Source organism: Furipterus horrens, unplaced genomic scaffold (assembly GCF_987537825.1).
Source record: "Furipterus horrens unplaced genomic scaffold, mFurHor1.1.pri manual_scaffold_12, whole genome shotgun sequence".
In the NCBI taxonomy this organism is placed as follows: Eukaryota; Metazoa; Chordata; class Mammalia; order Chiroptera; family Furipteridae; genus Furipterus; species Furipterus horrens.
The window spans coordinates 74,749,612-74,893,790 of NW_028327182.1; the positions used below are offsets into that span (position 1 = coordinate 74,749,612).

Below are 144,179 nucleotides of genomic sequence, written 5' to 3' on the forward strand. Positions count from 1 at the left end.
ACACAAATGCAGCCAGTAGAGGACAGACAGGCCATGAAAAGGTGCCAGTTCGTGTGGTTGAGCCATAATTTCGGACAAGAGCAATTCTGCATAAGGCACGAGTAGAAAACAGGCTTTGGAGTAAGACAGGTCTAGGTTCCAAACTCAGATGTGTCACAAAATAGCTGTGTGACCTTGTGCAAGTCTTACCACCCTAGTCTATGCTGTGTGCTATAAAAATGACTCTTACAAGGTCCAACAAGTCTCTCATTTGTGGGGAGGACGAAATCGTGCTGATTCGACAAAGAGGTTGACACGGGTATCTAAGTTCCTACCCCCTCTCCCCTCCTCATCGCCGCCTCTTCTCTTACAGTAGGAGGGAATGATTTGAGTAGAAAGGGACGGATGAAGGGAAGCAACTTCCTCCCAGCCCTCGCCCCCTCCCCGCCTCCCCATCTCCCGACCTCATGTTCCGGGAGAGTCACTGTGGAAGTGGGGTGAGGGCACAGAAATGGGGTGGGAGCATCTGCTAACTGTAAACACAGACGCCATCAAGAGTTCAGATGCCGTCTGGCCACCGGATTTCCGTGCCCCACTGATGCTACCCCACCCGTGCGCCTGCTGTCAGTTTCCACAGCTGTGTAATGGGGATACACCATCTCCTGTCCCAAGCATCCGCCTAACCTAACCGCGTGAAAAAAGCGAGGAGTAGTTCGCTTGTAGCCCCACCTGGCCCTCCTCCCGCTTTAGCTTTGGCCTTTTGTACCGGCCCCACGTGACCCGCCCAGCCGGCTCTTCCCTCCTCCCCTACCCCGCCCTCCGGCCTTTCCCAGCTCTGGGTCTAGCTATTCCCGCTCCTCGGCAGCCCCCCTCCAGCCCCCCCTCTCCCTCCTCCCGCCCCCCCCTCCCTCCTCCTCCCCCTCACCTCCCTCCCAGGCTGTTCCCTGTCCCTCCACCAGCCAGCCGTTCCCTCGCAGCGCTTCCCCTCCCCCCGCGGCTGTTCCGTCGCCTCGCCTCCCCTCCCCCCCGACCAGAGCTCACTGTCTCCAAGATGGCGGCCGTGTCAGTTTGGGGCATTTCCGCGGTCGGATCCGGGGCCCCGGGATCCCGGCTATCTTCCTCCCCAGTAAGTAGCCAAGGGGCCACCGCTGACCGCCCCCGGCCCTCGAGCCCGAGGCTGAGCCGCTCTGGGGCCTGCTGAGCCACCTTGCGGGGTCGGCGGGCCGCTGCAGGCCCCGTCGCGGCCTGCGCTGCCTCCCGCTGCTCTGCACCAGGCCTCGGGCTGGGGCGCTGGGGAGTCGCGGCCGCCCCCTCGCGCCCGGCCGGCGCCGGGTTCCCCCCCGCCCTGCTGCCCGCGCGCAGCAAGCCCAGCGCTCCCGCCGCCGCCCGCCCGCTGGCCGGGTGCAACCTGGCGTGTCTGCGGGTGGGCGGGTGGCGAGCGGCGGCCCAGGCCGCGGAGCCTCCGGCTGGGCTGTGCCGGCGAGCCCGCTCTCCCTCGGGGGCGCGCCCACCGCCCTGGCCCCACCTGCGCCCGGCCGCTCGCTATCCCAGCCGGCCGCAGCCCCTCCTGCCCGCGCTCCCCGGCGCTCGTTCTCGGGCTCGGGCAGGGCGTGCGGACAGCCCACCGGGGCTGTGGCGGCAAGTGGGGGTGACAGGCTGGCGGGTGTTGTGGTGCGGAGGAGGCAGCACGTGTGGTGTTGTGTCTGTCGGGCTGTCAGCCGGGGTGCCGGGAGGTGAGGCGGCGGGCTGCCTGTCAACCACCGGCCGGTTTGGACAGGAGCTGCCCGACCTGTCAGGCTTCCGGGGCAGCCTGCGTGCCCCAAGCCCTTCTTGGAAGCTGCCTCTGTGGAGCTTAGGGTTTGAAGGAGCTGGGAGTGGGAGATCCGTTGCTCTGAACTCTTTGACGTGATTACATTGTTAACTTAGTCCTCGAGTTCTGTTTCTGTCTAATGGGAAGAGCGTACCGCTTGGCAAGCTGCAGGGTTGGTGCCGTTTCAAGTTTTTCAAGTTTCTCGCTCTTTTAAAAAGAGAGCGCGAAGATGTTTGGGGGTGGGGAGTGGAGACCGGGGAAGGACTGTCGGAGCGAGTTGTGCTGTCTCTCCAGCGGCTGGTGTACTTTCAGAGTTAAAAAGTTCAAGTCTGCAGGCGCTTTACTTTCGGAAGACTTGGAGACTCTTGAAAAATCCCAGCCGCAGAGACAGTGAGTAACTGTCATTCATTCTTCTACCTGCGAGCTTCATCAATTAGGACGTTCCAGCGTCTTAAACTCAGGTTGTAGCCTCTCATTTAGCTTAGCGTTAATCTCTACATAATGAACTTCCATGGAATAATAATGCTGTGATTTTTAGCCTCTTGAGACTCTCACCAAAATGAAGCATAGCTCTCTCAGGGGGCTTCTTTTTAGTTGGCTAATTTAAAAATAAATCTTGGCTCAGATGTGAATGTTTACTTCAGGCTTTTCTTGCCTATCAGAGTTAGTAGTATGATCTCTTTCCTAATATCTGTTGGTTTTTCCTTTGGATTTTAATGTCACTCTTAAGAATAATTGCTGTGGGAGCCATTCTTTTAACATTGTTTATGTTGTAAATGCTCCTTAGAGTAAGGGCAGAGGTCTAAAAAAAGACTTGTTCAATTTATTTTTGGAAGCAAAGAAGTTATTTAGATTGAGAGTGTATTGGTGATTTTTTAAAAAGATTTTATCTGCCAGCTTCTTTTGTCTGAAAGCATAATAATTGACTTTGATCCTGGAGAGGCAGTATATAAATATGTTTGTGTTTTATTCATTAATGTTCATTTCAGGACAGCAATCTGGAATCTGTATGAGATCTCTTTAGGACCACAAACAGGGAATGCATTTTTTTTTTTATACTGTACATTTGATATGTAGTGTGTGCATTTGAACATAGTGATTCTGGGTCTTTCTCATTTCTAAAGTATCTGTAGATTGGTTATGAACATTTTGACTGTTGTTACTCCTTCAGATATATTGAATATTGGTATTTTAGTTTGACTATGAGAAGCTATTGTCATGTAATTCTTAACATTTGAATAAAATTGCATTATTTAAAAATTCCTTAAGTACTTTTCACACTTGACTATTTTCAGTATTATTTTTATTACCATTTGAAACATTTAAAATAATTTATACTTCAAATATGAACTTGGTCTGTGTAAATTGCATTTGTTGCTTTAATATATGAAATTTTTTAAATTTAAAGTTAAAATTTTCTCAGTGGTTTTCTGTCTGTCTTACTGACTGTTTTTATCCATTCTGAATGTCTGGAATTTTAAAAGATGAAAGAGTCACTCTTACTTTCCTTACAGGATTCTTTCTACTAACCCAGATACTTGTTGAAGTGCTCAATAGTTTCTTGGGGACAGATGTCAAGGAAAAGTTTCAGTTCATAGACTGGTGAGCGGATATTGTGGAGTACAGAATAGCCAGCACCCTCTGGTTACGAGTAGCCTAAGGTCATTCGTAGTGCTTCTCATTTTGTGTCCTCATTATATCCGAATTATTTATATTTTTCTTTTCTTTTTTTTATCCCAATGGTTTACATACATGATTGTATTGAAATGTTGATAGAAACATGTTAAAATGACAGGTGCTTAATAAACACTTCCTATTTGATTGCTTTTAAAGACTAGGATGTTTCAGTTATAGCTTATTCACAAAATGGGCCTTGATAGAAAATTGACTTTGTTTTAATTGTTTTTCAGGCATAAGATGCACATTATTCTGCTGGAAATGAGATGTTCTTGAGTTTTTACAACTTTATGAAGAGACCTACGTGTGATGCTATTGGGAAATTTATTGGGAAGTTTGAAGACATTTTAAATAACAGGTGGTTTTGGTTTCTAAAATAAAGTGGGGAGGCATTCTATTTTGTGAAAGGAGGAAGGACTCAGGCCAGAAAACTTGTATGCTATGGTTAACTGGTTCCCAGCCTCCGAGAATGTTGTTTTCCATGGTATAAAACTTACTCAGCATCAGGATAAGGGATAACGACTCTATGGATATACGAATCCTTCACCATGGTAAAACTCGCTAACCCGCTGTATACGGAATGGATTTTGGAGGCCATCAAAAAAGTGAAGAAGCAGAAACAGCGCCCTTCGGAAGAAAGGATATGTAATGCAGTGTCTTCATCCCATGGCTTGGATCGTAAAACTGTTTTAGAACAATTGGAGTTGAGTGTCAAAGATGGGACAATTTTAAAAGTTTCAAATAAAGGTCTCAATTCCTATAAAGATCCTGATAATCCTGGGCGAATAGCACTTCCTAAACCTCGAAACCATGGAAAATTGGACAATAAACAAAATGTAGATTGGAATAAACTGATCAAGCGGGCAGTGGATGGCTTGGGAGAGGCTGGTGGCTCAACTTTGAAAAGCATTGAACGTTTTTTGAAAGGTCAGAAGGATGTTTCTGCATTATTTGGAGGCAGTGCTGCCTCTGGTTTTCACCAGCAGTTACGATTGGCTATTAAACGCGCTCTTGGCCATGGCAGGCTCCTTAAAAATGGACCTCTTTATCGGCTCAACACTAAAGCAACCAACGTGGATGGGAAAGAGAGTTGTGAGTCTCTTTCTTCTTTACCTCCAGTGTCACTCCTTCCACATGAAAAGGATAAGGTGAGAATGGTATATACATCGGTGTTCATAGAGCTGTTGATGTAGCATGCTACAAAGTTGAATTTCTAGGAAGTAATATAGAAATTACACAGGTTTTGTGTTTGGAGACTTGTGAAATGATCAGCTCTGGTTTTTTACTGTCGAGTTCTAGGTGTGAGAATTCAGTAGATGCTAATTGTTCTGATACTTTGAGATATTTGATGCCTGCGAGTCAAAGTGTGACTATTGATCTACCTAAAAGAACATGTTTAAAAAAAAAGGGCTTCTGTCGTGAGTGGCACAAGTAGAGCAGCTAAAAAAATAAAATAAAATAAAAGAACGTATTTAGTTTAGAATTAAAAATGTAGTTTACAACTTTAAAACTGTTGTATAAAAGTTCTTATAATACTGAATGTTGAAAGTTAATGAGCAGCCAAATAAATGCTGGAGACATGAATTTGAAACAAGCAAGTGACTAACAAGAACCTGTATTCTTTCTTTTTGCCATTTTGCTGCAGATTATCAGTAGATAGGAATGAGACCCATTCTCCTGTTGCATAGTAATAGCTAAGCAAATTTAGCAATTCTTATTTCTGCTGTTTGTATTTCAGCTTTCTGTTTTGTATTCTTTGCATATCATTAGTCCTAAATATTATTTATGACAGGTATAACTGCATGGGTTAGGAACACAGTATCCTATATTGGTAAAGGTCTGGGGACTTGGGACTTTTGTTGCACAGATGATATACCTTCCTCTGCTTTGTTTTATGCTGTTATTTTGTGCAGTTGAAAGTGTGCCTTCTTTTTAAAATAAATTTTGTCCCTTATGCAGATATTTGGGAATGAGGAGAGTTTTATTAATAGTTATTTTTTTTATTGACCTAGTATCCTAGCTGTATATTTATTTTAGTTGCTCTGATGAGTAGTTCTGTGGAAAGTGTACACCTTGTATACAGTAGTAAAATAATCTTTATTTTGCTTAAGATCATGGAGTCTTCTTCTAGGATGAGAAGATTGTAAAGTTAACATTGAATATAATTAAAAATATTTGAGATTTGATCTAAATTTACTGCCATTAATAACCCACCTATAGATTTTTGTTTACATAACAATTGAAAACAGTATTTTTCTTTTAGGTTTTTAGAGGTCTATTTTGGGGTTAAATTTTCTCTGTGAGCTTTGAAATAAAACATCACCTTACTGTTATTACCGTTAAAATGAATGTGATAGAGAATTACATTCATCAGATGGCTCTTTGTCATTTAAGCATTTAAGAGTGTGTTATTGAATATTCAAGGTGGACAAGTATAACTAAAATGCTTTAAAAAAATTTTTTTTATTTACTTGTTGTTTTTCTATTACAGTTATCCCACTTTTTCCCCCATTGCTCCACCCTACCCAGATCACCCCTTCTACAGTCAGTCCCCACCTCTATAACTAAGATGCTTTATTGTTCAGTGCTGTAAGAACTCTTTATTTGTGAGAACTGTTTCTTAATCACACATAGCTGAAGTGAAGTGAAATATAACAGTTCCTATAACTGTTTTATAGGTTAAATGCATGGAGATGGAATAATTTATAGTTTAGAATGAGTTCAGTGTCCTATCTGTGGACTGAGTATTATAAATTCTTGTTAACACCTGGGTGCTTGCTTGTATTATAATTTCCTTCCTTGAGTTAGATATTTTAATTAGTTTAAAATGTATTAGCCATGCATGAAGTGTCAGTTGTGCATTTTTTAAATAAAGATTTTATTTACAAGAGTGGAAGCGAGGAAGAAAGGGAGAGAAAGAGAAACATCAGTGTTCAAGAGAAACATGACTTGTTGCCTCTCGCATGCCCCCAACTGGGAACCTGGCCCACAACCCAGGCAAGTGCCCCGACCAGGAATCAAACCAGCAACTTTTCTACTCAAAGGACAGCACTCAATCCACTGAGCAACACCACCCAGGACAGTTGTGAATATTTTTAAAGGTAGTTCACTGCAGTGCAGTGCAGTGTAGGACGAATCTGAGTTCTGCTACCCTAGGATTTTACTTTTAAAAGGGACTTTGAGAACCATCACACTCAACAATCCTTATTATTCAGCTGAGCCGAATTTCATTTATAATAGTAGAGATCTGCTGGTGTGCTTTGGTTAGAAATGTGTCTTTGGTTACATAAGTTTAGGAGTATGCATTTGGGAAAATTGAGTTTTGTTGAGTAGGCTTCTATGTATGGTCTTATTGGAAAACTAATTTCAAGAGTTGATGGAATCTGTTTATATTTTTAAATGTAGTCTTATTTTCAGTAGTGAATTTCCTGACTGACTTTCCCCAAAGATATGAAAAGTTCACATTCAATATCATAATACAGTGAGTTGTAGGGTGAGGAATTATTTCTCCTCTGAACAGATTACAGCATGTATCTTCTTTCTTTTTTAAACTACCCAGTGGATTCCTATATGGAATTACATCGGTTTGCAGTTATGAACCTGGATATTTTTTTAAAAATTAGGCAGAGTGTATTTTTAACAGTGATGGAGAAAGGTAAGTGTAGGTCAGAAGTAGCTTCACTTAACAGACATTTATTAATTCAGCAAATAGGTATTGGACACCTACTATGGGCCAGACATTCTGCGTAAAACTGAAATGGCTTGGAATTATAGTGTTATCTTCTCTGGAGTGCAAATATATCTTTTGGCCTGTTCAGCTGTGGGGTGAGATTTGAAATTCAGGGACCATATGGAATGACTTGAGTAAGTTCCTCTTTACTTTTTTCTATATCAATTCTAACTTATTTATTTATTTATTTCAATCAACCTTTGGAGGGAACTATAGACATGCATGTTAGATTTTCAGCAGCTGAATGGTTTTTGTTCTTTTCAATGAGATCAGCTGTATAGAAATATTTTTAAGAGTTGTTGTGAAAGCACTTGAACTTAAGTATGTTTTCACATTGCTAGATAGTGAGGAGAAACTGTGGGATAATGTGATTTAAAAGTTTTATCTATGTTCTAAGAGAAATAGCTAGCTTTAGATGTGGTAGTTTATGGTGAATTTATTCATTTATTTAACTTAATGATGATATTTACTGTGTGCCAGGCATTACTTTAAAGCTAACTTACTAGTTCATTTAATTCTCATGCAGCTGAATGAGGGTAGATACTGTTATTTTACAGATGAAGAAACTGAGACATAAAAGAGGTTCAGTACCTTGTCCAAGTCAGATATCAGGTGACAGAGCTAGGATTTGAACTTGGGTAGTCTGACTTTAGATTCATTGTACAGTTATATACCCACTGCCTCTTGGGAGTTATGTATAATGCCTGTCACTGCACTCAAATACATAATTGTGAGTGTTCTTGGTGTTAACTTCATAGCACATTCTCTAATTCTGGAAGGACACATTTCTCCCTCACACCTCATACACTTACTGTTTGTGTCCCTTTTTTCTCTTTTCTATCATAGAATGAATTCTAAAACTGACTTTGAACCTGTGATAAGAAAGTATCAGAAACCAAAGATTATGAATAACCTAGTTTTGTATATCCGAGGTCCATAAAAAGTAGTTTGCCTACATAACATTGTGTTTTATTTTTTTAAAAATAATTTCTAAGTTTATTAATTTTTATTTCAGTTGTCACTGAAGTTTTATCAGTTGCAGTTTGAAATTGGATGTATGGCTGTAATAGAGTGCTTTCATTTGAGACAAAATGTTGTTTTCCCTTAAATTGTGGTATATAGGTGGGGGTGGTAGTGTAACTGGTTTAAATAGCAAGTTCGTCCTTGTATATTTCTTTTTTTTTGAAATATAAGTATTACTGTAATATAGTGTGCTCATTTACTTCATTTATTATTCATTCAGCAAACATTGAGACGCTTACCATGAACAGTGCATTTAGGATTTAGGTCTTGTTGTGGATTAAGGCAGACAGCATAGAATCCAAATTATTTTGTTACTGGAATTTGACATTTTAAATTTATGGAATAAGCGGGATCTTAGATTTTTGGTGTAGAGATGCTGATTAGAATGGAAATATGTTTTCAAGTTTTTGAGAGTTAAAAATGATAAAATTTTGATTTAGCTATTTGGAAGTGGCCGATATTAATAGTAAAGTTGTTTCACATTTCCATTAGATAGAATAGCGGTATTAAAAATTGTTTGTATTTTTAATCTTTATGTTCAGTATCCTGTCACTGTGATACTTTTTCATAAGTGTTTGTGCTGTTAATTCAGGGATGTGTTAACTGCTTGACAGAATGATTGGTCACTTGAAATGAAACAAAACAAAATCACAATTACAAACCATCTGAAAGCAAAAGATGCTACAAAAATGTTGAGAAGAGATAAATTAGTAGTAAATAAGTGGAAAAAATTCTCAATTCAAAGTATATATTAAGTTTTTTTATGAGAGCATGCAAGCAAGTGTATTTTATATTAATTAGGAAACTTTTTGGGGGGAAAGTTTTTTAAAATCATAAGTTTTAAATCTTATGGAGGAGGGAAGGAGGATGATGCTGACGTATCAGTTTTTAAGTAAAAAGGAATATTTTAGGATTTTCCAGTCATATGTAGTGAACTTTTACTTTTTGCTCCATGGCAAGGGTATAGTGACATGGATAACGTAGATTTGAGTTTGCAACTGACTAATCTCAATAATTACAATTTTTATACATTTCTTATATCATTGTTTTAAACCATATTTTGGTGACTGAAGGTTCGGCGCCCTCAGGAGAAGCTGGCTAGAAATAAAAATTTGTCACTAAACAAGTCATTGAGGTAGATTAAGTATGTATGTGGTTAGAAATTGACTGTCTCAGTAGACTTGTTCATATTCAAAAAGACAAAAACAAATTTAAGAATAACTCTGGCAGAGATATATTTGTAATGCAACATATGTTTAAATACAACCAACTCTACAGCTTCTAGTTAATGTATGAGCTCTGTGTGTTTTGGTAATTTTCAGCTCATAACACACTGAAAGAAGACTGGAGCCACTGAACAACCTTTGGTTTAGTCATTGCTAATCGAAACTACCCAAAACTTATATGCATATACTTAAACATTTTTCTTATAGTTACTAGCACTTTACTCTTCTGTGGCTAACTTTTAATAAATTGATGAAATAAAAAGAAGAAATTAAGCTATCAGATGCTACAAATTGCTTCAGGAATAAACATCTAGAGGATCTAAACATCTTTACCTCTTTCTTTGCCGTATATCAGTAAGTCAAGAGAATGTAAGCAGTTGCTTATAGAAACCTATTAATAGCTAACATTTGTTAAGGGCTAGCAATGTGTTGGCCAATGTTCTAAGGGCTTTAGCATGTACTTTCTTACTGAAGTCTCAAAAGAACTTTGCATGGTTAAGTTTTATAGGCATAATATATTTACATAATAGTTCTTTAATAACATTTAATAATACAAATTTTCATTATTGCTTCTCACAAAACACCAAGTGGAAAATGAATGTATGTAAAATACATTATTTTTCTTCTTATTCTTGTTGCTTGTTTTTTATTTAGTTCATCCTGACACATGGGCCAGCACTGCTTTACATTGCCTTTTAAAAAAATTTTTTTTAAAGATTTTATTTATTTAGAGTGGAAGGGAGGGAGAAAGAGAGGGAGAGAAACAAAGATGTGTGACCAATACATCTATCATTTGTCTCTTGCACACCTCCAACTGGGGACCTGGCCCACAACCCAGGCATGTGCCCTGACTGGGAACAAACTGGCGACCTTTTGGTTTGCAGGCCAGCACTCAATCCACTGAACCACGCCAGCCAGGGCTACATTAATTTTTTAATACTATGAAAGCAAGTAGATAACAGAAACTGTTTGATGAATCTGGAAAAAAAATTATATCATTCCAGGCCTCTTTTGTAAGAATCTCCTGACAGATATTTTTTCTCTTTCTTTTTAGAATATTGGAGAAAGTATAGTATATTTTTTACACTTACTTGGTTCTTAGCTACATGAGAGGACTGAATGAATCTAGGCACCAAATTTGCTGGTCTAAGTTGAATTAAACAAATTTTCTAGTGCACTGGGAAGTGTTTCTTAATAATGAATACTTTTCATGCTCTGATTTCTAGAGAGCGAGGAAGAGAGAGAGAAAGAAAGGAGGAGAAATATAGATGTGTGAGAGAAACATTGTTTGGTTGCCTCTTGTAAGCCCCCAACCAGGGACCTGGTTCGTAACCCAGGTCTGTGCCCTGACTGGTAATTGAACCAGCAGCCTTTTGGTTCGCAGGCCGGCACTCAGTCCACTGAGCCACACCAGCCAGGGCTAAATTAAAAACAAAAAAAACAAATCTTACGAATAGGAATTATTAAGAGCCTCATTCTCTTAACAGTTGTTTACCAGTGGCTACTCAGGGTGGAGTCAGTTCAAAAGGATCTGCAGCAAATGAATCAGACCAGCAGAGCCTTCAACTCTTCTGCTTTTCCCAGCAAAATTTGTGCAGGATTAGGACTCCTTCACCTGCAGCTGGTTCCCAGGAATATCTAGGCTGTTTTGTTCTGGTTTTTCCTTTAACAGAAAAGCCATAGTTCCCAACAGATGGCTTTCATCAGCATTATACATAACTATAAATTCAAATTCAGAGAATTGCTTTCAATTTCATTAGGGAACAGGTGAGAAAGTTTATAGTAAGGGTTGAAATTAAGTGTAGAGGTTATAATAGTGTAGCATTTAGATTTTCAGAATGATATTCCGGGTCAAAATAGTTTCTAACTGCCAGCAATTGAAAAAAAAAAAAAAGACTTCCTAAGAAAAAAATAAATCAGAGTGTAATGTTGATTAAGTTTTATTTTATAGATGGATTGATTATATTAGGTTTTCAAAGTATAGATACTTTCTTAGAAGAATTGAGTCTTCTGCATTTTATAGAATTTTATAGCAATCTTGGATAACAGTGATTATAATTTTATTTCATAAATAAAGAAATTGAAGGCCAAGGATATATAAGTGTCTTGTTGCATGCCACACAGCATGTTAATCAAATCTGGGAGAAATGGGCAAGCCCTTCTCTGTTCTGTGCTTTTTTTTCATTAGACTGTAATAACTGCTCTATAGTTTTAGAGAGCAATGAGTATGAACTAATGTAGTTGGAACACTCTTCCTTCATGGAAACCATAGGATAAAACCCTGATCTAGAGAATTTTGGTGGTTTTTATAAGCCACAATATATAAATCTGTTTGTTTCAGTGTTTGAAGATAGCTATATACTCTAAAAGTCAAAACAGTTTTTTCAGGGTGGGGTGAAGACTGCTTTTCTATTGACCAAATTAGAGGAATTAGAAAGTCTTATGTGTTTAGCTAAATATTAGAAGAACACATTGAGCTACCTTAATGTGGGAAGAAAAAGTACTCCTTGAGTTTTGAAAAAAAAATGTCCACTTATAGTGTCCGATTTTCAGAAAATCTACAGCACAGATGACCTGTGAGTGACTTGGATAATTGGCTAGAATTTAAACATTTTAATACTGAGACAGGAAGGTACACACCTTTCTATTAATCAGTGAAGTAATTCATATGAAAGGGATTATTACTACGTGTGGGCGGATTAAGAGTATCCAGTCTATCACTCATTGTTATGCATATTTAGCATCTTGATTCTGGGTGATTTGTAATACCAGTACACAAACCTTACAGGGAAGGCAGTAGACAACAGATCATGTTTGCCATTTTGGGTCTATGATAATAGTTTATCTCTGCAATACTTAGCAAGTAGAATAGGAACAAATAAAGGTTAAGACTGGGGACAGTTATTTATAAAATAATTGGGTGGTTTTAAGATTATTAGGAAAACTTGTTTAAGGAGAAAATGGCTCCATGTAGAAAGGAAATCTGACATTTAAAAACTTAAAATCCTTGTATGTGTGAAAGACAGCTGATTCCTTTGCTCTTTACCTTTTGTGTAGAAGAGTAGATTCCATGTATGTGGGGTGTTATGCTTATGATAGGCTGCTTTTTCCTCCAGTGAATTGTGAGCTGTCCTTGACCTAGGAGAGCTGCTAAGTGTTGGTTATCAAGTCTTTCTGCTTAGTAGAGTGCAGGTTTTTCTTTTTTCTTAGTCATTGGCCTACAGTGAAGCATTAACTCCTGAATTTTCTAGAACCTGTAACGGAACTCTTGGAAACATTACATTTTTGTGTGTTTTGAGTGTGATGCTGTGCTTTAATGGTTTCCCAACTTTTCTATTCAGGACATCTTTAAATATCTCACTCATTGAACAATTTAGATCCTCTTTCACCATTTTCCTGATTTATTTATTTAATTTCTTCTCATGCCAGTTAGTTTTTCTTTAATTTTATAACATAAATCTAAAGCCCTGTTCTTTCTAAAGCAGAGGTCTTGACACTGAATCCATTTTAGAATTGCCAGAGGAGCCTTAAAATGTAGTAAACACCAAATGAATTAAATTAGACTCTAGCAGTGGGGCCCAGATTTTAGTTTTAAGTCTCTGTGTACATTTAATGTACAGCCAGGGTTAAGAACCACTGCTCCAACACTTAGAACCAACATCTCTGTTGTGGAAAGTGGCTGAGGGAGTCAAGTCAGAAGGAGTAGCTACTTTTTACCTAATAATTCAGACAGTACATGAAACAACATCACACCTATTCTCATGAGCACACTTTGAACCCAGGACAGTGTACTTCTGGACACCTAAATTTTGTTTTATCCTACTCCCTGATCATAACTGCCCTGAACTTCCACCTTTCTCTCTCCTAACTGCAACTGCACCTGCTCTTTTATCTCATCAAGGTCTCAGACAGTACATATATAGTTTGTGAATCTGATGGATGGCTCCTCTCACCACTCACGTGCCTTTTCTTTTAACTATTTGGTGTTATGGTTTATCACCTCACTCACTTGACTCTCGCATCTAATCGACAAACTCAAACCTTGAAATTAAGCCAGTATGGGGCTGTTTATCATTTTGAAGAAAATTGCACAAACCATGTGTCTGTAATCTTCTCTTGCAGCAGTTCAGTATTTCCTCCAGTGCTTTTGCCTTTTTCATTTTTAACAGACACTGCCCTGTCCTACTTCTTAGAATAGAATCTATCCAGCCATATGAGCTCATTCGACTATACCTCTCCTACACTAACCTAAAAACATCTGTACTTTCTGTTACCTCCTTTGCTACCTTTTCAGAGGATGTGAAAGAAGTGTTGTCTAGAGCTAATTTCTCTATATATGTACAGGATCCTGTTTTCTCCTGTCTCAAGGAGCTCGTCCATCTGTATGATGTTCTCAGTCTCTTCACTCTGCCCCTTAGCATGGGAAAGTTTCTCTCATCAAATTAGAATAAAAACAAACAAAAACACCACTTCAGATCCTTTTCTCCATCTGCATCCTATCTGTTTCCTTCCCTTCATTTTGAACTTTCTTGGGAAAAAACAAAGTCTATATTCATTCCAGATCTGTTGCAATCTGGCCTTTTGTCCAAAAGCACCATTTAGAGTTCTTGTGGTCAGTTTTCAGTCCTTATCTTACCTGACCTGTCAGCAGCATTCCGCACTGGTTGACCACATTCCCTCCTCACTTGACCTGTGGGATAATTCTTTCTTCCTAGTGTCTTCCCTGCTCCTTCCATCTTTCTGGTAATTCATTTTCAGTTTACTGGCTTTTTATCTTTTGCCTTTTTAAAAATCTTATTTGTTGGATTCCCTAAGGTTCTGTTCTTTGCCCGCTTCTTATTGTTTCAACCTTCCTGAGTTATCTTTCATCTGTCTCTATATTAAATTCATATCTGAATCCAAACCTCTGTTGTTTACTCTGGACTTGTTTCACTGTGTAATATCTTAACTCACCCACTTCAAATTCATGATGACCCTGATGGAATTTATCACCTTCCTTCAACTTGCTCCTCTGATTTCTTACTGAGGTGGGAGGCATTGCCATTGACTCTGATTACTAAAACAAACTTTGGTGTTATCTCCTACGCCTCATTTGCACCTGTTTTGAGTTCAGTTCTAGTTTATTCACAATCCTTCCTGTTTCTTTAACATCTCTTTTAATTACCTCTTCTTGGTTCCAGCTGCTACTCTCTTAGTGCAGGTTCTGGTCATTTTTCTCCTGAAGCTTCCTCATTGGTCTCCTTCCTCCAGCATCATCTCCTTCCAGTCCCCATTATTGCCAAGAATGATCTTATTAAGAAGCGATTAAGAACAGAGACTCAAGAACCAGACCATCTGGATGTGCATTTCATATTGGCACTACTTGTTTTATGACCTCGAGTAATTTGTTTAATCGTTCTTTGCCACGTTGCTTTCTATAAAATGGGGATAATGCAGTACCTATTCCATAATGAAATTGTGAAGATTTAATGAGTCAATACACATCAGTGTTGTCTAATAGAGCTTTGTGCAATGATGGATGGAATATTCTATATCTGTGCTCAGTACAGTGGCCAGCTCTTGAAATGTGGCTGGTTGACTAAGTAACTAAATTTTAAATTTAATTGTAATTTAATTGAAGTAGCCACATATGCCTAGTAGTTACTGGACAGTAAAGAATACATGAAGTGCAGTGCTCTATTAATGTTAGCTATTATTGTCATCTTTCTAAAACTGAATTTACTCCCCTTTTTAAAATCCTTTAGTGCCAGTTTTTTTTTCACCCTCACCCGAGGACAAGCTTACTGATTTTAGAGAGAAGGGAGGGAAAGAGAGGGAAGAGAAACATCAGTGGGATCCAGCAACTTGTATGTTAATAAACCTTCCATGGGAATCAGATGCTTGTTAAGATTTGAGAACCACTGCATATTTCAAACTATTTGCATTTCCTTAGATCCACCTTATTTTCTTTTGCTCCTGTATTTATCACTTGTAAGAATAATCATTCTTTCTCTCTACTTCACCAATTAGCTCTCATTTAACTTTGTAGACTTAGTTTAGGCATATATCCATTCTTTTTCTTCCATCCATTTCATTCACCTATCCTGCTTCCAGGCTGACTTAGAGAGCTAACTCTTTATGCTCCTGATATCCTGTACATACTATCATAGCCTGTTTTACATTGTATTGCTTTAGCCTTTCCTACTAGACAGTGAATTTAGGATCTTGCTTTTCATCTTTGTATACCTTTTTATCTAGCACAGTGTCTGGTATGCTTTATAAGTATTTATGGAACATCTTCCAGGTGCCAGAGCAGTGATTAGGTAGAGAGTAAAGGAGTTACAATCCCTGTGATTAACACACACAGTGATAAATGCTCTGATGGGATAAAACTCTTCAGTGAAGCACAGGGTGGGGGAAGTTAGGGAAGTCTTCTCAGAGGAAGTCACAAGTGAGCGGTTAAGGGAGATGGAGAAGCACAAGGGTGGGGTGGGAAAGAGTGGTTCCTGCAAAGGGAACAGCATGTACTAAGGCTTAGAAGCAAAACATTGTAGGGTCATAATAAATGTTTCATTGAAGATGAATAAAACACCAAATCACATGTCTGACTTTTAGATCTCGGTTTTGAAGTCACTGTTCTCCCCAGCAAACATTGGTTAGCATTCTATATGGTTAAGGTTTGTGATAGGGTAACCTCCAATCCAGCAGGATACATTTATCTTTTTTTTTTTCTTTCTGTTTAATGGTAGAAGAAAGAATATGTTTTATCTGAAGAATTATTCTACAGGGCAAGTAACATCAGTGGTGGCAGAGGTAAACACATTCTTCTCATTGCATAAAAATAGGCCAAAAAAAAAAAAAAAATCCCCCCAAAAACCAATAGGCCAGGATTTTAAACATCTTCAAACTTAGAGCACTAACAAAGCATATCATTAAGAAGGCTGCAAGGTGGCCAGCATGACAACCATCTCTGTTGTCACTTCGTAGCCCCACTCTGTTGGCCCTTTTTGCCCTTGTGGCTGTCATTCTAGGCTGCCTGTTGCTCTCATTAGTTAACCCTCATTTGTAAGGGCATCCAGGCCCTGGTAAACGTGCTGTGTCAGCGCCAACTTTTAGTTGTTGAATACCTGTTTTTGTCTGTCTGGGGTTTTATATATGCAATTTTCAGTAAAAACTTATTTTATTCTCTTTGAATGCTTTACAAGTGGGTTGGTTCCATCATCTACTATCTTTGAAAGAATGATAAAAATAATTTTATTTCTGATAACTTCAGCTAAGAAGAGAACTCTTAACTTCAGCCAAAAAACCTACAGAAGGAAAAGGGGAAATAAAGTCATGTCTCTGAAGTGTTTCACAGATTATAGAGAATTTTGCTTTCATGTATATTTTATAATATTTTTGTAGAAAGGAGGACAATCCAGGTGCTATAATAGCCAGGTTTTATTTATATAATATTACATGTTTAGTTAATAAAATAAAGGGAACTAGTGCCCAGGTCTCTTTCAAGTCCAGTACTCCTTCAGCCACATCAGACTGCCTCTTGTTCATGAAAACGACAAACATTAAAAAAGTAGGTGCTTCTCTACATTTATTACATACATCTCTTAAAGCATTTATTAAGTCATATGTGTTGTTAATCTGTGTATCCAGGTCCTGGAACTTTGTAAGATGCTCAGAAAATGTTTGTTGAATTGAAACTTTAAACTGGAGCAGGGAGTGATAGAAATTAGGGTGATGTAACAAAAGGATTTAATTCTCTTAATAAACTCAGAAGCTGAACCATTTATCCTCTCAAAATTTATAGCTTCTGTAGATTAAAAAGAGAGAAAGTTTCAGATGTTTTCTGCAAATATTTGATAACTCAGATGAAAAATACCATTTGGTAGTTTCTTCAAGGTAATATTTGTCATCCACTAACCATATAGTATTTTTTCAAAGTTATGAAATTATGTTTTCCCAGTAGATAATACATTCATTAGTACATAAAATTTAAAAAGTGCAAAAGAGTATTCCATGAAAAGTATTCTTCTAAATCCTGTTCCCTTGCTAACCACTTCCCCTCCTGGGAGGCAGCCAGTGAGTTTAGTTTCTTTCCTACCTTCTAAAGAGATTCTATGTGTATAAAAACAATTACTTTATATATTCATTTTCTCCCTTTTGTTTTTCTCCTCCCAGTTAATAACATACCTTGATATATTGTTCTGCACCTTACTTGGTGGAATTCTTGGGAGCTTGCATTTCTAACAAGCTCCCAAATACTCCATTGCTGCACAGAACAGTGTGGTTAAGTTTCTGTAGTACTGAGTCTCTCCTTTACTTGTGACTGGTTGTCTTAAATCATATGTTTATTTTCAGACATTCGTTCAGAATTCCAGTTAATGTCTATGTTCCAGGCACTATGCTAGCTAGGTATTGGGATTGTAACAGGAATGCCAAATAGACACCCAACTATCAGTCAAATGGGGAAGCCAAGAAATAATAGCAAGAAAGCATATGAAGTGATAATGGGTAAGTCTAGGCAGCTCTGAGAATCTTAAGTACAAAAACTGCTTTTTAAACAGGTTTGTGAAGATACTGAAACTAATTTGTCTGATGTGTTGACATCTATGTTCCTAATTAGGTGTGCAGTGTGGCTTTGATTGAATTGAATGTTAGTCTAAAACAGATGTTGGCAAACTTTTTCTGTCAAGGGCAAGATAGTAAATACTTTAGGGTTTGTGGCCAAATTGTCTCTGACCTAACTACTAAACTCTGCGCACAGCAGCCATAGGCAATGTGTAAACAAACAGGTATGCATTCCAATTATACTTTATTTACAAAACAGCTGCTGTCCCGGACTTGGTCTGAAGGCCATAACTTGCCTAGTCCCACTCTAGAACAGCATGGACATCCTTGGGCATTCAAATCAGTTACCGTGATTTAGGGGAGCAAACAGAGTTTGGGCTCTGGAGTTTGCTTTCTGGGTTCACCACTTAACTAGTTGTGTGGTCTTGGGCAAAGTATTTAACCTCTTTGCCCCTCAGTTTCTTCACATAGTTTTGGAGATGATAAGAAACACTGTTAAGGAACTAGTATAAATGACCCATGGACATGGACAATGGGGTGGGGATTGACTGTGGGAGAAGGGTTGGGCGGGAGGCGGGCAATGGGGGAAAAAATGGGGCAACTGTAATAGAAAAACAATAAATAAATAAAAATTAAACAAAAGAAAAAGAAACACTATTTGATAGCACCTGGGATAGCGCTGGTAAATAGCTCTCAGTAGATGTTACTTTCCCTCCTTTCTGACCTGCCTGCAAAGTAGTTCATTATGTACTGAGGGAAATTAAGAAAAAAATGTTCCTTGTACTTAAGAGTCTTCAGATATTCTTGGAGGTAAAAAGAGGAGCACTTTTAAAATAATGTGCAAACAAATGCAAGGCCTCATTAAAGAGGCTATCTCAAATAGATGAGAAATAACTTTTACTTGTAGAACTGAAAGTCTTAGGGTTTCTTTCAATTCAAACCCTTATTTTTATATATGAGAAGAGATTAAATGAGTTCCCCTAAATGTCTGTACATTGTCTTTATAGATATGCAGAGGAGACTCTTAACATTCATTGATTAACCAAATGTTACTGGTTCTTGGCTGGGAATTTATTTCTAAACTAAATTTGTCTTGTCTCAGTTTAAGCACCCAATACCTTGCTGTGGATATTTTGAACACTCCAGTAATTTTCTGACCTCAACAGATATGGAGAGTAACTATAGTCCTGACTGTAAGTTAATTAATTGTGATTTCTTTAATACTGCTACTAGGAACAATTTTCTATGACGTCTTTGTAGCTCTTTTATAAACTAGCTTGGGTTTTTTGCAGAGCTTAGAATTTACTGTTAGTTTCTTTGAGCTGCATTAGAAGGGAAAGGAGACACTGAATACTGAGGTAAAAAGGAGGAGTTGTTAAGAGCATTAGTCATGCCTCCTGTATCTATCTCCCATTGCTTTAGTTCAGTTCTTTTCTTTCTTGGGTTACTGCACTTGTCTTTCAGCTGTTTTCCCTTCATTTATTCAATAAATATTTAATGATATTTGACACGTGGTAGATACTGTTCTAAGTGCTGGGGATTGAGCAGGGAACCAGATGGATACAAATCCCTGCCCTCGTGGAGCTTATGCTATCTAGCAGACTCTAGTCTAGATTTTGGAGCTCACCTCTGTGGTTTTGTCTGATTACTCTAACATATCATGTACTTGCCTTGTTTAGACTCCTGAAGTCTAGTGGATTTCTGTTCCTTCTGGATGAAGTTCAGATTTCTTAGCCTTTATGCAACGTCATTTGTTGCCACACTCTTTTAACCCTCTGTCTTTCAACATGTTGCAGTTCCTTGTAATTAATTAACCATACTCTTGCCTCTTAGTTTTTTATATGTATCTCTGTTTATAATGTTATTCTTTTGTTATTTCATGCAAAAACAAACATAGCTAATACTCATCTTTTAAGCCTTCTTTACCTATCCACCACCATTAATTACTCAGTGAGGTGACTTTTACGAATGCAACATATTCTCGTCATATGTTTAGCATGCTGATGCTATGATGTTTTTCTCCCTGTATTGTGATAGTCTGTTCACCTGCCTTTCCTACTGGAATTAAAGGAAAGAGCTGCTTTTTATTTCTTTATTTCAGTGTCAAGGAGCCTGGCTCATAGTTAAAAATATTCATTGAACAAATGAATAAAGTGCCTTAACTTCTATCTTAACACTATCAGGCTGACTGGAGAATGTTGGGGTTTCATTCAGTACACCTCTGAATTAATGGAGTGCTTACTCTGTGCCAGATAATAGAGATAATTAGAAAACCTCCAGTTAGATGAGTCAACAATACCTCAGACAACTTCCTTATTTTCACAACAGACTATGTCATCTCTCTTTCTCATTCTGAAAATGACATCTATCAAGTATCTAAACAGTGTTGATCTTTTTAATGAAATAGTGTTTTAAATAATTGAAGAAAGACTGATAAACATTTGGGGATCCACAAACCGTTTTAGGGTTATATGAGTCCTGGTTTGTCCACAGAAACTTTCTGCCCTTAATACCTATTTACGAAGTAGGGCTAGTACGCTTTTTCTGGTCTCTTAATATTCTTTCAGAACTTAGCCCTTTGGTTGTTAATGGTAATTAAAGTCTGATTTTCTGCATTTTCAGTAAAATATCTGTGGGAGTTACTTAAAGAGCAAGAAAATTGCCAGTCTATTTCAATTGAAAAATCCTATCTCTAGGGTTTGTGTGTATCCATGAGCAAACCTTTTTGCTATCTTTGATTACTATGAGAATATCAGACTTGTTGGCTGTTCAGATTATTTGAAGTAGGAATAGATAAATTGATGTTAGACTCAGTGACTCAGTTGTTCATGCATTGGAAGGAACAAAAAAGTTTATTTAAAAAAAAGATTTTATTTATTTATTTTTAGAGAGAGGGGATGGGAGGAAGAAAGAGAGGGAGAGATTCATCAGTTGGTTGTTTCTCTCACGCCCTCAGTTGGGGACCTGGCCCGCAACTGAGGCATGTGCCCTGAACAGGAATTGAACCAATGACCTTTTGGTTTGCAGGCTGGTGCTCAATCCACTGAGCCACACAGGCCAGGGTGGGACAAAAAAGTTTAAAACAAAATTAAATGAAAATGCTTTTAAGAAAAACTTAAATAAAGAAAAGTACCCTTGAACTTTTTTATGACCCATTTCTCTGCTGAGAGGAGCAGACAGTATATATTCCAGGAGCTGAAATATATCTATAAAAGTTACAGGAAGTTGAGGATGGGCATGAGAGGCTTTCTAAATACGTATACTAATTTGTAAGCACCTTGGAGATAAAGTGTTTATTTTTATATTGCTCATGGGCACGTACTGTTTTATGTATGACAGTAATGTGTTTGAATTTAAGGCAAGAAGGGTTTTTTATTCAGTTACAAAGTGCCTCCCATGTGTCTGACATCATTAATCAGGCCTGGGATTAGCCATTAAATACAATCGTGGTATCAGAAAGTTGTTTGTTATAGCCATCTCCTGATTTCTCTATTTTCTTTCCGCTGAGCTCACAGGGCCTGATGCGATTTGGCTGTGGATTGCCATCCTGCTTACCGTAGCACAGGGCTGCTACTTTATGAATTAGGATTCTCTTTAGTACAGAAGGGACACAAAGCCAAGACCCCAACCTCTTTGGACAAATTATTTCTAAGTTTTGATATGCCAGTGATTATATCCATAGATTTGTGTTATATCTTTGTGGATGACATTGGTGAGCACCTCTAGCTTTAATTTGACATTTTCTAGCCTGCTCTATATATTATTCTCCTCATTGTCTTTGTGATCATGTTATCTCCCCTGCCAGGTAAGTATCTCCTCATTGTCTTAATCTCTTCCCTCACACACTGGTTAAACCTTTAGAAATAGTCTCATGAGGCTTAAGGATAAAGAGTAGTTGAATTATGAACAATGATTCCTCAGCCCTATAATCTAGTGTAATTTAACCTAATCTAATCCTGTACCTATAACTAAAGCTAATCACTGCATGTACCGAAGTATGTTATTGGATCATGAATATTCCATCTGCTTCAGTTTCTATCTCCCTTGTATATGAAGTTGTTCATCCTAATCGAATAACATCTCTGGATTTCTTTTTCTTTTTTTGTATGTGTATAGATTTGCTCTACTTTATTCTTTCATTTTTTCTTACTTTGCTTCTCTTTTATCCTCCCATCTGTTGTCTTATTGCTGTGATTTCTACCCCCCCCCAAAAAAAAACCCTCAAAAGAAAAATTGATTATGTTTTGGATTGCAGGTATATTTATTGATTTAATTACACACACACACACACACACACACACACACACACACATATATATATATATATATATTTTTTTTTTTAAAGGGCCCTGGCCAGTGTGGCCCAGTTGGTTAGAGTATCATTTAGTAAACCGAAGGGTTGTGGGTTTGATTCCTGGTCAGGGCACATGCCTAGGTTGTAGGTTCAGAACCCAGTTGGGGCACATTTGAGAGTCAGTCCATCGATATTTCTCCCTCATGTTGATGTTTCTTTCCCTCCCTTCCCCTCTCTAGAATCAATAAGCATGTCCTTGGGTGAGAATAAAAAACAAACAAACAAAAAAAAACAGTAACTTGAGACTTTTCTCTGTGTGTTTTAAGAAAGATCATAGTCCCTAAATATCAAGCCAAAAATATGGTTCTATTTACTGCTATATTGCCTTCAATTGATTTTTCTGTGGGATTTAGCCCTAGATAGCTGTAGCATGGGTATAGGTGATTGTGAATGGTCTGTAATAGTCTGTTACAGAATTATGTCCAGAAATTGTTTTGCTTTGTATTATGTTTGGAATAGCATGGTATGAAAACTAACGATAGCAAAAAGACTATAATAGCATATCTGACATCTCTCTTCTCACATATCACCTGCAGTCCAGTAGTAAATACTCATGGCTCTGCCCTTAGAACAGGAATTGATAATTTACAGTCCCCAGCCAAATCTGGCCCCCACTTCTTTCTGTACAACCTGTGAGCTAAGACTGTTTTCTGCATATTTAAATGGTTGAAAAAAAATTGAAGAGAATAGTACTGCATACATGTGAAAATTATATGTATTTCAAATTTCAGTGTCCATATCAAGTTTTATTGGAGCCCAGCTACACTTGTGGCTTCTTTCATACTTTACAGCAGATATGAATAGTTGCAGCAGAGACTTTATGGCCTGCAAAGCCTGAAGTATTTACTACCTGACCCTTTACAGTGGAAGTTTGCCAAACCTTGCTCTAGAGTAAGTGCAGAATTCATCCATTTGTCACTTTCTGTACTGCTACTGTCTGGTTCAAACTTCTTGGCTAGACCATTGCTATTACCTCCTAATTATCTCCATGCTTTTGTCCTTTCCTTCCCACATACACACACTTCCTGGTTTTACTTCCTATTCTCCCTCTTCAAACTGCCCACCAGCACATTGACTTTCATGTTGTTCTTAGGTATAGACATGCCTCATGGCATTTTGAATTTACTGTTCCCTTTATTGGAACATTTTCCCACCAGATAGCATCTATTGAGTATCTGCTATGTACTAGTTACTGTCCTCAGTTCTTCCACACTACATGTAGCTCACATTCCTTTGTGTGTGTGTATGTGTAGATGGGAAAAAAAATTAGCAAATGTAAAAAATAAAAGATATAGTACAAGATGTGCATTGGAAAAAATAGAGCATGCCAAGAGAGACCTCATGGATAAAATGACATGTGTACAAAGGTCTGGGGTGGTGGTTGTGGTGGTGTCTCCAAAGTAAATATTTGCATGTCTTATTTACCTCACTTTCTTCCCTGTATAAAATTGCAGCCTCTCCACCATACCTGGAACTTTGTATTGACATTTCCTGTGATACTTTGTTATATGGCACTTATTGCCATCTGACATATTCTGTATTTTATTTTTGTTTGTCTCCTACTAGAATGGGAGCTCCAAGAGGGCTTTCTCTTAATTTCTGCTTTTTTCCTTAGTGTCTGGCACATAGCAGGTGTTCAGTATGTATGAAATGAATCAATCTAGGTGAATTAACAGTCCCTAAACTTACTCTTTAACAGTGTTATTTATAGCATGCTTATCATGTATTTACTGTGTTTTAATGAGAAATAGGTTATTGGGTAATAAATTTGAAAGCAAGGGAAGAAGTTTAGCACCACTTAAGTACTCTTCAAGATGATTTTGTTTCTGTTCATATCAAATGGGTACTAGTGTATATAGTTAGGAAGGTAACCCTTAAGAAAAAGTGATGTTGGGAAGTGATTAAATGGGAGAGAAAAAAAGATAGGCTATACTGAGTGATACATTTACATAGGGAAGCAGATATCTAGCTTCTCAATGAGAATGCCCAGAAGGGAGTCTACCCAAATGTTCATCACTCTTCTCTTTTGCAATTCAAAATATACTCAAAACAATTTATTTAGAGCAGGGGAGAGCATACTAAACCCTGCCTGTGGGGAAGATCCTTAGACCTATTTTTACATGGACCTTCAGCCAGTTTTGTATTAAGAGTTATAACAAAGTAAACAAGATAATATGTTCTAGATAATATGGACCTTATGTGGTCTGCAAAACCGAAAATATTTACTTTCTGACTCTCTGCAAAAACAGTTTGCCAACCTCTGACTTCTAGGCACTTTCTTGATTACTTCCAGGATAGGAAGATACTTCTTTATGGTGGTCTTCATAAATAATAGAATTTTAGAATTGGAACATATAGTCAGTCTCACTTATAGCTTGTATTGAGACCTGGAAGGCTATGTTAATATTTTTGGGGGGGGTCACATACTTTTATAGGTGTAGATCCTGAGTCTCTAGCCCATTATTATAATTATTATTTAAAGTATATTTTATTGACTATGTCGTTATAGTACTCCCAATTCTCTTTCCCCTTTGCTCCCCTCTGCCCAATACCCCCTGCCCTCCAGCAATCCTACTCCCCTTAGTTCATGTCCATGGGTCATGCATGTAAGTTCTTTCGCTTCACCCTTTCCTATATTATTCTTAGCTTCCCCCGGTCTATTTTGTACCAACCAATTATGCTTCTTAATCCCTGCACCATTGCCCCATTTCTCCCCCTCACCCCCCAAGCTGATAACCCTCCAAATGATCCCCATACCTATGATACTGTTCCTATTCTGGTTTGCTTAGTTGGATTTTGTTTTCATTTTTTAGATTCAGTTGTTGATAGTTGTGAGTTTGTTGTCATTTTAGTGTTCATAGTTTTGATCTTCTTTTTCTTAAGTAAGTCCCTTTGACATTTAATATAATAATAGCTTGATGATGATGAATTCCTTTAGCTTTATCTTGTCTGGGAAGTACTTCATCTGTCCTTTCATTCTAAATGATAGCTTTTTTCCTTGCTTCTCATCACCTTGAATATTTCTTGCCAGTCCCTTCTTGCCTGCAGAGTTTCTTTTGAGAAATCAGCTGATAGTCTTATAGGCACCCCTTTGTAAGTAACTCTCTGCTTTTCTTTTGCTGCTTTTAAGATTTTCTCTTTATCTTGAATCTTTGGCATTTTAATTATGATGTGTCTTGGTGTGGTCCTCCTTAGGTCTAGCTTGTTTGGGACTCTCTGTGCTTCCTGGACTTGTATGTCTATTTCCTTCGCCAAATTTGGAAAGTTTTTCTTCATTATTTTCTCATATGAACTTTCAATTTCTTGCTCTTCCTCTTCTGGCACCCCTATGGTTCAGATGTTGGCACATTTAAAGTTGTCCCAGAGGTTGCTAAGCCTCTCCTTATTTTTTTCAATTCTTGTTTCCTCATTCTCTACTGGTTGTTTTTTTCTTCCTTATGTTCCTTATTTGAACCCCAGTTTCTTTCCCTTCATCATTTGTTTTGTGTGGCTTTTCCTTCATTTCATTTAGCATAGCCTTCACTTCTTCCCTTATGCGTTTGCTGTATTGAAGCATATCTGTCAAGCCTTTGAGCATCTTTATCATCAGTGTTTTGAACTCTATGTCTCTTAGGTTGGGTATCTCCTTGTCTGTTAGTTAACTATCTCCTCATTGCTTAGTTCTCCCACTGGAACCTTGATCAGTTGCCCCTTTTGGGCCATACTTCTCTGTCTCTTCATCTTGACGGGCTCCTGTGTTTGCTTCTGTGTCTTAGGTAGAGCTGTCGCTCCTGTTACATTATAAGGGGTGGTAAGGGCCTTAGGTATTTATCAGTATAGGGCGACCTGTTTCATCACGTTGTGGTGCTGTGTGTGTGGGAGGGGTCCGAGAGGGAACAAAGCTGCTTGCCCAGCACTTGTCCCTTTTCCAGTCACTTCTCCTGCTTTCATATGGCACTGGTGCCTCTAGCTGTTGCCCTTGCTCTCATTCCCAGAGTGCGTGGGTATGCGGACATTCTAGGACCGTGGGGGCCCTTTAAACAAGTGGATTCTGCTGAGAGACCGGCAGTTTCTTCCTCTGCCCCAACTCCCACTGGTTTGCACAGTCAGAAGCAATGAGGCTTTATTTTACCCTGTGCTGGGACCGTGAGCTGTGCAGTCTGGTCTGGTGCTGGGAGTGCTCTCCAGGTTCCCTCCCTACTTTTAAAAACGTGTGACTGCGCTTTCCACTGGCCTGCCACCGTCACTGCTGCTACCGCCACCACACTACATCCTCTCCACCCTGGCTCTGTTCCTCCTACCTGTCTGGATGAGTGTTTTTTCTTTATATCTTTGTTTGTTGGACTTCCATGCAGCTCAGTTTTCTGGAACTTCTGGTTGTCTCTAGTTTTGAGGTAGTTGTATCCTTCTTAGTTGTGGAGGGAAATGTAGTGTGTCTGTCTAAGCCTCCATCTTGGCTGGAAGTTTGTTATTATTTTTATTATTATTTTAATCCTTACCCAAGGATATTTATTGACTTTAGAGAGAGGAAGTGGGCAAGGGAGGGGGTGTCCATTGGTTGCTTCCTTTATGCATGCGGGCTGCACCCCGATGAGGGATTGAACCCACAACCTTTTGGTGTACAGGATGATGCTCCAAACCAACTGAGCTACCTGGCAAGGGCTAACCTGTTATTTTTTATGTACCTTTTTTTTTCTCATATCAGTGAGGAGAGGTAGTCCTTGTTCTGTGATATCTTAGGCAAATGATCTTCTCAAAGCCTTAATTTTTATCATCTGTAAAACTGATAAACTGATAGTTGTGTAGGGTTTTTGTAATGATGAAATGAAATAATGTGTGTAAGATAGTAGTATAGTTTAAAATTCTTAACAAATCATTGTTATTATATTTTGTCATGGTGTGAATAATAGACTTCTTGAAATCACTACCCTCCCCCTACACACATTTTTTAGGTGATAAGGTCATGGAGGGAATGTGTGTTGGTCTTTTAAGAGCTTTAATTCAGATCTCTTTTTTGTCTTGAAAAATAGTTAGGGATCTATTTTAGTAACATTGTACTTGATTTTTGGGGGCTTTACCAACTTTTAGAACATTGTTAAAGGGGACATTTTGTTTCAAGATGTAAACAACTGATTTACAAACAGACTTTTGAACAAAATTGGATTGCAGATTTAAGATTACTTTTCTAAAAAGGTTAGGCAGAAGAGGTTTTTTTGGTCATTTTGTTCTGTGCATTTTTAGGGACCAAGTTTGTGGGGGAGCTGAAAGGCAAAGGTGGAGGGAACAGAAGAGAAGGAAATAGAGTACCTATGGGAATTCAGTATAGTATTACAGGCCAGTCTTATTTCTAGTGCATGTTGACAGCAATGCTGGGAGGTTATTAAATTGCTCAGAATATCACTTATGCATGGATTAGTGCTGCTTCAAAATTTACCTAGTCTCCAAGAGGTAAACATATGAGATTGGAAAGGCCATCACACTGTTAAACTATCTCCCCTCCCACCCTCTGTTTAGATGAAATAGGGTTAATAAATTAATATAAACGGCAGTTTTGAATGAAAGTCACAAAAGGACCAACAACCTTGGTAAGATAGCATCAAGGAATCACATATCTGGTGTTTAAATGTTTATGGAATAAAGGAGTCATTGTAAATGTGCACATATGAACATTCAAAAATAGTGTCAGATCTACTTTGTAACACTGCATTTATTTAGAAATGTATATGCAACAATGGATTCTTTTTGGTGTATAGTATTTTGAGTTTTGAAAAGTGCAAAGGGCTGTTCACCACCACCACAATCAAGATAATGGAAAAAATCCAGTATCCTGCTCTGACTGGTGTGACTCAGTTCACTGGACACTTTCCTCAAAGTGAAGGGTTGCCTGCCGGTTCTATTTCCAGTCAGGGCACATGCCTGGGTTTCAGGTTCGATCCTGATTGATGTTTCTCTTTCACATCGATGTTACTCTCCCTACCTTTCTCTTTCTTTTCCCTTCTCTCTAAAAATAAATAAGTAAAGTCTTCAAAAAAAATGTCAGTATCTTCTCCAATAAACTTCCCTTATGCTACCCTTTTGTATCAAACTCTACTTCCTCCTGTACTGAGCTGTCGTTCTCTCTGTAGTCTTGCATTTTCCAGACTATCTCATAAATGTAATCATATATAGCCGTTTGAGTTTGGTTTCTTTCATTTAACATAATGCATTTGAGATTCATTTATGTTGCTGTATGTATGAATATTTTGTTCCTTTTAATTGCTGAGTGGTATTCCATTGTATGGATATACCACATAGTTCATTTCTCTATCGAAGGATATTTGGGTTCATTTTGTTTTTTGGCAATTATGAATAAGGCCATTATGTACTTTCATATACAGGTTTTTGTGTAAACATAGATTTCTTAGTTTTCTGTATAAAAACTGCCAAACTGGGTGCCTTAAAACAACAGAAATTCATTTTCTTACACTTTGGAGGTCAGGAGTCTGAAATCAGTATCGCAGGGCCAAAATCAAGGTGTTGGCAGAGGTGGCTCCTGGCATTTTTTGGCTTATTGCTGTATCACTCCAATATGTGCCTCCATATTTACATCATGCCTTCTCTGTGTGTGTTTCAAATTTTTCTGTCTCTCTTTTATAAGTATACTTGTGATGGTATGTAGGGCCCATCTGGTAATCCAGGATAAATAATCTCCAATCTCAAAATCCTAAATTTAATCACATCTGCCTGGCTGGTTTGGCTCAGTGGATTGAGCGTCGGCCTGCGAGCTAAGTGTCGCTGGTTCGATCTTCCAGTCAGGGCACATCAGAGAAGGAAAACTGATTCCAAAAAACCTCCGCTGCCTTGCGGCATACCTCTTCAGGGGAAAGGCTAAGGGAGTAAACCCCGACAGAAAATCCGGAGCCGGAGTCCCTAAGGCGGTTTGACGTTGTAGTCAACACCGGCAACTCCTGCGGTGCACCTGAAGCCAAGCTGTATTGACTCCGTCTTTCCCTTGGATCCTTCAGCTGCGAAGAGAGGGGGGGTCTGCTGCATGGGCAACAGCAGACCCTCCATATCACCCTGCCCAGGCTCTGTAGCTTCAGCTTCACTGGAGAGGACACTCCAGCGTCATCGCAATATGTCAATTCAACACGGGAGGAGACAGATACCGTGTCACTCCCGAGTCGGACTGCACAGCCATTCTCGGCGGTGCAGATAGATTCTTAAGCTACACCATCGTCTCTCGAGACGGACGGCTGCCGACGAATCACATCTGCAAAGACCCTTTTCCAAATAAGTTAACATTTTCAGGTTTCAAGGATTAGGAACTGATATTTTGGGGGCCAATATTCAGCCTACTACATTAGGTTTTCATTTCACTTGGGTAAACACCTAGGAGGGGGTTGCTGGGCTGTATGGTAAAGTACATTTAACTTTTTATGAGAAACTGCCAGGCTGTTTCCATAGTGGCTGTATTATTTTATATTCTTACCGGCTGTATTGTTTTGTGTTCTTACCAGCAATATAGTAGTTTCATTCGCTCTGCATCCTTATTAGCATTTGGAATTGTCATTTTAAAAGTTACTCTAATAGATATGTAGTGGTAGTTCATTGTGAATTAATTGGTATTTCCCTAATGATTAGTCATGTTGAGCTTTTTTGTGTGTGCTTATTTGATTCTTCTTTGGTGAAGGATCTATTTATTTACTTTCCCATTTTTTTAAATTGGGTTATTTTCTCTTCAGTTTGTTCATTTTAAAACACTTCTCTTCTCCCCAGAATTAGTCCTGGATCCCAGTAGATTATGAAGATGTTGGTGCTTTTGTAATCTTTGAAGCTTCTTACATTTCCTTGGCTGCAAACTTGTTTTCCTTTTTGAGTTTCTAGAACCAAACAAATTAGACTTCAGTTCTTTTCTGGCTCCTAAAAGATTTACTCGGTACAGGAAATAAAACCCAAATCAGCATGTAGTGGGTGTGTTTGTCAGATCTGCGGTTGTTAATGACTGGAAACACTTGAGTAAAAGCAGTGATGTATTAGTGCATTTGATCAAGGGGTAGGCATGGAGATGGCTTTAGGGACAACTGACCCAAGGATTAAATTATTACCTGGATTTTCTATTTTCATCTCTGCTTCTTTGAATTGGTAACATTGTCTCATGTCTCAGACAGGTTCTCTTCAAATAACTAGGAAAATAGTTGCAGGTGTTTTAGAACTCAGATCCTTCTACCTTCGTGACCCTGGAATTAAAAAGGGATTTTTTTTTTCATTTTTAAAAAGATTTTTATTTATTTTTAGAGAGAGGGGAAGGGAAGGAGAAAGAGAGGGAGAGAAACATGGGTTACCTCTCGGATGCCCCACAACTGGGGACCTGGCCCACAACCCAGGCATGTGTCCTGACTGGGAATCGAACTGGTGATCTTTCACATTGTGACACAGTGCTCAACCAGCTGAGCTAAGCTGGTCAGGGCGGGATCTTATTTTCAAACTTGGTTCAGAAAACCACTGGGGTTTTCAGTCTGACCTACTTGAACATCTTAACTCAAATAATGTGAACAAAAAACTCTTTGATTCTTCCCTCTTTTCTTCCCATAGTTATTTCATATCAGTAAATCCAACCCTTATCAAAGCCAGAAAACCAGGAGTCCTTGATCCCTCCCTTGATTGATATCCAAACTGTCAACCTTGTTTACTGTTTTGTAACCACACTGCTCTTCTCCTAATTTCCTAATACACCAGGCTCTTTCTCTTCTTGAGACCTCTGCACAGATGTTCCTTCTGCATGCAGTGGTTTACCCCTCCAGCAGTAAATCTTCTCTGCTTAAATGTCACTGTGTCAGGGAGGTTCTTTTTTTAAAGCATGCAGCTCCTTCTTCATTCCCATCTCTCTTTAAGCTCCTTATTTGCTTCACAGTACTACTTATTACAACTAAGAGTCATTTTATCCATTTCTTTATTTGGGTTTTGTCTTGTCTTTTTTTTTTTTTTAACCAGTATACTATTAATTGCTTAAATTTAGGGACATTATCTTATTTACCATTGTATCTCCAGTTCTAGTACAGTATGGGGCATACGTTAGGCATGCAAGGGTTTTTGAAAGAATGAATCAGAATTAATTTTTATAATTGGCCCAGCCTGGGGATAGTGCCCTTGTGGGATAGTGGGTGGTGGGTAGAGACACGACAGCAACTGCAGTAGGCTTCAGGTGAACAATACTAAGATGCCACACTTCATGCTTTGTTTCTTAGTATTTTGAAAATAATAGTAATTCTAGTGTTAATCATTATATTAATATTTTTATTTGAATAGAAATAATCTCTAAACTGTATCTTTAGGCATAGGTCTAAACTAAATTTAAAATCTTTACTTAAAACAATAGTCACTAGAGTCTGATTAGCACTCTTTTCTCTAGCTACTTAGTGCGGTGCACTGAGTGACATGAGCCAACCAGATGTTTTAAAGCATAAATGAATGTAACATTCATTTTCCACATTGCTCTGTTATGCTTAGCTTCAGGAGCTTCTGTGTAGCTTCTTGTAATGTCCCTTTCTAACACTTTCCTCTTGACTGTCCATGTATTTGCTGCTTGCTTAACCAGCTGTGGAAAATTGAAGACAAAGAGGGGTCTAGAGTCAAGAATGTTTAGACATGTAGTAGGGCACAAACTTTATAAACCTGGATGGGAATGACTGCTGAGTTAGTAAAGGTTATGGTGAGCATATAATCTGTCATTCAAATCAGGTCATTTTTGAGATGAAAGGGAGTGCCAGGAAAACAGTGGTAAACGTGGAGGGCTGTCTCATGAATCCCAGTACTAGGGTGGAGGTGATAATCAGTTATTACAGAATGGGGTACTCTGAGCCCGAGGGGTTTGAATTGAGAAGAGACTTGCCTTTGAAAGTGTGTAGGAAGAAGCCAAGCAGAGCTCTAGGTGGTTTTTTGTGGACTGAACATACACAGTGAGCCAAAGGTTTTGTAGATCTGTCCTAATTAGTAAATGTAATTACCCAACAGATAAAGTTGAAATCCTAGAACCTGAACCTAATTCTCTTTATTTTCCTAATAGGAAACTAATAATGTGATTTGCTCTAATGTTCACTCAAAAGAATACATGGGTTTTCTGGTCTGCAAGGTTCTGGTCTTCTGTCAATAGAAAGTTATTAAGAATATTTTACACTGATGTTGAAGGATTTCCTAGGTAAGCTCACACTTTCTTGCCAGTTTGTCCTATAGATAGCCATATACATTCGTGAGTAGATTGGAAAGATACGTTTTAAGATAGGCTTTCAAGAAGTGTGAGGCCGGGGGAAGAGTGTACAGCAGGGAGTGGAAGGCAGTCTAGAGGTGGATGGTAGTAATAATAGCAGTTGCTATAATTATTTTCATTGTACATTATCATGTATAAATAGCATATATAATTACCTTTTTAAAAAAGCAAACAAACATACCCTGGGCAGCCATCCCTGACCTGGGGAAGGGCGATTTTTGTTTTTGTTTTTTAAATTGTATTTATTTATTTTTAGACAGAGTGGAAGGGAGGGAGAGGGAGAGAAACACCGATGTGTGAAAGAAATAGTGATCAGTTTGCCTCTGGCACGCCCCCAGCTGGGGAGCTGGCCAGTAACCCAAGTTTGCACCCTGACCCGGGAACCAAAACAGGGGACCTTTCAGTTTTCAGAACCGTGCTCAACTTGCTGAGCCACACCAGTCAGGGCTATAAGTACCTTTAAATAGATTAATTTTTAAGTCTTATTTATGTAAAGCAAAGTTGAAATCAAAGTAGGAAGAGGGCAGACTTTCATAGTCAAGCACACACCATAGAATTTTATCCTTGCTTTTAAAAATTCCGCCCTGGGAATTGTTAATAGGATCCTAGTGATTGAGATTAAAAGCTATGACAGTTAGCAGCAAGGCTGATTCTGTAAAGATAAACTTTATCATTCCAGAATTGGGTTCTTAATTTTTGTTAGGTAAATGTGTACTTTTTAGAAAATGAGACTTTTGTGCTTTTGACGATGTTACTATGAATATTTTGTGGAAAAATTAAGTGTTGTGAAGAATGTGAAATACATACACATTTGGTCATCTTAGAGCTGCCACCTATTAAAGTTTCTCTGTTAGTGAAAATACCACTTGAGGACAGGTTTTTTGTTTATTATGCTTTAGGAATTTTGAATTGAAAAATGTAAACTTTAGATTATCCTAATGAGAGGAGCTTCGTGGTTTACTATTTGTGGATCAGGCTTGTCATATTCATACTTAGTCTAATCTTTTTTATCAAGTCTCACTGGCTCTGTATAAATCAGTCATACTAGGCTGAGGGATATTTTGGGCTAATAAGAAATTTTGCAAATGTGTGCTTTATGTCATTAATGTTTAATATCCTTTAGGCCTTAATGCTTAATATATATTTTCTTATCCATAGAATGAGGATAATGGGATAAGTACTACATGGAATTTGAATTAATTGATTGAAATTACAAAGAATTCAAATCCTAGTAAACCTCCTAGACCCAGCAGAAATCTTTGCTCTATTTTGAAGTTATTTCAAGTTCAACCCTTTTTTTTAGTTTCTAAGTCTTTAAAGTTTAGTGTCTTATTAAACACAGTCTACACACTTGTTAAGTACTATTGTGGACTAGTCACTATCTTCCATCACAGTAGTCCCTCTCTGTATTGTGGTTCACTTACCGTGGTCTCACTGTATCGCGGGATTTTAAAAAATATTGTATTTATTTATCGCAGATCTTTAGCTATATCGTAGGATTTTGCAGTACTGTATACGTATGTTAAAGTTAGTAGGCTTAAGAGTGTAGAATATGTTTAAGAACATAAGTAGTGTTTATGAAAGTGTGGGAAAGGTTAAGGGAGTGGGAAAGGTTAATAAAGGACTGGGAATGGTTTATAAGTGTGTGGAAAGGGTTTATAAAGCCTTTAAATATATATAAATACTAAAACAAATGTAAGATTCCTAACTTCGTGGATTTTCACCTATCGCGGTGGAGGGGGGGCGGTTCTAGAACGTAATACCTGCAATAAGTGAGGAAATACTGTATTTGCTTATTTACTTAAGGTTACCCAATATGATTACCCTTAACCAGAGTATGAGTTCATTGAAAGTAGGAAATCCTGTTTTGTATTTAAAATACCTATAACTTTAGAAATTAAGAACTGAAAGAGACTTTGGAGGTACTTATGTCAAATATTTTCATTTTACAAATGAAAAACTGTGAAATGTTAGGTTACTTGCCTGTAATTGGAGAATTAGGACTAGATAACTTGGGTAGCCTCCCATCAAGCTATCTCCTTCACTAGTTGATGGTTAAATTTAATCTGAAGGAAGTCCTAGGTACTACTTTTGGTTGAAGCTACTACTATATTTTGTATGTATAAACTGTGTCAGCATGGAGCAAAGTTATTTATAACTCCTGATATTTCCTGTTTGTTTCTTATGACACATTCTTAGGGACAGATTATATGCTGTTTTTGGAGAGTAGAGCATGTTTATCTTGAAGAAGCATCTTTGGTTTTAGACTTGAATAGATTGACTGGTTTCTCAGGTTAAGTAAATGTTCAGGTATTTTTATGTATTGCCTTTGGTAGTAGTAACTTATATAATCTGTTATGGGGTTGGAGTGTCCATTTATAGAACCTAATAGTCCTGTTTTTATGAGCTATGATTTCTGATCTCCACTTTTATATTCTAGTTAGTTTTGGTTTCAGTATTACTGTTGTACACACATAACTCACAGGAGTGCTACGAATAGCAAATATTACTATGTACAAACAAGACTTTACATTTCTAGGGCACCTGAACTGTTTCTTAAATTCATTTTATTCCCTATAGTCATCGGCAAAGTGTACATTAGATATTTATAACGTGATTGTTATTTGATGGGATAATTTTGCTTTTCAGAAATACTGGTTTATTTCTGTGTTAGCATATGCTCGTAGTTGGCATGGACCAGACCAGCTCATGATTTTTTCCAGAATACTAATTATTTCCCCCTGAGATTAGAATAAACCCCTGTTTCTCCCCCTCCCTCAAGAATTGAAATAGATTTCAGAAGGAAGTCTTTTCTTGTGAATCAATACTTTAGTTATAGGCTTTCTTCTTTCCAAAGGCACTTTCCTTTTCTGCAGTTGTTCGTGTGTGTGCGTGTGTGCACATGCACGCATGTATGTGGTTGTGTGCAACATTTGGATCTCTGCAGCACATTGGCTTTCTAGACATCCTTGTATAGTAACGGCATGTGCAGAGGGGCTGGCAGCCTATTAAACAGTTTTTCTCCTCTTCCCCCTCCTCTTCCACCTCACTCCCTTCTCAATCTGGTGACATTACATAGATAAATGTGGTGGCTAGGAAAACATCAGAAGGAATTGAATGTCTGCCCAAAATTTGCAGCATGAAACCCAGCTGGCTGCTTCAGCCTAGCTTTCCTGATACCTCATTGTGTACGCACGGTCTGCACTTGTCAGGGCTTTCCTTGTTGAGCATTATGTTGTTATGTTCTCCACCCTCATTTACACACTCTTTTATTTCAAAAAGCTACTGCCCTCAGGCTTTAAACTTGTTCAACACTTTAAAGCTTTATTTATACTGTTATGGAGGTAATATTGAAGATGAAATATATTTAGGTCTGAAAGAAATTTTAATTTAATGTAATATCCATTTAAGGTATATGTGCACACTTGTGTTTCTTGGCAATATTAGGATAGTAAAGGGAAGATAAAGTACTGGTAGCCACCTGAAATTATTACATTGCTTTTTAAAAAAAAAAAAATCTTTCTGTTCTTCAGGAGGAGAGACATTTTCTTAGAGGACGTTGTAGACAGCTTACAGAAGTACTGATTTTTAACTGTTGATCAGCATTGCAAATAGATTTTTCTAGAACAGAAGTGATTTCATTTATTTTCTGTGTTGAATTAAAGAAGATAATATGAGACATTGAAATTTGGGTTTCTTATTTTCAAGACTGCTAGTAAAGTTGAGTATCTAGACTATAAAATGTATCAGTGATTTTTAGAGAAAAAAATAGCTTTTTATTCTTTCTCACAGTTTGGTGATACTGCTTAAGTCCATGTTTTTAAAAAAATGGTTTTGGGGACTCCTGCGGGCCTGCGTGGAGGACCAGGAGTCCCCATGCCCTTGCTTCCCATTCCCTTCGCTCCTACAGGCCCTCGAGTCAGCCCGGGAGTTGCCTCTCCCCTCCACCCTTTTCCCCCTTTTCTCCTTAATAAACCTATTGCCTACTCCCCCACCTCAAAAAATGGTTTTGGTTATTAATTAAAACTTTATGTAAAAATAAGATGAGATCCTACTCTTTTTTTTTTTTTTTTTTTTTTTGGTCCCTGTAGGCTTTTTAGTTTAGGAAAGCGTTATTTTGAATAGATTGATTTGAGTATCTTTTAACCATAGTATTTTCATTGCATTTGTTTCTTATCATATGCTACCCTGTATTGTAAAGTATTTTTACTGTATATGTACTGTTTTTAAGACACAGCAGCAGATAAATAGTTTTGTAACATCTTGTTTCTCTAGCATCTTACTCAATGCCTTTATATATGATAGGCAGTATGGATACTAGTATGTGGAGATAACATTGAAGGTGAGAATAGAATGAAGTGGTTTCAGTAGATGACTGCCTTAGCTAGGGTTCCCGTAACAATACCATAGACTGGGTAGATTTAAAAGAAGATATGTCTTTTCTCACAGTTCTGAAGGCAGGAATGCCAGGATCAAGGTGCCAGTGAGGTTTACTTTTCCTAAGGCCTCTCTGCTTGTCTTGCAGATGGCTACTTTCTTGCTGTGTCTCACATGACCTTTTCTTTGGACACACACTCCCCTGGTGTGTCTCTTTCTCTTCTTATAACACATGAGTCCTGTATGATTAGGACACCATTCTTGTGACCACTTAACTTCATTACTCCTTAAAAGCCCTGTGTCCAAATACAGTCACATCAAGGGTTAGAGGTTTAACATATGAATCTGGAGGGGGTGGGTGCAGAAATCACAGTTCAATCCGTAAACAGTGACCTGAGGATAGAAGATACGCCAACTTATTAAGCTATTGGGTTGGCCAAAAAGTCCATTACTTTTTTTTGGTAAGATGGCTCTAGTAGTGCTTAGTTGTCTTTAACATCATTTGAAACAATTTTGTTAGGTTGTATTCTGACAGCTGTCATATCAGTGTGCATTTAAAAAACATCAAAATTGGTGAATTTTTGTGCAGCCATTTTAATATTGAAGATGGAAGAAAACATGCAACATTTTTGGCATATTATGCTTTATTATTTCAAGAAAAGTAAAAACACAACTGAAACACACAAAAAAGATTTGTGCAGTGTATAGAGAAGGTGCTGCGACAGATTGAACGTGTTGAAAGTGGTTTGCGAAGTTTCTTGGTACTATTGACATTTTGGCCAAATAATTCTTTGCTGTGTGACTGTCTTATGCATTGGAAGATGTTTAGCAGCACCCCTGGCCTTTATTCACCAGAAGCCAATAGTGGGAGACAACCGACATACTCATAATATCCAAATCAATAATGTTATTGTGAAAATGAAAAAATTATCTTCAATCTTACAGAAAAAGTGTCACAGACTTTTTGGTCAATCTAATATTAGATAACATACTAGTCAAGATAATAGGAAAACAAACCAGGAGAGAATGTGGTGTAGGGAATTGATAGAGAAGATGCTGGAAAACTAAAAAGCAAAATGTGAACACTGAAATGACACAGAGGTAATAAATTCCTTAAGCAGCTACCACCCCCTAGGGCTGGGGGAACCAAAGAAACTTGGGTGGTTAGAACCTAGAAGAGTGGAGGAGGGGGTCTCTTAGAGCTGGGATTCGGACTACTGTGAGGATGGCCCACTGCTTGGTTGCTTTTAAAAGCTTGGAGAGGGGCCTCACAAAGTTGGGATGCATATGAGACTGATTCTGAGAGAGCTGGGAGAAGCCGATGACTACAAACGGTTGTTGTTGCTGGAGAAAGGACACTGACACAACCAGGAACCAGACTAGGAGGAGCAAGTCCATTTGTTTATCATCTTTTACCTTCTAGTTTTCCCTATTAGAGGAGCCTAATAGGAAGAGGCAGCTGACAGAGTAGAAATGAAGTGTGCATTTTGAGTCCAGCATAATAAAGGATGAGACAACAACTTTATAGCTGGCATTTATTGGTGGGAGTACAGCTGCTCAAAAATTCACTTTGGCAGAGTGTAGCAAAAATCTTAGAAAGTGCATACTTTTTGATCCAGCAATTCCAGGTCCAGAAATATATTCTAAAGAAATAATCCGAAAAGTGAGCAGAAAAATGTATGTACAAGGATATTTAAGTATATGTCCTGAGTATAATAAAAAATTAGAAGTATTAAATGTTAATTAATGAGAGATTGGTTAGATTATTTTACGACATTCAGTGAAATGCTTATCGTCATTGGAAAGTTGATGGTGATTACAATTATTGATGTGGAAGTAAATTTAACGAAAAGCAGATTATATACCATATATAGTATGGACTTATGTGTTTTGTTTTAAATGTATATATATAGGAAAAGCAGAGTACAACATACACGAGATAGCACAATGTCAACTTGAATAGTACAGGCTCTGGAGCCAAACTGCTGGGTTCTGCCGCTTTTTATGTCCTGGGTAAATGAATTTTTCTGGGGATCTGTCTTCTCATCTAGAAAATAGTGATAATAGTACCTAGGGAAGTTGTTAGGTCTAAAAAAGTTAATACCTGTAAAGCATATTTAACAGTCATTTGTGTGCTCAGTAAATGTTAGGTATTATGGGAGAGGAAGGGAAAGTTAGGAGAAAATATTACTCTTATTATTTGATTTTTGAAATGAGAATAGCAGGATTTTATAATTATAATAAACAATAGAGCTTTTCTTTTCTATTAAAACTAAAAATGATAAGTTGACATAGATGTAAAAGTGTTCTTTGCTTACTTCTGGAAGTCCTTAGAACTCTAGGATGTTTCGTAAGTAGAGACGTGTTTCCCACTACAGTCTGGTTACAGCTGACAACTGAGGCTTCTCTTTTGACATGCTTCTTATTCATTGTGGAAAAATTTCATTATTTTCCTAGATTTCTACAAATGCTCAGGGACTTGATTATTATGGTGCTTCTGACTAGGTTCCTTACTTTTGCTTTAGCTTCTTGGGTGGGTTCTCTTCGCTATGCTCACAACCAAATTTAAGCTTTCATACTTTTTTTTTTTAATTATTGAAAAATTGCTCACCTGTGGTTTTCATGTGGACTGCAAATTTCAAGATTTTTATTATAACATAGAAACAGTTTAGAACTCAGTGTTATGTAAATCTTAAAAAGGCCTTTGACCACCCTACCTCTAGAAATTTGTCACTGGCCATCTCAGTCTCCAAATTTCTTGACCCCCTCTCAGTACTCTGTTTCTTAGGCAGGAGAGTTTTGCCTTATTCATTTACAAAGATGCTAATGGATTTTGCTAAAACTAAGATCATATTACCCCTTAGTTACATTTAGGAACCTGCTGTGGGAGTAGGGGAAAATGGATAAAAGATTGACTTTTTTTTTTAGCACTTACTAAAAAAAGCAATTTATATATAATTTTATGTATGAATCTCAACATACAGGGTGGGGGCAAAAGTAAGTTTACAGTTGTGAGTACGCAAAAAAAGTTTATTCTTGTATTATTTATTAATTATTGTATCATTTTCTATACAAATAACTGTAAACCTACTTTTGTTCCACCCATATGTTGTTTTATATTCTTTTTTAAAAAGTATATTTTATTGGTTATGTTGTTATGGTAGTCCCAGTTTTTTTCTTCCCTTTGCTTCCCTATGCCCAGTAACCCCTTTCCCTCCTGCAATCCCACCCACCTTAGTTATGTCAATGGGTTGTGCATATAAGTTCTTTGGCTTCACCCTTTCCTATATTATTCTTAACTTCCCCTTGTCTATTTTGTACCAACTGATTATGCTTCTTAATGCCTGCACCATTTCTCCCCTTTCCCTCTCCAAGCTGATAACCCTCCAAATGATCCCCATACTTATGATTCTGTTCCTCTTCTGGTTTGCTTAGTTGGATTTTGTTTTCATTTTTTAGATTCAGTTGTTGATAGTTGTGAGTTTGTTGTCATTTTAATGTTTGTAATTTTGATGTTTTTTTTCTTAAATAAGTCCCTTTAACATTTCATGTAATAATGGCTTGATGATGATGAACTCCTTTAGCTTTACCTTGTCTGGGAAGTACTTCATCTGCCCTTCCCTTCTAAATGACAGCTTTGCTGGATAGGGTAATCTTGGTTATAGCTCCTTGCTTTTCATCACAATGAATATGTACTTCTTGCCTGCAAAGTTTCTTTTGAGAAATCAGCTGATAGTCTTATAGGTACCACTTTGTAGGTAACTCTCTGCTTTTTCCTTGCTGCTTTTAAGATTCTCTCTATCTTGAACCTTTGGCATTTTAATTATGATGTGTCTTGGTGTGGTCATCCTTTGGTCTCTAGTTTGTTTGGGACTCTCTGTGCTTCCTGGACTTGTATGTCTATTTCCTTTGCCAAATATGGGGAGTTTTCCTTCTTTATTTTTTCACATAAGCTTTCAATTTCTTGCTCTTCCTCTTCTTCTGGCACCCCTATGATTCAGATGTTGGTACGTTAAAGTCGTCCCAGAGGTTCCTAAGTCTCTCCTTATTTTTTTAATTCTTGTTTCCTCATTCTGTACTGATTGACTGTTTTTTTCTTCCTTTGTTCCAAATCATTGATTTGAACCCCAGTTTCCTTCCCTTCATCATTTGTTTTGTGTGGTTTTTCCTTCATTTTATTTAGCATAGCCTTCACTTTTTCCCTTATGTGTTTGCCATACTTAAACATATCTGTCAGGCCTGTGAGCATCTTTTATCACCAGTGTTTTGAACTCTGTGTTTGTTAGGTTGGCTGTCTCCTTGTTGCTTAGTTTTCCAACTGGAACCTTGATCCATTCCCTCTTTGGGGCCATATCTCTCTGTCTCATCTTGACAGGCTCCTGTGTTTGTTTGCCTCTGTGTCTTAGGCACAGCTGTCGCACCTGTTACATTGTAAGGGGCAGAGCCTTAGGTATTCATCAGTACAGGTGACCCGTTTCACCACACTGTGGCGCTGTATGTGGGGGAGGGGTCTGAGAGGGAACAGTGGTGCTTGCTCAGCACTTGCCCTGTTTCCAGGCACTTCTCCCACTTCCATATGGGACTGGCGCTTCTCTAGCTATTGCCCTGGCCGTCATTCCCAGAGTGGGTGGGTCTTCGGACGTTCTAGAACCATGTGGGCCCTTTGAAAAAGTGGACTCTACTGAGAGACCAGCAATTTCTCCCTCTGCCCCAACCCCCACTGGTTTGTACAGTCAGAAGCAGTGAGGCTTTATTTTCTCCGGCACTGGGACTATGAGCTGATGAGCTGTGAGGTCTGGTCTGGTGCTGGGAGCACTCACCGGATGTCCCTCCCTACTTTTTAAAACGTGTGACTGTGCTTTTTGCCTACCTACCGGTTCCACCCCTGCTGCTGCTACCACACTGCGTCCTCTTCACCCCGGCTCTGCCCCTCCTACCTGTCTGAATGAATATTTCTTCTTTATATCTTTGTTTGTTGGACTTCCGTGTGGCTCGATTTTCTGGAACTTCTGGTTGTCTCTAGTTTTGAGGTAGTTGTGTTCCTTCTTAGTTGTGGAGGGAGACACAGCATGTCTGTCTAGGCCTTCATCTTGGCTGGAAGTCAGAAGATTGATTTCTTGTTGCTATGAATAATCCTATTCTTTGAATAAGGCAAGAGAACCTCTGGTTAGTTTTAGTTTTAAATATGTAAGTTTAAATCCTGCCACACCATATTGTTAGTAAATAGTGTAACTGTTTACTAGTAATGGAAGCTCAACATTTTCCATTTGTGAAGTCTTTTTTTTCTTTCAAAAATTTATTTCATCAGACATCCCCATGGACACCATGCCGGAGCTCAGCAAGTCCCAGAAGGGGAAGCACTTTAAGCTCGTAGGAATTTATTTATTTATTTATTTGAGAGAGAGGGAGAGAGAGAGAAGGAGGGAAGACAGAGAGAGACAGAGACAGTTCCACTTATTTATACATTCATTGGTTGCTTCTATATGTGCCCTGACCGGGGATCGAACCTCCAACCTTGGCATATTGGGATGACACTGTAACCAACTGAGCTACCCCCGGCCTGGCAAGGTTCTCCTAGAAATTTTTTTTTTAAGGTTTTATTTTATTTATTTTCAGAGATAGAGGAAAGGTGGGAGGGAGGAAGAGAGGGAGAGAAACATCCATGTGTGAGAGAAACATTGATCAGTTGCCTTTCATACGCCCCCAGCTGGGGACGTGGTCTGCAATTCAGGCATGTGTCCTGACTGGGAATTGAACTTTGGTTCGCAGGCCAGTGCTCAATCCACTGAGCCACACTAGCCATGGTGACTCCTAGGAATTTTAGATGTTGAGACCATTCCCTGTGAAAGATACTTGATATTGTGTGATACCTGATATTGTGGCTGGCCTTGGACATTTTTTGTTAACTAGTAGAATTAAAAGATCATGTTGTGTTGGAGTAGGAGGATTTATCATGGTGACTTTAGGTTCTGGTTCCATCGTAGGTATAATTATGTAAGACTAAGAGTCCGGGAAAGAATGGCCAGAGAAGGAATTAAATATAAGATTTTATATGAAAGTACCCACCTTGATCCTGAAAGAAAACAAACCACTGGCAACAGCAGCAATTGAGCAGTCTTGAGTGTGAACAAAGTTAAGATCAACTATGTAAAATAATGTATGTATCATTAGAAAGCTTTCAAGCAAGTAAATGTAATGTGTAAGTTGTAAAAAAATTTGGCCTATAGTTTGTTTCATTGAGTGACCTAGTTGAAGTTATATTGGACTTGGAGTCAGAACATCTACCTGAATTTGAATAACTTTAATGACTTTACTAGTCATATATAGCCTTTGACAATGATTTTTATCTTTGGTAAAATAACTATATAATGGTTTTTAAAGGTTACTTCCGGATCTGAACATCGTGATTCTGATAGTAACAGAAATACATACTTCCTATCAGATATGCATTAGTTATTATTTTTGGTAGGTCTTGAGGAAAATGATGGCGTTTGCCAATTTGTTCAAGTGTTACTTTAGATATTGGCCAGATAATGCTCACAATTGGCAATGTCTTAAAAATGTAGTGAATATTAAAGTCTTGTTGAAGATCTTGCTCCTTCTAACCTAACACTTTCGTATATAGGGTGCGGCAAAAGTAGGTTTACAGTTGTTTTTATGGGAAATAATACAATAAATAATAATATAAGAACAAACTGTCTTTCATGCACTCACAACCATAAACCTCCTTTTGTCCCACCTTGTATTTTTAGGATAGAAAATATCCTTTTGCTAATGCTCTTGTACTCAAGTACCAGTGAATTTTTTTTTTAAGTGGGTAACATGCCCTGACTACTGTGGCTTAATAGGTTGGACGTCATGCTACAAGGTGAAGGGTTGCCAGTTCTATTCCCGGTTCTGGTACATGCCTTGGCTGCTGGCCAGGTTCCTGCTTTGGGGCATGCGGGGGACAGCCAATCTATGTTTCTCTCACACATTGATGTTTCTTTCCCTCTCTTTCTCCCTCCCTCCCTCCCTCCCTCTCTCTCTAAAAATAAATAAAATCCTCAAAAAATAATAAAGTGGGTAATGTGGAGTGTGGTAAATATGTACGTACAAAAAGATTTTTTACAATGTTAATGCAGTCATATAAATAACATATATAGAAAATCAGTCCACAGAAAATTGTAATCACCTTTTTTTTCTTTTGATGTTAAAACAGTACAAAACAATCTTTCCCTGACTTGAAAAGTGGCAGTTGGTCGCTTACCAAAGATAAGCTTCGAAGGATAGTTTTGAAAAGGGATATAGGAAACCACTATTTATAGGTGCTTCTTTTGAGTTACAGTCACATAACTTTATCCCACTTACTCTTCACAAGGACTTATGTGGTAGTTATGTTGTACTATTTCATATCAAAGAGGTTCAGTAACTTGGCCAAAGTGATGCCATAAGTGTCAGAATCCAGTCTGTTTCTAAGCTCTACTGAGCTGATTCTTAGGGACAGGGATACAAAGGACTCTGAGGGATGGGGTAAAATAGAGAAGGAGCATGAAGTATGATTTCTGAAGACAAATGAATAGATTGAGAGTAGAGGAAAATGTTGTGAGAAAAGTAGTTTAGTATATGGTGGAGGGAATTGAGTAACTGTAGGTGTTGGCAGTTGGTATATGTTGTGTAAGTTTGAGACAGGCAAGTAGCTGGATAAAAATAAATAGTGTTTTAGGGGTATTATTCTGATAGCAATATATAGAAAAATACCAAAGACTAGAGGGAGTCAGTCCATATAGAAGATTGCTTATGGTGATAGGATTGTGAACTAGAGAGAGCCATAAGTATATAAAAGAAACTAAAACGGAGAGGAAGGGACCACAAAGAAGGGAGAGACAGTAATAACTTGGCAGTACCATATTTGGATGAGTGAAGAAAATGATATACCACTGACAGACAAGGTGGAGCTTTCAAATAACTGATGAATATGTGAAAGAAAGTTAACTGCAGTTTCTTAGCATAGGACTTAAATTCAGAAAATATGCATACTCTAATTTTTGATGTCACCTCTGATTAGGAAATAGAAAATTGTTATAGGAGCTTGACAGATGATTGCTTTCTCATCTAAGTTTATAGTAATCAATATGCATAGCAAAAATATAAATTGAAATTGGTTATTATTGATCTAATTATACCATTAACTTACTTTCACCAACCTTATTGTAGAAGTCATTGAATGAACTCATCATAATAAAATTGAATTCAATTTAGTACCCCTATTAAGGCTTTGTAATGGCTAATGGATTGTGTCGAAACTGATAGAATTATACAGGGTTACCTTATTGTAGGCTATAAATAATGGAAAGTGGACTTTTTTCTATGTTGTATATCTTGTAGGTTATCCTACAAATATGTTTAATAAGGAGTTATATAGATTGCTTGATAGTATATAGTGTGCTGAAGAATTTAAAGAGATTAAATCCTACCAAGTTCACCTCCCCTGAAGATTATTGAATCTTGGAGGAGAGGCTTTGAGCCAGTTACTGATAAACCTGTCTGAAGCTAAGCATAATTTTGTTGTAAAATTAATTTCAAAATGTGCTTATTTAGTACATACTGTGTGCAAGACACATAAGAGGTAAATTAAGAGGTCTAGGGTGATTTCTGCTTATCTAGTGCTGTCTTTCTGGAAAAGATGAAGGAATGTTGAATTCTAAACTGTTGGGAAGGATTTGAGAGGAACACGAGTTCACCCAAGGCCATTAGCAGTGAAGGAATGAAGAACTGGGTAAAACTGAGAGGAGAGCTTGCCCGACTGGAAGAGAACAGTGTATTTTGTTCAGCTTTCTCAACAGAGTTTTAGTTTCCTAGTGTTCTGTGTGTTAGTTTGTTTCCATTATAATATTGGAATAATCTAGTTGTTCAAATATTCCCTCAAAGGACTTCTGAGTTTTTTGGTGTGTAAGTGGATAATGGGAATAGTATTTGTTTTCTGATTATTTTGTGTTTTGTATTTACTGATATTTATAAGTGCTTTGAAAATGAGAATACTTACTTTTTATCTTCTTAAATTTGTTATATTACAGTGCCAGACTTATCATGATTTGGATAGTATTTTGGAGAAATTGTTGTTGCTTTTTTAATTTCTTTTCCTGAAAAATTTTTTTTTACAGATTTATTTGTTTTTAGAGAGAGAGGAAGGGAGGAAGAAAGAGAGGGAGAGAAACATCAATGTGTGGTTGCCTCTTGTGCGCCCCCAGCCAGGAACCTGGCCACAACCCAGGCATGTGCCCTGACTGGGAATTGAACCAGCGACCTTCCGGTTTGCAGGCTGGCACTCAATCCACTGAGCCACACCAGCCAGGGCTGGATAGTATTTTGTTTTTCTCATGCTGTTTTTCAGAATTTTTTCATCATCTCAAGTATTTGTTTTTCTCATATTCAGTCACTAAGCACCATTTTGCTTTCTTTCACTGTACCATGACTAAGAATAGTTCAGTTTTCCACTTTTCTAAGCTAAGATTATCTCCCCTTTGTCTTTTGGTTATTTATCCTATATAATAAAGCCATTCTTTTAGTTTATTATATAAATTATAGTACTTCAGCAGTAGTTATGATTAACTAGTAAATGATATCTCAGCTGAAAATTATTTGTTTCAAGTTGTAAAATAAACATCCAATGAAGAACGTTAATTTGCAGTTAAATTTACTTGATTATAATTGCAGGAGAAGAATGGGGTAGGTTAATAAAACTTTGAAACTGCTAGGAAAATTCAAAAGAGGTAGGTGAGGCTGTAGCTTTAAGAAAAGTTAAAAGTAAGGAAGTGAAGTTAGGTGGGTAGATTTGAGAGGAACTTAGGTGGTTCATGCAGAGTAACTTGGCCGGACCAGATACACAGCACTCAGAAAGAGGGTTTAATTTAACATTGAGTAATGCTTGTTTGATAGATTTTAATTTTTAGACTGCCTTACAAGAAAATTGTTAAGGCATAAGGGTGAGCTATTATTTGATTAAAATCCAACTAACTTCGATGTAGGTACAGTGAGCATAAAATGGCTAACATTGAAATTCCATACCAGAATTTCTTATGAGTAATTTAAAAAAATTTTCTTTTTTTAATTTTGGGAGGAATTAACCCTTTATTTCTAAGTCTTAATTATTGCACTTAAGGTAAACATAATAAGGGGTTCCACAGGAACAGTTAAAGATAGAGGTTTTCAAGAGGAAGACAAATAATAGTAACTGCTTTTAACTGCATGAATTTTGGCCCATTACTTAAATCATCTGCTTTGTGAGAATATGAAAAAATCTGTACCACTTAGCAATTTTTCTTCATTTTCTTGATTGTGATAAAATTTACAAAACATACAATTTATCATTTTAAACATGTTTTAATGTACAATTCAGTGACCCTAAGTACCTTCACAGTATTTTGAAAACATCACCAGTATCCATTTTCTAGAACTTTTTCATCATCTCAAAGTCTATACTCTTTAAACAATAACTCCCTGTTCTCCCTCTCCTCCCAGCTTCTTGTAACCTCTGTTCTACATTTCAGCTACATGAATTTAACTACTACCTCATGTAAGTGGAATCATACAATATTTGTCCTTTTGTGGTATACCACTTAATTAAAAAAAAATAGTTGCAGTAATTATAGTTGCACCTAAGTTTTTAAATAATGGTTTTTAATGCTTTATAAATGTTTTCTATTTAACTCTAAGGAAGAATGATGCAACAATTTTTTATTGTTTAGTGCATGTTTGAGTATGATAGGGAGTCTTATATGAATTATGTACTTCTTTCATATTCCTAAAATCGGCTATGCTAACTTGGCTCAGTTATTTCCAGTGGCAGTAAAATTTGAGAAAGCTTGTAGCTTAAAAAAATATTACACATCTTTATTGCCTGATAGCCCATGAAGTGATCTAGAGGTTTCTGTAGTCATAAGTTTACGAGTGCAGTTTTTTTCCTTGAAAATTTTGGTGGTCACAAATTCTAGACTTTATTATTCAATTCAGCCTTGGAATAACTGGAAATAATTACATAAACAAAACAGATTCTTGACTATCCTTATGTCAGTGTTTAACAACAGAGACAACATAAATGTGGGTTTGAATTCCTCAGAAGATGTTATAAAATAGAGACAATGACAAGTGTATAAGGGATCTAAGAAATTAAAGGCAAGTCTTGGAGGAGAAATGAAAATTGGACTTTAAGATGGGACTACCTCAGATGATGTATTTGGATAACTAGAAAATGCCATTATATTTAAGATAGACTAAATTCTTGTGTCTCAAAATTATTTTCTTTCATGGTCCTCACATAGTAGAGATCTCTGGGCAAAATTTTTACTATTCTTATTTTTAAAAGTTATTTCCAAAAGTTCAACTCGGAATGCTACTCAACAGTCTACTTGTTCTGAGAGCATCTACTATGTATTTGCCTCAATGCTGCCATCTGGTGATTATAATGGAGATCTCAACATCGTGCTAAGGCAACCTGGAGTAACAGATGACACAGGGTACAATCTCAGTACCTCCTGCCACAAATTTCCCCCTACTTTTGAGAAATTGAATGGAAATGGGTTGCTGTGGCAGAATCTTAGTTACTGTGTACTTTGTAAACAGAATATTTATATGTTATTAAGATGCTCATAGCTTTATTAGGCTCATACAAACTCACTATTCTTTATAAGATACTATTTTTCTTATTATTTCTAGTTCTGCAAGGTAATTTAATGCATTGAACAACACTCAATGTATACTATATACTAGGCACTGTTCTTAGTACTAGGAATGCAGTCCTGAACAAACAGATAGAAAGAACCTTTGTAGAGTTCACATTTAGTGGGGGATAAATAGTAAGATACACATATATATAATATGTAAATTATGTGAAAATAATTAAAGGAAAGATAAAGCAAGGAAGGGGGGATATGAATTATTGTGGTTGCTGAGTTATTTTGAAATGTTAGATGGAATGGTCAAAGAAATCTTTACTGGGAAGGTGACTTTTGAGTAGAGATCTGAAGGATGTAGGGTAGAGAATTCCAGCTAGAAGGAAAGCAAAGACTGCAAAGGCCCTGTGACTCGAACATCTGGCTTGAAAAGGAAAAGCAAGCAAGGAAGCTGGAGTAGAATGTAAGAAGAGGAGAGCAGTAAGAAATCAGGTCAGAGAGTTATTGTGTGTATATACGTGACAGGAGTGGGTACAGATCACATAGGGCCTTGTTGGTCATTTGGCGTTTAACCTGATACGGAAGTCATTGGACTGGATGGAGGGGTTAGGACAGCCAACTGACATGCTCTGACTTACCTTTTAACAGGTTAACTTGGGCTGCTGTGTTTAACGGTTCCTAAGGTCATTTGCTACAAACTTTATAAGCTGTGGAAACAGATTTACTTTATATAGATATAAGATAAGGGCTAAGCTTGGACAGGTGTAGTAACAGTCATTATATTACATGTTGCCTATCTTTACACAGATTTAAGAAATCTTATTAACAATTGTTCTTATTTTATCTTTGTGCTAAAAGATAATTGAAACCAGCTTGTAGGGTTTTATTTGGACAATGTTATGAATATCTCTTCACTGTCCTAAGACCACTCCAAGTACATTTCAGGTTTAAATATCTGATTTTCAAGCTCATTAATATTATGGGAATGAGAAAGATCTGGAATTGTAGTTTTTAATGCTCTTTAACAGTATAGTTAGCCATATTCTAAAATTATAATTATTGATTAGCAGTGCTGTTTGATCAACAAAGAAAACCTCACAGACCTCACAGATTATGTTGTAACCTAGAAAGTTTGTTTAAATCACATTTTTTGCTTGTAACTCATCAGCTAAAATGACTAATTCTCAAAGTACTATTACAGTTTCCCAAATTGCACTTAAAAAAAAAGCAAACCTGAAATTAACAATTAGTTTTTAAAAATCGTTATCGTTATCAGGAATAGTATTTTTCTGTGGATTCAGTTTTGCTTTGGTAGCTGAAAAGTTTACCGTTTTTATACTCAGTCTGTGATATCCAGGAATAACATCTTCAGCGTGAAGTGTTTAGGTAGGAAATATGGCTGCATTGCAATGTGTTACTAAAAACTAGCTGTTTCTATGTAATTTGAGTCTGTTTGGACCAGGGTCCGTATTTGACTTAACAGGTTGCTTTTCAGACTATTTTATTTTCGCATTGTATATATCAGTAGTGTATAAACTTAAAGTTGTTGTTACTGGAAATAGTCAACAAATTGTTTTCTGTAATGAGTGGGCAAAGTCTAAGACTATGGTCATTTGATAAGTACCAGAACAATTGAGTTAAACTGACTGGCTACACAGTCCCCAAGTAACCAGGCAGCCAGTTTGTCTTAAATCACTTACCCCTCTTAGGCCTCTTTTTAAAAGAGGCGGAGAGAGACTCAAGAAGAGTAGATACATTCTTTGATCTTCACAGCCTCTAAAGATGATTATTAATTCCTTTATTAAGCAAATTCTTCTGACGATAAGTTCTTCTCATCTACTAATACCACAATCTCTTCTTTTTTAGGGGGTGGGGAGAACTGTCATTTACCAATACTCTTTTACTTTGATACTTTAGAAAAATTTTTGTAAAACTTTCTCATCTTGGGCATTCATTATTTTTGTTGACTTGAACACATTTATATGATTCTTTTAAAATCATGTTTTCCCAGCTTTTTGACTTCCTTAACTTTATTGTCTTCAACTTCACTTTCTTCTGCACTCAGCTAGAATGGAAACTATGAAAGTGGGCCTTGATCTGCTTTTTCACCACTGTACCCACAAGAGTCTAGAATAGTGCTTGGTAAATATTAAATAATACATGCACATTTGACTTTTTTTTTATTAGCTAAAACTTTATACTTAGGAAATTATAAACTCTAAAATTCCTTTCCTGAGCACAATCCCCATTCCCTCTACTTTTCCAATGTTACTTACTGCTGGACCTTTATTTCCAGTTCGTCAGGATTTCTATGGTACCTTAACTCCTTATACTTTGTTTGTCAGTCCTTTTTGCTTATGATGTCCTCAACTTTGTGGCCAACCATTTTAGAAATATTTGCATCCTAGTGGACCTTACCCTTTGGTTTATCTTGGCAGTCTACAGTTCTCTGATTTTGTCAGTTGGAGACTTCAGAGGTGTTAAGGAAACTTGTATAACCATTTTGATTGGAAATAATAGAAATTGATTCTTTCGGATCTTGGCTTTGTGGTTAGGGTTGATTGACAGTTTAATTTACTAGCACTAAATGATTCCCTATCACCTTCCACTTAGAGGCTTCCAGACTTTTCCTGCTCTCGATAGATGCCCAAACCCATACCCATCTACTTTTCTTTGAGCCTTCTATTTTAGTGAAAAGATAAAGGCCATTCTGCAGGGCTTCCATCAACTTTTCTCTCATGTTTTGAATTTATTCTCTTTGTTAATACCTACTTTCCTGATTCTGTCTTCCCTGAGGAACGTGTTTATGTTTTCCATTTTGATAGGAGAGTGTTTTTTGTTAACTCTGTTCTTGGCCCCAGTCAGTCTCACCTCTCAGTTTTCTCAGTCAGCTCTCACTTTCTCATGCTCTATCTAACCAATCCCTGCCCCACTTGTAGCAGGTGATTTTACTTCCTACTTTCCAGAAATAATGAAGATACCAGAAATTAGCATTCTCATCCTTTCCCTGTTTCTACTATTCCATCTACAAACAATATGCCTCTATATCTATACTACTAAAGTCAGTCCCTTTACCCATGCTTTAAAATTTGTCCTCTTTTGGGAAGGGGGGTGGTGGAGGTAGTAAAGGGTCAAGGGGGTCAAGTATATGGTGACGGAAGATGACTTTGGGTGGTAGGCACACAGTGCAATATGAAGAATAATGTACCATAGAGATTAGGTTTGAAACCTATATAATCTTACTAACTAATGTCACCCCAGTAAATTTACTATAAAATCATCCTTGAAAAAAAAATTGAAAATAAGTTCATCCTCTTTAAACCAGTGTTATCCAATAGACCTTTCTGTAATGATGGGATTGTTCTGTATTTGTATGCTTAATACTGTAGCCACTCTGCATGTGACTGTTGAGCATTTGAAATGTGGCTAGTACGTCAGGAATTAATTTAACTTAATTTTATTTTAAATTTAACTAGTCACGTATTGTAGTACCTACTGAATTGAACAGTGCAGCTCTAAACCTTACTACATATCTTCCTGTTATTTCTTGCTTCTTGAATCTCTGACCATGTGTCTTCTCTTCCATATTTTAAATAGGTTTAGTCTGTCACATCTTAAATATCTTGAACACATCAAAACTCTTTGTCATTTCTTTTTTGCTATCTCCTGTTTGGTCTCTGTCCCTTCATGGCATTTTGTTAGTTAGAAAACAAACAGTATTAAGCATGACTTTAGTTTTTATTTTGTCAGTGAAAGGGTATACTCTTAGTGAGGTTTTAACTGTTTCTCAGTTGTAGAATCCTCTAGATATTTTATCTTCCTAACATTGTTGATTCCTCTTTGCTTCTTGAAATTCTTGTGTTATCACTTCTCTTGGTTCTGTTTTTTTTTTTTTTTCAGACTGGTCCTTTCTTGTCTCCTTACCCTCCCCACCCCCTTGTTTCTAACTGTTGACATTCCTCTATCTCAGACTTCATCTCACGTCTCTACACCCTTCCCCTTACTGTCAACCATGTTCTACCCACTCCATGTTCTCACTGGGCGCTAGCAGTTACCACCTGCATGTTGATATCTTTTAAATCTATCTCGAGTCTATTCTCTATCCTAAAGTCCCAAACTCCAGTGTCCAAATGATCAGTGGTATTTCTGGTAGAATATTCCAAAGGTACCACAGTCCTACACTGTAGATGTTTATTAATTTAAATTTAACTTTCTAACTAAAATATACATACAGAAAAGTACATAGATTGTAAGTCTATGCCTTAATTATTAATTATTACATAATTAACATATATGAAACCACCATTCAGGTCAAGGAAAAGAACGTTACCAGCACCTCATAAGTCTTTTTTCTAATGTACTACCTCTTCCTTTCTCCCTAAACATAACAACTATCCTAACTTATAATAACAAAGAACTGTTTTTGAATTTTATGTACATAAAATAAAATGATGCAGTGTACAAGGGTGGATAGAAGTAGGCTTACAGTTATGAGTATGTGAAACAGAGTTTATTCTTGTTATTTAGAAATTATTGTATTATCTTCCACATGAACAACTGTAAACCTACTTTTGCCCAGCCTGTATATACTTTGTGTCTATTCTTGTTTACTGTTGTTTGTCATATACATCCATGTTACTGACTGTAATTTGTTTTCATTACTGTTAATATTCTTTTGTATAGATATAGCACAATTATGTGAGCAACCATTGCTAGTTATTTGGGTAAATTTTGTTTGAGTAAATTTTGTTATGAATAATGCTGCTCTGATCATTTTTATGTATGATTTGTTGTTTATGTGTGTAGGTACTTCATTTGGGCATATATCTAGGAGTTGAAGTGCTGCATCATATGGTATGCCTGTGTTTTATTTTAGTAGATAGTGTTATATAGTTTTCAGAGTTTTTTTTTCAATTTATATTCCAGTTAGCAGTGTAAGATAATTCCTCTTTCACTTTCTTGTCAACACTTACTGTTGTCAGTCTTCACAATTTTAGCCGTTCTTCCTCTGTTTATTATTTTAAAAGATTTTATTTATTTATTTTTAAGTGGGAAAGGAGGGAGAAAGAGGGGGAGAGAAGCATGATGTGTGAGAGAAACAGTGATCTGTTGCCTCTCTCATGCCCCCAACTGGGGACCTGGCTTGAAACCCAAGCATGTGGCCCGATTGGGAATTGAACCACAACCTTTCGGGCTGCAGGCCAGCACTCAGTTCACTGAGCCACAACCAGCCAGGATGGTTTTAGCCATTCTTAAAGATCTACTTCCTTGATGGATAATGAGGTTGAGCATTTTTTCTTGTGTTTATTGCCCATTTATGTATTATTCAGGTATTTGCTGTTGTGAATTACTCTTTGAAGTCTTTTACCTACTTTTCTATTTAATTGTCTGTCTTTTCCGTAATGATATGTTAAGAGTTCTTTAAATGTTCTACATATGAGCCATTTGTTAATTATGTTAATATCTTTCATTCTGTGACTTGCCTTTTCATGTCTTTAATGGTGACTTTCTAAGTTTTTCATCTTTCTTATTGTGCTCCCCACCCTAAATAGCCATCAAATTCTGCCAGTTCTGTCTTAACCCTTTGAGTGCCAATGTTGCTGTGAGGTACGCTGACAAATTTTCCCAAAAGTGCCAGCGTCACTCCCAGAGACTCTTTTTCAATGACTATAAATGTAAATAACAATGGAATAATTTGTATTATGTTTTGTTTTCTTTTTTGGTACCTCATGTTATATATTGATATAACTTTTTCTCATGTTGATCCAAATTTCGAAATTTTATGCTTGTTCAAATACATACATATTAATTCTGTTATAATTTTTACTTACATTTTAAACAGTCCTTTTAATTTCATTTATCTTTGCAATTATCGTCGAAACTATGCAGTGTGCATGGTAAGGAAGCTTTTGCTAATGGGCATTTTCATTGCTTCACGGTATAGCGTTAGCATTTTGTTTATAAACTGTTTTTCACTGTTGATACCTATTGATATATGTCTCTAGTGTGAATACTGTTTGTGTTAATTTTTTTGTATGTTACGAAGTTTTCTTTTTTTCCTCAAAAATTTATGCAATACTTGGTATACTTCTTGTTATCTGTGTTGCTACGTGTTTTTTCAAATTATAATCATAGGTTTTATATTATGCCATATATTATACTTCAAAAGCCATATTAAAGGACATAATTTATTTTTTCTAAAATAATTGTTATAATAAAATAATTTTAATGCAGTCAATTTTTTGCTAAATTGCATCAAAGAACACTGCTTACAAAAGAAGAGTGTATTTACTTTATGTCGTGAAATTTTCAGCAAATTATTATGAATAATAGTTTTTATAGACATTTTTCATAAACTCTGCATGTCTCAGCAAAATAGCCTAGCATTTCTCACACGAATTTTAGCAATTACTCATGGCACTCAAAGGGTTAAGCATCTCTTATCCTTCCTCTCCATTCCTTTTGTCAGCGCCTTAATACAAGCCCTCCTTACTCATGGCCTGGATTATAATTATAGCTCATATTCCTTATAATCTATTTTCAATTGCTTTATAGATGGACGTCTCTAAAATTTAAATCCTGGTCATATCATTCTGCTTAACATCTTTTCATGGTACTTAGAAGTTACAACATAAAGGTCAAACTTCATGAGCTTGCTTCTGCCTTTTCTCTAGGCCTTCTTTAAAGTTTACTTCAAGTTTCTACTCCTGGAGGTAGTCTTTCCTGGTTCTTTTTCATATTCTTTTTAAAAGAGAGGAGTGTGTTGGTCTTTACCACAGCCACAATTATTAAGACAGCTTCCAGCTCTTTGTCTCTAAATCTCTTGGCTGAGCAGTACTATTAGTTTGCTTGTGTTGGACATTTCTATATTGATGTACCATCCAACTCTTTCACAGATCTATTTCTTTTTCAGGCTTTTCCCTCTTCCAGTCACTTACATATTGGTATGCTGACCTTAGCTCTTTTCTTTCTGTCTATTCTCCACGGGCAAACTCATCAACTCTGAGAGCCTTAATGTCATTTTGTATGTATATGACTTCTAGATTTTTATTTCCAGATCAACCTTTTCCTTGAACTCCAGATGTCTGTATTGTAATGTCCACGGGTATTGCTACATGGATGTTCCATACGCATTCTAAACTCAGTAAATCCCAAACCAACCTCTTCCGCCACAAACCTGATTCTTCATTTTCTTTGAACACCCCTGTCAGATACCTTCAGAACAACTTTAATCTGTGAAGCCTTTCCCCTACTTGACCACTTCCTTCTGTGTTTCGCATTTTAATACTAATATCAAACATTTTATCTGCCCCCTGCCCATAGACTAATAACATCTTGAAGGCTTTATATCACTATCGTGCACAATGCCTAGCATAAATAGTTGCCTGAGAGGTTTCCAAACTAAACATACCTGAAATCAAACTTACCGTCTCTTTGCTTTCCTCCTAATTTTCTTAAGATGACTTGCCATCTTTTCAGTTAAGATAGTCATGTTTTAACTCATTTCTTTTCTGTCACTTCCACAAGTAGTTGGTTTCTAAGTCCATAGTCGTTTTTTCTATTTCATTTACTTAGCTTTTGTTAGGTTCTTACCTTGTCTTCACCAGTCTCTTATAACCACTGTTTAAATATTTTACCTATCTTTAGGTCTTCCCCATATGTCTTTGATATAGCTCCTGGAATTATTTTTCTCAAATAGAGATAATCATCTTTTGGTTTAGTAACCTTCTGTTCTTTCCCTGCAGGATAAAATTCAACTTCTTTACATAACATTCAGTGTCAGCCTCCACAAACGGATCTAGCATCTCACCCCAGTGCCCACAAGCTTATCACAGAAACTATATCCTTTAAGCACTGGCCTTAGCAGACTGCACACACCTGAGTTAATCTCATTTATACTACCTGTATTGCCTTTTTCTACATCTTTAGGGTCCGGGGTGGAGGAGACAGTGCTGTAGACATAGGAACATAGTAACCTAGGTTTAAACCTACTTTCAACAATTATTATCTAGTGTACTTGGAAAACCTTCTTAAGATTCGATAACGGTATTTGCAGTTGATAAATGTTGTTTTCCTCTTTCAGCCCTTCTCTTCCAAATCACAATTAGAATTTCTCTTTCTCATTTATACAGAACACTACTGTTTCTCTCCTATAGAACTTCATGTCTTCTACCTTATATAGTGCTTATTTGTATATATCTTATCACTCTTCTCCTTTATCACATTCTTTTTAAGGACTGATATTGTTATTTCTTGCACTTAATTCAGTTGAAATTTTTCAACTTTAGGTGAAGGATTTGCTTTGTTTAATCTATAGTGTGGCATTTAGTTTCTAAGTGACCAGCATGATTGGGATATGATTTTTTGGACCAAGAACTACAAGGACCAGTTTGTAAAAACTCACCTTAGTTGGAAAATTAAGAGAGTGATGTATTTGTCCTAAAGTTACATGTAACTCTTACAGAAATTTAAAACTACTTTAACATCTTCAGATCAATACTAAGAAAAAATACTATTGCCTGAGTGATTGTTTTTCTTTACAGCCGGTTGCTGAACCAATTCCCATCTGTAGTTTCTGTCTTGGTACAAAAGAACAAAACCGAGAAAAGAAGCCAGAGGAACTCATCTCCTGTGCTGACTGTGGCAACAGTGGTACGTTATCCCCTTTATTTTTTTCTAACACATGCTATCAGGCAAGAGGGAAGTATATTTAACCAAGTTTGTATTCTTGATCATATTTTAATTTGATCCTGGTTTAAGGTAACTTAGATGAGGGATTTAAATATATAGTTGAAATATTTTATTCAGTTAAATTAAATCAGAACTTAGCTTTTTGTTTTGTTTTGTTTGTTTTTTTAATAAAAATCTTTCTATAGAAACCCCCCACTCCCTGGCGTCCAGTTGATCTGTTCAAATTATAGCTATCAGTTGGAATTTATTGCTGGGTTTTGTTTTTGTTTTTGTTTTTTTTTTTAAAACATGATCCCTAGTTATCTTTCTTGTTTTATACCTCAGGCTGAATAGAACCAGGATGATAACAGACTTGTTTTTCTTGTTAGAAACTTACATATGTCACATTGGGAAATAAAGAGTATTGACACTGTATTTTAGTGAGCTGTGTGAAATGCTGGGCTTTAAAACAGATTTTTGCAAAGAGTTTCTTAATTTGTCAATTCCAGAGATATTCTTGGTCTTCATTTTAAGAACTTAGAAGGCTTTGCAGGAAGGCAGAAATCAACATTGTCTTTGATCATTGGCTTAACTTTCAGTGTTTTATATTTGTTTCAGAAATCAGAAAACACACTAGGTACTTCAGGAGGAAAGGAATTCAATGCTCTAGGCTGGGCTTTAAGGACTGATTCCTGGGACATGGCAGAATTTACCTACCAAGGGAATCACTATATCTGCCTCCATTTGAAAGAGGTGGAAGTGGGAGGCTACCGTGGAACTCTTGCGTTTTGTAGTTGGGTACAGAAATGCTCACTTTGGCCATCATCACAACTGTCTCTGTGTAGCCATGAAGGCAAAGAGTAGATTGGCATTTTCATGACTTTACTTATTGTTAAAAAAACAGTATGAAGAGGAAGATGATCTTTGCTTCATTTCTGCCTTTCAAAAATCACTCAAACACATTCAGTTAGTAGAACTTTGCTCATATTTAAAGCCTAGCCACAAAAGAGTCCAGGAAGTATGTATAGTTTTTAGCTTTTCAGTTTTTATGGATAAGAAGGCATTAGAAGAAGGTGAAAAGATATCTTACATAGTAGGTGACCATATGTAGTGTAGTATCACAAACCAAAATATACTCTGGGTGGATTTCACAGTTAAATATAAACCATAAATGATAAGGTTAAAATAATAATGACATGCCATACAATGCAGTGATTGCCAAACTATATTTTAGTAATGGAACCTTTGAGAAATCTTTTTAAAAAAACAATTATTTGTTTATTTTATTTTTAGAGAGAGGGGAAAGGAGAAAGAGAGGGAGAGAAATATCACTGTGTGGTTGCCTCTAACTCACGCCCCCAACTGGGGACCTGATGTGCAACCTAGTCATGTGCCCTGACTGGGAATCAAACCAGCGACACTTGGCTCAGAGACTGACGCTCAATCCACAGAGCCACAGCAGCCAGGACTTGAAAAATCTTATGGGAATCAAATATATGAAACAGATTAAAATGTATCTGTTGTAGGTGAGGTCGGAATGAAGTAGAGCCACTGGGAATGTTGTGTGATAGCCCTGCCTTTTAAGAAGCATTATATTTGAGGTGGTCTGTATGTTTCTATAAGATAAGGAAGAATGCAACTTGAAAACTTACTGTAGAGGGTACTTTTAAAGAATTAGTAGAATAAATGTTAGTTATCTATTTCTATAAAAGAAAATTACTCCAAAACTTAGAAGCTAAAAACAATAACAAACTTAAAAAAATTTTTTCATGTTATTTTTGTGGGTCAAGAATTTGAACATGGTTTTTACCTGGGTGATTTTGACTTGACATCTTTCATGAGGTGGTAATCAAGATTTCAACTGGTGCTTCAGTCATCTGAAGGTTTCCTTGATGAATCACTTAACTGGCTATCAAGTTAGTGCTGCCAATTAATAGGAGGTCTTAGTTCTTTGCCATGTGGACCTCTTCATATACATCCATAACATGGCAGCTGGATTCCCCCAAGCAGGTGTCTAAGAGAAAGAGAGCAAGGTGGAATCTGCAGTATCTTTTATAGCCTCACCTTAGAACTCACAGTCTGTCATTTCAACAGTATCCTGTTGGTTACACATATCAACTGTATTCATTGTACAGGAGAACTAGGAAAGGATATGAATCGACATTCTTGCCAGGAGACATAGTCAAAAATATGAGATTTGATATTTTTTTCAAATTGGGAACTAAACTATCCAAAATTTTTTTGAAAAGCAAGAATTGTTTGGGGAAAATAATTACATTAAATATGGCAAAGACTCAAAAGCTATAAAGTATAAAGAATATGTTTACATTTCTAAGCATAAAGTCCAAGGGACAGAGCCTATGAACACGCAGCTTATATGAGGTTTAATAGTTGAGCATATAAAAAATATTTTACCCAAATAATAGGAATATACACCGAAGCAGCAGTGAAGTGTCAATTCATAGCTATTATAATAATAAAACTTGAATTATAAGAGAGTCCAAACCTAGAGCTGATGAAATTGTGGTAAAACATTTGTACTTTGCTGGTGGCACTGGATATATTCTAGGGTTTGGAACGTGTTTTGGCAGTGTTATTTTTACCTCTCAAGCTATAAAAATATTGATTTCATTTGTTACCAACCCCACTTTCAGGAATTTATCATAAGGTGTTAATTTAAAAGAAAGAAAGACTATAAACATGAAGTAATTTATTTCAGTGTTCTAACTTTTATGGGTAATTAAAACCATGAAAGTCCTTTTAATTAAAACCATGAAAGTCCTTTTAGCTAGTTTTAAAAGGAAAAGGAAAATATGAAAATGGCTATTCTAGGATAATGAGATTTTTATACCTCTTCTCTCATTTTCCTATAATGTTAGTGATATTTTGATGATACACTTCTTACCACCTCATATAAGAGGCTATAATTTAGGAATAGAGAAGAGAGGAGAGAAAATAATTTAACTAGTTCTTTTTCTCATCATAATAATAGTAACAACCACAACCACCACCACCACTACCAAATTTTAGAGGAAAGAGACAAATCTTTTTAGAATTGAGGGCAAATTGGCTACTCTGAATTTTTTTAAAATTATTTATTTTAGAGGGTTGGGGATGTGGGGGGTGGGGAAAAGAGAAAGAGAGAGAGAAAGAAAGAAAGAAAGAGAGAAAGAGAAGAAAAGAAGAAAGGAAAGAGAGAGAGAAAGAGAAAGGAAGGAAGGAAGGAAGGAGAGAAGAGAGAGAGAGAGAGAGAGAGAGAGAGAGAGATGGATGGATGGATGGATCATCTGCCTCCTGCACTTGCCCTGACGAAGTCAAACCAGTGACCTTTCTGTCCAACCAACTGAGCCTGCCAGGACTCTACTCTAAATTTTTGAGAATCAAACTGATACTGACTCTTAGAAGAGGAAATTTGTTTTTCTGTTACAGTTTTAGCTTGAGTGCCTTAAACTATGAGCAACAAACTCACTTTAAATTATGGGATTTTTATTATGTTTATTTTTAGTGATAAAAGTAACACGTTACTGTTAAAAAAATTGAGAGTACAAAAGGGTATAAAATGAAATATAAAATCCTTCTTCAAAATGTTTGTAGCTCCATATCCTCTCATGTTATATATAATTGTAAAGTTTTCGTATATTCATTTAGAAATGGTGTGTTATGTATTCATAAACATAAGCATGTGTGTACACATGATGCTTTAATGCAGGCTCAATAAAAATTTAGAATTTGTCATCTTCTTAATAATCTAATTTGTGGGGTGTGTACTAAATTCTATTTAGTGTTAATAAAACTGAATTGGAATAAAAGTTCTAATGAGAAGTATATGGCAAGCTTCCAAGAGCATCCCTTTTTTTCTTTGATATATGTTTTGATTTAAGATACTGACATTCTACATTATTCCTTTAATACAATTAAAAAATGATTGGTTATTTCCTTTGTGAATTTTTCTCTCTTCTTAGGTCACCCATCCTGTTTAAAGTTTTCTCCCGAACTGACGGTTAGAGTGAAGGCCTTACGGTGGCAGTGCATCGAGTGTAAAACCTGCAGCTCCTGTCGAGATCAAGGCAAAAATGCAGTGAGTGTCTCTACCCGCCAACGTGAATATTTCATGTAGACATAGAACGTACAACGGGTATTTTCCTCTGAGTATGGTTGGTTATTTTTTAGTCACTTTATCAGTGAAGTTTAGAACAGTACCCTCTTTAAATTACATATTATTAGTTCAGTATACTTGCTCATTGAGATGAATTATTTCTAGGTAGTTTCTAAAGCACTTTAATTATAAATTTGCAGAGAGACCAAGCTATTTTAAAATAATACTCCGAAATTGTTTAAGTAATGTGGAGGCATTCATTTAGGACTAGTCCATTAGTGTATTAATTACAAATTGTCCTTTTTTATTATTAAAACAGACTAAAGTTAGCTTATATCTGATGATTGGATAAACTTAAAAGTAATTAAACTAGTTCTTATTAAAGATCAGATGAAGTAAAACTCAAAAGTGTTTGCTAACTCAGACTGTCCATTTACTCAGTTAATACAAATTAAGGAAACTTTTACTATTATAATAACTCATCTCCTTTCTGAGATTGTTGAAGCTTCCTAAGTTTTATGAAGTCATGATTCTAATAGGTTTCTGTTTCTTAAGATTAAGCAGAACTGCCCTTTCTCTTTTTTAGGATAACATGCTCTTTTGTGATTCCTGTGACCGAGGTTTTCACATGGAGTGTTGTGATCCACCACTCACCCGGATGCCAAAAGGTGAAAAATACTTTCTGAAATCAGACTGGCAATGTAGAGGGTCATGTTAGTGAAAGCACTTTTTATCTATTTTGTGAAAATGAAAGAGTGATTTGCATCTTTTTATTTGGGGTTGTAAAAGCAGGAAGAAAGCTGTCACTGTAATGGTGGGGACAGTCTTTCTGTTTAGGCATCCTGACATACTTGTGTGATATGGATTTATTATTACTTTTCCTTTCTTTTCAATATTTAAGCACCCATGTATGATGAAGTGGTTCATTTATAAATATTTGCCAGTCCTGTAGCCAGAGGACAAAATAGTTGCCTTATGTAAATTTTGAAATATCTTTTTCGTTAAAGGAAGAAATGAAATTGTATTAGGTCATATTGATTTTATCATGACTCATCACTTGAAGGATCTAGAGCTATTAGTCTCTGGTTTATTCAAAACTTACTACTACAATTTTATTTTCTTTTTTTTTTAGAAATAATTTGCGAACAAATAAGGGCCCAAATCATAAGAGTACAGCTTAATGTTACTCTGTTCTTTGAGTCCTGTTAGGATAGTTGCCTGTTGTTTGGACTTCCATCTTATCATACACTTACAGTTTTGTTTTTTTTTAAATGCAGCTAGTGTCTTCTGCTTTGTCTTATCACAGATTTCATTTTTATCTCTGGTTTTATGATTTATAGGTTTCTTAAGATGTTTATAGGATCTTTGATGTCTGTTTGGGAAAAGTTTTTCTGTTGATGGAAAAGGACTCAACCTTAGATATAGCCAAGGTTTTCCACTTTAGGATCTTGAGTCCCTTTTATGCCACGTTATTGATTGTTACCTTTTGAAAAGTCTTTAATTTATAAGCATTGAAAGATAAATACCCCCTTTCCTACTCAGACTTTGTCTTTCCTGACCTTGACACTTTTGAAGAGTACGTACTGGTTGGTTAGTTTGTAGAAAGTCCTTCCATTTGAGTTTATCTCTTGCTTTACCATGATGAGATTGACATCATGAAATTTAACAAGAGTACCACAGAAGTAATGATGTGCCCTTGTCAGTGCGTTGTAACAGGGATGTATTATACTGGTATGTCTCATTACTAGTAATGTTAACTTTGATCACTTGATTACAGTGGAGAAACCTTAAAGTTACTTTTTCTCTGCTTTGCCCACCAACTTTAGCAATCATCAGTTTCTTGCACCAATTTTTGCTTTGATGTTTGATAATGATGATTCTTCTATTTTCATCATTCCTTCTACATTTATTAATTGAAATTCTGTGGGGAAAAAACTATTCCTTTCTCCCATTTATTTATTTATTTTATATCATTATGGATTCACCACATTTATTTTATTTGGTGAGTTTTAACTCATTTCTATGATTATTTCTTTTTTTGTTCAGTGTTGACCCAGATTTGACTATTGGGGACTCATTCAAATTGGTTTCTATATGCTTTTGATATGCCTTCATCATCTTTTGAGTACTTCTTGATTTTCTGGCATCACAAGATATTCTCTGTTATCTTGTATTTTCCCTGCTCCAGCCATTACTCTATGGAATCCTGGCTTCTTGTCTAATGGTAATTAGAAACTAGTATCTGGGTGCTAGAAAGAGCAGGGATTTTTAACTGAGGATCTGTAGATCTCAGCCATGTGTGGGCTTCATATATTTGTGAATCTCTTTCAGTTTTTTGTTGAACTTTGTACGTATATGTTTTCATGTTTATTTTTCTGGGGGACTTTCATCAGATTTTCAGATGAGAGTTTTTGACCTGAAAGAGGTTAAGAACTTTTGGCTTGGAGAATCTGAACTCTTTCAGTGTATTTGTATCTATTGTGCTTTTATGTGGAATGTTCTTTCTTTATAGGCATGTGGATATGTCAAATATGTCGACCTAGGAAAAAAGGACGAAAACTTCTACAGAAGAAGGCAGCACAGATAAAACGACGCTATGCTAATCCAATAGGACGTCCAAAAAACAGGTTAAAGAAACAAAACACGGTGTAAGTTGTACTTGTGGCAAGGTGAGGGGAGAAAAGAATAGGGCCTGCTCTATAGTGTAGGATTCCCTTGCTTGCTTTATGAAAAACATTTCAATGGTTATAACTGGCACTTTTATGTAATAATAATGGCTAACATTGATTAATCCCTTAATAAAGTGCCAAGGCACTTTCTAACTGCTTTTCATGTCGTGTTAAATCATTTAATTCTCCCAGCAACCCAATGAAGTAGGGACAGTTGTTACTCTTATTTTTTAAAGGTGGAAACCACAGCATAGAGAAATTAACTTGCACGAGTTTATAGTAAAATGTTGAGCTGGGGAATTAAAACCCAAGTAGTCTGGCAACGATGCCTGCCTCCTAACTATTGCCTTACATAAAAAAGCAAGAAATAAAAAATTGTGTTACTATAGCACTTCACACATTTCTGTCCTGATATTAGTCTCACTAGTTTATTTCTATTAGGTGTACACATGACTGGATAGTTTCTACTATTGAGGTCATAGCTATATGTCATTTTTATGTCCTAGGTAAAATAATGCAAGTTTTTGATCTATTAGCAGAAATCAGGATATAATTACCCCTTATGGAATGGGAAACTGGTCTATGTTTGGAGGAGATGGGGCAGGATTACGTAGCTAATTCTACCTGTTTGTTTTTTAGGTGTCTCTAAGGTAATTCACTTTTGATGATATGTAAAATATCTTTAGTCCTGTAAATCTCTCTTTACTCTAAAAATTTTTACCAGTCTTTTCTACATTTAAGACTATCTTGAAGGTGATATATCTTAAATGAATGGGCAACAGCAGATTGAAGTATACAGAACCAGCATTGTAGTTTATATTTTAAATCTTAAATCAAGCTTTAATTTTTCTATAAAGTGATCTTTTGATTCCTCACTTTCAGAGAGTAACCCATTCTTGTGTTTAAAGTTAAATATAAGTCTAAGTTGGTGCAGAGATCATAGGACTTTATACCTGGAAGGATCTTACTTGTTCTCTGGTCCAACTCTCATTTTACAGGTGAAGATTGATATTTAGAGAGAATGTGATTTGTCCAAGATGTACAGCTAGTAAGTGGCAGAATTATGACTCAAACATGCCTTCTGACTGCTGGCCTGGGATTCGTTTCACTATAAAATAACTAGGCTTCTTGGAAATAATTTTTAAATAATATTACTTCTCGTTTATATAATATTTATAGTTTATGAAATATTCTAAACAATACAGATTTTTAAAATAAAGCTATATGTTATTTACTAATTATATGTTACATATTAAATAGAAATCTTATACAGATTGCTTTTTAATAGTTACCTTTTCCCTATTTGATTCTTTAGATCAAAAGGTCCCTTCAGCAAAGTTCGAACTGGCCCTGGAAGGGGTCGGAAACGTAAAATCACTCTCTCCAGCCAATCAGCGTCATCATCAGAAGAAGGATATTTAGAGCGAATAGATGGCTTGGACTTCTGCAGCGATAGCAGTGTTTCCTTGAAATTCAACAAGAAAACCAAAGGGCTCATTGATGGCCTTACCAAATTTTTTACCCCTTCCCCTGATGGGCGGAAACCACGAGGGGAAGTGGTAGACTACTCTGAGCAATATAGAATCAGGAAAAAGGGCAACAGAAAAACAAGCACGTCAGATTGGCCCACAGGTAAAAATTTGTTCACTTAGAAACAAAAAATATTCCAAAAGTGTATTATTTGAAATAACACCAGTTATCTGGAATAGATTTATATTTGATTATTGGTTCTGAAATATAAGGATGTATTAAACATACAAATTTAATGATGATAAGGTGATAACTACATAGACATGAAGTTGCAGAGTGGACAAGTAGGAGCTCTTAGACAAAAAAAGGTGCTTATTTGATAGAACCACCAAGAATTTGCCTACAGAAATTTGGGCTATAATCTTGAATCAAGGATAACTTTACACTTTGTAAATTTCAAAGTAAATCATGTGATGAGCATCATTATGCTTATTTTACCCACAGAAAGAAATTGGAAAGAGTAAGTGTAGATAAAATGCTGTTGACTTAAGCGTAAGAGAAAGAATAAAATATATTCGAACAAAAGATCATTGATTTTTCTACTTCAAATCTTGGCAAATATAGTTTTGATTTTTTAAAAAAAGAGTAGGTTATATTGGGTTGTGGTGGGTGAAGGAGAAAGAGAGAGAACTGTAGCTTCAGACCATTTGCTTATGTAGTAGGCTAAATTCCCTACTCCAAGTAGAAAACATCTGTGGAGAATACTTATATAGTATAGCAGGTGATTCAAGCCAGAGGAGAACATTTTGATGAGCCGCTCAGATAATTAAAACTTAAACTAGCTTTACTGCTTGAGTGCTTTGAGTTTAGAGAACATAACCCTGTGAAGACAGTAGAAATGGCTCTGAGGAAGGTAGAAGAATGAGAATGGACTTTTTTTGAAACACAAGCCTCTTGTCTCATACACTGTAAGAGAATTTCTTCACTTCTCTTTTCTTCCCCTGAAAGTCGCATTGGTGATTGTATTCACTGTTTCCTTATTCTTATATAAATGGGTGGTTGGTTCAGAGCAGAAGAGAAAATTATCATTGTCAGGTCCCCCTTTATTGATCAGCTTTTCACCAGAGTGGCAATCAACTAATTACTCCCTTAAGCATTTAAGTACTTTTCATGTCTTTATCAGCCCCTGAGACTGTAAATAAGCTCTAGTTTGAGCATGTTTATCTAAGAAGACATACAAGCCATTTAGGTGGAACTTAGATGGAAAGAATCTCATAAAGCAGATCTTAATGAAAGGCATTTTTGAATTAACCATTTCATTGTAGATGGATTACTAGAAGAATCTTCTGGAAAGTTTTAGAAAGAGAAATTACTAGAGCAAATGTATAAAGTATATGGAGAACCAATATTGAGCTTTAGGCATTAGTGTGAGCTTTTGCTTTAATTTGCTGTCATTTTCTTTTACGAGTTTTAGAGTTTTAAGGAACAGGCTTGCACCATCTGATAATACTACTACTACTGAATGCTCTAGTAGATCTGTACCTGCATCTATCTATGTCATGCACTAGGGGGCATTAAAGTCACATAGGATCTTTAGATTACATCTGTGCATTTTTCATTTTGGAAATACTGTGAACAGTGAGTCCTTGGCCTTTTTCTTATACTAAATGAATAACAGCCTATATATGCAGTTGATATGAGGACTACCTCACTAATTGGTCTTTTCAGCCATACTCAGAGAAGAAATTGCTGATGACACTATCAGTAGCATCATCTTCAAATGCAAAGGATAATGATCTATGTAATCACTCAATACTCCTTTCACTAATTTCTTTGTCCATTTCAGGAAGATGTATTGTTTAGTGGACTATTATAATTTATTATACTTACCCAGAGGATTATCATCTGTGATCCTCAGGTTTGTGGAGTTGGTACTTTAATAAAAGGCACCCTGAATGTGAAGGGAGTTGGTACTGCTTGGTATCAGTTAAGGTGGCTATTTCAAAGGTTATCTTTTTGCTGAGATAAGAATATATTGGTCTTATGATGATCACAGGATCATTGAGAAGTTTAAAATGAGCAAATACTCCTGTTTTCCTCTCAGGTGATGAAAATTATGTCTTAAAAAAACTTTCTATAGTACAAGGAATGAAAAAACATTTGAATGTTATATTAAACTTATTCTAAAAGTATTATATTCATAACTATTTTAAAGTAAATTTTATACTTCTTAGATCTTCTCCTGTTATGCTTTTGTATGTATTGGGTTGGCCAAAAAGTTCGTGTGGTTTTTTTTCCATAAAACAAAAGACATTTTTCATTTTTACCAATAGCTTTATTGATTTGGATATTTTGACTTCATCTGCTATCTCCTGCATGGTATAAAGTTGGTTGTTCTCAATTAATGTCTCAATTTGATTGCTATCAACTTCAACTGGTCTACCTGACTGTGGAGCATCTTCCAGCAAGAAATCTCCAGCACGAAGCTTCACAAACCACTTTTGATATATTCGATCAGTCACAGCACCTTCTCTATACACTGAATAAATCTTTTTTTTGTTTCAGTTGCGTTTTTACCTTTCTTGAAAATAATATGCCAAAAATATTGCATATTTTCTTCCATCTTCAATATTAAAATAGCTGTGCAAAAATTCACCAATTTTGATAAGGTGTTTTTTTTTTTTAATGCACACTGATATGACAGCTGTCACAGTACAACCTAATAAAATAGTCAAATGAAGTTAAAGACGACTAAGCAGCACTAGAGCCATCTTATGGGAAAACCAAACGAACTTTTTGGCCAACCCAATATTATAATACAGTAAAATCTAATCTCTTTTAATGAAGTTTAAATTTAGTTATGTAATATTTTTAAGAAGACAATTCAAGGTTTTAATTATAAGGCTGATATAATATGTATACCTTGTATATTCTTTATTTATTAGTATCTTTTTAGCAGTTAATTTAATGCTGTCCTCTCCTTTGTTACATAAAATAATATAAATAATATCGAGGCCTTCTAACCGAAATAAAGACTTGTGAGATTTTTTTCTAAGTAATATATTAAACTAAGGGTAGTATTAATAATATGTGAGCCCTTTCTTTATGTGCAGACAATCAGGATGCCTGGGATGGCAAACAAGAAAGTGAGGAACGGCTTTTTGGGAGCCAGGAAATCATGACTGAGAAAGACATGGAATTATTTCGTGATATCCAAGAACAAGCACTACAGGTAAAATTGGCTCTTCGGATTGGACAATCAAATAATTTGTTTATGGATGAGAAACAGAGGATTAATTATATTGTAGGTAAAGCAGTAATAACAATTTATCCATCGGACCTGGGAATATTCTGCTATGTTTCTTCTCTGTAAAATTATTTTCCTTCTGTAAGTTAGGACTTGGGTGTTTATTATTAATTGTAGTGGGAAAACACTGAAAAACTTAGCAAGGAAATAGCAGGATCAGATTTGCATTATAAATTGTTTTTCCTTGGCCACCATATTAAGAATGGATTAGAATTAGGTAAGAGTGGAAGCAAGGAAACCAACTTTGAGGCTTTTTAAAGGTCCAGGTGAAGAAAACCAACAACTAGAGGGGTGGCAGTGGAAATGGGAATGAGGTAGGTGGATTTAGAATATGTTTTAGAAATGGAATTAGCGGAACTTGGTGATAGATTCTGTGTAATTTGAAGGAGCAAGAAGTCATCAAGAATGATTCCCTGGTTCTCTGACTTAAATGTAATTATGTGGGTTGAAGCTAATGGGAAAGCTACTATTGATTAGATTAGAGGATGCTTTGAATAATGAAAGCATTCGTAAAGATAATGAACAGTCATTTTTGATAGCCTAGTAGAAACTGCTTCAACCTTTTCCAAAGATTTTGCAGCAAGATTTCATTAGAGTCTTAGGCAGTCTTACAGTCATACCATTAAGAGATAAATGGTAAAGGAGTTAATATTCGGAATCTGCCCAAACAACAACCCATCATTTATTGAATGCCTACTTTGTTCTAGAAACTATGCCAGGTATAGGGACTATATGAGTAAAACAGGGTTTACAATTTAGTAGGAAACTCATGAAAGGAAATCCAAATATTTGTGCATAATGACTATCTTGAGTAATGAAATTTTATGTGTATTTCTTTTTTTTGTTTTGTTTTTTGTTTTTCAATTACAGTTATGTGGTGTATTTCTAATTGAAGAGTTTTTGAAATGCTTAGCAAGACTTTTATCAAAAAAAGGTCATTCATTATTTGGCTTTTATTTTTTTATTTTTTTAAATTTCAGGGGAAATAAGGATATAGTTTGCCTGGTATTTTGTTCCATTATTAACTATATAAGGAACACTTATAAAAAAAAAGAGCCACCTCTGAAAAGAAGAATATAGGCATAAAAAATTACTAGTGTAGCCTTCTGTTCTGGAATTTTATTTTAACAAAGATCTTAGGAGCTTGGAGGAAATGATTTTTCTTAAAAGTTCCACTACCAGAAAGAAGCATTTGTATTCAGTTCATTCCATTGGAGCTCAACAGCCTTCTTAAAATATGTAGAATGATTTTTACATGAAATATTACCAAATATCACATTTTATGTCCACAGTTAATTTTAATGTTTTTTAATTTTGAAGGATTTGATTGTTACAGCATTTAAAAAATCTGGGGTATTAAAATAATTTTCTTTTTTCCATAAGAATTGAATAGTTATTAGAAGTGCAGGAACCTAGGTTCAATAATTCTTAACCCTCTGAGGTAAAGATTATTAGCCCCATTTTATATATGAGGAAACTGACTTTTAGTTCAGTGACTTTTCTGGTGGAGTTAGAACACAGGCCTGTGTGACTTCAAATCCTTTGTGTTTAATCACATTAACACCCAGCATTACCCTGTCAAAAAAATGTTATGGGGGCACCAAAATTATACGGTGTATACTGAATGCAAATAGGGAAAGGTACATAGGAAGATAAACAGAAAGCAGTGGCATATAGTATACCAATTTATGGAATTTGTTGCTGCATTAAGTGATACAGACTGTTCCACATGTTCACAGCATATTAAGAATAAGTAAGAATTGGTGTGATCTGAGATTTCACAGAAGAAGCAGGCTCAAAGGATGGTTAGAATTTAGGTAAATGGAGAGAAAGAGGACTTACCATGTGGAGTAAATTAACTTCAGCTTTGAGAAATAAATACTATAAATACAAAAGACATTGTGATTATTGGTCTGTCAGATTAACAAATATTTGAGGGCCTACCTTGTGCAAGTCACACTGTGGAGATGTAGAAAACACAATAGCTGCCCATAAAGGTGTTATGACACAGGCAGCCCTTACTTTGCATGCACTATATTAATGGAAATGTGCACATTGCATTGGTGCCCATGCTTTATACATTTCTGTGGTGACTGAGATTTGATCCCAGTTCTGGTATATGTAAGTTTCAGTTAATGTGGCACCATGCAAAAGGAGAACTGTCGGTTGTTTAATCTGAGAGACGAAATGAAGTGGAACATTTGTTAGAAAATGGTAAGAAATGTGTTGAATTACTAGCATATAACTGGATATTGGTGAGTTTTGAATGCTAGTCAGAGGACATTAGTTTTGACATGCCAGGAATATAAGTTGTTCTCAAAACTGCTTTTTTTGTTGTTATTGTTGGAGTGATTTCTCCTTAGGGATGGAGAGTGAGGGACTCAATGTCTTAGGCATTTACTCATAATTATAAAACATATTAAAAGCTGTTTAGTTTTTAAATATATTTATTTAACAATTCAGTACAATTGAGAATTTTAGTAGAGTGGTTAAAGGCCTAGGTACTGGAAATGGACTGTTCAAATCCTATTTTGCTGAGTGACCTTGGTTGAACAAGTTCTTTAATAGGTTTGTTGGAATGATTAAATAAGTTGCTATTTGCAAGATGCTTAAGAGTGTCATTGGTGTAGTGAGTGCTAGATAAATGTGAGCTTCTGTTAGCTATCTTAGGGGCAGGTACTGGAAATACATAGATAAATAGAAAATATGTCTCTGCCTTCCAGTTGTGGAGACATTTATAAACAAATAATTAAAGCCATGTAATTAGTAATAGGTACTCTCTTACTGTGTTCCAGGTATTATATTCAGCATTATATATTGCAGTATCAATTTGTTACTTTTAAATATAACCTTGTTATTATTTGCTCCCATTTTGCAGATCAAGAAATTAAAGTCTTAGAAGGAGTATCTTACCTAGAGTTATATAGTTAAGTTTTAAAATCCATATTTGAACCCAGGCAGTCTGACCCCAGATCCTTAACTCTTAAGTTTATGGTATAATGTTACCATAGAGATTTGCATAAGATGCAGTGAGAAGGAACAGGAAGGCATCTGTCTAGGAATGTTAGGGGAGTCATTGTAGAGGAGGTTATATTTGAGCAGGGTGTTGAAGAGATGAGTAACAACAATTTACTATTGAATAAGAAGAGGAAGGCTTTCAAATAGAAAAGTTTGTGAGTAAGAAAGTTTAATGAACCCTTGGAGCTGGATGTACTTAAGTTGGCTGGAGTTCAAATAAGAAATGAGGTTAAAAAGTAAGTATAGACCAGATCACAAAGATCCTGTGGTACATGGTAAGCAGTTTGTACTTTATTTTTTAGTTACAGCATCTTTTTTTATTTTTTTTATTTTTGAGAGAGAGGGAGGGAAACATTGACTGGTTGCCTCTTGTACGGTCCCTGAGTGGGGCCGAACCGCAACCTAAGCATGAGACATGATGGGAACCAAACCTGTGACCCTTCACTTTGTGGGACAACAGACAAACTACTGAGCCGTAATGGTCAGGACATTATAGTAGCTTTCTGAAGTAGTCAAATAGCTCTTGAAGGGCTACTGAAGAATTTTTAAAAAGAGGGTGACATGATTATATTTGCATTTAGAAACTCATCTCTGGTGATACAGTGTGTAGTGGTTTAAAAAATACCTGAACAGGGACATCTATCAGTCCAGTGATTACAGTAGTTAGAATGAGAAGTGACTGGGGTCTCAGTGAAGGCCTAGAAGATACAGTAGGCAGAGATTTTGAGAAAGATTCAGGATAAAATGGAAAAGATATAGTGCTGGGTTAGAAATTAGAGTTGAAGGAGAAGGTGGAACTAAATGGTCTCCCAGTTTTCTATTTTGAGTACATGATGATACTATGTGTGATAAGAGGAGCTTTCTTGGATGGAGGAAGAGGGCGTGCTTACATAAATTGGGGATTTGTGTAAAGTCTAAAATGGAGAACTTTTGTAGACTTGTATTTGGAGGTCGGGAGGGCTTTGGGTAGGAGCTTTGCCAGGTTATCAGCACACAGGTGATAGGTGAAACTACATAGGTAAAAGCTAAAGTTATCAGATAACAGTCATTTAACAATAAATATCACTGACTACTCATTACTATGTGCCAGACACTGGATATACAAGAGTGAACAAAACAGTTTTAAAAAATTCTTATTCTCTGGAGCTCACAGTTTATTTGAAGTGGTGATGGTAAGTGGTATGCCGTATGGTAGCGTTATGGAGAAAAATCAGGGGAGAGAGAAAATTCAGAGGAAAGGGTGGATTTGTGCAATTTTAAATTGTTGTATTAGGGACTATCTGACAATTAATAGAAACCTGAAGGAGGCGAGGCAGTGAACCATATGAATATCAGGGGAGCAGAATTGCAGAGACCCTGAATCAGGATTTATGCTTAGCACGGTCAAGGAAATTACAAGGGGGAGGCCAGTGTGGTTAGAGCTGAGAACAGAAATTAAGTGATCAAGACAGAAAGGTAATGGGAGGCCAGATTTTGTAGGGTCTTCTAGACCATTATAAGGACTATGGTTTTTATTCTGAGTGAGATAGGAACCCTTGGAGGATTTTGAGCAGAAGAGCGACACAGTCTGACAGACTTGCTCTGCCTTCTGTGTAAATTGAAGAGAGGAAATGCAAAAGCAAGACCTTAGGAGGCTATTAGCATTATCCAAGAAAGAGATATGGATCATTGTGGTAGTAGTAGCATTGGAATTCTTGACTATGCTGTGAAGGTAGGCCCATTAGGATATGCTGTTGGATTGGATGGTTATGAAAACAAGGAGTCAAGGATGACACCAGAGCATAGTTGGAGGAGGGAGTCACTATTTACTTAGATGGAGGAGAATACAGGAGGAAGAGATTTGAGGAAAAGAATATCTGGAGGTTGATTTTTGTACTGCTGAACTTGAGATTTCTATAAGACATTCAAGAGAAGAGCTATCAAGTAGAAAGTGGGATGTATGTGCCTGGAATTCAAAGCACAGTTCTGGGCTCAAAATTTAAATTTAGGACTTGTCAGCAAATTGGTGATATTTAAAGGAATGAGACTGGATGAGATCACCAAAAGAAGAGAAGAACTTGAGGAGTCCTGGGATATTTCAACTTTCAGAGATTGGTGAAACCGAGAAGGAATGGCTAACTCAACAATAACTCCCCATTTCTTCCTCCCTCAGCCCCTGGCAACCATTATTCTGCTTTCTGTCTCTATGAATTTAACTACTGTAGGTAGACCTCATATAAGTGGAATCATATATTTGTCCTTTGTGTCTGGCTTATTTTACTTAACATGTTTTCAGGGTTCATCCATGTTGTAGCATGTGTCAGAATTTCTTTCCTTTTTAAGGCTAAATAATATTTTATTGTATTTATTTACCACATCTTGTTTGTCCATTCTTCTGTCAATGAACACTTCGTTTGCTCCCACCTTCTGGCTATTGTGAATAATGCCGCTGTGGACAAGGGTGAACAAATATTTGTTCAAATTTCTGCTTTCAATTCTTTTATATATCCAGAAATGAAATTACTGGTTCATATGGTAATTCTAGGTTTTTTATTATTTTTTTTCTTTTTTGAGGAACTTCCATACTGTTTTCTGCAATGCTGCACCATTTTACATTTCCATCTGTAATGCACAAGAGTTCCAGTTTCTTCACATCTTTCTCAACACTTGTTATTTTCTATTTTTGTTTGTTTGTTGTCGTCGTCGTCGTTGTTGTTCTCTTTTGATAGCAGCCATCCTAATGCATGTGAAGTCAAATTCATTTGTGGTCTGCATTTGCATTTCCCCAATGATTAGTAATGTTGAGCATCTTTTCATGTGCTGTTGGCTGTCTTAGTTTTTTGTTTTTGTTTTTTTTGAGAATGAAAAAGATTTATAATTCATTTTATAGTAAGATCTCAGTTATTGGCAAAACATGATTTGAGATAATGTGAATATTAATGTGTTTTGCTAAAGAAATATCAGTGATATCTGATTATGAAGTACAGTATTCCCTCACTTATTGCGGGTATTACATTCTAGACCCCTCCCGCCCCCTGCGATAGGTGAAAATCCGCGAAGTAGGAACCTTACATTTATTTTAGTATTTATATATATTTTAAGGCTTTATAAACTCTTCCCACACACTTATAAACCATTCCCAGTCCCTTATTAACCTTTCCCACTCCCTTATCAACCTTTTCCACAGTTCTATAAACACTACTTATGTTCTTAAACATATTCTACACTCTTAAACCTACATAACTTTAACAACATACGTATACAGTACTGCAAAATCCCGATATAGCAAAAAATCTGCGATAAATAATTAAATACAATATTTTTTAAAATCCCACGATACAGTGATACCGTGATAAGTGAACCGCGATATAGAGAGGGACTACTGTATTCCCCAAATCCTACAGGAGTTTTTGATTTAAGGTGTGATATGTACTGTAATACTTTCCTAACAGGAAAATTCAGGATTCCAAAGCACATTGTCTTCCAAGAGTTTTAGAGAAGAGTCTGTGGACTTGTAGCTTCATTTCTTTGGAAAACTAAGTTCCAGTTCAAAAAATCTTGCAGACATTTGGAATTCAGAACATTAATTAGTTGAGGGCTCTCTGTATTTCCTATCTCACCTCTACCCATTTTGTTCTTTTTTGTTTTTATGCTTCACTTCTGATATTCCTGTCCTGGAATTTTTTGCCTCTTAACCTTTCCAGGCCTTCTGTTTTTCCTTTCATCTTTAAAGTGAGCATATCATTTCCTACTTCAAGGAATGGATTGTGGGGATTCAATGAAATAACTATAAGACCCAGAGTCTAGCACAGTAGGTGCTCCACAAATGCTGATTTTCTTTCTCCTTAAGTTCGTGCTCTCTCCATTTGGGAGTATGTGAACTCATTCTTACATATCTCTCTCATTATGTAACTTTTAATCTGTAATGAGTGGAATTATTTTTATTATAGTGTTCCTATGGGGAAATGTTCAAATAACAGAAAGACACCTCTTCTCCCCATATTTCACATTCTCATATTGATAATAAGGGTGTAATGCTACCTTCCACTCTCATCTCAAAATGTCATTTCCCCAGGAGAAATGGAACGGAAGATCAAGGGGGAGTTATCTAGTGTAGGGCAAAGGGAAGGGGGCAGGGCTGTATCTACATGAATTGTAATTTTCGTGTTTGTACCAGATCTGGACTTAAGGGTACTGCAAGAGTGGCCTCTATATATTGGAAATTGGAATTAGATTAAGTCATTTAATGCAAGTGGAGTTTTTGTAGAAGTGTACTAATCTTTTTCTCATAAATTGCTAGTAATAAAAGTTCCATTATCTAGAACAGACATATTTAAAGTTATCTTTTGGTTTAGCCTCATTGCTAGCACATTTAGTGTTCTCCCTAACTTTCTTAGGTTAAAAAGTCCCTTCTTAATGGCCTGGAATATATGTCATTTAAAGATTTTGGCATATTTAAATGAGAAGGAGAGTTTAAGTGGCAGAACTTGCATTAATAGTTCTTAAAAATATTTTGTGCTCTCAATTATATCAGATACCGCTGCTTTGGAAAGTTGTGTTGTTTTAACAAAAGAGTATTTTGGCTGAAATTTAAAAATGAAATGGCCTAGCAAAGGTGATCTTGTAATTCACATGGACAATTTGACTTTGGCAAGGACTGGGTTAATGAGTGTTTCAGATGCAGTTGTTGCTTCCTCACAACATAAAGCCTTTGTTAACCTCTAAACCTTAGCAAATGGAAACACACTGGCTCACCAAAGCTTCCACCAGGGAGTTGGAGGTAGTGGAGTACAGAAGTGGATAGACGCATGCGCCAGAGCATTTTATAGTGCACAAAGGTGAGGGAGTGGGGAAATCTGCTGTGAGTCTAATGTTACACAGCCTCTCTTAGTTGTGGTGATGTGCAAACAATTATACTGGAATTGGATATCCAGTTTCACATCAGGCATCCACCTGGAAGAGCAGCGAGCAGCTGATGGAAAAGCTCTCAAACAACAGACAGCGCTGCAGCAGCAGGTGCATGTTTTCAACCTCTTTGCTTCCTTTTTGGTCCTTGGCTCAGGAAATTAGATATGGCTTCTGATATTTGGTTATTCTGATATTTTCTATACTACTGCTCTTGTTATTTTGAACTGTGAAGATAGGTTAAAAGATACTACTGTATGTTTAGAATACTTGGTTCTGGAGTGTGGTTTAAAGAACAATGTTTTTAAAACCTACAAAGTTCTATTTGGGTTTGAGGAATGAAAAAAAAAAATCTTGTCTGTTTCCTTATGATTTTTATTTTTGGAAGATCCCCAGTATTCCTTGGGGATCCATCCGACTTACAGATGTTTGTCTTGTTTTGAGGTGTCTAAAGGAGAGGTTGAGGTTTCACCTGGCTGTATTCCAGTATGAAACTTGAGATAAGTCCTTGGCTTTTTATACAAGAAAACAGAAAGACTAGGGAGAGTGTTCAAATGAGTTGTGGTGAAGAAACTTCTTCCTTAAATGAATTTTTATTAAAAAAGTGAATTAAAAAACTCTGATCTTTTCAGTTTTGTAGAAGATGTGTGTTGTGTGTGTACGCGTGTCTCTGTCTTCTGTGTGTCTGTCTATGGGCTCTAACAAAGGACTTTTAAAATCTCTCAGTTTTAAACCATTCAATTGAAGGATAATTTTGGTGGTTCTTTTGATGAAGAGTTATTAAACTTGGGTTTGATTAGGCTAAAATTCTAGCTCTATCTTTTTCTTAAGTCAGTTAATGCTTATAGAATATCCATGATAAATATGCATATACTTACAAATATATTTTATATGTAATATACACACATGCATGTGTATATATGAATATGTTGCTATATGCAGAGCAAATCAAATTGTCCTTGAATTTAAGGTTTTATTTTATTTTTTTTTAAATTTTTTTTTCAGATTTAATGTGTTTTATTGATTAAAATATTACATTTGTGCCAATTTCCCTTCCCTCTGCTCCCCTCCACCCGGTGGCCCCCCTCCCTCCAGTTGTCCCCCCCTTTTAGATTATGTCCATTAGTTGTGCATACAGTTCCTCCCAACCTCTCTCCGTCTATTCCATTCCCTCCTACCATGATCCCCAATTCCTGTATCATCTCCCTCCCTCTCCCCACTCCCCCTCCCTGTTGACCTCCCCCCAATATGCTTCCCGTACCCACAGTTCCTTTTCCACTCTCGTTGCCTGTTTAGTTTGCCTTTGTTTCATCTCCCTAGCTTCTGTTTTTTAAACCAGTCCCTTTAACATCTCATATAACAGTGGTTTGGATCTAATGAACTCTTTCAGTTTTATTTTGTCCTGGAAACACTTTCTCTGTCCTTCTATTCTGAATGACAATTTCGCTGGATAGAGTATTCGTGGTTGTAGGTTTTGGATTTTCATTACTTTGAATATTTCTTGCCAGTCCCTTCTTGCCTGTAGGGTCTCCCTTGAGAAGTCAGCTGATAGTCTAATTGGGACCCCTTTGTACATAATTCTTTTCTTCTCTCTTGCTGCTTTTAAGATTCTCTCTTTATCTTTAATTTTTGACATTTTGATTATAATGTGTCTTGGAGTGGTTCTCCCTGGGTCCAGTCTCTTGGGAACTCTCCTTGCTTCCTGGACCTGCAAGTCTATTCCCTTCCCCAAGTCTGGGAAGTTCTCCTTTATTATATTTTCACTCAATTTTTCAAGTTCTAGTTCATCTTCCTCACTCTCTGGCAAACCAATGATTCTTATGTTGGGCCTTTTATAGCTGTCCCAGAGGTTTCTGATCCTCTCATTGTTGCTTCCCATTTCCTCTCTCTGTATTGGTTGACTGCTTGTTCCTTCTCCATATTCCAGTTTGTTGAAATGAACTCTGGATTTTTTTTCCTCACCATCTGTCTCGTATGTGGTTTTGTTCCTTTCGTTATGAATGTTTTTCGCTTCTTTCTTATCTTTTTCCTGCTCTTTTGTGAATTCTGTAAGCCACCTGATAACAATGGCCCAGAACTGAGCCTCTGACAGGTTTCTTATCTGTTCATCTGTCAGGTTCTCTATCTGTTGCCTGGTGAGCTGTGCCACCGGGATTTCTATAGTTGTCTGCCTCATTTTGACAGATGCGTTTTGTTTTCTTGGGCCGGCTGTAGGGGGCAGTGCCTGTGTACGTGTCACAATTCAGCGACCGGCGCCTGTCTGCGACCTATTTCGCAGCCCTGTGGCGCTTTCTTTGGGGGCGGGGGTCCAAGATGGATTCACACAGTTATTCCGCTAGGAGACCGGGATCCGTCCTCCCGCCCCCCTGGGCCTCACTGTTCAAGGCGATGCGGTGGCTGCTCTCCCCAGCGCCGGGGTCGCGCACCGGCAGGGGCTTGACTGCCCCCGGGATTTTTCGCCACCCCACCGCTCCAGGTGCGACTGCAAACAGCGCTGCCCTCTTTAACTCTTACCTGCCCAAATGGCACCGCTGGTTTATAACTTCATATGTTGGGCTTCCGTGTAGTTTTATTTTCTGGAATTTCTAGTTATCCTTTGTTTTGAAGTAGTTGTATTCCTCTCTAGTTGTAGAGGGAGACCTAGCGTGTCCGTCTAAGCCTCCATCTTGGCCGGAAGTGAATTTAAGGTTTTAATACCTGATCTTTATAGTCCTTAACATAACAGTGCCTTGTATTGGAATTGCTGGTGTGGAAGTCATCAGGCTTTACAAGTTATTCTTTTTAGAAAGTGAAGTTATTCAGATTATTGCAGGGATGAGAGCATAGAGATTATTTTCATTATAAATAGAAGGCAGATAAAAGGTAACAGTATGTATATAGCAGAGTATATTTCTTTTCCTTTGGTCAAATCTGTGAAGAGCTACTAATGAAAGGAATTTTAGGGGCAATGTAAAATTAATTGAAGGCTCTTTCGATACTTTTTTTGCCATATTCTTTTTCTGTTGTTCCTAAATATCTGCTTTCCCAAAGCAGTAAATCATTTTTTTCTATTCGTACTGACATATTCAGTAGGTCATCTCTGTTATCAGCTGAGGCACTATATATGTGATCTTGGTAAGTGTGCAGCACTGCCCCACACCCTCCACCCCTGCCAGCTTGTTACATATGGTTCTTTATTTTTTATTTCCAAATGCCAGCAGTTTCTCTTTAATAATTAAATAATTAAGGGCATGAGTTTCATTGAGGAAAGTATTCACAGTGTTAATAAACATGGAAATCCAATAACCAACCATATCAGGTTCTAAGAGTCTAAGATTTATCAGCATTTTTGTTCTTCATATGGGTGCTTTATTTAAGAAATAATAGATCTTATTTCAAAACTTGTTAGCTTGTTCCTGGCATTTTTTGTTCTGTGAAATTCTGAGATGACAACATTTAGATTCATATTGGGTTGTTTTGTTTTGTTATCTTAGTGCACTTAATTTAGCTAAATTTTGTAATGTACTTTTTGCCTGTGCAGAAAGTTGGAGTGACTGGTCCCCCTGATCCACAAGTCCGCTGTCCCTCTGTCATTGAGTTTGGGAAGTATGAAATTCACACCTGGTACTCTTCTCCATATCCTCAAGAATACTCAAGGTACGTTTTGAGAGATCCTTTACCTTCTGTTTATAAATTCAAAGTACTCCAGCACTAGAAAGGGTCTTGGGGACATTTCAGTCTATTTCATCATTTTATATTTGAGGAAACTGGTGGCTTTTAAATGTCCAGAAGAGCAGCATCCTTAGGCAGCCACTTTATCCCAGTTTGCATTAGATTTGCTTTCCTATAACCTGTCCAAAAGATGATATTTAAAATTGTAAACTTGTTACATGGTCAGAATGAAAGGGGAATGAACGTATTTTCTTTAATACAAATTTGCCTTCGTATCTCACACTAAAAATTAAAAGAGAGAGATAAAAATTCTTATACTTAATCTATAAATAAAATTTCACTGACTAGCCTTTTATCTAAGTTTTTATACCCTAACTTAATGGTTTTCCCAGGAATAATTGGACAATGGTATTAAATTATATACAAATAGCTCAGGTTTCCAGATATATAAATTGATCAATCACCAGCTTTTTAGGATGAAGCAGTGTGCTTAGTAAAGCCAAATTTGTTTCATGACTCAATTCTGATATTTATAAGCTACATAATCTTAGAAGTTACCCAACAACTCTGTACCTCAGTTTCCTTATCTTTAAAATGGGGATAGTAGTAGTACTGACTTCATAGGGTCTATTGTGAACATTGTATGGGTTAAAACATGTAAATAAGTGACTTAGAAGATGGTAAGTGCTCAATAATGTCATCATCATCATTATTACTTTTTTTTTTTCCCTTCAGGGTTTAAATTAAAAGAGTTGAAAAATAAGATTTGTCAAAAGAATTAAACACTGGTTTATCATTTGAAGTATAGTAGTCATATTAATGCTCTCTTTAATCTGTAAATTATGCATCCTACAGTTTTCTATTTAGCAGGGTGTTGTAAGGAATAATAAGTTATGGTGCTCTGTGGGTTAAATACATATTCAAAGTACTCATTGTATGACTGTTTACCTATCTAGTAACATTGCTTGTCCAAAATATTAGCAAAAATAACTATTACAACATTAATTCATTTAGTGTTTTTGTACTATACAGAGTGCTTTAACATGGGTTATTTCCAGGAAGCTGGGAATAGGCCAGTATATTTGTTAAAAATAAAACTCAGTATTTTTTTACTTTTTCTTTTCATATAAATCGCTCTCTAGTTTTCAGGTCTACCAGAAGTAAAAAAATAGGAGAATGTTATTACAGACACAGACCTCAGTCACACACACACACACACACACACACACACACACACACACACACACACGAGAAAGCAAAACTCCAGGCGCTAGCTGGTGTACCTTAGTGGATTGAGCACCAGCCTGTGACCTGAAAGGTCACTGGTTCAATTCCCAGTCAGGGCACGTGCCTGGGTTGGGGGCCACGTCCCCAGTTTGAGGTGTGTGAGAGGCAGTCAATTGTTGTATCTCTCACACATCAATGTTTCCCTCCCTGTCCTTCTCCCTCCCTTTCCCCCTACCTAAAAATAAATAATGTTTAAAAAAAAAAAAAGGAAGAAAGCAAGCTCCAGGAAATTGACACATAAGCTCATGAAGCACAGTAATTGAGAGCCATTTATTACAGTGTCTTGTTAGCCCCAAACACAGTAGTATATCTTTAATTTTTAAAAAAATTTTTATTTGATGATTTTAGAGGGAGAGGAGGAAAGGGAAAGATCGATTTGTTGTTCCACTTATTTCTGCATTCATTGGTTGCTTCTTGTATGTGTCCTGACCTGAGATCAAACCTGCAATCTTGGCATTTTGGGATGATGCTCACTGAACTACCCAGCCAGGGCCACACTGTGGTAGATCTTCAAAGCAGTGTTCTGTTTATATCATGGAATGACAATAGTGTATATAATAAATATAATGTATATGTTAAAAGAAGGCAGGAAATTTCTTAATTACCTGCAGAACTCAGGTATTCAAGACCGTTTACTCCTCAGGAATTCTGAACAGCCAAGATAAAATAAAATATTACCATTTTTTAGTGAGCTCTCTACAAGCTATGTACATTCTAAGAGTGCTTCACTTAGAAAAAGAAAGCGTATTCAGCATGTTCATCAGTTTTTTCAGGAGTTGTGGTACAGATAGATTGATACCACAGGCACCTGCCTCTTCTACTCAAGGGGAGGAGAGGAAATAAATTGACTCAGGAATAGGAATAGGGTCAGCCTCAGCACTTGCTTTTCAAGAGAATTGATAAGAATTGAACCATTGGGCTGTTTTCTTTTAGGATATTAAAAGGCTTCATTAAGAATGTTGCATTTTGTTCTGATGAAAATCTTGCTAAAACCTGATTTCTTAATCAGGTTTGAGAGGAATTGGTTATCAGTAGAGGAATAAACAGTGCTAGCAAAAAACAAATAACAGAAAAGTATAATAGGGGTTATAATAGCAATTAGGATAGGAGCTGGAAAATTCATAAACTTTAAATAGAATTTTAGATATTTTCTGTACATTTTCTTATCCATTGTGGAGGTTTCCTTGAATTTTCCATCAGAACACATTCTGTAATTTAATAATTTTTTAATAACTGACTTTTTTTCCTTTGTATTCATAAAATTATATTGGTTACATTTTTTTTAAACTGCATGTATCTATTTAAATGAGTTTTGGCTTGTTTTACTTCTGAGTTCTTTTAAACTTGAGTTGACTAAAATGTTTAGATCTTATGTTTTCCAAATAGTAAATCTGTGTACTTATTAATGACTTTAATTTATCAATGACTTTATTATTCTGTGCTAAATTACTTCTTTAAAAAATTTTTGTTTTGAGAGAGAGAGAAAGAGAAAGTGAAAGAAACATTGATTTTTGTTGTTTCACTTACTTATACATTCATTGGCTGATTCTTGTATGCACCCCAACCAGGGATGAAACCCACAACGTTGGCATATCGGAACTCAGGACAGTGCTCTGACCAAATGAGCTACCTGGCCAAGGCCAAATTACTTCTAAATTAATTATTTTTTAATTAAAGATTTTAAACACTTTTTAAAAAATTGCACATCCCAAAGCATGTAAAAAGAAGACAATTGGAGCAAACAAACAAAAAAATCACATTATCTTCCATAATATCACACATTTCTGTGTGCATTGTATAGTAAGTAATCTTGCATCCCTGACTTTAAAGAAACGAGGCAAAGTGAAACAACATCAAAGCAACAGTACTACTTCATCTGGGCAATATGATTAAGTCTCAGATACTGAGGAGTATAAACCAGTGTTTTACCTCCAGATTTCTCCAGCAGGGCCATGTGATGCTCACACGTGGAGGCCAGGTTCTTAAAGAGCCCTACTGTCCCATTAAAAACATGACATAGATGGGCTAAAGGCAAGAGTGCTGTTGTCATGGGATATCCTCTGCTCTTGAGCTGTTAGAGCTTAGCTTCATAGTAACTTCTTTGTTACAAGATCATATTGAAATTCTAAGTAGGCAGATTCCCACATAATTGAGGAGCTTATTTGATGCATAGATTATGCACAGCCCCAGTTACTGAAGAACAGCATTCTTAAAGTCTCTGGATGGCCATTAAATGATGGAGTAAATGGATGAAAGGAGAATAAAAGTATTTATTGTACTAATTGTAAATAGCAGGTGTAGTTACCATTTGTTGAGCTTGATATTGAACTAATAAACATCTCTGGAGTAATTCTATGAAGTGGCTATTGCTGTCTTGTTTTACAGACCAGGGCCCAGCAAACTTATTCAAGACCATACAGTTTAAGGTGGCAGAACCAGGGTTTAATCCTAGTTTTCTCTTCCACATAGCCACAACCTTTCACCACTGTACTTGCACTGCTCCATATAGCATCTCTGTGTAGATTGATCTGATATGGCCTGTACCATTATCTTTGATTTAAATGATATTTGTTATAATTTTTATTATGGCATTAATTTTTTACTACAAGTTGACCTTTTACGAAAGCCATATAAGCTGCTCCTATTTTGAACAGTGTTCAAAAGCAAAGAAGGAATTCCTGGGAAGAATATTTGCATCATTGTATAATAGAAGGAAAGCAGTGCTTCCAAAGCACACAGCTGTAGCTCAGTCCTAACTGCACAGGCTGAAATGTCAATATAGTGGCTGACTTTAGATTTCAAGCCTGGAGGTTACACCCCAGGATGAAGTTGATCAGAGCAACCATACACCTATCAGATATCAAGTCCCAGGTGCTGTCAGGAAGATGATGACCAAAAGCAGCACCCAGCAGTATTCTCTAGGACTAGGAGTATATAATCTGTGTAACTACACTTGATCTCATGTGATCTAATGTTTGTTCTAGATGGTGTTTTTTTTTTTCAATGAGAGAACTACAATCATTTGTACTATTACTAGCTAAAAGCACTTTTTTCAGGAGTTTTATCAGATTATTCCCTTCAGACTAGCAACATTATTCCAGTGGTTTGAGTTATTATAAAGTAAGAGGCTTTCAAAGTGTTTTCAGCAAGAATGAATTGGAATGAAGTAGATCATGATGCTGCTTGCTTTTACTTTATTATTTTTCATACAATAATGTTTGCTAAATTTTTTTCCTCATCAATAAAATGCTTTACATCTTGCTATTTCAGAGGAATAGCATGAACTCTTAATTTATCTCATAAGACTTGGCAGTAATTTTCTCAGAGATTTTATTTTTTCTGATGTTGTCTTAGACAACTTGCTTACCTAAAAGAGCTTTTTAAAAAATTATGCCTTCTCTCATAGACCTTAATAAATAATATTTTATTTTCATGTGTCTGTACTGAGACCTAAAAGTTTAATTGGTTGCTTTTAAAGTTGGCATTTATCTTTACCATAATCTGGAGAGTTTAGTGACCTCTAACTGGTTCTTTCTTTCTTCCTTTCCTTTCTTTGTCATTTGCATAGTGGGTGGGGGGTGAATTATATTTGCATTGGGAGATCTTCATTCTTTTTTTTATATATAAAGATTTTATTTATTTTTAGAGATCAGGGAAGGGAGGGAGAAAGAGAGGGAGAGAAACATAAATATTTGAAAGAAACATCCATCAGTTGCTTCTCACACGCGCCCCAACTGGGGACCAGGCCCACAATCCAGGCATGTGCCCTGACTGTGAATCGAACCAGCGACCTTTTGCTTTGCAGGATGACGCTCAACCAAGTGAGCCAAGCAGGTCAGGGTGAGACCCCCTCATTCTCCTACCTTCCTTTTAAGAAGAAATTATTCAAAGTCCAGATATTCAGAAAGACAGCCTGGAAGTTGTGGACCACCTTTGAGACTCAGTTAATACATCTAGTACACACATTAGATGATGATGTTTATAACTGGGGCCATTTCATTTTGAGATTTTCTTAGTTCTGATGGTAAAGAAGGAAAACAAGCTACTTAATCTGCTGCCATTACTTTCTCAGTAGTTGGGTTTGAGACAACCTGCAAAGGAAATAAGCAAAGTAGCCTAGGGAGTCTTTCTTTTCCATTATCTTGTCTCTGGCTTCTTGACTTTAATTTATAATGTCAGTCATTTGTTTTACTCAGTACTTTATTTTGGAATAAGTTTTGTACAAATGTATAATTTTAGGTTATTATGGTTTGGCTAATATTAGAGATTTTGGAAAGCAGTATTACATATTACATTTAGAAATACTATACCACAACAGTTCCTTGGAAGCTTTTTAGTGTCCTCAATGGTGGTTTGAAAATAAGATGTAATAAGATTATATAGAAAGAATTAATGTGAATCCACAAGGGAGAAGGAAAAAAAGTCACATGTTCTTTCCCACTGTTATTTTAGCATAAAACACTTAGTGTAAACAGGACTAATGTTCCATAAATACACCTTGGGAAAGCATTTAGTTGAATGTTAAATGTTTTCAGAAAAATAATTATGCTTAAGAATTACTTCTAAAGTAGAACTTGAAAAAAATAGTTATGGTCTTCACACTTTAACAGATCAGACATTTCTCTGTGTTAACCAATTTTTCTTTAATTCCAGGGTAATCTTTTTTTTTCTTTTTCTTTTAATCCTCACTGGAGGATATGTTTATTGGTTTTAGAGGTGGGGGATGGGGGGAGAGAAGAGAAACTTCAATGTGAGAAACATTGATCTGTTGCTTCCTATATGTGCCCCAATTGGGGATCAAACCCCCAACCTTTTTGTGTATGGAATGATGCTCCAACCAAATGAGCTGCCCAGCCAGAGCCAGGGTTCTTTTTAAAGCATATCTATCCAAACTGATAGCAACTAAATTAATGAGTTTTTTAAGTTTCTTTCAGTCTCAATACTTATTTATAGTAATTTGTTTGAATTATACTTTTTGTCATCAATTTCATTCAGTATTTTTGCATATGCAGTTTTAATGATAGTATCAGATTACCAGGGCATGACTGATTCTGGACACAGTTCAGGATGCAGGGGTCACACGAGGTGTGTATTTTATAATAGAAATGTAGTCTTCTGGATTCAGACTGAAATAGGTATAAAAGCCGCTGGTTTTTAGTTTAGGTTATGTTCCTTCTGTTACTTCATGAACCGATCTGATCACTTTATTGCCTACCTCCTCATAAAAGGGATGTTATAAGGAAGAAGCCCTGTTAAACTACTGCTAGGATAGCAAAACTGTTGAATAAATATGAAGTAATGACAGAGAACATTTAAAAGAATAATTTGAACTTTTATTTCATTTGTTGAAAAATAGATGTTTGAGTTACAGAATTTAATGTGATATTTAACCAGAGGGAAAGCCAGAATTTCAGGGGTGAAAGGAAGGAGGTACTGTAATATGTCCTAACTTGAAAAAATATATTCACTATTATAATTGTATGCTTAAAAAGATACACAGAATTTGCTTTTTAATACTCACTGTATGTCCATTTCACTCAGCATTCTACCTAGTATACCTAGCACAGGGCCTGACACACAGTAAATATTCAACAAACGTTTATTATATTATTGAATGAATGATCAAATAAAGGAAGAAAGAATCTATAGCTTGACAAAATCTTCTTTATTTATTGGTGTGTTCTGAAGGTGGACTTTATTTTCTACTAACCAGAAGTTGTTGAGGAGGAGAGAATGTGAGGTATTATGGTATGTCTGAAAGGGGTAACTTTTAAAAAGACTACAAAGTATTAGTCTAATAGGAAGAACATGGAATTAAGTGTCTTGATTTATACTTGCTCTCCTGCTGTTAATTAGTTGGGTACTGTTATCCAAATTAGTTTTATCTTTATTTATTTTTCTTTCATTTGATTAATGAGGTTAATGATACATTCTCTACCTTTTAACTGTGTAGTAATGAGAGTCAAAAAAGAATTGTTATGAAAGTTTAAAGTCTTATAAAATATAAAGCCCTGTCTTTTTAAAATTATTGTTTACAGGCTGCCTAAGTTGTATCTTTGTGAATTCTGTCTAAAATATATGAAAAGTAGAACTATTCTACAGCAGCACATGAAGAAATGTGGTTGGTTCCATCCTCCTGCCAATGAGATTTACAGAAAGAATAACATATCCGTTTTTGAGGTAAAGTAGATGTTTAGTTGTTGTCCTATCTATTTCAAATATAGTGCCACCTGAACTGTATCTAAGTGTGCAACTTGATTTTTTTTTGAAATGTTATTTTACTATTGTTCACTCACTATTAAGTCAGATAATTCTGCTATATGAGAAACAGAATTAACCCAATACAAATGGTACTAAGTTTACAAGCTTGATCCAGAATAAATTATTTTGTATTTCATTAAATTAATGATTAATTATATCTTATTATTTTATGTACCATTAAGAAGGAAAAAGTACTGTTAATGATTTGTAAGACTCCATTTGATTATAAAATGTCAACCAATTTTACATGTTTAGAGGTGATTAAATTTTGTCTTAGAATCTATGAACTATGGCGTTTAAATGAAAAGATTTGTTTTGCTCTATTTAAAGGGATATTTTGTAGAGGTATATTTAAACAGTAGTAAATCTTACTTCGTTTTCCTAACTCCATCATGATGATATGACTTAATGCTGTGTTTGTTTTCTTCTGTGCTTTTAGTGGTATTTAATTTCTCGATTCTCAGTTCTGTGGTTTGATTGCCTAGTATTGAGTACCTGCCATGTGTTCAATTCTGTTAATTACTAGAACTTACATTACTAGAATGATGATAGAATTTCAGGTTTTCAGGATCTCTGTCTATCACTTTCTTGATCATCCTTAAACCTTTATTTTAGTTGAGTAGAGAAACACTCAACTTTGGAGGAAGGGGGAAGGGAAAGGGTGTGGTATACAGTACTGTTTCAGAATACCCAAGAGTAAATTGTTTCTCAATTTAAGCATATATTAGTGTGCATTTTTAAAGACAATATTAAATTACTAAAATTGTTGAGGTTTCAGTCTTGAAATGCCAGTGTCTTAGGGGTCTAATGTGGGCATACATTGGTATTTTCATAGAAGAGCAAGCTTTAGCAACTTGCCAGGAACACAAGGTGTCAGGAACAATGTAATCTAGTGCTACTGATCTTGGCCAGCTGAAGCCCCCACAATACCTCATTTGCCAGGTTGCCAGAGAACCTGCTTTGTGCTTCTGACAATAGTTAAATCTCCCTCAGTAGCTTTATTTGGCGATAAATCTGATTATGGCAGTCAAACTACATTGCTTCTGGCTGCTGGCACAGATTAGATTATAGTTATACCTTGTTTTATTTACATATGTATTTTAGAAGCAGTTGCATTTAGATCTTCTGTTACATTAAATACTTTATAAAAAGGAATCATCAGATCAGCTTGCCATTTGAAGGATTCCTGCAATCAATCTTGTTATAAAAGCAAAAAGTGCTATTTCTGAAATGGCCATCACCTCCTTATCTATCTGTTCATGCTTTGTTGAATACAGCAGTTTATATATATATTTAGTTGTCTTAAAACAGCAGACACTGTAATTCTGTCATTTCAAGGGATAGCTTCCAGGTTCCAGTGTGTTCTGATCACTGCTAGCTTCTCTTAGTCTGGACTGGATACTCAGAGGTGCTCATAACTGATGTATATTCTGGAACTAAAGGGACACTCTGCTGACCATTTTGTTCTATTTTTTGCTTCTAGGTTGATGGGAATGTGAGTACCATTTATTGTCAGAACCTGTGTCTCTTGGCAAAGTTGTTCCTTGACCACAAAACACTCTATTATGATGTGGAGCCATTTCTTTTTTATGTACTAACACAGAATGATGTCAAGGGCTGCCACCTTGTAGGCTACTTTTCTAAAGTAAGTATATCAGCTTAAAATTTTTTGAATTCGTATGTAAATCTGAAACAATCTTTACTAGTTCTCCCTAGGAGACACTATAGGGTACAGGACTTTCTGGGTGCCATCCAGCTTCTTAGAAAGAAAAATAGAAGGAACATTCAGAAACATACCAAGTGCTAGAAGGTGCCTAGTAACATTCAACAGTGTATATATTCTCCTAGGAACATGAACTGCTGGTTATACTCAAGAGGAAAAGTTTTAAAATTACTTTTGTTCCCGTGGTGATAATACAAAGGACTTGTGAAATAAACAGAGTCATTATCTGGTTAAGTTCTTTCTCAGTTTGAATCTTCCAATTTTGAATTTTACGCGTAGAAATATGAGTAAGAAGCCATTTTTATTACAGGGTATTTTTCTCCTTCCTTTACTCTTTCATTCTGTTGGGGATAAAAAGTTTCCTTTTGTAGTCAATCAGTATGAAAGATGTTCTTTTATTTGAGCAAGCCCAAGGTAAAATCTAAGTGCATAAAATAGTTAAGTAGAAGGGCAGCTAGCTTTATAAGCAAGCATTCTGTTAGTAGGCTATTTCAGTAGTTAAATATATGAGTAATTTAAGACATCTTGCCTGGTTTATAAAAATATATTTGTACCCAACACTTTGGCACTATTTTTTGTAGAGTTAGGTACAGCTTATAGGGAGGTGGGACTGCCCTTTGTAGCTCCAGAGGAGGGAAAAAAAAGAAACTTTGAAATAGTTGATGGTGAATCTTCCCAGTGCTAGAGTACCACATTGATTTATAATTTGTAGCTTTGCAAATTGATTGGGACTCAGATTCCTCTGCTCATCTTAGGCATTGGCATGCTGTTTTTGAGCTGCAGATGGTGTTGGATGGCATAATTTTATTTTATAATTTTATTCTCCCTGGATAGTTGCTTTGTAGGTAATGGCAATGACCTAACATTGTCCTGTCTCCTCCCAGTGGGATATTTTTTTCTTGATGTGCATTATTTTCCCAGAGGACCAGGGCTGTAGTATTGACTGTTAAGTCTTTGTTTCTTAATAATTAGCATTACTGTTCAGCATTACCAGCCTGTTGTTTTAAAACTTCGCTCTATTTTCTCCACCAGGAAAAGCACTGCCAACAGAAATACAATGTTTCCTGTATAATGATTCTTCCCCAATACCAGCGTAAGGGCTATGGAAGGTTTCTCATCGATTTCAGTAAGGATCATAACATAATTTCTCATTATCTCTTCCTATTGACGTGTGTGTGTGTGTGTGTGTGTGAGAGAGAGAGAGAGAGAGAGAGAGAGAGAGACACCTTTAAAGTTATAAATTTTTTCCTTTTGGTTGGATGTTAAATATTTTCAAATACCTAATATTAAATACCAACTTTTATGTGATAGCAAATACTTTTAATTTGCAACTGTTAATTACAATGGAGTTTAGTTTCATGTAGTAATTCGAACTTAAAATCATAGTAAAATATTTTATATATAACTACTTAAATTTGTATTAATAAAAAATACGGCACCTGCCCTATTTTTGTTACTCAAAAAGTGCATCGTTTTTTAGTTATAGGTTCTCTACTTCATGGTTAAAAATACATGATGTACTTTTAAAAATCTTAAAATTAAATGTCACAGTAAATAATACTGAGTTAAATATTGAAAGCCAGTGGTTCTAAAAAGGTCATGTAGAATTTGAATTTTGTTTTACACATTGATAATCTTGCTTAAAAAGTAAGTGTATGTTTGCAGTATATTTTATATTGATTATAAAATAGTGATATTTGAAGGAATATTTTCTCAGACACTACTAAAAATATTTTTAAAGTATATTCAGAAACAATGGTTTAAACTAAGGGTTTTCTTAACAGGTAATCCTTCTAAATATGATATAATTATATTGCCAGTGTTAAGAAGTTAATTCTTATATAGACCAGTGAAGCTTTATTCTACTTGGCCTTAGAATATACACTTGATCATATTTTATTGAAAATGAAATTGGTTATTTTGTACATTTCCTTGGTCTTTTAGGATTAGTAGTAGAGGATGGAACTCAGATTATTCTCTTAATATATTGTTTTGAAGTAGAACTCATGACTGAACATGTTATACCATTAAGTAACATAGGGGTAAATATTTTATTATGCTAATTAGTCATTTTTTTGAGATATACAGTCTGTATGATTAGTGTTTGTCTTCAGTTACTTTTTGTAGTGTAATGTATTTACCTACATTACCATTCTTAGATTGATTTTTAAGTTTTCCTTAATGACAAAAAAAATTTCTCCTGCCATCTCCATTTTCAGTACTTCCCTCTAGAGGTTTATGCTTTTTTATTTATTTTTTAAGTATATTTTATTGATTATGCTGTTACTGTTGTCTCAATTTCTTTCCCCTTTGCTCCCCTCAGCTCAGTACGCCCCTTCCCTCCAGCAATCCCACCCCCCTTAGTTCATGTCCATAGGTTATGCATATAAGTTCTTTGGCTTCACCCTTTGTTATATTATACTTAACTTCCCCCTGCCTATTTTGTACCAACCAATTATGCTTCTTAATCCCTACACTATTTCTCCCCTTCCCCCTCCCAGCTGATAACCCTCCAAATAATCCCATACTTATGATTCTGTTCCAATTCTGGTTGTTTGCTTAGTTTGTTTTTGTTTTTATTTTTTAGATTCAGTTGTTGATAGTTGTGATTTTGTTGTCATTTTAATGGTCATCCTTTTGATCTTCTATTTCTTAAATAAGTCCCTTTAATGTTTCATATAATAATAGCTTGATGACGATGAACTCCTCCTTTAGCTTTACCTTGTCTGGGAAGCACTTGATCTGCCCTTCCATTCTAAACGATAGCTTTGCTGGGTAGAGTAATCCTGGTTATAGGGCCTTACTTTTCATCACTTTAAATACTTCTTGCTAGTCCCTTCTTGCCTGCAAAGTTTCTTTTGAGAAATCAGCTGACAGTCTAATGCGAACCCTTTTGTAGGTAACTCTCTTCTTTTCTCTTCCTACTTTTGAGATTCTCTCTTTATCTTTACCGTTTGGCCTTTTAATTATGATGTATCTTGGTGTGGGCTTCTTTGGGTCTGCTCATTTGGGATTCTTGATGCTTCCTGGACTTCTATGTCTATTTCCTTCACCAAATTTGAGAAGTTTTCCTTCATTATTTTTTCACATAAGCTTTCAATTTTTTGCTCTTCCTCTTCTCCTTATGGCACCCCTATGATTCAGATGTTGGCGTGTTTAAAATTGTCCCAGAGGTTCCTAAGCCTTTCCTCATCTTTTTCAATTCTTGTTTCCCCATTCTGTACTGGCTGACTGTTTATTTCTTCCTTATGTTCCAAATGATTGATATGAACCCCAGTTTCCTTCCCTTCACCATTGTTTTTTGTGTGGATTTTCCTTTGTTTCACTTAGCATAGCCTTCACTTCTTCCCTTATGCGTCTGCCATACTGAAGCATATCTGTCAAGTTTGTGAGCATTGTTATCACCAGTGTTTTTGAACTCTGCATCTGTTAGGTTGGCTATCTCCTCATCACTTAGTTCTCCCACTGGAACCTTGATCTGTTCCCTTTTTGGGGCCATACTTCTCTGTCTCCTCTGTGTCTTAGGTAGAGCTGTCACACCTGTTACGTTGTAAGGGGCGGAGCCTTAGGTATTCCTCAGTACAGGGCAGGTGTTTCACCACCTTGTGGCACTGTATGTGGGGGTGGGGTCTGAGAGAGAACAGTGCTGCTTGCTCAGCACTCATCCCTTTTCCAGGCACTTCTCCCACTTTCTGAATGGGACTGGCATCCCTCTAGCTGCTGCCCTGGTTGTGGTTCCCAGAGTGGGTAGGTTTGTGGATATTCTAGGACCATGGGGTCCCTCTAAACAAGCGGATTCTGCTGAGAGACTGACAGCTTCTTCCTCCACCCGCACCCCCACTGGTTTTCAGAGTCAGAAGCACTGAGGCTTTATTTCCCCACCCTCACCCCAACCCCCCGTGTGGCACCATGAGTTGTTCGGACTGGTCTGGTGCTGGGAGCACTCCCCAGGTGTCCCTCCCTACATATTAAGGTGTTACTGTGTTTTACATTGGCCTGCCGCTGGTGCTGCCTCCACCGCAGTGATGCTACACTGCCTCCTCTCTACCACAGCTCCACCCCCTTACCTATCTGGATGAGTATTTTTTCTTCATATCTTTGTTTGTTGGACTTCCATGCAGCTCGATTTTCTGGAACTTCTGGTTATCTCTAGTTTTGAGATAGTTGTATTCCTTCTTAGTTGTGGAGGGAGATGCCGCATGTCTACCTATGCCTCCATCTTTGCTGGAAGTCCTGTGCTGTTTTTTTCCTGTCCTTGAGAGTCATGCTCTAGATAGGAAGATGAAATAATACTATTATACATTCACAGCAACCCCTTATACTGGCATACTTGTTTACCAAGAATTATGGTGGTAGGTAATTGTGAGGAGAGCTTTGGTTGGTAGGTAATTGTGAGGAGAGCTTTGGTTGAGGTGAGAAATTGTCATCTAATTCACTCACTGAAGAACCACAATCCTGATAATATTACATGAACTCTTGAGGCATTCTTTTGTGTTGTTCAGTTCAGATATAGCTGTTGACATCTAGTGGTCCAAACGAAACATGCAAGAATGGTTTCTACTGTAGTACATGAAATTAAAATCTTTATTGCCTTAATCTTACTAATGCAGCCTATCAATATGAAGTCCTGATTTTTAACAGTTTGAATATTTTAACAATATGGGATACATTAACTACAAATTAGTAATACTAATCTAATATTCAGTTTATACAATTCATGTAATTTTCCTGCAAATTGGTTTTCAAGTAATTTTGCAATTTTATTTTTTTCTTGAAGGAATTTACCTTTGTAATTATTATTGCCTATAATACTTAGATTGGTTGTGGAAGAAGGCATTGTTATTTTGGTGAATTAACTTATTTTAAGTGCTCTGACATGTTTGTTATTTGGGGATTTCTTTAGGTTATTTGTTATCAAAGCGTGAAGGCCAAGCAGGGTCTCCAGAGAAACCATTATCCGATCTAGGTCGTCTTTCCTACATGGCTTATTGGAAAAGTGTAATATTGGAGTGCCTTTATCACCAAAATGACAAGCAAATCAGCATTAAGAAGTTAAGCAAGTTGACTGGAATCTGCCCTCAAGACATTACTTCCACACTCCACCACCTAAGAATGCTGGATTTTCGTAGTGACCAGTGAGTATTATATCCCTTTGTATACCTTCAAAAGATAATGGGTGAAGTTTTTGGATTGGGTAGCCACATTATTGATGGAGGAACATAAACTAATAAAAATAGTACATTTGGTGATCCTCAGACATCATTTTCCTTTCTATGATATTTGATACTGTTGACCATATTTTTCTAAACTTTTTTTGAACCATAACTCCTTAATCTTATTTTCTAGTATTGGGAGCTTCTTCAACCCTAGAAACAATGCCAGATAAATTATACCCATGATCTACTTTTACATACATGCTACAAAATGAAATAAGTAATAAAAAGAACTTACACTTACCTAGAGTGGTTGGGAAAAAAGGTCACAAAGAACGAGGCATTTGAGCTAGAAATATGGAGAATAGAAGTAGAGTTCAGGAAGGTATCAGAAATTCCAGAGGTGGTAAGTTTGAGACAATAAATGATTCAAATAACTTCATCCAGCCCTGACAGATGTGGCTCAGTTGGTTGGGCGTCATCCCTCAAAGATAAAGGTCTCCAGTTTGATTCTCGATCGGGGCACATTCCTGGGTTGCAGGTTTGGTCCCCAAATGGGGTGCAAATGAGAGGCAACCAATCAATGTTTCTCTCCCTCTGTCCCTCCCTCCCTCCCTTTCATGCTCTCTAAAAAATATATATATATATGTATGTATGTATATATTTAAAAAAAACTTTTGTCCATTGCTATAGTTGAGTATGAAGTGTTTATCTAACTTCATAAGTTTTAGCTATCTCATGTGTTAGCATATTTCTATATTTCAGCTTCCCAGGCTTGCGATTTTTGAACCATTTATCATCGCTGGAGTTTTCTGGGGGTTATTACCTCCATATTTGTGATTAGGTACTCCTTGTACATTTTTGATTGCTATAAACTTTTCTTTGGTTCCAGATTTGTGATTATCCGCCGGGAAAAACTTATTCAGGATCACATGGCAAAGCTTCAGCTGAATTTGCGACCTGTAGACGTAGATCCAGAATGTTTGCGCTGGACTCCTGTTATAGTCTCCAATTCTGTTGTCTCTGAGGAAGAAGAAGAGGAGGCTGAGGAAGGAGAAAATGAAGAGCCTCAGTGCCAGGAAAGAGAATTAGAGGCAAGTGTAAGGACATGAGTAGTCTCTATTTTTAATGACAATAGAATATGTTTTTGGTTTTCATGAGACACGAATAACAGTCTGTATTGGGCAAGATACACACAAACACACACACATAAAGTTCACATTAGAATTTCAGTATTTATTTTAATGATAGAAATTTCAGGAAAATTGAGTTCTAGTTATTTATTTGTATATTTTTAAGCCTTAGATTATTAGGAGAGCCTTCAAGTTTGTTTGTTACTTATGACTAAGTATTTCTTACCAGAGTGCTGATCAGCAGCTAAATTTTAAGCTACATAGTAACTGAGAAATCTGAATTGAATGTAAATCTGACAGTTGTTAAAAATGAAATGAAGATACACTTTCCTTAAAATAAAACTTGGAATAATGTAGACATGTGTATGTTTTCTAAGAGAACACTAAATGTTCAGGGGGTAAACAATAGGCCTTTAGCCATTAACATGTTAAAGCCATTAAAGGGAGAGACTAGTTTTCAATGTTTTTCTTCATGTGATGCATACATTTTTTAAAATAGTCCTTTCATCCTTTAAAAAAACCTATGTCCTTCTTTGATAAACATAAACTATTTTATGCCCCTATTTAATGTAATTTAAATTTTAAAATGAAGTTAAATATTCAGAATAAAAATAAAATAATTACAGAATTTTTTTTCAAACATCCTCTTTTTCTTGTTCATGCCCCAGAGTCCATCTCTTCTCTGTTTATAAATCTTTATTTCTGAGAAATTTCATAAACTAAGATTTGTAAGAACAATAACATTCACTGTTTATTGAAGATAGTATTGCATAGCGTCTAAGAGCACTAGCTCTTGGGTCAGATGATCCCAACTTCTTCAGTTGCTATGGCATGACCTGAGGCAGGTTACTTACACTTTTAGTGCCTCAGTTACTGAATTTGCAAAATGGGCAAATTTTAGTTGTGAAGCTATACTATAAAGTATTTAAAACAGTGACACATAAGAAGTATTCCTGTTAGCTAGTAAGTAATAATTTTCTTTTTTAAACCCTGTTTTTGTAGTATTTAAAAGGTCAGAATAGGAGATTTAATTAGGTAAAACTGAAAAATTAACCAGAATGGCTTTATTTTCTAAAATCAGGTGGGAAAGTCTGCATCTCGGGAGAACAAAGAACAAGATTCTTATTCTTCAATTGAAAATGAAAAGAAACCAGAAGTTATGGCACCAGCTAGTTCTACACGTTTGAACAAACAAGTCCTTCCCCATGATAGTCTTCCTGCAAATAATCAGCCATCTCGGAGAGGCCGCTGTGGGAGGAAAAACAAAAAAACCCAGGAACGTTTTGGTGATAAAGATTCTAAGCTGCTCTTGGAAGAGTCATCAACTCCTCAGGAACAATATGGAGAGGGTGAGGAAAAGTCAGAAACCTCCCAAGAACAATACACTGAAAGTGAGGAACAGTTGGCCACCTTTCAGGAGCAGCCAAGCCAGGATGGGAAGCCAGACCTTCCCAAAAGAAGACTAAGTGAGGGGGTTGAGCTCTGGCGAGGACAGTTACGGAAAAGCCCTGAGGCTCTGAAGTGTAGGTTACCAGAAGGCAATGATAGACTGCCCCGTCGCTATAGTGATGGTGACAGGGCTCTCCTCAGGGGCTTCAGTGAGAGTAGTGAGGAGGAAGAGGAGCCAGAAAGTCCTCGGTCCAGCTCACCACCAATTCTTACAAAGCCCACATTGAAGCGAAAGGTAAGACATTTCTTTGACAACTTTTTTTCTTCCTCCAATTGCAGCTTACTGTATACAGGGGTTCTGTCCTAAGGTTCTGAAAAAGTATAGAAATTCTTAGTGTGTTATTTTTTAAACTTGAAGCCTCAGTATATTGTTCCCAGTGAACATCTGAAATGTGTATGACTTCTTTGGTTCATGGACATGAGCTTAGAAGTCAAAAGCATATTTAAGGGCTGACAGACTGTGTTTTGGCTTGCTGGTTTGATATTTAAATCATGACTTCTAGGATTTTAAAAAATATTTTAAAAGTGTATAGATTAGAAATGTTTCTATTAGAGAAGAAGAGGAAAGTATTACACAGTTCCATGGAAAGTGGATGTGTTTTGGGGTGCTCAGAGTGAAGCCCTTCATCTTATTTTGGGCGGCACTATTTTCCCTGTACTCTCACCTCCCTTCTCTCTCCCTTTCACTCCCCAATAGTTTGACTTGACTTCATTTTTAAAATATTTTCTAAGCTATATATTTCATCATCATGCAAAGTTTGAGTGAGAGCCCATTAGCTTATAAATTCTGTGTGATGATGATAGTGAATTTTGTTAAACTATATACCAGGCTGTATACCAGGCTATGGTATATAGTTTAACAAAATAACCCCAGGCTATGGAGTGAACTTTAAGCATAGTCACAAGCCAGCCAGACTGAAGTACATCACCCTCTGGATGAGCCACCCTGTCATGGTGCGGTGACAACTTTCATCCAATGCAATGAAAATTTATTTCTTTCCTTGGCAGACCCTTAAAAACAGGTAGGGCTATTCTTTTTTTTAAAAAAAGCTTTTAATTTTACAACAGTTTTAGATTTATTTAGATTTTGAATTATTGTAAAGAAAGTACAGAGTTTCTGTATTCCCTACACCCAGTTTTCCTCTATTATTAACCTCTTAGGTTGGTATGGTACATTTGTTACATATAGTGAACCGATTACTTGATTATTAACTAGAGTACATATTTTATTCAGATTTCCTCAGTTCTCTCACGTCCTTTTTCTGTTCCAGGATCCCATCCAGCATACCACATCACATTTATTGTTAGTAGTTATGTCTCCTTAGGCCCTTCTTAGTTGTAGTAGTTTCTCAGACTCCTTGTTTTTGATGACCTTGAAAGTTTTGGGAATGTTCCTCATGATATTAGAATGTGGTAATTAATGTGTTTTTGAGAAGAAGACCACAGAGGTAAAGTGCCATTCTTATCACATTATATAAGAGTATCTACTATCAGTATGTATCTATGTACCAAATACAAGGGTATTTACTATCAAAATGACTTTTCACTATTGTTAGCCTCCATCACCTAGCTTGAGGTTGTATTTGTCAGGTGTCTGCACTGTAAAGTTACTCCTTTTTTTCCTTTTCCATAGTGTCCTCTTTGGAAGGAAGTCACTGTCCACAGCCCACACTTAAGATATGGGGAGTAATACTCTACTCCTTAAGAGCAGAATACCTAAATTTACTTAGAATTCTGTTTGGGAAATTTATGCATTCTCCTCCATTTGTTTTTTTGTTTGTTTATTTAAGCATTTATTTATATCAGTATGGACTTTATACTTTAGGTTATAATCCAATACTGCTACTTTATTTACTATGTTGGTCAAATTCTTCTTCTAGCTTTGAGCATTAGGAGCTCTTTCAGTTTTGCTTCTGTGTCTCTTTAATGTACGTGCCCTCATCATTTCAAGTTTTTTTTTTGTTTTCTTTTGAGCATTTCTTTACTTTCTAGTACTACAAGGTAATCCACCTTCAACTTGTATATTTCAGGCCTCAATCCTAGAATCAGTTACTTCTTCAAAGAGTAGGGCCATGTTTAACCTATTTTGAAAATTGTATTCTCAACTGGAAGGACTAGTACATTGGAGGTGGAGAAAAAGTGAATTCTTGACTAACTCTACTATACATTATATGACCATGAAGAATATATCTTTGCCATCCTAGGCTTGCGTTGCCTATTTATAAAATAAAAGTATGCTATTTGTGTAAAAAAGGATTATCAGGTACAAAGTATTTTTTGAAGTTCTTGAAGAAATTCACTTGTCTGGGAGTTGGAGACTATCTTTTACAGCCATTTCTATCCTGACTGAATATGTGACCTTAACTCCTTAACCTTTCTGCACTCTATAGAATGAGGAAATTGGCTTAGATCATTTCTGGTGCATCATCTTTGTTTTGTGCTATTGTGTTATTTAAGGTATTAGATCAACCTTAGTACAAAATAGTGCCTAATGTGCCAAATTCCAATAACAGATTTATTTTACAATTTAAAGCTTCACTAACATCAAGTAAATACATATTTCCATATTTCTGCATTCAAATATAACTCTTGGATAGCTCATGAAAATGACATACAGCTTCACTAATAGTTCTGCTGACTTTGATAGTAGAGCTATGAGACAAACATAAAGGGTTTTATTCCTTTTTTTTTTCCTCTGGAAGTAAAGAGGAGTTAATGGACTACTAGCCTATGTGTCATTTTGGTAGTGAAATAGACAACTTCCTAGAGTCTTTAATTTAACTAAACTGTTAATAAGGTAATTATAATACCTGCTCTTTGGGCATGCCTGCCTGTTCTTTTACAAAGTTGTATTCAGTTATCCAACATCTATGTATCTACGATACATTATGTATAGTATCTTTTTTTTTTTTTTTCTTAAATCCTTACTTGAGGATATGTTTATTGATTTGAAAGAGAGAGAGAGAAAACCTTCTAACAGTTGGCTACTATACACACCCTCACTGGGGATCAAATCTGCAACCTAGGTATGTGCCCTGACTGGGGATTGAACCTGCAGCCTTTAGGTGCACGGGATGACACTCCAACCAACTGAGTCACCTGGCCAGGGCCATATAGTATCTTATATTATTTTGAAATAATATTTAAAATATCTTTTGCTAAACAGCATCCTCATTTTATATATGATAATTCTATTAGATTTAGAAACTATTAATCATGTTATTAATAGAAATGATAGTGTTTATTACTATTAATAAATTTTTTTCTCTTTTAAATAGAAACCAATTCTTCACCGTAGAAGGAGAGTCCGAAAACGCAAACATCACAATAGCAGTGTGGTCACAGAAACTATTTCTGAGACCACAGAAGTCTTAGATGAACCTTTTGAAGACTCGGACTCTGAGAGACCGATGCCAAGATTAGAACCCACATTTGAGATTGATGAAGAAGAAGAGGAAGAGGATGACAATGAACTCTTCTCTAGAGGATACTTCCATCGGTTGTCCTCACAGGATGTTCTCAGGTGTCGATCCGCTTCTAAGAGGAAGCCTAAAGACGAAGATGATGATGACGATGAAGAGTCAGATGATGCTGATGGTATGTTTTACAGAGCTTTTGCTTATTGTAGTTTTATTGTCTTTAAAGATACAGCAGTGATAGCTGTAAACCCTTCAATAAAAAAGGCTAAAAAGTGAACAGAACCTATTAAGCGACTAAAGGATGACTTGGTAATCTCTAAAAAATTGTGTCAAGTGTATTCACCCACATTTAGTCCTCTGTCCTTTTAAAGTGCTTTTTTCTCATTCTCCCTTCAACTCAAAACTTATTTCTGTTTCTGCAGAAAATAGCTTGCTGTTAGGAAATTGTTCTTTTTCTGGCTAGTCCTTTTTTGTCCATTTTCTGAAACTTTAGTTAGTGGTAGATTAGACAGAGTCAAGAAGATATATAGGTAATAACTCTTTACTAGAATGTGCGCTCTATAGACTTAGTCCGTTTTGCTAATTGTAGTATGCTGAGTGCTTAATGTAGGTACTCAGTAAATATTGTTAAATGAATAAATACTAAGAAGAAGTTTCTTAAATAAGATCAGATTCCTGTGAATTGGACTTGCTTCAGATCTGTTTAGGAATCCTTCTTGAATCTTATCTCTTTTTAAGTGTCTTACCCAATTAGGAAATTTCTAATAAAAATAAGAACAGTATCTCAGAATAGGTTAAATTTTATGGTATAGCTTAACAGTTAATGACTTACTTTTAAAATAGTCTTGTTGTCATTTCCTCTTTAGGAGTGAAGAAACTGGGGCTCACATATGAGCTGGGTCACACACTAGTCATTTGCATTCTAGCCTAAAGATTTTGCCAGTGTATCATGCTGCTTATATCTGCAGTGTTTGCCTTGCATGGGGTCAAACTGAGCTTTTTACTTTGCTGGGTGATTTTGAAGAAATCTACAATAATTGTACATGTAAATGTGTAGCTTCTATGTATTAACTAGCTGAGCTTTTTAATCTTTTAAAAATAAATTAACTCAGTTTCAAATCTAGTGGATAACTTTCATTTTCTCCGTTCTTATATTTATATAATACTTGTAATAAAGTAGCCCTGGCTGGTGTGGCTCAGGGGGTTGAGCGCCAGCCTGCAAACCAAAAGGTTACCAGTTTGATTCCCAGTCAGGTCACATGCCTTGGTTGTGGGCCAGGTCCCTGGTTGGGGGGCATATGAGAGACAGCAAGTTGATGTTTCTCTCCCCTCTCTCTAAAAAGTGAAATAAAATCTTAAAAAAATAAAAATAAAGTGATAAGATGACTGAGGTCTTTGCTTTATTGGGAATGATTTTTCAGAATCTTATTATAGTTTGAGATACATATTAAGTAGGAAACATTTATTTTTTAAATTTGGTGCATTAGCAAAATTCTAACTTGTATTGTTATAAACTAAAAGTATCATCTAAGTTCCTGTTGAGTCTGACAAATTTTCTGTTTATTTTCAAGTTATTACTACTGAATATACCTTTCTAGCTCCCCCTGCCCCCCAAATCCTATTCCTGCCTTGGTTTTCTTCCCTTTAAAATTAATGGGAAGGGATTCAAAATAGCAGAGGAGTAAGTGGAAACTACAGTAACCTCCTCCCAAAACCAATCTGGAATTACAATTAAATTATAGAGAAATTATCCTGAATAACTAGTTGAATATTAGCTGGAGAGTTACCTTATAACCAAGAACAAAAAAACCACTTCACCACAACAAAACTGGTAGGGAGTGCAGAGGAGGTAAGACAGGGCTGGCTGGGCTTCCATGGGCAGCAGCTGAAGTTCTGGAACAATATTTCAATGGCCTGGGGGTTTCCCTTGAGAAGTATGGGGTCTAAACCGCAAGTTAGGTTCCCCATCCTACAGCACCAGAGCTGGAAAGGAGCATAGATATCATTCAGCTGTGAAAAGGAGCAGGGTTTCTGTCTGCCAGGGAGAGATGGCTGGAGACTCAGAGAGGCTTTTAAAGGGCCAATACACACATTTTCGTTGCAGCCACTAACCCTGGACTCTAGCAAAGAGAGGGCAGAGTGGACTAGAGACGCTTGAGGAGAGTCTGGTGTTGGTGGCTCTGGAGAGAGAACTGTTGGAACAGCTACCAGGATCCTTATGCTGAGTCATTCCCCATACTGCAAAAGTCATCTTTCTCAGGCAGAGCACTTCTTTCTGAATGACATCAGCCTCAGGGGAAGCAATAGCCGCACCCGGGAATTACTCTGCCCTAACCTATGGAGTTAAGCCGGGCTGCTGATTACAGCTTGAGGCTATATCAGTGATTAGTTTAACGATAAGGTGGATCTCTGGGGGCTTTGTGAGACTTAATCTGACCCTCCCCAGGATCCAGTGCTAATAAAAGCTGGCCGTGGTGCGCAGCCTGGTTCTTTGTGCACACAAGCCCAGCAGAGGGAACCACATGCTGCGGATCACTGATAGCTCCAAACAGGTTGACCAGGGCCAGTCACAAGCAGCATCTGACAAAGGTCTACATCAGAGTCTTTGTAGATCTACCTAATACATAGAAACAGATACAAAGAAGCAGCCAAAATGAGAAGACAAAACAGACCCCAAATGAAAGAACAGGAGAATTCTCCAAAAGAAGAGCTAGATGAAATGGAGGCAAGCAATTTATCAGATTGAGAGGTTATAGAATAATAATACTCAACAGCATGAAAAAAGACACAGAAACCATCAGGACCAGTATGAAAGAAAAGATGCAATATCTAAAATAAATAATACACTGGAAGGAATAAATAGTAGGTTAAATGATACAGAGGATCAATCAGTGACTTGGAAGACAAGGTAGAGAAAAACACCCAGGCAAAGCAGGAAAAAGAAAAAATAATTTTGAAAAATGAGGAAGAGCTTAAGAAACATTTTAGACAACATGAAGCATAACAACATCTGCATCATAGGAATACCAGAAGCAGAAGAAGGTGAGCAAGGGATTGAGAACCTATTTGAAGAAATAATGACCGAAAACTTCCCTAATCTGTTGAAGGGAAAAGATGCACAAGTCCAGGAAGCTCAGAGAGTCCCAAACAAGTTGGACCCAAAGGCCTACACTGAGACACATCATAATTAAAATAACAAGGCTTAAAGATAAGGAGAGAATCCCAAAAGCCACAAGAGAAAAGCAGGTAGTTACCTACAAGTGAGCACCAATTAGATGATCACTCAATGGAAACATTTCAGCCCAGAAGAAAGTGGTATGAAATATTCAAGGTGATAAAAAGCAAGGACCTACAACCAAGGCTACTTACCCAGTAAGGCTATCATTTAAAATCAAAGGAGAAATAAGAAGCTTCCCAGGCAAGAAGAAGCTGAAGGAATTTGTTAACACCAAGCCAGTTCTGCAGCAAATGTTAAAGAGCTTGCTTTAAGAAGATAAAGAGAAAAGAAAACAAAACAGAGAAGCAGTCTTAACAATAACATGGCACTATATACATATCTATCAATAATCTCCTTAAATGTAAATGGCTAAAATGCTCCAACCAAAAGACATAGGGTAGCTGAATGGATAAGAAAACAAGACCCATATATATGCTGCCTCCAGTAGGCCCATCTCAGATGGAAAGATACACAGTAAAGGGATGGAAAAGGATATTTTATACAAATGAAAAAGGGAAGAAAAAGCTGGGGTAGCAGTACTAATATCAGAAAAAATAGACTTTAAAATCAAGGCAATAAGAAGAAACAAAGAAGACCACTCGATAATGATAAAGGGAACAATCCAATAAGAGGATATAACCCTAGTAACATTTACGTACCCAACATAGGAGCATCTAAATATGTGAAGGAAATATTTTTTTTTCCATTTTACTGGTTTTGAGGGTAAGTACACAGACATTTAGAGTTGACACAATTCTTAACATATTTACCAAAAATGTAAAGTCATATAGTTGTGATTCTTTTCTGAAGTTATTCCAGTGACATTCCAGTTTAAAATTTGGAAGCTGATTTTCTTAATATTAAGTATCAAGTACCAATATCTCTTGGTGACGGGATGGGCACGTGCCTGGTGCCTGAGGGCCACGGTGTGCCAAGAACATTTGCCAACCTGGATGGCCTGCCCATTCCTGCTTCTTCTGCCACCCAAACTGCTCCTGTGAAGCAATTCTTGATGCACATAAAGGGAGAGATCGATAGAAATATGTAGTTGGGGATTTTAACACCCCATGGACTTTATGGATTAATCTTCCAGGCAGAATATCAACAAAGAGACAGTGGCCTTAAATGACACACTGGATGAAATGGATTTAATTGAAATCTTCAGAGCATTTCACCCCAGAGCAGCAGGATATACATACTTTTCAAGTACACATGGAATGTTTTCTAGGAAAGACCACATGTTGGATACAAAACAAGTCACAATAAATTTAAGAGGATTGAAATTGTATCAGCCATCTTTGACCACAATGCTGTGAAACTAAGTCAGTCACAAGAAGAACACTGAAAAACATGCAAAGACATGGAAGCTAAAATAAGATATTATTGAACAATGATTAGGTCAACAATGAGGTCAAGGAAGAAATTAAAAGATCTTGAAACAAATGAAAATGAGGACAAGGACACAACAATCCAAAATCTGTGAGATACTGGGAAAGCAATCCTAAGAGGGAAATTCATAGTATTACAACCTATCTCAAAAAACAATCAAACTTCACACTTAAAGGAACTTGAAAAAGAACAACAAGCAAAGCCCAAAGTGAGTAGAAGGAAAGAAATAATAAAGATCAGAGCAGAAATAAATAAAATAGTCTAGAAATGATACAAAAGATCAATGAATCCAAGAGCTGGTTCTTTGAAAAGATAAACAAGATTGACAAACCTTTAACCAGACTCATCAAGAAAAAAAAGAGAAAGTATCCAAGTAAATAAAATCAGAAATGAAAGAAAAATAAAAGCTGACACCAAAGAAATACAAAGGATTGTAAGAAAGTGTTTTGAACAACTGTATGCCAACAAACTGGACAATCTGGATGAAATGGATAGATTCCTAAAACATATAATCTTCCAAAACTAAATCAGGAAGAATCAGAGAATCTGAATAGACAGATTATACCTAGTGAAACTGAAGTAGTAATTAAAAAAAAAAATCCAGCAAAAAAAAAAAAAAAAAAAAAGCCCTGAACTGGGTGGGTTCACAGGTGAATTTTACCAAACAATTCTGAGAAGAACTAACAAAGTCCTTCTCAAACTATTTCATAACACTCAAGAGGTGGGAAGGCTCCCAAACTCATTTTACGAGGCCAGCATTATCCTAATTCCAAAACCAGATAAAGACACTACAAAAAAAGAAAACTATAGGCCAATATCCCTGATGAACATAGATGCTAAAATCCTCAACAAAATATTAGCAAACTCAATACAGCAATGCATCAAAAAGATCATACACCACGATCAAGTGGGGTTTATCCCAGAAATGCAAGGTTGGTACAGCATTTGCAAATCAATCAATGTGATTCACCACATTATCAAAATTAAGGATAAAAACCTTATGATGATATTAATAGATGGAAAAAAAGCATTTGATAAAATCCAGCACCCATTTATGATAAAAACTGAGCAAAGTGGGCATAGAGGGAACATACCTAACATAATAAAGGCCATATATGACAAACCTACTGCCAGCATCATACTCAACGGGCAAAAACTGCAAGCATTTCCCTTAAGATCGGAACAAGACAGAGATGTCTGCTTTTACCTCTTATTCAACATAGTACTGGAAGTCCTAGCCATAGCAATCAGACAAGAAGAAGAAATAAAAGGCATTCAAATTGGAAAGGAAGAAGTAAAACTGTCTATCTGCAGATGACATGATTCTGTACATAGAGAACCCCAAAATTCCACCAAAAAAAAAATGCCAAAACTGATAAATGAGTTCAGCAAAGTAGCAGGATACAAAATTAATATCCAAAAATCAGTTGCATTTTTATATACCAATAACCAACTAATAGAAAGGGAAATTAAGAAAACGATCACATTCACAATGCTTCAAAAAGAACAAAATGCCTAGGAATAAACCTAACCAAGGATGTAAAAGACCTGTACTTGGGAGATGATAAAGCACTGAAGAAAGCAATTGAAGAAGATATAAATAAGTGAAAGCATATACCATGTTCACGAATAGGAAGAATGAACATATTAAAATGTCCATACTACCCAAAGCAATCTATAGATTCAGCACAGTTCCTATCAAAATTCCAATGACTTATTTCAGAGAACAGGAACAAATATTTTACAAATTTGTATGGAACCACAAAGGCTCTGCTTAGCAACAGCGATCCTGAGAAAGAACAAAGTTAGACTGAGTCACGCTACCTTATATCAAACTATTCTATAAGGCCATAGTAATCAAAACAGCATGGTACTGGCATAAAAACAGACACATAGATAATGGAACAGAATAGAGAGCCCAGAAATAAACCCACACCTTTATAGTCTATTAATAGCTGACAGAGGAAGTAAGCACATACAGTGGACTAAAGATAGTTTATTCAATAAATGGCGTTGGGAAGATTGGACAGATAATGTGCAGAAAAATGAAACTAAACCACCTTCTTACACCACACACAGTAGTAGGTTAAAAATGGATCAAAGACAAATGTTAGATCTGAAACCATAAAAAGCATAGAAGAAAACATAGGCAGCAAACTCTCAGACATTGCTCGTGATGATATTTTATCTCCCCAGGCAAGGGAAACAAAAGGAAAAAATAAATAAATGAGACTACACCAAACTAAAAAGTTTTTGCAAGGCAAAGGAAATCATCAACAAAATAAAAAGATGACCCACATAATGAGAGAACATATTGCTGATACATCTGATAAAGGATTAATACCCAAAATTTATAAAGAACTTACAAAATTCAATACTGAAAAAACAAAAAATTCCAATTTAAAAATGGGCAAAGGACCTGAATAGACACTTCTCCAAAGAGGACATAGAGATGGCCAATAGACATATGAAAAGATGCTCAATGTCACTAATTATCAGAGAAATGCAAAGTAAAACCATAATGAGATGCCATTGCACACCTGTTAGAATTAGAATGGCTATCATCAGTAACTCAAGCAAAAGTACTGTCAAGGATGTGGAGAAGGAGAAACCCTTTTGCATTGTTGGTGGGACTGCAGGTGGGTGCAGCCTACTGTGCAAAGTAGTATGGAGATACCTCAAAATATTAAAAATGGATCTGCCTTTCAACCCAGCTCTCCCACTTCTGGGAATATATCCATAGGAACCCAAAACTAATTCAAGAGAACATAAGCACCCTTATATTCATTGCAGCGTTATATGCAATTGCTGGGGAATGGAAGCAGCCCAAGTGTCCATCAGTAGATGAGTAGATAAAGCAGCTATGGGACATTTACACAATGGAATACTTCTTGGCCATAAAAGAAGAAGAAAATTTTACCCTTTGCAACAGTATGGATGGACCTGGAGAAAATTACGCTAAGTGAAATAAACCAGTCATAGAATGACAAATACCATATGATTTCACTTATTGTGGAATCTAATGATCAAACCGAACTCACAAGGAAAATGGGGACAGTCTCATAGATGGAGAGCAGGATGACAGCTGGGGTAGCGGTTAGAGGGTGGAGGGATTGAGCAAAAAGAAAAAGGACTCATGGACATGGACAACAGTGTGATTGCTGGGGAAATGGGGGTGTATAAGGGGACTAAACGATAATGGAAAAGAATATAATCAAGAGTAAAATTTAAAAATTAGTGCATAATGTGAACATACTTAATGCCACACCAAAAGTGATAAGATGATGACTTTTATGCTATGCATATTTTACTACAATTTTTAAAAAGAAAAAATTAGTGGGGATAAAATCATGCTAAAATTTATTTCTAATCATTGTCATTGGTGCTTAAGCTTTTTCTTCAGGTCAGTATTTGTCTAGAACTAAATGCCTTGCATCTATTTCCATATAAACACAGCTTTGACTAACATTTATTTTGTAGGATCGCTCAATCATCGCCTGTGTAATGGTCTCATGATACTCCCCGAAGTAACAATTTTTTGGAAAATAAGAAAACTAGAGAGAATATAAATTGCAAACAAAGGGGTGGGGGCAATAAAACTTGTCTAAAATAGATGTAATAATTATTTAGTATTTGCATCTTTATAAAACTCATCTCCATTTTACAAATAATAAAAGTGAATCTTAGAGGAACTTTCCAAAGCCATTTAGTCAGTGATGGTAAACTTGAACTGGTTTTAACTAGTGGATGGTAACAGAATGTTGACCAGCATTTTTTCATTGTTCTGCCAGGTTAGTTTGTGACTTTAGAAGTTGTTACTAATTCAGTTTCTTCTTTAGATTCTTAACTTGAAACTGAAGATAATCAAGAGTTTGTAATGATTAATGAAATTATTTCTGTTGTACATGCCTGTCACAGAAAAAGGCACCAGAAAATATAAGATCATTTAACCTATTTTTATTTTTTATCCCTCCTGTACAGACACTCCTATCCTAAAGCCAGTACCTGTCTTGAGAAAATGTGATATGAAGGATTCTCCACATGAGCCAGATACATCCACACCTATGAAAAAGAAAAAGGGATGGCCCAAAGGCAAGAGCCGGAAACCAATCCACTGGAAGAAAAGACCTGGTCGCAAACCAGGATTTAAGTTGAACAGGGAAATCATATCCATTTCTACTCAAGAATGCATTGTTGAGCCCATTGTCTCTCTTCCTAAACCTGGACGTAAACTCAAAATTCAAGAGAATGAAGAAACTGTTGAATCAAAAGAAGACTTGCCTTTAGCTGAAGAAAGGAAAGAAGAAGAGGAGATGCACATGGAAGCAGAAGAGGTCGAAGAGGGAGATGAAGAAGATACAACCAGCAGTGAAGTTAGAGCAGCTTCTCCAGTGGATAGCAGCAACAGTCCTGAGATGGAAACGAAAGAAGCTGAGGTAGAGGAGGAAGAGGAGAAACCCCATGTCTCAGAAGAGCAGAGGCAATCTGAGGAAGAGCAACAAGAACTGGAAGAACAGGAGCAAGAGGAAGAGGATGAAGTGGCTGTCGAGACAAACCAGAATGATGACCATGATGCAGATGATGAAGATGACGGTCATCTAGAATCTACAAAGAAAAAAGAGCTAGAGGAGCAGCCCATTAGAGAAGATGTCAAGGAGGAGCCTGGTGGTCAGTCGTCTTTTTTAGATACGAATATGCAGAGCAGTAGGGAGAGTATAAAGGATAAAGATGAAACAGAACCAGATTCTGAAGAGGAACAGACTTCCCATGAAACATCTGTGGTATCAGAGCATATGCCAGGGTCTGAGGATGATCATGAAGAAGATTCAAACTCTAAAGAAGAGTTAATTGAGTTAAAAGAGGAAGACGAGATTCCCCATAGTGAACTGGATCTGGAAACTGTGCAAGCAGTGCAGTCTTTGACTCAAGAAGAAAGCAATGAGCATGAGGGCGCCTACCAGGACTGTGAAGAGACGCTCGCAGCTTGTCAGACCTTGCAGAGTTACACCCAGGCTGATGAAGACCCTCAGATGTCAATGGTTGAAGACTGTCATGCTTCAGAACATAATAGTCCAATATCTTCTGTTCAGTCTCATCCAAGCCAGTCAGTCCGTTCAGTCAGCAGTCCCAATGTGCCTGCCCTTGAAAGTGGTTACACCCAGATCAGCCCAGAACAAGGATCCCTGTCCGCACCTTCTATGCAGAACATGGAGACCAGCCCCATGATGGATGTGCCTTCCGTATCAGACCACTCTCAGCAGGTGGTGGACAGCGGCTTCAGTGATCTGGGCAGCATTGAGAGCACCACAGAAAACTACGAGAACCCTAGCAGTTACGATTCCACAATGGGCAGCAGCATTTGTGGGAATAACTCTTCCCAGAGCAGCTGCTCCTATGGTGGGTTATCATCATCCAGCAGCCTCACCCAGAACAGTTGCGTTGTCACGCAGCAAATGGCAAACATGGGCAACAGCTGCAGTATGATGCAGCAGAACAATGTCCAGCCTGCTGCCAACTGCAACATCAAGTCACCTCAGAGTTGTGTGGTGGAGCGGCCTCCCAGTAACCAGCAGCCACCGCCGCCACCGCCACCGCCGCAGCAGCAGCAGCAGCAGCAGCAGCAACAGCAACAACAGCAGCAACAACCAGCACCTCAGCCTCCACCACCCCAGCAGCAGCAGCAGCAGCAGCAACAGCAGCAGCAACAGCAGCAGCCACCACCTCAGCCCCAGCAGCCTCAACCCCCACCCCCACCGCAACAACAGCCACCCCTGTCACAATGTAGTATGAATAACAGTTTCACTCCAGCGCCTATGATCATGGAGATCCCAGAATCTGGAAGCACTGGGAACATCAGTATCTATGAGAGGATTCCAGGGGATTTCGGTGCCGGCAGCTACTCTCAACCATCAGCCACCTTCAGTTTAGCCAAGTTGCAGCAGCTGACTAACACCATTATGGACCCTCATGCCATGCCTTATAGCCATTCTCCTGCTGTGACTTCCTATGCAACCAGTGTTTCTTTGTCTAATACAGGGCTGGCTCAGCTAGCTCCATCTCATCCATTAGCTGGGACCCCTCAAGCACAAGCCACCATGACACCACCCCCAAACTTGGCATCCACCACCATGAACCTCACGTCACCTCTGCTACAGTGCAACATGTCTGCTACCAACATTGGCATTCCTCATACTCAGAGGTTGCAAGGGCAAATGCCAGTCAAAGGACACATTTCCATCCGCTCCAAATCCGCACCACTGCCCTCAGCAGCTGCTCACCAGCAGCAGCTGTATGGCCGCAGCCCACCAGCGGTTGCCATGCAGGCTGGCCCTCGTGCATTGGCTGTTCAGCGTGGCATGAACATGGGGGTTAATTTAATGCCAACCCCTGCCTATAATGTCAATTCCATGAATATGAACACCTTGAATGCCATGAACAGCTATCGAATGACGCAGCCGATGATGAATAGCAGTTACCATAGTAACCCTGCCTACATGAACCAGACAGCACAGTATCCTATGCAGATGCAGATGGGGATGATGGGGAGCCAGGCCTATACCCAGCAGCCTATGCAGCCAAACCCTCATGGAAACATGATGTACACGGGCCCCTCCCATCACAGCTACATGAATGCTGCTGGTGTGCCCAAGCAGTCACTCAATGGACCTTACATGAGAAGATGAGCAAGATGAACTTGCAATTAGAAACTTAAATATATATAAATAAAGGAACCTTTTATACTGACAAACCAGAGAAAAATGGACCTTTTTTCCAGTTAAAATATTGCTGTAGATTTAGAGGAATTTTTCTTTGGTTTATTTTATTTTTTAGAAAACCTGGTCTTTTGGGGGGGTTCATTTTGTTCTGGGTTTTGGTTTTCTTCATAATCTTGAACATTTTACAATAGAACTCATCTAAAAATGGATTTGGGGATAGGGGAAACGTGCACAACAATCTTTTCATAATTAAAAAGAGCCTTACTTTCTTTACACACCACATGGACAGAATTTGTGTAAAAGTGAAATATCTTTATTTGAAGATGTATGTTTCCCCTCACTGTTTGCAGCTCCCAGTGTTGTTATTTTTAAATGTTATATATACATCTCGAGGGTTAACCAGACCCTCTCCTCCAAACCCAACCTTTCATTTCCTACTTCATTCCAGCAGGAGGCACTTATGGGAGACTCGGATGGGGACATGGAGAACAACCCAAGCTCCTTAAACTTATTATTATTGTTAATATTATTATTATTATTAATAAAGTGAGGCAGGAAAATGCTTCTCCTTTTAAAATCCCGTCCGCTCCTTACACACACAGACACCTCTTGAAACCTTTCCCCAATAATGTTTCTTTATAGATGGACTTCATTGAAATATTTGTCTTTCTTAAATCAAGTGTAATATAATTTTTTTTACTATTCCCACTCAGCACTCAGAGACACAAAAATACTGTAAGTCTCAATTAACAACGGAATCTCAGAGGAAAGCTGTTTGCAATCCTAATTTAGTCTTGGAGGAATAGATATGGTCAGTTAACAATCAAAAAGAGGAAATTAACCTCTTGTTTTTTACCACCTGGTGAATCAGCCATAAAGCCCATATTCCACGCAGCCTCTTGTTTTTAGTATGTACTTTGAGATGCTAAGGGTCTTGATTCTTGAGCCTTTGACTCGGATCTAAACTCAAACAGTCCCCAGTGATTAGCCTCTTACATTCTTACAGTGTTGGTGGATGACTGTACATTTCAATGATTTGAAAATACCTGACAAACCTTTAACTGTTTGTGTTGGAAGAGATGACACAGAACGTGTGTTGTAAGGGAGATAAATGGTGTGAGTTTTATAGCTACTTAAATGATACATACCTCTAGTCTTCATTTGTCTTTTGAGATCCTGAGTTCATCCCCTGTGAATCAGTGCACCTGCTGCTCACCTGTGAGTGGCTAAAAAGAGGGATAAACCAACCACCAGCATAGTAGGGCAAATCTGGACAGCAGGGTTTTAGCAGGCTATGTTGTTCCTAATTCCATTCTCTTTTTCTCTTGTGCAGCCAGTTTGCCCATTCTCTTCCTGTTAACTTGCTCCAGGGATAGGTTAAAAAATATATATATATATATATATTCCATCATTAGAAGATGGAAACTATTATACCACTTGGTATGTGCAGTCAAATATCCAAAAGGGGGAAGTACTGCTTAAAGAAATACCTGTAAGCATTAAATTCTCTCCTTTATTTGTACATTTTATATAGATAAATTTTTGAAGTACTAATTAGGCATTAAAGTTTTTCAAATGCACAGGTTTGTTGGTTTTTTTAATACACTTTAATTGATTTTCTCAATTAAATGTGTTTGGTAGAAAAAGGCAGAATCCCACATCTTACCGCTATCAATTCTGAGCATGTGCAAGGCTGTGTAGGACCCAGTTTCTCTGTATATACTATTCCAGTTCTCAATCATCTATGTAGAAAGTGCACTGTGCTGCTCTCTCCCTACATCTTCAGCTATGTCATTGCTTCCTGGTTGGGGTGGGGGTGGGGTGGGTCGGGAGGGAAGTATATTGGGAGGAGGGTGGGTCAAGGCAGAAGGAGAAGCTGTTGAAATGAGGGATGTGAATTCAGTTTCTGTTGGTCTGCGGTTGCGTTTTTTTTTTCTTTCTTTCTTTAAAAAAAAAAATTCAATCGGGCAGCTCCCTTTTTCCACAAGCCTTTTTGTGACTGTAGAACTATTGTAGAGAAAATGTTCTTTTCTATATTATAAAAAAAAATTATCCAACACAGTAATATTGGTACCTGTCATTTTTTCACTTCTGTTTTAAAAAAAAATGTATTTTTAGCAAAATAACTTGGGTAATCTTCTAAAAAAATTTAAAAACTCACTGTTAGTAACTTTGATGCCTTTTAAAATAAGAGCTTTTTCATTTCATTCCATCTTTAAAATTTTTTATCTTTGTTGTAGAATATTAAAAACTATTTTAAGAAAGATAAAAAAATTCTCTTTAAAGAGATCTCTAGAGTGTGTGAATAGAGCTCCAGATGCCTCTAAAAGCCGCATGTACAAATGAAGCTAACTAAGTCTATTCCTGTCTGTTTATATTTGCTTTTCCTGTTTTGTAACCTCTTTGTACTTCGTTCATGGTGACTTGTAAGCTACGGGGAAGGGGTGCCTAGATGCCTTTGTATTTCTCCATGTCATGCGCTCCTGGGCCAGTAGGTCTCCCTTCCTCTCCTTGTATGTAATATCACTTTTTTTTCCCCCTTTCTAGCAAGTACTTTCAAAAGAACTCTGTACATTTTAACATAAAAAAAAAAATAAATTATGTTGAGCCATTTTGGATGTCTGTCTTGCATGTGGAATTTTTCTCCCAAATATTTCAAACTCCAATTCTTTTTCTACACACAGAGCCTTTTTCTGTTCTTTATATAATAAGTATAAGTTCATGGCCTTTGCTTTAATATCCAGGTTTCTATATGTGTGTTTATATGCCAATGAAATAGATGTTTTTTTCTTTTCCAAAGAAAATGGCATTATAACCTCATTTTGGATTTTTTAGGGACATCATTTGAAAACCTTGTAAAGGGATTGTGATTCACTCAACCATAGAAAATAACAGTTGAAATGACAAGTAGCTCTTAGACTTGAAACAAAGTGGTGGTGGTGTTTTCTCATTTCAGTTTACCTGATTATGTAATTTAAAAAGGTTTGCCACAGATCAGGGTCCTGGACATTGAAGACCTCTTTTTTGATATTTTCTGAGTTAACTGTACTTGCCTCTCATCATTTAGAATTTTGGATATAAGGCAGATTCCAGAAAATCTGGAAAGCTGACAGCTTCTTGAAGTAGAGAGGTTAAGCAGGTACAAGTTTTAGTGACTTCCAAACTTTATCTGCTTCTCTTCCACACTAGTTAGGAATTTAGGAAGTGTACATGAATAATATCTACAGTAGACATTTGTTCTAAACCTATGCTATTAAAGTTTCAGGCCATAAAATTGTCATCCAGAAAGAAATGGTTTGTTTCCTTTAATTTTTTTGCTTGCTTAACCCTTTGAGTGCCAACATCATTGTGAGCAACACTGACAAATTTTCCCAAAAATGCCAGCGTCGATCCCAGCGACTCTTTTTTCCAATGGCTATAAATGTAAATAACAATGGAATAATTCATATTTTATGTTCTCTTTTTTTGTACCTCAGGTTATATATTGATAAAAATTTGTTTCATGTTGATCCAAATTTCGAATTACGTATGGCACTCAAAGGGTTAAGTAAACATGATTTGGACCCAGGACTCTTGTGGCCCTGTATAGTCATTAAGAGATTGTCTTGAAGACATACTTCTTGCCTTTGCTATTGCAAACTACCTGCTTTAAGTGAATTCAACATGTGGATTCTACATATGTGACCAAAGAATAAAAATTTAAGTGTTAACATCCCCACTATATTTATATTATATTTAAAATAGAATTTGAGTAATACAATTCCATGTATAGCCAACTCACAAATGATGTGAGTAGAGGAGGAGCTCTAATTTCTTTTATTGTCCACCCTCTGGCCTTTTCACTACATCAGAAGGTAGGTGTGGGAGGAAAGTGGTAATATACTTGATGAATGTGTACATTGCTAAGGTCCTATCACTGTGCACTTAATAACTAGGGTTCCAGGAATCATGTTCCTATAAGGCCTCTCTGAGCATGGCATCCTATATAGCATAGTGACAAGTATGTATTCACTGAAAGCCAGAGTTTTTTTAGGTGAGAGTTACTTTTTCAGGTTGTCCTCGTTACAGCCTGGGCAGTGTGGTAGTTTTTACCCTTTTGTCTTTTCATAATGTACAAGCTATGGGTCAATGATGATAATTGAAAGGCATAGTGAAAAGAGAAACAATAACTGCCCTTGTTGGCAGAATAGAGTAAGCAGGCATATCATGACAAGTGTGTGTGGGAGGGAAGAGCTCCATATCCTTGATGTGACTTTCAAGAAATCTAAAAATTCAAGTGACATGTTTCTGTAAATGAACTCAGAAGACCATGTAGAGTAACTGATTGATTGATTGATTGGTGGCTAATGTCTGGAATTCTTGAGCATGGCCAATTAAAAGCTGATAACCTAAACAAAACCCAACTTGTTTCTTAATATATCCCTGTTAAGGGACTGACTGGGTTTGTTATGTAAGTTGGTGTGGTTACAAAATGAAGCACAGACCCATGGATTTTCTTCTCAGAGTGACAGCTACAAATTGGTCTTAATTGAGATTCCTTGCTATATCAATAGGAGCCTAAATATTAGTACACAGATTACATAAAACCTCAAAATGGCAGGTGTAACTTTTGCCTGGAATGAGGAGGACCCTGGGGTATGATGGACTTGGGTTTTTGACATATTTTAAAACACTAGATGTAGATAGAAATAGGAAATTGTTTTCCTGAAACTTGTGAAAAACTTTTTGAATGTGAGATACACATTCTTGTTAGCAACAAAAAAATACTAACGTTTAATTATTTACTAAATTGATAATTCTGAAAGCCACATTTAAGCAACATTCAAAAAAAACATTCTCTGGGATGATGTGTTCATTTTTAACTAGCCATTTTAAACTCATTTTAAATAACCGTTTTATATGTGCAGAAGATAGGCAAAGACTAGCAGGTGGATTGAGAGGAGCTATTGAAATATTTGCCTGTGCTCAAACTATAGAACTGTAGTGCTGTTATGGCTCATTGGGGTTTCTATGAATATGCATCGAAAAACTGACATTTGGCCAATGTTGGAAGACACAAGCCATTCAGATGACCTCTCAAGTTATTTAAATTGGCCTTTTAAAATATGTGTTCTGTAATCACTAACACTGATGAGCTTTATGTGCATGTTATATGCCCTTAAGCTTATTGCACTCAATAGAAGACCTTGGAGGAAGGAAATCCTGGCATTTGTCTCCCAAACATTTGCCAGCCTTCTCTCCCCTAGCACAAGCTGCCTGGGAAGTCTTTATTTCATCCATGACGCTAGAGGATCTCTGTGGGTTGGGGGTCCCCAACAGGCCTTAAAAGAGCTTTGGGGGGCCCCAGAATCATCTACTTCTGAAAATTCTTTTAAAACACTTCACTTGATATCCTAAATTTAGTCTCTTTTGAACAAAGTAAAGAAAAACATACATAAAACTTCTTTGCTAGGTTCTGCCCCATGTACAAACAAATTCAGATTGTTAGGTTGTTGTATTACAGGATTAAAAATTAACTGGTTGATTTAAATTTCTTTTTAAGAGAAGCTTAAGGAGACCAGCTCTATAGTCAGTTATGTCAAAATGATTGAATTTGATCATAGTTTTCCAAAGAAAATGAGGTTACATATTGACTAGGAGATACTGATGGCTTTCCTAAAGGCAAGATCCTCTTGCAAAATAGAATAATTACACATTTTTTTTAAGTTTGTCTAGGACTTCCGGTCAAGATGGAGGGGTAGGTAGACACGCTTCGCTTCCCTCCACAACCATAAGAATAACAACAACTTCCTTGAAACTAAAAACAACTACAACTACCAGAAAATTGAACTGCATGGAAGTCCAACAAAGATATAAAGAAGTAATACTCATCCAGATAGGTAGGAGGGGAAGAGAAGGGGTGGAGAGGATGTGGTGTGGCATCAGCAGCAGTAGCAAGGCAGTGTCTGTGGCTGGCCAGCAGAAAGAGCAGTCACACATTATAAAAGTCAGGAGGGACACCCAGGAACTAATCCCAGCCCCAGACCAGGCAACAGTCACAGCTCCAGTGCCAGGGAAAATAAAATCTAATTGCTTCTGACTTTGAAAGCCAGTGGGGGTTGGGGCGAAGGAATAAACTGCCAGTCTCTCAGGAGAGTCCATTTAGAGGGCCCCCACAGTCCTAGAATGTCTCCAAATCCACCCACTCTGGGAACCACAACCAGGGAAACAGCTAGAGGGATGCCAGTAGCATACAGGAAGTGGGAGAAGTGCTTGGAAAAGGGGCAAGTGCTGAGCAAGTGGCATTGTTCCCTCTCAGACCCCCTCCCCCACGTATAGTGCCACTAGGTGGTGAAACTAGTCACTCCACGTTGACGAATACCTAAGGTTCTGCCCTTTACAACATAGCAGGGGCAACAACAGCTCTACCAAGACACAGGCAAATACAGAAGGTAGTCAAGTTGAGGAGATAGATAAGGATGGCCCAAAAGAGGGGACAGATCAAGGTTCCAGTGGGAGAATTAAGCGACGAGGAGATAGTCAACCTACCAACCAAACAACTTATCTTTCTTAGCTAGACAACCTAAGAAACACAGAGTTCAAAACACTGGTGATAAAGATGCTCACAGACTTGACAGATATGCTTCAGTACGGCAAACACATAAGGGAATAAGTGAAGGCTATGCTAAATTAAACAAAGGAAAATCCACACAAAACCAATGGTGAAGGGAAGGAAACCGGGGTTCAAATCAATGATGTGGAACATAAGAAAACAGTCAACCGGTACAGAATGAGGAAACAAGAATTGAAAAAAGGAGGAGAGGCTTAGAAATCTCTGGGAAAACTTTAATCGTGTCAACAGCTGAACCATAGGGATTCCAGAAGGAGAAGAGGAAGAGCAAAAAATTGAAAACTTATGTGAAAAAATAATGAAGGAAAACATCCCAAATTGGTGAAGGAAATAAGACATAAGTCCAGGAAGCACAGAGAATTCCAAACAAGCTAGACTCAAAGAGGACCACACCAAGACACATCATAATTAAAATGCCAAAGATTAAAGATAAAGACAGAATCTTAAAAGCAGCAAGAGAAAAGCAGAGAGTTTCCTACAAAGGGGTGCCAATACGATTATCAGCTGATTTCTCAAAAGATAATTTTGCAGGCAAGAAGGGACTGGCAATAAGTATTCAATGTGATGAAAAGCAAGGATTTACAACCAAGATTACTCTCCAGCAAAGCTATCATTTAGAAGGAAGGACAGATGAAGTGCTTCCCAGACAAGATAAAGCTAAAGGAGTTCATCATCAACAAGCCATTATTATATGAAATGTCAAAGGGACTTACTTAAGAAAAAGATCAAAACTATGAACACTAAAATGACAACCAACTCACAACTATCAACAACTGAATCTGAAACATAAAAACAAAATCCAACTAAGCAAACCAGAATAGGAATAGAATCATAGATATGGGGATCATTTGGAGAGTTATCAACTGGGAGGGGGAAGGGGGAGAAATGGGGAAATGATGCAGGGATTAAGAAGCATAATTGGCTGGTACAAAATAGGGGGAAGTTAAGAATAATATAGGAAAGGGTGAAGCCAAAGGACTTATATGCATGACCCATGAACATGAACTAAGGGGGCGGTGGGATTGCTGGAGGGTAGGGGGATAGTGGGCAGAGGGGAGCAAAGGGAAAAAACTTGGAGCTACTGTAACAACATAATCAATAAAATATACTTTAAATAAAGAACCAAAAGCACAAGTTGCAAAATGGGAGAAGATATGTGTAGTATTTCTGATAGAACACTGCTCCAAAATGGATAAAGTATTCCTACAAGTCAATAGGAAAAAGACAACTTAATAGTAATACAAACAAAACATTTGAATAGAAACTTTACAAAAGAGGAATTACAAATAGCCAATAAACACATGAAGAGGTGCTCAAACTCATTAGTAATCAAGAAAATGCAAAACAATGACAAGTTTCCAACTACACATCCACAGGTTGACAAAAATTTAAATGATTGAAAATATCAAATATTGAGGAGAATGTGTAATAACAGAAACTCTCATATATTACTGATGTGAGCAAAAACTGTGGTTTGGTTAGTATTGAAACTCCATCACTCAGCAAATCACCTTCTAGGAATATGCTAAGAAAAATGTATGCAAATATTCACAGGAGACCTACACAGGATTAAATATAGCAGTATAAACCAAACTGGAAACAGCCTAAATCTATGTCAACTTTAGCGGTTTAGTGGATTGAGCGCTGTCCTGTGAACCAAAAGGTTGCAGGTTTGATTCCCAGCCAGGGCGCATGCCTGGGTTGCCAGCCAGGTCCCCACTTGGGGCCTTGGAAGAAGCAATTGACTGATGTGTCTCTCACACATCGATGTTTCTCTCCCTCTCTTCCTATTTCTCTAAGTAAATAAATAAAAATCTTTATAATGTATGAATACATTATAGTATACAGTAGTCCCTCTCTATATCACGGTTCACTTATCGTGGCCTCACTGTATCGCGGGATTTTAAAATATATATTTAATTATTTATCACGGACTTTTTGCTATATCGCAGTATTTTGTGGTACTGTATATGTATGTTGTTTAAGTTACGTATGTTTAAGAGTAGAATATGTTTAAGAACATAAGTAGTGTTTATAAAAGTGTGGAAAAGGTTAACAAGGGAGTGGGAAAGGTTAATAAGGGACTGGGAATGGTTTATAAGTGTGTGGGAAGGGTTTATAAAGCCTTTAAATATATATAAATACTAAAATAAATGTAAGGTTCCTACTTCGCGGATTTTCACCTGTCGCGGGGCGGGTCTAGAATGTAGTGCCCGTGATAAATAAGGGAATTTAGTCCTATAATAGAATATTATACATTATGAAAATAATGAATTATAGCAAAGGCAACATCATGAACAAATCTCACAATCAGGTTGAAGGAAGCCAGAGGCAAAATGAACTATTCCATTTCTATGAAGTTCAAAACCAGGCAACATGGAACTATGGTGTTTAAGAATGCACACCTAGGTAGTAAAAAAACGTTTTTAAAAACTACAGAAGGTATTTACCACACAAATCTGGGGATTATCTTCACTTGGGAGAGAATATTGTGATTAGAAAGGGCCCTCACAGTCAGGGTGGAGGATTTCTGTGTTGCTATTCTATTGTTTGAACCGATTTATTTTTATGGAAGTTCAGATTCATCTAGCTGTACATATTTTGTGTACTTTGTATATGTTCTATTTTCGCAATAAAAATGGGCATTAAAAAGATGTTAGGGAACCGAGTCCCTCTTCTTCTCTGGGCGTATTCACACCTTCTTATGATACCTGAACCTGCAAAGGAAGGCAGATTGGACTGGAAAAAGCTGATACACCAAGGAGGGTGGAGCACCTTGATCAGAGATGTTCCACAGCCTGTGAGCCCCAATGAAATAACAGAGAGGCTGTAGTTGCTGGTTTGGGTCTGTTTTACTTTGTTTTCTCTTATAATATATTTTTTAAATCCTCACTCAAGGAGATGCTTATCGATTTTAGAGAGATGGGGAGGAAGAGAAACATCAATGTGAGAAACATTGATCAGTTGTGTCTCATACGTGCCCTGACTACGGACCAAACCCAAAATTTAGGCGTATGCCCTGACCAGGAATTGAACCCACAAACTTTCCATTTACAAGATGACACTCCAACCAATTGAGCCACACTGGCCAGGGTTCCTTTATAATTTATAATAGAAATTTTTTCCTTGGCTCTATAAAATTGTTCCAGATTACAACTTTCAACCAAGAAACCTTTGGGGATGTCAGGTTAAGAGTTTAAACAATTCTAGTTACCGTCCTTCAACAGGAGCTAGACAAACTTGTTTTTGTGTGTGCCAGGCACTGTCCTTTTTTTTTTTTTTTTTTTAAGTATATTTTATTGATTATGCTGTTACAGTTCTCCCAATTTCTTTTCCCTTTGCTCCCCTCCACTCAGTACCCCCCTTCCCTCCAGCAGTCCTGCCCCTCCTTAGCTCATGTCCATGGGTCATGCCTGTATGTTCTTTGGCTTCTCCATTTCCTATATTATTCTTAACATCCCCCTGTCTATTTTGAACCAACCAATTATGCTTCTTAATCCCTGCACCATTTCCCCATTTCTCCCCATTCCCCCTCCCAGCTGATCCCCATACCTATGATTCTTTTTCTATTCTGGTTGTATGCTTAGTTTGTATTTGTGTTTATTTTTTAGATTCTGTTGATAGTTGTGAGTTTGTTGTCATTTTAATGTTCATATTTTTTTATATTTTTAAAAGATTTTATAAGTATATTTTATTGATTATATTGTTACAATAGTTCCAATTTTTTCCCCTTTACTCCCCTTCACCCAGCAACCCCCCTCCCCCAACAACCCCCCCTCCCCAAGTCCATGCCCATGGGTTGTACATACAAGCTCTCCTGCCTCACCCTTTCATATATTTTTCTTTTTTTAAAATCATTAATTATTTTAACAATAAAAAATAACAATCCCTCCCTCTCAGACTTAAGACCCTTTATAATCTTATAAAGGACAGTGGGCGAAGGTCTCAGGCTCCTCTAGCTGCTTCAAGCTGGACATGGTCATCGTCCTACCTACCCTTGGGTCCAGCAATCCCTAATAAGATTGGGGGTGTGGAGGCGGGGGTGGCCTTCCTACATGGGGAAGGATCATGCAGACCCCAGGTCAGTTGGCTGTCCCCGGACAATGGCATGCTTGATTTAACAGGCTGGCATCCTTGTTGTATTCTTGAGGCAACAGATTTGGCAACAGGGTTAAAAGACATCATTCAATCCATAACCACTAGATGACAAAAGACAGGTATTAATTTTTCAATGTCCCACATTAGCGAAAAGAAGGGCTTCTTTGGAGGAAGGTGTGCCAGGTACATCTCACCTGTCCAAAACCCTTTTGCCCATTATACTTAGTTTGGGCTGAGGGAAATAGTTTAGGTTTGCCCCTCTCAGACCTCTGGGCTCTTTCTGTCCAAGCCATTAGGACAGAAAAGAGAAACCAGTTTTAAAGTGAAGCCCACAGACCACCCCATTCTTCACCAACCCAGCCACTTAGTTCAGCCAAACTGTTGAGTCTCAGGAGGCAGCAATGCAGACAGGATTAAGTGAGGCCTATACTACAGACAGTCACTCAGGTAATGAGATTATAGGCTTATGCCCTTTGAAAACAGAAAACACATGTTAATTTATGTAACATAACCCACATACAAGTCTCTAAATCTGTAGGACTGTCTTATTGGAAAGACATCTAGTTGCAAGGCATTTGACATTCTTCTTGCCTGTAAGTTGAACATCTTTGATAATACCACATAGTTTAATTTTCAAATCAAAACAAACTTTAAATGAAGATAAACTTTAAAGACGGTTAGCTGCACTACTTTAAAGTCTACCACTGGGCATTGTGATTTTCCTTGAATCACGATTTTTCTCCCTAAGATTACCCTCCTTGTCATTAAAGAGACTGCATTAAATTTTTAGTTTATCCTGTTTGTTTGCGTAAACACAACAAGAGCAGAAAATGATCACTTATGATCTTAGTTCTGCTTTGCTGGAACTTACAAAAGGAACATTTAGGGTGACCTTCAGTCTGCTCTTCAGGGCACAGAAGCAGAACCACATACCTGGCATTCAGCCTTGCCTGTAAACACCTGTCCTTTCCAAGTCCTTCTGGTTTTCCATTGTGCCTTAAGGTCCCTTCTAGCCATCTTTCAGGAAAACAACCTTCATTCCTTCCCTGGAAAGATTGCCATGGGCTGTACATCCATCCAAGGTACCAGGCCTTTTATCTCGTGGGCTTTTATTACCTTTGAAAGTCAATCCCAGTTCCTCAGTGCTTTTTGGTAACAACCAGAGCCCAAGCATGTCTCCTTTAGGCCTGACATTCCAGTCAAAGTCTTAGTCAAAAAAAAAAAAAAAAAAAAAAACTCTATCAACAACTGGTCTTATTAGTTTTATGCAAAGAAACTTATGTCATTACTTACTTGTTTAGAATGCCAAACTCTGGAGGGATCAGGTAGGGAGAAAAATATACAATGTCCTTCTAATATTCACTGAACTTGCATTTCCATTCTTCATATTTTTATTTTTTCCCCCACTAAAATTTTTTTTGTTTGTTTTTCCATTACAGTTGTCCCACTTTTTTTCCCCTCTTGCTTCCCTGCACCCTGCCCCCTCTTCTCCCACATTCAATCCCTACCCAGTTGTCCATGTCCATGGGTCATTTATACATGTTCTTTGACTAGACCCTTCCTCTTCTTACCCCCTTCTCTCCCTCCCATCTCTCACTTTGTTACTGTTGGTTTATTCCTTGTTTACATACCTCTGGTTCAATTTTGCTCATTTGTTTGTGTTGTTCATTAGTTTCCTGTAATAGGTGATAGCATAAAGTATTTTTCTTTCGTTGCCTGGCTTATTTTGCTACGCATAATTCTCTCTAGTTCCAACCATGTTGTTGCAAATGGTAGAAGTTCCTTCTCTCTTTCAGTACTTATTCATTGTCATTTTCCCCCTTTGTACTCGTGTTCCTCTCTGTCTCTCTCCGTTTCTTCATCTTCTAAAGCAGACCCTTTAGCATCTCTTGCAATGCTGGTTTGGTGGAGATGTATTCTTTTAGCCTTTTTTTGTCTTGGAAACTCCTTATTTCACCTTCCATTTTGAATGGGAGTCTTGCTGGGTAGAGTATTCTTGGTTGTATTCTTTGTTTTACATTGCTTGGAATATTTTTTGCCATTCCCTTCTGGCTTGTAGTGTTTCTGCTGAGAACTCTGATGATAGCCTTATTGGAGCTCCCTTGTATGTTATTAGTTGTTTCTCTCTTGCTGCTTTTAGGATTCTCTCTTTGTCTTTGAATGTTGCCATTTTAATTATGACGTGTCTTGAAGTGGACCTGTTGGTGTTCATCTTCATTGGGACCCTTTGTGCTTCCTGGACTTGCACGACTATTTCTCTCCTCATGTTAGGGAAGTTTTCTGTCATTAGTTTTTCAAAGAGGTTTTCTATCCCTTGCTCTTCTTCTTCTCCTTCTGGAATTCCTATGATACAGATATTATTATGTTTCATGTTGTCCTGCAGCTGTCTTAGAGCCTCTTCAGTCTTGTTCAGTCTTTTTTCATTTTGTTGCACTCTCTGGGAATTTTTGTCTACATTGTCTTCCAGCTTGCTGATCCGATCTGCTTCCTCTAGCCTGCTTTTAATTCCTTCTATTGTGTTCTTCAATTCAGAGGTCATATTCTTCATTTCCTCCTGGCTCTTATTGATAGCTTCTATGTCCTTTTTCATGCTGGTGTAATTTTCAGTAAGTTCCTTGTAGTTTTTCTGGAGTTCCTTGTAGTTTTCTAGAGTTCTTTGTAGTTTCTGCTGAGCTCATTGAGCTTCTCCATAATCCATGCTTTCGATTCCATATCTGATAGTTGGCTCCCCTCTATTTCATTTAGCACTCTTTCTGGGGATTCTGCCTTTCTTTTTGATGGGGGGTTGTTTCTGTGTCTCCCCATTTTTGTGACTCCTATTGTTTGTTGGTGCTTCTTAGAATGATCTGCACTTCCTGGATCTGCCCCTGGTGGCGTCAGATCCTGTACCAGTCTGGGTCTAGGCAGCCTGTTGGAGACTTCCAGGAATCTACTGCCTTTGTCTGACTTCTTTAGTTGTTAATCTATTCAATCTGTGATTAGCTGTCAGGCTTAAGGACCGTGGGTGTGGCAGCTTAATTCCTATAGGCTGGGCTTTTGCTTCCCCACAGGCTGACGCCACCCGGAGTGGGGGGAATGGTTTGCCTGCAGCACTGGGGATGAGTCAGCACTGGGACCCAGTCGGCTGCTTCCCCAGCTCTCCCCCCAAAGCCACTACACCAAACTCTCCCAAAGCATCCCCAGCCCTCTCCGCCTTCCCTCTGCTCGAGCACAAGGTGAGTGGGGGCCAAAATATTTTCGAATGTGATCCGCTTAAGAGCTCTTTTTCTCCAGCTGTTTCTCTCCAGCTAGCAAGAAACCCTGTGGCTTTTCGCTTTTCACAGCTGGATACTATTTTACTTTCCACTCTGTTGCTGTAGGCTGGGAAGCTCAGCTGGGGGTTTAGACCCTGCCCTTCTCAGGGAGAACCCCCCGCTGCTGAGGTGTTTCTCAGTCCCTTCAGCTGCCATCCGTGTGAGCCCAGCCAGCCCTTCTGCGTCTCCGCACTCCCTACCGGTCACGCTGTGATGCAGCGGCCTTTTCTGTCTCTCTGTGGTTATAAGACTTCTCTCCAGCTAGTGTTCAGTTGGTTATTCCAGATGATTTCTCCAAAATTAAGTTGTAAATCCAGACTAGTTCTGGGAGGAGGTTAGTGTAGCTTCCACTTACTCTTCCGCCATCTTGTTTTTCCTTCTTTTTCTTTTTTTAAAGTATATTTTATTGATTATGTTGTTACAGTAGTTCCAGTTTTTTTCCCCTTTGCTCCCCTCTGCCCAGTACCCCCTTTCCCTCCAGCAATCCCACCCCCCTTAGTTCATGTCCATGGGTCGTGCATATAAGTTCTTTGGCTTCACCCTTTCCTGTATTATTTTTAACTTCCCCCTGTCTATTTTGTACCAAACAATTATGCTTCTTAACCCTTGCACCATTTCCCCATTTCTCCCCCTTCACCCTCTCAGCTGATAACCCTCCAAATGATCCTCATACCTATGATCCTGTTCCTATTCTGGTTTGTTTCCTTTTTTTTTTTTATGTTTCAGATTCAGTTGTTGATAGTTGTGAGTTTGTTGTCATTTTAGTGTTCATAGTTTTGATCTTTTTCCTAAGTAAGTCCCTTTGACATTTCATATAATAATGGCTTGGTTATGATGAACTCCTTTAGCTTTACCTTTTCTGCCCTTCCATTCCAAATGATAGGCTTGCTGGATAGAGTAATCCTGGTTGCAGGTTGCCTTTCATCATATTGAATACTGCTTGCCAGTCCCTTCCTACCTACAAAGTGTCCTCTGAGAAATCAGCTAATAGTCCTATAGACACCCCCCTGTAGGCAACTCTCTGCCTCTCTTTTGCTGCCCCCAAGACTCTGTCTTTATCTTTCACCTTTGGCATTTCAATCATGATGCGTGCTGGTGTGGTCCTTTCTGGGTCCAGCTCACCTGGGACTCTCCCTTCGTGCTTCCCAGACCTGTATGTCCATCGCCTTCACAAAATTTGGAAAGTTTTTCTCATCTTTTTCAATTCTTGCTTCCTCATTCTGCACTGGTTGACTGTTTTTTTCTTCCTTTTGTTCAAATGATTCATTTGAGCCCCAGTTTCCTTCCCTTCACCATTGGTTTTGTGTGGATTTTCCTTCGTTTCATTTAGCATAGCCTTCACTTCTTCCCTTATGTGTCTGCCATACTCAAGCATATCTGTCAAGCCTGTGAGCATCTTTATCACCAGTGTTTTGAATTCTGCATCTGTTAGGTTGTCTATCTCCTCATCTGTTAGGTTGGCTATCTCCTCGTCGCTTAGTTCTCCCACTGGAACCTTAATCCATTCCCCCTTTTGGGTCATATTTCTCTGTCTCCTCATTCTGACAGGTTCCTGTGTTTGTTTGCCTCCGTGTCCCAGGTAGAGCTGTCTCACCTGTTATATTGTAAGGGGCGGAGCCTTAGGGATTCATTAGTACAGGGCGACCTGTTTCAGCGTGTTGTGGTGCTGTATGTGCAGGAGGGGTCTGAGAGGGAACAATACCGCCTGCCCAGCAATGTCCCCTTTTCCAGGCACTTCTCCCACTTCCGTATGGGACTGGCACCTCTCTAGCTTTTGCGCTGGCCGTCGTTCCCAGACTGGGTGGGTCTGTGGATGTTCTAGGACTGCGGGGGCCCTTTTAACAAGTGGACTCTGCTAAGAGACCTGAAATTTCTTCCTCCGCCCCAACTCCCACTGGTTTGCACATTCAGAAGCAATGAGGCTTGATTTCCCCTGGTGTTGGGACTGTGAGCTTCAAGGTTTGGTGAGGAACTGGGAACACTCCCCAGGTGTCCCTCCTAACTTTTTAAAACATGTGACTGCACTTTCTGCTGGCCTGCCTCTGCTGCTGCCTCTGCCACCACCACACTACGTCCTCTCTGTCCTGGCTTCACCCCTCCTACCTGACTGGATGAGTATTTATTCCTTATATCTTTGTTTGCTGGACTTCCATGCAGTTTGATTTTTTGGAACTTCTGGTTTCTCTAGTTTTGAGGTAGTTGTATTTCTTCTTAGTTGTGAAGGGAGACTCAGCGTATGTGTCTAGGCCTCCATCTTGGCCGGAAGTCTGATCTTCTTTTTTTTAAGATGCTCTTTGTGATGTTAGTCTGCCATCTTCTTAAACAGCCACCTCTTGAATAAACCTACCTTCCTTCCACCAGCTCTTGTCTCTGGATTACTTATTGGCTTTCAAGTGGCAGGCAGCTGAACCTGGGTTCGATATCAGTTACACACAGACACACACACACACACACACACACACACACACACACACACACACACACACCACGGTCTGTCCAGAAGGTATCCAGCCATGTAATATGAAAAATAGAGACATTTATTGAAAAAGACACAAGATACAAGAAATGATGCCTCAGTCCCCTTCAAAGTAGGCACCTTGGGACCTCACACAGTTTTCCCAGTTGCAATCAGCTGCCCCATTGTATTTTCCTGAATCTCATGGATGGTATGAAATCTTCCCTTTCAAAGGTGATTTTAGTTTTGGGAAAACCCAGAAGTTGCACAGCACCAAATCTAGGGCTGGAATGGGGGCTAAGTCACCTGCGTGATTTGATGTTTTGCCAAAAAGCTCTACATGAGATGTGATGCATGAGCAGGTGTATTGTCATGATGAAGCTGCCAATCACCAGCTGCCCATAGCTGCAGCCTTCTGAATCATCCAAATAAGTTCCATGGAGAAATGTTCAAGCGTAACACAAATTTTGATGCAGATTTGTTGCTTTACTCATTCAGTCATTTTGAATGCAAAGGCCACACAGTACACGTGCTCACTCAATGATGTCTACCACCCCCACTGACTAGTACAGTGAAGTCATCATTGTTCATGCATACACATTCCAGCCCACTCTCCTTGGCTGCCAGGTTACATTGATGAGCAAACCGTTCTTGTTATATTAAGAATGGCTGGATTTTCCGGATAGACCTGTATATCAGTATATGGGGATTGACTCATTCTTTTTATTTTATATTCTTTTTTTCTTTTTAAAAGCTTCACAGTTTTCTATTGTATAGACATGTTTCCATTATGCTTGTAGGCTAAATGAAACCCTTTTGTATTTTTTCCTGTGGACACTATATTTTTTCCTGGCCAGCTGCTAGCTACAGCAAAGGTGCTAAATGCCACAATATTATTTCTGTACAGGGCTAAACAGTAGACATGCTCAATAAGCAGTGAAAGGAATGAAGTCACCTCTGCCTATGAAATCTTTTAAATTCTCTGGTCCTAAATCTTCCTGCCCTTCATGTTTGCTTTCATTCTGCTTCTTCTCACTTTTTCTTCTTGTTTATTGTTTGTTTCTTCCACCCTATTCAGCTTCCTATTTCCTTCAAGGTGATGGTGGGCTCCCCATACCTCCACCTTCACTGGGCTTGACTTCTGGTCTCACTCGGGCTTGTTCACCCTGAGGGCCTTTCACCTTCTGCTCAATTAGAAACCAGACTCAACCCACATTTAAAGTTAAACGGCTTACATTAAGATGCCTTTTAAAACTCTTCATGTTGATACATGTCTACATTTAACGATTGGGCAATTATGTTTCATCTTAGTGGATGAGAAATTGACTTTTAATTTGTAGAACTTCTTAGAATGTGAAAGCATTCAAAGTGCAAGGGACCTTACAGAGCATCTCATTTTAGTGATAAGGGAGATGGGGCCTGGGACTATAGGCAGCTTGACTGTGTCACACAACTGGATTGTCCTTTTGAGGCTGTGCGTGATTATGTACATGGAAGTAGGTCTCATTTATTCAGTCAGTCTGGAAACATTTACTGAGCTTACTATGACAAACACTGGAGTAGGCTGATGGTACTGCAGTGAGGGGACAAGAGCCATGTCCCCACTTGCTGGAGCTCAGTGAGTCACTTGTCCAAGTCACCAAGTAGATCCCTGGTCTGTCACTGATAGGAAGGACCATGCTGCCCTCTCCTGCTGTGGACCCTGCTCAGGACAGACTGGGCATGGCTGCATCCATCTCATCACACAGTAGTGTGTGCCCTTGGCGACAGTTCCTTTCCCTTCCTCGTGCCCTCACCTGTGCCAGGGCCAGCTCCCAGCCCCCTGTGGATTGGAGGTCTCTTGGCTAATGGTGCCTTTGACCAGGCCCATCTTGCAACCTGCATTGTTCCCTCTGTTTGAGGTGGGACCTTGAGTTGTGACTCCACTTGACAACATTCAACTTGGGTAAGCTAAGTGCTGTTAGCCCTCTAACCATCATGCACGCCCTTGGCTGCCCTACAGAATCTGTCTTCTCCCTGGAGCTCCATGTTTCATGGAGCCACCACCTCATGGCTTCTCTGGGAAAATCAGCCCTCTCTCCTGGCCCCTCTAGGCACACCTGGGGAGCCTTAGGCCTTAGGGAAGTCACATCCCCTCCCTGCACCTCAGTTTCCTCCTTTGCAAAGTGGGGATCCTAGGACCTCAAACATGCCTTTTGGCTCTGACATCCTGTGATTCCATCAGCCAGCCTTGGTTTCTGGTGGCAGCCCTCCTCCGTGACTTTAAAGTCCTGAGTGAAGTCCTGAGGAAGGAGGGAGCCTGTGAAATCTTTAAGGCCTATTCGGTGATACATCTTGCACCTCTGTCACAGAGGAAATCAACAGAAGCCACGGGGGACCCTTAGGGTGCTAGGGAGAGGAGGTGTGTGTGGACAGGCCTCCCTCCCCAGACTCCTCCACTTTACTGGAATCACCACCCCGCTGCCCTGCTCTCACGCAAGCCCTCAATTCCAAAATGGGGACCCAGAGCTGCATTTAGAAATTCTAGGGTAGGTTGGGGTGGGGGAATGAAATGATCAACAAAAGTCTTTTACCAAAGAAATGCCAGCATAGCTCTATCTGACTTGATGAGATACAAATGCTCTAATTAGTGTTGTGTGAATGAAAACGTGTAAGTCTATCCACATTTTAAAAGCACTGGAGGAAAACCTCTATGAAGGAATGCACACCGAATCCTTAAAAAGAAAAAAAAAGTAAACAAGTATCTTTTAGTAAAGCAATCACCCTTCCCATTTGTCCCCTTCCTTTATTGATGTTTTCTGGCATCTTAAGTTTTTTATATATTGAGTCTTTTATTTTATTTTATTTATTTTTATTTTTGATTTTAGGGAGGGAAAGGGAGAGAGAAAGAGAGGGAGAGAAACATCGATGTAGGATATTGACTGGTTGTCTGCTGCACGTGCCCCGACCACAGCCCACAGCCCAGCCATGTGCCCTGGCCAGGCATCGGGCACCAAACCAGTGACCTTTCCATTTGTGGGATGACATTCACTGGGGCCACACTGACCGGGGCTATAGTGAATCTTCTTCAGCAAAGCCCACAATTACAGAAAATTCACCAGAGGGGAAAAAAAGCTGCATTTATGCCTCTCAGGGTGTGTTTTAAAATGCCAAACAGAAGGCCAGGAGGGAAAAAAAAATATTACATGCCGTCTGGTGCCAAAAAGGAGGTTAAACGAAGAGGCTTTTTACAGTTGGATCAAGGGAAAAGGTACTAGGGAGAAAACAGCCTGCTAATAAACGAACAGAAGCTTGCCATTAATGATGATGGCAAATGTTTTAAATGATGAGTTCATTTTCAAAGCTCATTAAAAAATCTTTAAGAAAAATAATCAAAGAAAGAAATATGGGCACCAAGATGCTCTGGTGGCCTTGGAAAAACAGTTGTGGCTTTAATTAATTAATTAAATGAATTATATATGTTCATTATATTAGCATAGTGCCTGCTCTGTTCAGGCTCTGATAGACTCACTGGGGATAATGCAGTAAACAAAACAAACAAAATCCATGCTTTCACGGGGCTTACGTTCTAGTGAGGGAGACAGAAGAGAAATACAATACATAATTAAAACACATAGTGTGACATAATGGTGTGTTAAGAGGCATAAACATAGCAGGTGTAATGGTGTGCTAAACATAGCAGGAAAGGTAGACATGAAGTAAGTGGGGTAGAAGATGAAATTTTAGCTAAAGGGAGGCTGTTCTGGGCTGAATTTTGTTCCCCTAAATTCATATATTAAAGTCCTACCCCATAGTACCTCAGAATGTGACTGTGATTGTAGATAGGGTTTTTAAAGAGGTAATTAAGATGAGATAATTTGGGTGGGTTCTAATCCAGTACAACTGGTGGCTTTACAAGAAGAGGAGGCTAGGACACAGGCAGAGCGAAGGTTGTGTGAGGACACAGGTAGAAGGTGACTGTCTACAAACACAGGAGAGAGGCCTCAGAAGAAACCAAGTGGGCCAACACCTTAATCTTGGACTTCCAGCCTCCAGAATTGTGAGAAAAAAAAATATTTCTGTTGTTTAAGTCACTTAGTCTGCAGTACTTTGTTATGACAACCCTAGCAAACTAATATAAAAATTGAGAAAATGACTTGAGTAGAGATCAGAAGATAGTGAGGGTATGAGCCAAGCCAATGGGCTAAGGAGGTGCGGTGAGTAGCAGGTGCAAAGGCCCGGAGACAGATAGGCCCCATGTCACTGGAACAGAGATGATGATGTCTTGGACAAGGGTGGAACAGAAGGGTTGGTAAGATGTAGTTGAATTCTGGCTATATTTTAAAGGCAGAGCCAGTAGGATTAGCTGACCAATCGCATGTGAAATGTGCAAGAAAGAGAGGAGTCAAGAGAATAGCAACATTTTTGTTCTGAATAACTGCAGAAAGAGAATTAACATTATCCAGGATGGGCAAGACCTTGGAAGAACAGCATGTGGGGAACAGCAGGAAGTCTGCTCTGGGCATGTTAGAAGCTTCTACCAAAAGAAGTATACATAAATGCTATGTCCAAAGCATTTTTATTCATAGTGTCTCAAACTGGAAACAACCCATGTCCATTTACATGAGAATGGATAAATAAATTATATATTCACATGATAGAATACTACATGCAGTAATGGAAAGAACAAGCTGCTAATACCTGCAACACCATGGCTAAATCTCATAGACATATGTTGAGTGAAAGAAGTCCTGTACAAAAGGGTGCATATTGTACAATTCCATCTCCATGAGGTTTAAACCTAGGCAAAGTTAATCTGAGGTGATCGAGGTTAGAAGAGTGCTAAGCTTTGGGGAAAGGCACCGGTAGGGAGGAAGTGAGGAGTGTGGTGCTGTGCTTAGAACCTTCCCTATCTGACCTGGCTGGTATTAGACAGGGTGTACATACTTAAATTGTTGTGTAAGGGAGGGGTGGAGAATAAAGTCATTGTTGCAATCCAGGGTCTACATTTTTAGTAAGACCCCTAAGGTGATCTGAATACACATTCAAATTTGAGAACTAGCTTTGAAGAAAGACTCCGGTATCTAGTGGGCAGTGGGCTGGGGTTGTAAAGGAGAGGAAGTGGGAAGCTTCCTGGGACCCCAGGTTTCTGGCTTTGGTGAAAGGATGAGTGGTAGTGCCTTTAAGTGGGGAATTGAGATGCCAGGATAGGTAACAACGCCTATGACTTGTGATGGTGCTAACTAGGACGCCTTGGGTTCACTGCCTGTCTCAGTCTTAGGAGAGAGGTCACAGCTGGAGTTACAGATTCAGTGTAATTGGTATAGGAGTGTTGTAGCCAAGGCTGCTCTCATGGAGGGAGAAAGTGATAAGCTGAAAAAGGGCCGGGACACAAGTTTTTCTTGATGAACTCTAAAAAGAGCATTCAAGAGATAGGAGGACAAGCTGGCAGTAGCATATCAGAAACTAAGACAATAGACAACCAGGTCAAATGCACCAGGGAGTGAAATTCAAAATGCAAGTGTTGTTCTGTGGTGTGGGGACAGCATTCTGGGAGAGGAATGAGGAAGGTGAGGGAGAACTGACCATTCTTTCTGGCAGCTTGGCTCTGGAGGGAAGAGAGGGGGCCAGTGCATAGTCATGGCTTGTGGAGTGTCTGCGGGCTGAGTGGAAGGAGGTGGTGCAGAGGCACGCAGCAGAGATCTGGGAGGGAGGGAGAAATGATGGCCGCATCTTCTGAGGAGGTGACAGAGGATGAGGTTCAGAGGATAAACCAAAAGAAAAGCATTGATGAGGGGATTGACATAGACAAGTGTGAATGGTGAAGATGAGGAGGAAGCTAAGCACATTTGACCTGGTGGCCTCCACTTCTATGAAGTGGCAAACAGTGGCATTTGTTGAGAATGACCAGGGAGGGGGCGGGGCTTGAGGTTTCCAAGAGCAGATAGGAGAGCAGCAGACGGGGTTACCAACAGGCTCTTAGGATCCAGTTCAGGTAGTGTGAGTAAATGAATTTTACTCCAGCGTTTTTTAAAAATCCAAAAGTAAAGCACCTTCTTAGTTTTCTGATTTCTCTGAACACATTGACACATATACTCTTCTACCTCTTCAAATTCCACCCTGGAAAGTGCAATGATTAAAAGGATGTGCTGCCTTTATTTGCAAACCTTGGACAGGAAATGAAGAATTCTTAAACTCAGTATTCACTTTTGCTATGAATTCCTGACATTATTTTGCACAAATATAGGGGAGAAGTGAAAGCTCTTCTCAAATATTTGGAGGTATGTCACACAGAGGAACAATTTCTGTCTTGCCAGAGGGTTTGGACTCCATCTGCAGCAGAGCATATGCCCTCTTGGGCGGGTTGTCTGGGGTGTGATTTGGCCTGGGAACATAACAGTGAGCAGAGGAATCCAATTCTCCCACTAGTTGGGAAATAGAAAGGCAAATCCTTTGGATTCTGAGATTCTCTGATTTTCCATTTGCTTTCCTGTTCCACCATCAACATTCATGCCCTGCAATGAATGACCTTTCCTGGCTCAGACTTGAACTGAATACTTGTAGGGTGTGGCACTGGGCTGGATGGTTGGGACCCACAGGTAAGTGGGACCGAGAGCTGGTAGACAATAGCTGGCCCCTTCTTTTCTAACAGGGATTCAGGGCACAGGGACAGAATAGAAGAAACGTTCAAAGCCCAAACTCAATTTAGGATGTTAGCTCTAGCATTGTAGTAAAAGCATAGACTCTAATCATTGACAATTTTGTTTTAAATCCTAGGTCCCATGACCTACTAGCCACTGACCTTAAACTAGTTCTTCAGTCTCCCTGTGCCTCAGTTTCCTCATCCATAAAATGATGGAGCTGTCGTTGGGGTTAAATATGTTCAGAAGAGTGCCTGGTACACTCAATATATTTTAGCTATTTATATTATTTAGTACAGGAGGCAGCTTTTATCTTGGGAAGCTTTATCAATTATTAATAATGTTTCTTTTAAGAACACAAGTTGGTCTAGTTGCATGAACACAAAACAGAATGGAGTTGGGGGAACCAGTTTGAAATCTTAGGGAAGAAAGCAAAAATATGAAACTGAATCTCCTTTCCCTTTATTTAACAGCTAAATAAAAGGGACCCCACTGAAATACAGAATTTACTTGAGTAATAATCTCCCCATGGGGAGAAAGAAAAAGAAAGGGCTTCTAGGGAGTCTATCCTGTGTAGTTGAGGCATGGGGGAGGGTGTTGAACTTGCATGGCCATTTTCCTGTATGTTTGAGTGAGCAGCCCATCCTCACCGTGGTTGCACACAGGGCAATGGGGTGGAAGGAAAAAAGGCACAAAGAGCCTGAGGAGGTATCACAGCCCCAGCGCCTCCACTTGGTTGAGCGGAGGCAGCCTCTTCTACCTTGATGCTATTCAGAGCGCTATGAGTTCTGCCTCTTCAACTTCAGAGGAATAAGTTGGTCCTTTTTGTTGCCTGCCTGGGAGTGGTATTTTTTATGTTTAACTCAAGTAATTACTATGCTTCTGTACTGCAGGAGAGCCCCCTGAGTCACTGGCAAATCCAGTGACCTGGTGGTTCTTCTAGGTTAGGCTTGGACTTAGGCAGCTTGGATCTGCATTCTGACTCCATTCCATTAGATGTGTAACCTCAGGGAAGTCAGGTAAACACACTCAGCTTCCTCTAGAGAAAGCAAGGATAAACAAGGCTTTTGTGAGAAATAAATGTTACTTAAACGATTAGCAGTGCCTGGGGCATAGCGAACTGTCAATACTGTAAATGGTGATTATTATTATTGTCTGCTGACTTGAAGAGTGTATAATAGAAGGATTATCTTCTGAACACCGAAGATGCCCAACATTGTCCATCCTCATTGCCCAGGAAGGAGGAAGCCCCTCTAGCTGCTGAGATGGCTGGTGTTTGCTGCCATCCTTTGTCACCTCCTCCTGGTCCAGATCAGCTTGTTGGAGCAAATGCCTTCAGAGAGCACAACTCCATTCTCTCTCTCTTGATTTGAAATCTTCCTAATATATAACAGGATCCAAAAGAACTACCTTATGAGTGAACCTTGGACATGGACAGAATTTTCACTTTGCCCCCTATTGAATTTTGGAAAATCCAGGGCCAGAGCTGCTACCATATTAATTGGATGTGATCTGGGTGGAACCAAGGCAGGACCTCTGTACCCATCACCCACTGTTCATTAATGATAATGTTTCCCCTTTTTGTCTATGAGACCTTTTTTGGTCTTTAAAAGGCTCCTAGAAGCAGTTAGCTATATAAGAGAAATCAGGATTCTGAAGCTGAAAAGGGCATTAGACACCAATTCATCCAACCTCTTCACTATTTACATCAAGAAACTGAAGCTTGGTACAGCACTTTCTTTAACTGAATTATACCACATTCACATTCTCACCTGGTCCTCCTGACAATCCTTTTTAAAGGAGGTTTTATCAGTATCCTTGTTCATAGATATGGGAATTGACTAATTTAGTGCAGTGTGATGGTTAAGAGTATACACTCTGAACCCAGACTGCTAGGGTTCAAATTCTGGCTCCACTATTGTCTAGCTGTGTGACCTAGAGGAAGTTACTTCACCCCCTTGTGCCCCATTCCTCCCATCTGTAAAATGTTGGTAATGCGTGGGGCAATGGAAGTGCTGAATAAGTGTCAGCTAGCTTTACTGTTATTCCTTAAGCCACAACACAGACTTGTTGATTTCTTCAACTCATGTTTATTGAGCCCCTACTATGTGTCAGGCGTCATTCAAAGTACTGAAGATACAGGGTGAGCAAGACCGATGGTAGTAGGAAGAACTTGATTATTCAGGGCCATAAAAGAATTTGATTTTCATCCCAGGAGCAAAAATGGATGGTGAGCTAAGAAGTGACAATGATCAGATCTATGCTTGGAAAAGACTAGTGTAACTGTAATGTAGGGGATAGATTGTTGGATGGAAAAAGGGATGCAGGTATGAGGGGTAGGAGGCTGAGGAGCACAGGCGCATGGGTCTGGAGAGCAGAGAAGGTCTGTGCTGAGATAAAATATGTGCCTTGAGTGCATGAAGGCTGATGACAGCCAGGGTATTGGTGAGCTGGCCTGGGAAAGAATCTATAACTGTGCCGTCCAATACAGTAACTACAAGTTATACATGGCTCGTAAGCAACTAAAATGTGCCTCCTCTGAATTTAGATGCGTTCTAAGTATAAAATACACACTGAATTTGGAATCCTTAGTATAAAAGAATGTGAGATATCTCACTAGTCATTTTTTATTGGTTGCATGTTAAAGTATTTTGAATATGTTGAATAAATAAAATATATTATTAAAATTAATTTTAAGTTTATTTTTATTTAAAAAATATGTCTACTTGACAATCGAAATAATATATGGGGTTGGCATTTGTGGCTCTCATTTTTCAGTTGGACAGAGTTGATCTAGAGTGAGAAGAGCAGAGGGTAGGACCCAGCCTTAGGAAAGGGCAATGTTCAAGGCAAGGTGTCAGCCAGCTCCTTAATTACTGGCAAGCACCTAGGTGGAGAGGATAGGGTTATGGGAGGCAGAGGGAAGGTTCCAGTGAGAGGAAAGCAGGGAGGCTGTACAAATTTGTACTGTATGGGAAGGGGTGCCCAGCTCAGAGCCCTTGGTGAGTCATTTCCCTATAGTATAGTGGAGACACATTCTATGCTCTCGTCTGTGGCTGGTTAAATACATGCATCAAGCCCTTAACTTAGGCGGGTCTAAGGAAGCAGACTATTTCTTAACGTTTCACCAATTCTTAAGTATTGTTTTCCACAAATTCCTTTTTAGCCTTATGTGGACAAAGAGCTCCGTCCCACTGGACAGGGAAGGAGTGTGCTGGGAGTGGCACGAGACTGAAGGGGCTGTGATTCTCAAGTCCGGGCCTCAGTTTTCCCGCCAGTTACCCAGGAAGGTGACCTTAAGGCCCCTTGCCGCTACTGCACTTAACATTTGCAGCTGCGTGACCCAAAACGGCCAGGTGTGTGCTCTTTACAGCAAAACATGGGTACAGACGGCGTTGCCCAGAGAAGGTGTGTGAGATGTTGGGAATGGCCGTGGGGGTGCGGGGTTGGAGTGGGGGGGGGGAGGCGGGCGGTCCCGATTGCGGAGACCTAGTCACACTCTGGTCAGAGAGGACCAAAAGGAAACTGCTCACTTTATCTCGGACACGTTTTCTATCTATAATAGGTAAATGCTCAAATGGAAGTCCCACAAGGGCTGAAAGGGGCAAATCAAGCTTTAAATGAGCGACGGCGGGGTGGAGGGGCGGGCTTTTCCATGAGGAGCCCTGGCACACCCTGCGCCCCTCGGCGAGTGTCCTTGGCGGGAAGGCAGCCGAGGCTCAGGGTTGGCTCACCGATGCCCCGCAGCGGCCGCCGCCCGGGGGCGACCCAGGCCCGCCCCCGCCCGCGCCCCGCCCCGCCCCCACCCGAGCCACGCGGGGCCAGGCCTCTGGGTCTCCGCGCCCCGCGTTGCTGTCACTGCTGCCTCCAGGCGCGCTGGTCCAAGGGGTCGCCTCCGCGCGGGGCCCTCTGCAGCCACCCATCGCGCCCGGGCACGGTGATGCTGCCCAGGGCAGGGTCCTCCGCTGCGCCCCAGTAGCTCCGGGTAGAGCTGCCGGCTTTGTTCCCCGAGACCCGACGGCACGGAGCCCGTGCGTCTGGAGGCGGCGGCACTGCAGTGGTGGAAGCCCGGCGGGCCTGCCAGCCTGCAGCCAGGAGCTCGCAATGCACCATCGCGGGTGCCGAGCGCTCCGAGCCTCGTTGGGCCGGCCGGGTTCCCCTGCTGCAAGGTACCTCCGCGTCCTCCTGCGTTAACTGCTGGAGTCCGCCTCCTCGGCCCGCTCACCGCTCGCTGCTCACAGCTCACCGCTCGCCGCAGTACGAACCGCCTCCCCTCCCCCGCCCCCCGCGCCGCCACCGCCGCCACCACCGCTGCCGCCGCAGGAGAAGGAGGGAGGGAGGTGGCGGGCCCTAGCCCAGAGCCCGTCCCGGGAGCCGGCGAGCGAGCTCGGGCCGCGGCGGGAGGCACCATCCGGGGGTCACCGGGCAGCCGCGGTGCGCCTAGCTTTGCGAGCGGCTCGCAGCCGCCTCCCCCGCGGACACGGCCACATCCTCCCTGCGGTGGGGAAAGAAGCCCCCCCCCCCCCCTCGCGGAGCAGCGCCTGCTATTTTTCCTCCTCTGGAGGGTGTCGCCACCTGGATTGCCAAGTGTAGAGACCGGAGCTCCGTGACCCGCCATGGCTCAAGCGGCCAAACAGCTGAAGAAAATCAAAGACATTGAGGCGCAGGCCCTCCAGGAGCAGAAGGAGAAGGAAGAATCCAACAGGAAGCGGAGGAACCGCTCGCGTGACCGAAAGAAGAAGGTAAGAAGGGGGCAGCGGCGACAGCCCAGTGGCTGAGGCGCCCTGGAGGTGGCTGCTCGTCAGACCCAGGAGTGAGGTGGGGGCGTGGGGCCCGGGCGCCGGCGGAGTTGATGCCGCCCGAGAGTGGAGGGCGCGGGGCGGGAGTGGGGGAGAGAGAAGGAAGAGGCTTAGGTGCGGCGCGGGAGAGGACTGGGCAGGAGGCTGGAAGGGCAGAGCGGGAGGCCCAGAGGCTGAGGGCGCACAGAAGCTGGCCCTCTCGCGGCCCGCTGAGACCTTTCAGCACCTTGGACAGATGCCGGCAGGCCCGCGCCGCTCTGGGAGGAACTTTTCCGGCCTCTGGGCGGCCCGCGGGTGCGGTGGGCTGCTCCGCTCCGGCTCGTTGCCTCTCTGGATTTCCAAGAAGCTGGTTTGGGTAAACGCGGCTCCGGGCTCCGGAGGCTTCTCTGCTCAGCGCCTCTCTCTGTGACCCACTCTCCGGCGCAGAGAGCATCGTTCCCAGGTGTTTGAACAAGTGGGGCTCTTGTCCTTCCCTGTTCCTTCTCATGCCCAGGAAGCGCCTTTCTTAACCCTCTGGGACAGCGGCCGGAAGGCATGACCCCAGGCATTTGGCAATGTCTTCGGTTTGGGTCCCTTAAGATGAGCAACCTTTGGAAGCCAGACACGGATGCTGTCCAGCCTGGCCCGAGGCCTGGTCAGAGAACAGGTCTGCTTTTTTTGGAGGAGTATGAGACAACCTAAGCCCCCGGAATGACCCAGACCTCTCAGCATAACTGTTGCTGTGTTCAGCACTTCCCTCTGGAGCCTGGGGTCTTCCTACCGCTGACTTAAAGCACCTATAGAAACACCTTTGGTGAGAAACGCCGCTTGGTTGGAAACATCTTTGATTTTGAAGGGAGGGGGCAGTTACCTGGGTAGAGAACTCCAGCCAAGAGGCGTTTTAGGACTCCCCATACCCCATGGAGGAGACCGGGAGTACTCAGATGCAGTTCTGGGAACTGGCGATAATGCTGAACTCCAGCTTCAGGAGGGCCATTTTGACCTGAAGAAGTCAATGTGGAGCATGCTCTGCAAGCCTGTTTGCCAGGGAGTAGGGCCCCTCAGGGTTCCGGAGCAGAGGCATTGGTTTTGACTGAGAAGGAAACGCTTTTCCTGAAGTGGTCTCACCCTGAGAAAGAAGTCAGGAACCTGTGGTTGACAGCAGGGTGTGGGGAACAGGCTGTCTGTGGATCCCATGCCAGGGACCATCTGGTCAACAGGACCAACATCCAGCCTCTTCCTGGAGATGAGATGCAGAGGTAGAGATGTTCTCCGATTCACACCGAAGTAACCAACACGCTCCAGGCTTTCCTGTACCCTTTCGAAAGACAGCCCTTCCTCCCTCAAGGGACTGCCATCTCGTGTGTAAATAGTAGTTTCCCAAAAGTACCACCCCTTTAGCAGGACCAAAAAAAGAGGCCTTCCCCAAATGGTTGGTGAATCAGAGTTTGGGTGGGTGCCACTTAGAAACTCAACGAGTCCTGCTGCTGGGGTCTGAAATACCAGAACCCCGTGAGTAAGGCTGGGGGAAGGCAGGTTATACCTGATGGTGTTCACCCACTTTCCTGGCATGAATGTAACTTCTTGCTAGGAAGGTGTGCTTTCTATTTCCATTCCTGGCTATTGCTTTAGGAGCCAAACCGATCTTCCCTCCCAAACTGCTCACTCAGTGTTTTTATCCTACTTCTTGCTCTCAGGCTTCTTTGATGCTCCTGATACCATAAATAACTTTTACAGCAATAGTAAAGAAAAAAAAAAAAAACAAACCAGCCTCTCCCATCTTCTCTTTTTTGATTTCTTTTCATTCTACGAAATACTCTTTCATGTAACTCCAAATCCTGACTGTATGTAATACATGCATAGGAAAGAGCAATTTCAATATTCCTTTTCCTCCTTAGGTCTTAATCTTTACATTATTTACATTATCAGTCAATTTTGTTTCCATTTTCAGTGCTGGTAGTGATATATTCCCCTCCCCCTGAGTTGTGTTATGTTGTTTTACTAGCTGGTCACAGCATACTGCGTCAGTAAGCATTCAAAAATCTTCCATACAGATTTTCAATATTTTATGCAGTATCCTGTGTGTTTTGATTGATCTAAGAGTAAAAAGGAAATCTTAATTCAAAGTGAGCAATGTCGTAAACTCTTAAAGCTGATTCTTTGGGTAAGGGGGTATGTGGTACAGGGTGAGGTGTGGGGGTCCTTCATTTGTATTTCATAATGATTGTGAGCTCTCTTAGCCATTGGCATGAGAGCCATCTCAGAGGATAGAGTTAAAATTTAGAGCAAAATACAAAATTACAAAAAGATGGAAGGTCCTAGGAGGAAAGGTGAGGCAGGCAGAGAAATGCAGAGAGGAATATTTAGAGCAGACAGAGGAAGCTCATATATGGGCAGGTTAAGCAGATATCAGGGGGGCTAAATTGAAAGTTCACATCAGGTGAAGTCTAAGACCATTTTTCACAAATAAAGTAATTTTTCAAGGCAAAGTATATTAACATCAAGCAGCTGAGACTTTATGGCTGGTCACAGACTATGGGCATGCTGTGGAACTATCTTTACATCAGCCTGAGGAAAGAACCTCAGACGTGCAAATACACATTTTATTCCAGTGAATTGGTACTTCATATGAATATATAGTAAGCAATGAGCATTCTGAATTTACTAAAAGGAAAGATGTTTGTCCCATGGGTAACCTGCCTAATGGGGACTGTCTGAGCAGAACTGCATCCCTCCCCGTTTGTAGAAAAAATCACGGTTGTAACTCCAACAGTGGTTACAGTTTTACAGTTGATGATCTTGTGTGGGAAGGCACTTGCTAAGGGGTGCTGTGCAACGGGGGATGGAGGCTGATGTTGTGACGCACTGACTGACACAGATAGAAACCACCTTGACACAGGGAACTGAGCTAAAACTCTGGAGCTCTAAAAACGCCTGCATTCTTCTGGGGCTTTCATTCAGTTTTCGGTTTGTCTAGCACACACATCCTCATCCGATACTTGCTGGTGGAGATGCAGCTTTTTAAAAAAGAATAAAATCCAGTATTTATGACATGTACTAATAAGCCCCCTTGCTTCTGAAGGTTTGGATGGAAATAAACAAATTGCCAAGCATGAGTAGAGCAGGCATTTGCATTAAGAATGACAGCTTTCTAGGGCTGAGGAGGCCTTGGGCCTGAGCGTGTGTGTGCTTTTTATGTTCACCCAGAGCTTGAGGTTAAGAGAGGAGGACAGGGAGGTTGAGGAGAAAGTGAGGCCAAGGATGGATGGGAGGAAGAGGGGCAGAATTAAGGAAAGGAGGAGAGGATGAAGAGATGATAAAGACAGAGAGGGAAGGAGAGGGGCTGGCACCTCAGCCCTACTTTAAGGGGTTACAGTAAGCCTGCTACCTGCAGTAGCTGTTACATACCCCGGGATAGTGTTACTGAGCTCTCTGTGTGTCCCTCGCTCTCTCCACCGACTTCACCTTCTGATGCTGGTGAAGGAAAAGATCATGGCCTATTCATAGCCATGTACCCAATACTTAACTCAGTACCTGGCAAACAATGGGCATGCAATAAAAAAAAGTGTGTGGAATGAATGGATTCATGTATTTGTCTCTGCTTGCCTAGATGTTGTTTTGGTCATAGGCCTGTGTTCAGTTGAATAACGATATTCTCTTTGGCTATCTTTTGGGGGCATCTGAAAAAAGCCTTATATTGCCTTGTTTTCTAATCATTTGTAATACAATAGAAATTTGTAGGCAGGCAGTGGAACCACCTAATTTTTTGGTGCAGTGAGTTCTACCACTGAGCAGGTAGTTAGTTCCTTGCAGGGTCTCTGCTGCACTAAATGTCAAAAATGTTTTCAGCCATTTGGAACAACAGCACTGTTTGCGCCAGGCCCCAAGGAGCCATGCAGAGGACAGCACAGAAAGAAAAAAAGCAAGCCCAGGAGACGAAAGTGAGCATCTCCACTTCGCTGTGCAGGCAGCATCAGCAGCCTCTCCAAGCTGTGCCACACTCACAGAAGGGCCTTCAGCCTTCTTTGCACAGCTGGGCCAGGCCCTGCTGCTGGACTGCAGAGGTGTCTGGTTGATCCAGTGATCGGAGGTACCTGCGTGAGACCAGAGTGACTGGTCCCAGCTCATCATCAGGATGGTGGATAGAGGGTCATGTGGGCCCACATCGCCCATTTGTAAAGGGCCTCAAATTTCCACTTCTGCTGTTATCTCCAAAT

At 38.3% G+C, this 144,179-nt stretch overlaps 1 protein-coding gene across 3 annotated transcripts; it reads left to right on the forward strand.

Moving 5' to 3' along the window:
• The first annotated feature begins 1,024 nt into the window (after nt 1-1,024).
• On the forward strand, nt 1,025-113,493 carry KAT6A (lysine acetyltransferase 6A). 3 transcript variants are annotated; one of them, XM_090258846.1, is made up of 19 exons: nt 1,025-1,105; nt 2,084-2,179; nt 3,304-3,391; nt 3,700-4,614; nt 57,140-57,248; nt 61,229-61,344; nt 61,949-62,030; nt 63,875-64,010; nt 65,347-65,663; nt 68,615-68,733; nt 80,231-80,346; nt 87,687-87,828; nt 89,393-89,554; nt 90,665-90,758; nt 94,536-94,767; nt 95,678-95,879; nt 97,000-97,602; nt 100,646-100,964; nt 109,374-113,493. In XM_090258846.1, exons 4-19 carry the CDS (start codon nt 4,015-4,017, stop codon nt 112,073-112,075), a joined length of 6,051 nt encoding a protein of 2,016 aa, XP_090114972.1. In that variant the 5' UTR covers nt 1,025-1,105; nt 2,084-2,179; nt 3,304-3,391; nt 3,700-4,014; the 3' UTR covers nt 112,076-113,493. The 3 variants fall into 3 exon arrangements, with proteins under 3 accessions (XP_090114972.1, XP_090114974.1, XP_090114973.1); XM_090258848.1 differs by lacking the exon at nt 2,084-2,179; XM_090258847.1 differs by lacking the exons at nt 2,084-2,179; nt 3,304-3,391.
• The last annotated feature ends 30,686 nt before the right edge of the window (nt 113,494-144,179 follow it).

Coding starts and splice junctions, on each gene's coding strand:
- KAT6A (XM_090258846.1), top strand. CDS start 4,015: ATGGTAAAACTCGCTAACCCGCTGTATACGGAATGGATTTTGGAGGCC. Junction 61,345..61,948: donor GAGATCAAGGCAAAAATGCA/GTGAGTGTCTCT, acceptor TCTCTTTTTTAG/GATAACATGCTCTTTTGTGA. Junction 89,555..90,664: donor TTGTAGGCTACTTTTCTAAA/GTAAGTATATCA, acceptor TTTCTCCACCAG/GAAAAGCACTGCCAACAGAA.